The following is a 144,179-nucleotide window of genomic DNA, read 5'->3' on the forward strand; positions in this document are numbered from 1 at the left end:
TCTCTCAAGGCATGTTTCTCGAATCAATCTATTCTATGAAATAAGTTACTTACTGCAAAATGTAACTTTTTGTTTCATTATGCTCCACTATCCCCAAGTAGATGAATCCTTAACAAGGGCACCGGTAACAAATCATAAATAGTTCTGGTATTATAAACTACATATTTAACTTGATTATCTAGTCACTTGAAACTAAACTGTTCAAATCAAAGTTTTGAAACTGTTCTTAAGGGTCTTGAATACCTACACCATTTATCTTTTTCAATCCATTGATTTTATGGGGAAGTATTCTTCTGTTTCCTATGAAATAAGCGAAGATTTTAATGGCTTTATTTTACTGACTGTTTTTAGGTCTATTTAAATGTCACTTAATCCACTGGAAATTAAATTCTTTGCTACATAATGTAATACTCATAAATGAAATCCAATTAAAGTAATATTATATTTGTATATAATAAAAGATCATTTTGATAAAGCAGGGTACGTATAATTATACCTGAACAAGAATCAATGAAAAAAGCTGTTCAAAACCATGCATACTTCAAGGAAATTAGAACAATACTTTCCAATATAAATCAATGGGCTCAAGAAGAAAAATGGTGGAAGTATTCATGACCCTTAATATCAACATTAATAATAAACAGTTTTACTAAATAGTATTATGCAAACAACGTATGAAAGCAAGTTTTCAGTCCAAATAATCATCAACAAATTTATCTCTATTTACACATTTATGAGACTACGTTTAGCAACAAGTGCACTTAACCTATATTTCTTTAAGTTACCTGTGGCTCTACGCGAAAGGGCAGGGGTGCCAACAGGAGGGTTCAGAGTTGCAGGTTTCCACGAATCAGATTTTGTTGAACGGTATATCATTTTTCATGGCACGATAGATCTTCAATTTTGTAACGATAATTTTTAGAACGATAAACCGAATAAAATTTAGTCTATAAATTATTTTTTTTTAACGAAATCCATCTCTTCTAAGACGGTAGTGAAAATTTGGAGACTCTGACAAACACTTGCAGAGATGCAGAAATTTTTCGTAACAGCTCAGAGATGTTCACCCTCGCGAGGGTGGCCCTCTCGAGGGCATCCTCACCCTCAAGTTCCCTCGCCCACAGTTCCGCGAGGGCGAGGGTGCGCGAGGGCGAGGACAAGCTTCGATGGCGAGGGTGAGGGTGCGTGAGGGCGAGGAAAAGCTTCGACGAAGAGGGTGAGGGTGCGCGAGGGCGAGGACAAGTTTCGGCAGCGAGGGCGAGGGTGCGCGAGGGCGAGGACAAGCTTCGATGGCGAGGGTGAGGGTGCGCAAGGGCAAGGACAAGCTTCGACGAAGAGGGCGAGGGTGCGCGAGGGTGAGGACAAGTTTCGGCAGCGAGGGCGAGGGTGCGCGAGGGCGAGGACAAGCTTCGATGGCGAGGGTGAGGGTGCGCGAGGGCGAGGAAAAGCTTCGACGAAGAGGGCGAGGGTGCGCGAGGGCGAGGACAAGTTTCGGCAGCGAGGGTGAGGATGCGCGAGGGCGAGGACAAGCTTCGATGGCGGGGGTGAGGGTGCGCGAGGGCGAGGAAAAGCTTCGACGAAGAGGGCGAGGGTGAACGAGGGTGAGGGCCAAGTGTTACTGCAGGAGCGAGGGACTCGGGATTTTCCCGTTTCCTCCCGTTTTCTCATTCCACCTATTCTTTCATCATCATTCACTTGCAATTCCATCAGTCTCCTTTAGCCATCGATGGCATAACCGCTGGATGTTAAACTAAAGATTTATTTTTTTTTTAAGATTGGTATCTTTGAAAGCATTTTTAATATAGTGTAAGAATATGCACCGCACAGTCTTGAAAAGGGAGACTATTTTGGGCGTCCAGTAGGCTTCTTTGTGTGATCTGTTACCCTTCATTATCGACGTTATTATTATTATTATTATTATTATTATTATTATTATTATTATTATTATTATTATTATTATTATTATTATTATTATTATTCGCTAAATAGGATATTAAAATAGAATGATTTGGTTCTATATCGCAAGTTTTAAAGCTCCCTGACAACTGATATTTAGTCAGCAAAGCATAGGAAAACTTAGAAATATAGAAGCAAAACTACCTGAAGTATTCGGCTATGGTTCATCTAATCATGGGCGTCGTAACGAGGGGCTTGGGTGGTCGCGTTCACACGTATGTAAGCAAACTAAGAAAATAAAAGCATATATTCAGGGGTGTAGTCGAGAGTATACGAAGGTGTATTGCTCAATCTTAGTCATTTGCGCATACTTTCTGCTTCAAGGCGTGTAGTACTATATTCAAAACTAGCATATATAACCTGTGAAATTTTTAAGGCTAGCGTATACTCTGGGAAAATTTTAAGACTATGGCGTACGCCGTGTGAAATTTTAGGACTTGAGCAGGAAGTTTTTGATAGTCTATTATTGCAACACAGCCCCTGCCCGCTGCAGCCCCTAGTTATTCGCCTCTACTTTCTAAACATTTTATATATATTTTACATCCCTGGAGTTGGTGGCCCCGCATCGTGGAGGTTGTGGGGATATTATCTAAGTCTTTGGTCAAGTGACCTTACATTTGGACCTGTCAAGTGACCTTACATTTACATAGATTACTATTGAGATAAGTGGGTAAAACTGCATTCAGGTTTACACCTATAATTTCATGATTCTTAATGTTCATCCTCCAGAATGGGAACTTTCGAAGATGTCCTCAATTCTAACTATAGAAAAACGTTCTCACACAACAGAATAAACATAATTTCAAACCGTTCATGATCTATATTTAGAAAAAAATAGCACTTTACTAACGTAATTTGCTGTTTTGGAAAATATAAGTTTTACTTATGAATATCTGGGAATCAGTCGATCTGTCTGTATTCTGACATATTAGAGTTAATGTCCCTTTATAATTCATCACCGATGCCGATGCTAAATGGTACGTGAATCTATAGTTTATGGTAGGATCCGAACCACCATAATGCGTTCAAACTTCACTCAAGGGAATCGAACCTGAGACTTGCTGCAAAGCAGACATGCTTGCTAGACACTATACTAACTTCCTTTGTATATTTCAATATCATTAACTTTCAGTAATCACCGGTAATCGACCTATAACCAGAGTCGAAGTCTAGGAGGGAGTTATTGAAAATGTTTAATTATCCTAATTTTTATGTAAATATTTCACTTTAGAATATTAGCGTTTAAATACTCCTCTCTCCCATACAACCATTACACACGCTAATACTATGTAACAAGCAGTAACGACTACATATTATCAGGTGCAACATTTAATCAATCAACATATAACATATAAAGCTTATAAAATTTTAATTAGTCAGCTGGATTACATCTTATGAAAAAAGTTGAATAATTTTCACCTTATATGTTAGTTGTTTGACGTAACGTAAGCATGAAGGTAAGGTTAGATCTTTGTTCGAAATTCACATTGAAATGATATTCGCAAAGAATCGTCAGTGGGCTGAATCTCTTTCGTTCCAGGTTGGCTACAAGACTCCTCTTCTGGGGGGGGGAGCGATCACCCCGATCGCCCCCCTGGATCCGCCACTGATGATAAGGAAATAATTCAAATAGGTTGAATAATTGATGCTCTGATCCTCACGAAGGAGGCCCTCTCGAGGCCTCCTCACCCTCAATTACCCTCGCCCTCAATGATATGATGGCGTGGGTGCGCGAGGGCGAGGAAAAGTTTTGAGCACGAAGGCGAGGGCGAGCGAGGATAACGGACAACTCCTATCGCGAGGGCGAGGGTGCGCGAGGGCGAGGACAAGCTTCGATGGCGAGGGTGAGGGTGCGCAAGGGCGAGGACAAGCTTCGACGAAAAGGGCGAGGGTGTGCGAGGGCGAGGAGAAGCTTCGATGGCGAGGGTGAGGGTGCGCGAGGGCGAGGACAAGCTTCGATGGCGAAGGTGAGGGTGCGCGAGGGCGAGGACAAGTTTTGGCCTCGAGGGCGAGGGTGCGCAAGGGCGAGGACAAGCTTCGACGGCGAGGGCGAGGGTGCGCGAGGGCGAGGACAAGTTTCGACAGCGAGGGTGAGGGCGCGCGAGGGCGATGGACAATTCCATTCGCGAGGGCGAGGGTGAGTGAGGTCGAAGTAAAATGAACATCTATGTAACAGTTTGCGTCTCCGTAACGAAAAATTTGTGATTTATGAAATGTAATGACATCTTTGAGTTTTACGTCCCACAGATATGCCAGTTAGGCTAAATGAGACTGTAATAACGAGTAATGAATGAAATGGTGGAATGAAGAAAGTGTGAGGAAACGTGAGAATCCAGAGAAAACCCACACACACACGGTGTTTGTCCACCACAAAAGTCAATTGACGGGGGCTGAATCGAACCCGGAACCCAAGCACTAGAGGTGAAAGCTCTACCACTGAGACACCGCGGCCCCTAAGATTTGTGATTTAGTTGGTGATAATCCGCATTGCAATTATAATGATTTTGTGCTTTTTTGCGAGGCGTGTCTCCACAGAGAATTTTCTGAAGAGTTGTACGGAATGACCCACATGGACATCCCTGCTCTGGCCAATGATGAGTGCAAAGCGTTCTATGTAATTAAGCCTACCTTAAATGTGGAGTAAATGTGAAAGCCTCTGGTGTGAAAAGACCAGGAAGAATATGAAGTAAACTTTAGGTATGAGTATTTAAACAAAAATGTGATTGTTTGTTTCTAATATTTTTGAATGTAATGCCAACCCGTGGGAACATCCAATTCTGTGGGATTTCTTGACACTAATTTTTCGAAAAGAAGCAATTTTCGCGGAATTAGCAGCATATACAGGATGTTTCAAAAAATTGACAAATTTGGGGGCGATTCCGGACATTAAGATAAGACAAAAAGTATAGAGTAATAGCATTCTTCAGCACCAGAAATATAGAAAAATACACTCGTCTTTCTCTCTCTTTAATTTCTGCTTTACATTTGAAGCACTGATATACCAGAAGCATTTTTACGCACTTGGAAAAACCAACATAAAGTATTTGCAAGATTTTTTCTCGCACGACGCCACGCACCTTACTCAAAAGAATTTCTATCAAGGAGTTTCTGTCTCTTTGCTTAGTGTCTGAAGAAAATACAGCCGACACGTTGTCTTTCCGAGCTTAATTGTGAAGTACTTTCATATTTATTGGACGTCTTTGTGAATCTATAATTACTCATTATAGTACAGATAATGATATACATATCAGGGGGAAGACAAGGAAGTAAACAAAGGTATCGCCCCTTAAAATTAATAGCTTTCTCTAGAAGTTACATAACATTATATAGGTGATAGTAGGAGAGGATTTTCCTAATGCCTGCAAAATGAAGACCTCTATCACGCGATTGAATTTCCAGGTTCCTTTGTTATGCAATTTTACTTGGTTTGATTCCATGGGAAGATCGTTGTTTTAAAATGGTGGGTAAATCAAGAAGATTTTTTTAATTAGATCCATCAGAGTGAATGACACCTGAAGAAGAAGAAGAAGTGAATTGTACCTATAGCCCCTGTAGAAAAAAAAATGGTCCCCGAAACTTCCATACGAGAAGAAAAGAATTGTCCCCCAGTCCCTGTAGAAAAATGAATGGTCTCTGTAGCTCCTGTAGAAGAAGAAGTAGAGAATGGTCCCTGTAGCCCCTGTAGTAGTAGAAGAATGTCCCCTGTAGAGTTTAATTAAATAGCTCGTTTCTAAAAGAAGCTCTGATTATTTCTTTCTTTCGTATTACTTTTAGGGATCGTTCCCTTTGGAAGCTCTGCTTATGTATTGGATCGTATACCCAATATACTCCTTAGAATAGCTATATTGTGATTTAAAATTAATTGAGAGGGTATCAACTTTATTCATGCGGGCAGTTCTTTAATCATTCGTGATATATAAAATATTACTGGTTCTTATACGAAGTACGTATATTGCATACATGGATACGGGCGCTGTGGTGATACGCCTGTCCCTAGTGAGCTGAAGGAACTGACTCAGATTTTCGCGCGCTTTTGGAAAACTGTTGCCTGGAAGTGAAATCTGAAGGTGTACGTTAATGATCTTACTGGTATGTGTTGAAACATAACGCGATACTGAAAACCAATAGGAAAGAATTTTGGCATCAAGTGGGGTATTGCTAATGGAATATTACATGTGAACTCGTGATTACCTTGCGGGTATGAAAATAGTTTAAATACAGGTCAGGGCAAAGATTTTTATATATAGACACATCATGCAGTCCTTTGAGAAAGGGCAACCTTGTGATGTTAAGACTGAAGCATCATCTGATGCTGAAAGAGAAATATACGAATCATTTTCAGATGAAAGATTTGATATTGATGCTGTAGAATCACCAGCGCTAACAGTTTCAGAAAAGCCACCAGTATCTCCGCCTCTGTTATCAAGACCAGCGTGATTTTGTTGATTTAGCTTTTGTTGTAGTAGTCAAAAACTGAACCGTGAACTATAAAGAAGGCTATTGAAAAATTGAATTTCAACGACACATTAATATGCGAAGGTTGTAGAGAAGGTTCTTATCATGATTATGCTCATGATTGTAGGAATATACCTCAAAAGTCATTGGGAACCCATGCCTGGAGTATTGTAGCAAGTTATAGTGTTTGAAGATGTGTTTTACTTGTATCCAAAGATACACATTATTGGAATATTATCAAGAGAAAAATGTTATGAAACATATCTGCATTTATTAAATGACGAAAACAACCTCCCGGAAATACTAGACGTTTCAATAAGAAGAGACAGAAGGAAATCGAACCTTCTGCATTGTAAAAATGTATTCGAATAGTGCTAGTGTTTCATGTGTGCAATATAGTAATGAAAACATTAATGTGGATTGTGTATTTAAAAAAATGTATACTTACGTAATAATCCATTTGAATGCGACGAATGCAGGTAAAATATTCTCCATAATTGTAGTCATCTTCATAATACCGGAAAACTTGCAGCGAAGTACTTATCTCCTGATAAAGCTCTTACTGAACACTTTGAAGTGTTTGAACAAGAACATAGTGCAATCTCATTTATATGCCTTACTCGTAAAATTTGTGATCTTTCTAAAATACAGAATTTGTTGGGCAAATTATACTCTGATAACTTGGCACGACCTCGGCAAAAGAAAATGGACATGAGATTTGGAACATGGAATATTAGAAGTCTTTATAGGGCAGGCGCGTTAAAATCTGTTACGAGTGAGTTAGAGAAATACAGGATGGACCTAGTAGGAGTTCAGGAAGTTAGGTGGGAAGGAAATGGATCTGAGAATTCCGGAAATTTTACGTTCTTTTACGGGGAAGGAAATAAAAATCACCAGTTAGGAACAGGGTTTTTCGTTCACAAACGAATATTACCAGCAATTAAACGGGTTGAATTTGTTACTGACAGACTTTCTTTTATTACTCTCAAGGGACGGTGGTGTGATATTATTGTTTTAAATGTACATGCTCCAACTGAAGATAAGGGTGACGATATAAAGGATAGTTTTTACGAAGAAGTGGAACGGATATTTGATCAACTCCCGCGATACCATATGAAGATTCTATTAGGGGATTTCAATGCGAAGGTAGGACGAGAGGATATTTTCAAACCGATTATAGGGAACGAAAGTTTGCATAAGGAAAGTAATGACAACGGTGTTAGACTCGTGAACTTTGCAACATCCAAAAACCTAATCGTGAAGAGTACAAAATTCCCACATCGCGACGTTCATAAATACACTTGGACATCACCAGACGGAAAAACGCATAATCAAATTGATCACGTTTTAGTAGATAGAAGAAGACAATCTAGCATAATTGACGTCCGGTCGTTTAGAGGGGCTGATTGTGACACTGATCACTACCTGGTAGTAGCGATAATACGGGAGAGATTATCGTTCAATAAAGGTAATATTCAATGTCCGAAAACGGAGAGATTTAATTTAAAGAAATTAGAAGAGAGCCATGTAAGAAAGGAATACCAGATTGAAGTTTCGAATAGATTCTCGGTTTTAGAAGACTCGGAATGCACTAGTGTTGAGGATACTTGGATTGAAATTAGAGATAGCATTAAAAGTTCAGCAATAGAAAAATTGGGACACGCGGAAATACGTCGGAACAAACCATGGTTCGACCAAGAATGCATTAAACTAGCAGAGAAGAGAAAACAGGCAAAATTACGGTGGCTACAAAATCCGAATGAAATAACTACACAAAATTTCGCAGATACCAGGCGGGAAACTTCCAAAACTTTTAGAACAAAGAAACGCGATTTTTTGAAAGCTAAAATTAAGGAACTTGAAGATAATAGTAAAAATAAAAATATTCGGGACATGTATAAGGGGATAGGCGAATTTAAGAAAGGATATCAACCTCGTGCTTATATATTAAAGAAAACTGACGGAACAGTTCTCACTGATACGGATAGCATCTTAAATAGATGGAAAGATTTCTTTGACGACTTGCTGAACACGCAGCCAAAAACTAATGCGCGTGGAGAAAAGGAGGTACACACCGCAGAACCGTATATTCCAGAACCCAATCGAATAGAAGTAGAAGCCGCTATAAAGAAATTAAAGAAACACAAATCTCCGGGTGTGGATGAAATTCCGGCTGAGTTAATTTTAGCTGGAGGCGAAAAATTGTGGAACAAGATACACAAACTCATTCTCCTTATCTGGAACAAGGAAGAATTGCCACAAGAGTGGAAAGAGTCAATCATTGTTCCAATTCACAAGAAAGACGACAAAACTGACTGTAATAATTATCGAGGCATTTCTCTTCTGTCAACATCCTATAAAATCCTTTCAAATATTCTATTAGCAAGACTGACCCCGTACGCAGATGAAATTATTGGAGATTATCAGTGCGGATTTAGACGAAATCGATCAACTATCGACCAAATACTCGAAAAAAAGTGGGAATACAATATCCCGGTACATCAACTATTTATTGATTTTAGAAAGGCTTACGACTCGGTTAGGAGAGAAACATTGTACAACGTTCTTACAGAACTTGGAATACCGAGAAAGCTAATTGGATTAATTAAGATATGCTTAAGTGAATCCCAAAGTAAAGTCCGGGTAGGAAAATTTTTGTCCACGAGCTTTCACGTCCAAAATGGCCTGAAACAAGGAGATGCATTGTCGCCATTATTATTTAACTTTGTGCTGGAATACGCTATAAGGAAAATCAAAGATAGCAACCAGGGCCTAGAGTTGAACGGTATTCACCAGGTGATGGCATATGCTGATGATGTAAATTTAATAGGGGATGATAGGAGAACAGTAGAAATAAATGCAGAGATCTTATTAAACGCTTGCAGGGACATGGGTTTAGAAGTAAATGCAGAGAAAACTAAATACATGGAAGTGCGTCGGGACCGTAATACGGCAAATTGTGGGGGCGTTAAAATATTAAATAATACTTTTGATAAAGTGGATACTTTCAAATATTTAGGATCAATATTAACAGATGAAAATCATATTCACGAAGAAATTAAATGTCGACTAAAAGCAGGGAATTCGTGTTACTATTCGGTTCAAAATCTCTTGTCGTCGCGAATTCTGTCGAAAAATTTGAAGCTTAAAATATATAAAACGATAATCATGCCTGTTGTTCTGTATGGTTGCGAAACATGGTCACTTACTCAGAGGGAAGAACATAGACTGAAAGTATTTGAGAACAGGATCCTGAGAAGAATATTCGGACCCAAGAGGAACGAGAATGGGGAATGGCGGAAACTTCATAACGAAGAACTACATAGTTTATACGGTTTACCCAACATTGTTAGGGTCGTCAAGTCTAGGAGGCTTAGGTGGGCAGGTCATGTAGCTAGAATGGAAGAGAGTAGAAATGCTTTCAAAGCCTTGACTGGAAGACCCATAGGAAAACGACCATTAGGAAGACCTAGGCGCAGATGGGAGGATAATATTAAGATGGATCTCGCAGAGATAGGAATACAAAGTAGAAACTGGATGCAATTAGCTAAGGATAGAAGTCAGTGGAGAGCTTTTGTGAACGCGGCACTGAACCTGCGGGTTCCATAGGCCTTAGAGTTAGTTAGTTAGTTAGTTCATTCGGCACATAAATGATATTTCACCACGCGTAAACCAGTATATTGTTGATATTCAAGAATTTCAAATGTCTGATAACGAATATATCATACGCCAGTTTTGTTTAACCGCATCCGACGATACAGTAAATTTCCATTGCTTGGTAAAATCACAAATAGAATGTAATTTATTATCATTAAGTTGCCAAAAACAAATTGATTGTTTAGCATTAAATCTACACGGTTTGGATTGCAACAGCAAAACTGGAAATACTGTATAATACACATGGAAACTTCTATATCCATTACGTGTAAAGAATTCAACTATTTATTGTAAAGGTTTAGATAAATCTTGGATCTCTTTGGATTAAGAGAATATTTGCCTTATATAATGTCATTGATTTAGAAACAAAACATTGTCCTTCATAAAATGAAATATGAGAAAACATATTTAATGAATGTTGTTCTTTTCACACAAACACTGTAAAGAAATCAGGATGTGCATGTCCTAATGCACAACAGTTGAATTATTGGTGGAAATATGAAAGATCAACAGCATTTACTAACGGATTATCATGATTGTAATGGTTTTGTTTTTCTTAGGAATTGTAAATAAAATGCAGGAATATAATTTTAAAAAATATTCACTTAAAAATTGTGTGTATATATAATAAAAATAAGAAATTGTATATCTAATAAAAATTAAAAATAAAAAAGTTTTTGTTTTCTTTTATAAAACAATTGCTTATACGTTTATAAACTATATTGTCATTCTTTTCAAATTTTTCTTGTTAAACATTTCAAATAAATGAGTAGGAATTATCATACAAAAGAATAAAAGAAAATTACCGGACAACAGGAATCATTGCGCTGATATCCTTGACTATTTGTAAAATATATTTGTATTTTTTATAAAAAGTTTCTTTTTATTTCTTTGGGAATGTCCATAGCAAGACTATCAAAGTATACACTTGTTTTGTTTCATCGATGTACAGCGCAACCCAATACGATCCACTTGAATAAGATTTATCGCGATTGATTACAAGTGCAGCAGGAGGTTCTACCGTTACAGGAAGTCTGTCAATAAGGTAAACATTAGTAGCACTTGCACAGTCACTTTGTCAGCTAGTAAGACTTTTCAGAACTCATCACTATACATAGTGATTACTTTTAATAGTAGTAGGTATTTAATTATTACTGTTATTCACATGTAAAACATAGTCATACACTTTCGCATATTCACTATACAGTAATGCTTTATGAACACGGGACCTATATTGTCCAAATCGATCTTTATTATGCGAACACTTGTGAACATGAAAACTTAATGAAGGATACTTTGGGCAGTCTATTTCTTCTAAATTTGTAACATTTCTTTGAAGAAATTCTTGAAGAAAACACATTCTCGTTAAGTGTATGCATTTGTAGCATTTGAACAACATGTTTGAAGTATTTCCTTAAGACGTGAATACTCAACATTGCTCTCGTTCCAGGTAATGCCGTATACATTATCACTTAATATTTGTTTGTAGTTATGATCGGCTCACATAATTTATTTAAACGATACGGACGTTTAAAATTACAATTTTGCTGGAAGGGAATGTCAGGATTTACGATGGTAAGCTCCTTTACAATAAACTCATCATCACTATCATCAAATACAGAGAAGTGTACAACAATCTTCTTCATACTCAATTGAATAAATAAGAAGGTGTTATCAGTATAAATATTCCTATCTTTGTCTACTTGTGCTAAGGAGTCAATTTGTGCATACATAATGCATGCAACAAGTTCAGTTAAAGTTTCTGAAAATGATCCTTTTAAATTTACTGGGGAATCACATGCAACGTCCCAAGTATTATCATCGAAAGTCCCTGTTGGAGACAGAATAAAAGGACAAAAACCATAACTGTTTGGATATTCATCAAGTGTAACGGTAAGTGAATAATTTTGATAATATATACCAGTACCTAAAATCAAAGTATGGAAAATAAAAAGGTAAAAGTCGTTATTAAAATCAAGCGTGAGGGGATTGGAAGGAAATTATTTTGATCCAACTTGTAATTGTAGTTTGTGAACGTTAATGTTTCAAAATTCATAGGGACTAAGATGTGATTTTCCACTGAAGGCTGTGTTGGAGATGAAACCAATAATCAGGCCTTTGGGAGCATCACTCAAGAAGAGATTATCAAGGTTGTAAGACTTTACGTGTGCGGGTATATTATAAGATTTTGTCACTACTCTCGTCAGAGATAACTTGGCCGTTTCCCAAACCATTCGCGTATTTAATTGCATACCTAATGAAGAATAACTTCTCTAATTGCAACTTTATAAATTGCATTTTCAGGAGACATTAAGCAACATCTATCTTTACAACGATGTAATTTTACACGTAAACTTACTCTGTTAGGAAGCATACGACCTAAACTTACAATATCAGTAAGAAGACATTTCAAAATATTTACTATTTTCACCTTATTAGCGCGTTTTTGAAAACCAGCATTTAGATTATCTAACTTATTAAATTGTTTTGCAGTATCTCTATGCCACATGGCATATGCTAAATGCGTTTGAGAGGCAACATAAGAATATTTTAAGAATATTTCAATGTATGTACGATAAAGGTAAGATCCTGATGAAGAAATAATTAATTTGTCATTTAACGAAATATCAATTTGACTAAATAATGAATATATGAAATTATTGTGGCAACACTTGTTTTTCAAGTTAATTATTTTGTATATTTTCAATTTTATTTTAATGTTTACGTTACATAAATCGTATATTAAGGTTAAGGTAATTAAATGTTATGTATAAAAAATAATGCAAGCTGCACAATGTTGTTAATTCCAGTGTCAACAGTCTATTGTAAATAAATGTTAATAAAAATGTCTTCGTTAAAAGTCTGGCAATGTAAAAAAAATGTAAACAATGCGTCTATTCTCGCATTAGCCAAATTCTATGCATTGTACAAAAAAATCTATAAAATTTCACAAATTTCACAAAATCACAAATATGCAAAAATTGCTTAAAATCAAAAAATCAAAGTGTGTCAAAAATTGCAATTTTTAAATCTTAACACATGGAAAAATTTGTTTTTCCATGTGAAAAAAGTCGCACGTGCCGACAAGCAGCCAACAAGCAAACAACAAGCAAACAACAAAGGTTAAACCAAGCTCAACAAAACCAAAGGATAAAAAAAATTCAAAATCAGTCCTTGGTATTTTAAAAATCAGTCTTTAAATACCAATTTAATCAATGATAATCAATCTTTGCAAATCAGTCCTTAGTAATCAAGTTCTTAAAAAACTAAGTTTAAATCGCCAAACAGCCAAATAACAACAAAAAAAATCATCGTAAACTGCATTATTTTAACAACATAAAACATCACATCCAAATAAACTATTAAAAAAATTTCATACCTCAATGCTCGTCCTCGCAGTTCAGCAATCAAAAGTATCATCATAGAGGAGCCAGGTTCAACACCAAGTCGTCGTTAAAACAACACCAAAGTCAACAGGTATGTGTTACACCGACTCAGGGCTCAAAAGCTCAATACTCAACCGTTGCTATACTCGTCTAGCAAATCGTTCCTAATATCCATTATTAAAAGCATCACAAAATCTTACAATAAAATCTTAATTATAAAAATATAGTAATATCAATTTAATAAAATTAACATATTCTTATTTATATTTATCCCCATTAAAAAACCTCTCGCATATAAATATTAATTTTATCCCACTCATTCTAAATAATAAGTAAAAAGCATCCAATTGCACTCAAAATTGCATCCCCAAACTAAGCACTAAGTGGCTAGATTGTCATGGTGGAGATGCTGGTTTTAAAATCTTTTAGATCAGGGTAAAATTCCAGTATTTCATACCTTACTTGTGCGACAGTATATCTTCAGTTAAATTTGTACCATAAGGTTTTGTAATTTTAGAACCTACATAAAGATAGAGATATGCAGAATGAACAAATTCACATGTTTGTACAGGAATAACAATTCAATAGATCCTTCTGAGAATAATGTAGAAATAGTACGATATTCAGGATTTACAGTTGCTTCGATAGCTGTTTGTGCAATTGGTATAGAAGAAAAATCAAATTCGTTGGTATAACATTCCGAACTATTTGAATTATGGAGCACCGTTATGAACAGATATCGTTTATATGTTTACACTTTGCTTATGATCCAAACTTTACAATTGCAGGAGCCTTTCTTTTGCGTCATCGTCTCCTACCGCTACAAGTTAGCACCTCCCCGACTTTATTAATTTCTTTTCTCCTTAAACTATCACCAGCTTCTTTTACACACCCACGAACAGATTCTTTAAATGAACGATTTTGCAATACATCACCCGCAACTTGTATACCCGTTTGTAAAACTTGATGCCCTGCAGTTTTCCACCTTGTTTAAGAAATGGGAATGCAAAAAGAAATAATCCTTTGGAGAAACTACCTATACCATGTTCCTGAAAACATGGTATTCCATGTACATTGTGATAAGAAACATGTCTCTGTCTCATCTTTATTATCATTATTTAACAGATGCAGGAGAGCATTTAAAATGTAGTGCTACAGTCAGTGTCCGGAAACGAAATGGCAAATTCCCCCCTACGTGATATTTAAATAGTATTTCAATTGTGTTAAAACAATATTTTTAAGTGGCATATAATGAACATCCTCAAAGGTAATTGTTTGAACTTTTTCATATTTAATATCAGAAATTGTTGCTATACGTAATAACGGTGCTTTTGTATCACCTAAAAATTGATATTGTATAATATCCGTATAAATATAAATTTGATTTTGATATCCGATATCTACGTATGGTTGTTTGAATCCAAGACGTTCTATAACAAGATCTGATTTTTCACAAGAACCGAATTATAAAGCTTACTTTGGTGACAGTGCAACTGGTTATACACGTTCATTACATTCAACATGTACAATAGTTGAAAAACAAACCTTATAAATCCTGATACTGTATTTAACTCATCTAGTAAATGATGAATGGTTGGATAATATCCAATAATAACTTTACTTTTCATAAGGTCTACATTTTTAAATTGTACTATATAACATTATAACATGTTAGTGGAATATGTACTTCACTTAATCCTACGTACCAATCGGACTCAGATAATCGTATACTATTTTCAATTGATTAATAAAACGTGTCAGACTATTTGTAGGATAAACATCTGCTCTAGCGTTTGAAATTAATGTAATAAAAAAGCTATCATCAATATTTTTAGAAATCGTTTTCGTCGGACTATTTGTAGGACAAACATCTGCACTAGCGTTTGGAATTAATGTAATAGAAAAGCCATCATCTATCATCAATATTTTCAGAAATTATTTTCGTTTTAAAGTAAAGTGTCAAATTCGAATTTCCAAAAAGAAATGTTAATTCCAACCCGAGTTCATCTTTTAAGTTTATTTAAAAGGTACCAAATATTTCTTTTCAACTTTAACATAATGCGGTGTGTGAAACACAAAAGACTTGCCCGTGTTCTACATTATACACACTAAGTTTTCAAACTATCGGGAATATATTTTGTTGCTGTTTTGAAATATCAACCCATACATTAATTGTATTGGGAATATAATAATCTAAATTACATGGAAATTTTCCGCGTGTTAATATTAAATCCACATTTTTGACTTTTGTGTATACGACTTTTTTAATTTAATAAATCATAAAATGTGTTGTAATCCTCGTGAAATACTAATCATACATTTATTCTCTAACTTTAACCTTTTATTGGGCACTGCTGCTGTCAAGCAACATCGCATTCTATTGCGTTATCCGCACGAATTATAACTTGAGTGATCATTTAATTGGCATTATTGCTTTCATACAATATTCATATACATGATTTGCGGCTCGCTTCTTTAGACACTTCTAATCTTCGTCAGTGGGGACAGTCAAATTTAGTTTTGTAGAAGCTTTATCTCCTAAGTTTCGCGAAAGTTCTTTTTTTATTTTTTATTTGTGGTTTCTTGCTTTGTAGGAAAATATTTGAACAAAACTGTTGATAAATACTGAGAGTATTCTTATGATATTTTAAAATAATATGGCAATGATGCTCAGTAGCTGCACATAAGACCTATTTTATGGCAATGTTCCTTTGAAATAAGCAATCTGTATTTGCAAACAAAATACAAAATACTTTGAAAACTACGAAATTATGATCAGGAAGACACAGTTCAACCATAAAAGCAAACTAAATGTTTTAATCGTAAAGCTATCAAATCTTGCCAGTTAAAGGGTAAAAAAATGTTTAATACCAATTTGACCTTGCTTTGTAAATATTATAACATACGAACTTTTTCGGGAATCATATGTAGAATGGATTCAATAAATGAATAATATGCCGGTGATATTTTAACGTGATGACGTTCAAGTTTATCAGCGTTAACAGTAGTTATAATAATTTCTGCATTTTCATCGACATTGTATAAACTCCACGTAATATTAATTTCTCTTAACACAACACCCATTCTACATCACTTAAATCAATAGCTTGTGCTAATTTAAATCGAGATAATATCGTAGTATTATCAAAAAGTTTACTATTTGCATTTGGAGGAACAGTAACGTAAAAGTTGTGTTTAAAGATTGAATTCATTTTGCAGACTGCATAGAATCTGATCTAATCTACAAATTCATACTTCACGAATATCCTTACCATTTTCCATACATCCACCCATTTTTACGTATCAATACTTTTTCGAATAAATAAGTTTTAATTGAATTTATAATTACTTTCTGTAATTCTTGTGCATAAAATTGTTCTTAAAGTTCTACACCATACCAAATTTTTAATTTATTTAATGATGGAATTTGATTTAATACATTTATCAAAAATAAATATTTCTTGTAGGTAAATATTATTTTTCTAATTATGTTTATACTTATAAACACGAACATAATAACCTAGATTAAATTTAATGGCCCAGCGTAACGTAGTCGCTAACGCTCTCGCTTTCGGTGCGAGCGGTCCCGGGTTCGATTCACGTATTACTTCTTCGAGCACATTCACGATATATTAACTATATCCAGGCATAATTTGCCAAGCTAAATATTATATTTGTAATTTATCCCGAGTATTTTTAAATGCTATAATATAATATGCAAATTTTTAAATACTATAATTTAAACTAAAATCAAGTGCGTGTTTTTGTTTTGAGAATAAATTTTGAATAATAAATATTACACAACTTTTTTATGATGTGCATACTTTGTAAATAACCATTGGTTTAATACATTAAATCATCAAATATTAATAATGAATTTTCTTTAATTTCAAAATTATTCATGTCCAGTATTTCCTCTAAAAACATATTTTTTCTCTTACATATAATTTTGGTAGTATTGCACCATAACACCGTACAATATAATCAAATTTTATACTAAACATTTGATCATATTTATTAAGTAAACGATTTACAAAGCAAGCTTTACTAGCCCTTCAAGGACCAGCAATTAAATTAGTAGAAGGATGTTGAAACTTTAATATCCTGTACTCAAATGAATGCATACAAAAGAACACATTTGGTTTATATACATACATTCACACGTTTAATAAGGAGCTTCCTATGGAAACAAACCATCTAAGATTTACTGGGTCATAAGAATATTAATTGAGGCTTGAAATTTTTAAGCTCTCGAGTTTTCAAACAAACAATCCAGTAAACAATTAACACCGATTTTCATTGGGAATTTTAATATTTTAACACCACAGCTGTTCTACAGTACGTGAACGACCTTCCGTAAGTAGCGATTCAATAAATTAACAAATAAATTAAGAATAAATAAATTTAAGTATGTTCACACGAATAGAGTGTTGTTACGAGTTTCTATAGAAAACAAGATGTAAAAGACAAGCATTCACTCGCTCGTGGGTCTATAAGGTACACTTGCACGTTTTCGTCTGGGTTCATTGTCAGTCATTTCATGTTCGTCAACTCGTTTACGTGTTTTATTGACCTCACGACGTGTCTTTGTCTCTCTCAGCTAAAGCGCGATGCTATTTTAATTCTCTATTAACGTGGACTCAATTTGTTTAGACACTACTTTACAGAAACTCTCAAAATTAATTTTCTGAGAAGACCTATCTTTTAGTGTTATACCTCTAATGTTTAGAATATACCGAAAATCCCCGTTTGCATTTTTTACCTCACTACATAATACTGTCAGTGTCACAGTAGATTGCTCTGTCAGGTCCTCCACTCGTCAGTAGTTAGTACAGTCTAAGTCTAGCCCACGAAGTAACAAATGCGGCTAGTATTACACTGGAAAACTCTAACGGCATGCTTTCAGTTTCAATATCTCTATAATTCATAATTAGATGGTTATCATCAATTGAGATCACTCGATGAATTTCGTACCGTGCCGTCGTTAAATACCTAAGAAATGTTGTTTCATCACTAACAATCACACTGTGACATATCTGTACGTTGCCCCACTCACCACATCATGAATTGAGGTATAATTTTGCACATTGCCTCATTCCAGGGGTTCATCATAATATCATAATTTAACTGTATGCCTTCATGGGCATAATATTCCACGATACATCTCTCTCTTTTTCAGTTTTACAATAAGCGAACAAACCGGAAGCCTGCTCTTTCATCTGAAGGAAGAAATCCACATAAGTGAGTGGAGCAGACCAACTGAATTCCACTCTTCAGGATCCAAGAGTTCGAATTCCCATATTTCGCGTATATCGAATAATTTATAACCTTTTTGAAAAGCAAGGTGCAACTCTGGAGTACAAACGAATCCTGTGAGAGCACTCTCAGCATCAATATGACTACAATCGTTAGTATTATCTTCTTCCATAATGTACAACAGAGACCGAATAGTAATTGACCTCCCGCAACATACAGAAGAATCAGGAAATACATACAGGTTGGGGTCAAAATAGTTCATTTTACTACACCATTAATTTTTTCTACATCTGGAAACTCCGACCCCGTATGTATCTTAAGTAAATTAACGGGGATAGGTTTGCGTGGCATAATCCAGGGGTAGAGATTATTTACATCGTCATATGTGATACATTCATCAAAAGTACAGTTGACGTAAGAACGAAAGACCTATGTACGGCCGCCATTGTAGCAGTCTTGGAAATAAGGAAATCGGGAAGATTTGTACAGCATCCTTGAATACTTTTGCACATCTTCATCCGTCTTTACTTTGTTATCCCAAAAACATTCCCATATTTCGAATAAGTTTATACCGAAGCTTTTAAGGAATATACGGCGTGCCATAGCCATGGTTGAAAGGTTATCGGTGTCACGGTTGAAAGGGTAACACGATTTGCAGGCAAGCCAGAAACACCTATAGAACTCGAAGACAGCGTTGAGTCCTTTGTGCCATACATTGACCTTGTACTTACCAATATACTTTCCCCACCTCTTCTTGCATGATGAATTTCTATCCCTAGTTGATCTTCCATATACATAAACCATTGCATAGCTTTAGAACTATATATGGTATTATGATGGAAACCCAACGCAGGGATTACAAGAAGAGTATTCTCAGGTGAGTGCAAGGTCCGATGTGCTCCCATAGCAAGACAAGCAATGGTGAATGAGGTGATAAAACATTGTAAACCCTCCGTTTTCTCTTCAATAATGTTCCTAAATTTGATAACCGCTTCTGTTTGAATTCTAACGTCATTTTTACAATTAGATAGCATTTCCTTCTTCAGGTTAAACTCCTCGCCACTTGCCGCACGTTCTTCGTGTCAGGATTCTAATCGCTATCGATCTTCAGCTGAACGCGCCTCAGGGTCATAAAATTCAATCGCAGGATATGGATCGACATAATTTTGATTTTCGTCTGTATTAAGTAAATATGGAAAATTTCCCTTCTTTAAATTTTGACTAAGGCCTAACGTTTTGGGTAGTTTCAACAGCTTAACTTTCAAAAAGTTAACTGTCGCGGAAGAAGATTCGATCACCAATATTTATATTAAAAATTTTCTGACCATGGATAAGAACACTAGGAATGATATGTTGTCCTTCTATTAGGTTTCTAAGGCAGAAGAGGCTATCGTAGCGGCTACCATTATTAGCCAATGAATTAGTCACAGAAAGACAGGGAACTCTAACACGTGGTTAAGAAACGCCGTCACCATCTTAAAAACGAACAATTTGCAAATTATCACCGCAAAGGTTCCAAGGTTCATCGTTACCTTTCCTTATACAGTCGTGAGAAATACGGTGACAACAAACCATTAAAACTTCACGTTCCCTTTCACTGCGATCATTCGGCGACTTCACCACCGTTTCTACGCCATAAACTATGTACGTAAACCTATTAGTATGTACGGCCCTCTGTCTCTGAACAAAACATGTGTGGTTAATATCAACATGTATACGCCACGTCGAACAGAAATGTTCACCATACACTTGATCAGATTTTCTAAGTCTATTATCAAAAATGACACAACGTGAAGACATTAACATTATCGCACACTGATCTATTCACTTTATTACGCTCCAGATGGTTCTCAAAACATATACCCTCAGAAAACATTCTATTGCACGCAATACATTTATTTTTCCGCGGTATAATTGCGTTCGTGCTTATGTACGCAAAAGTAACACTCAGTTTCACACATGTGTTGATTATATCTCTCATCATAACTATCGAAACAATAATATGAATACTTCCGTGCTCTGAGAAAACTTGTAAAATTGAGTATACGTTCAAAATGGCCAACAGTGTTACCTCTTTGATGGTAAATAAAAATTTTATTTTCCTCCGGCTCTCCCGGATAACGAACTATATATTCTCGGTAACTCTTTTAATGTTCCTCATAAATTAAAATGTCATATTCCCTTTTCAAATATGATTGGACAGCATCAACATCTGCAAAGTCACAGCCCTTTTAGCTTGAACGTTAACACATGCCATCTCACAAGTGACTTCAGCTCTAAAAAGCCACGTAAAGCGATCTTTTTCTTAAATTATATAAATTTTGCTTACTTGACATATGCTTTACCATGCATTAAACAATGGCAAGGGGAAGACAATAGATGTTCTTGTTTTCTATACGATTAAACGCTTTCCCAAATATTTTTGATAATTTGCATTTTTTTCAACCGCACTGGTTTTACTTCTCCCACTGCTAAACTTACAATCCACAATCTGGAATTGAAACTATACTTCATGCCACCAAAGAAACACATCTTGCGAATTTAACACGCGTTTGATTGAAGTGAGGACCGTTCTAGAAGAGAAATTGCATTTTGTTCTCCATGTAATATATACAGGCTTGTTGTTTCTATTATTGCTGCTGTGTAAGTATAGCCCGATGTAGTCCGAGGGGAGTGCACTGGAAATCACATGTTTGAACGCAAAATATGTTGTTTCTTTGATATGAGCTTCTGGGTTATCAATATTTCTTTCACCCACAGGTCTTACAGCAATTCCATGGTCTGCGAGATGCAACTCATGAATAATTTTTCTGCTTTCTGTTACAAATTCGGAGTTACTATTCCTTTGATTTTTGCCATCATCATTATTATTACTACTATTACCACTTGTATTGTTACCACTATTAATGCTGCCATGTCCAACCATTGCTCGCACACATGCATTTGATGACCCAGGATGAGGAGAAAATAAATGGTCCCCACAGTCATGGTTATCGTGTACACAATGTTGAGGGACATTGCATACAGGATTGCGTGGGTGTAACCAGAGCGTCATCCATATCTTGAAACATTCCTATTTATTTAGCTGACATATCAACTGAATTTAGATTGCCAATCCCATCTAGTTCATCAGTTCATCACAAATTCTTCAACAGCTAATTCGTTTTTATTTTCACTCAAGTTATAATTTTTTGAGGGGCCTTGCCTGTGGGAATATATATTGGGAATAAGCATTCTGCCGAAACAAACCGCGTTCCAAAATCAAGAAGTTTCGAAAGTTCTATGTTTTAATTTATATACCTGACCTTCCTCAAAACTTAATAAATACATGAGTTTTTTCCTGAGCCTGATCATAACTCTCGAGTGTACGGAAAAATCAGTACAGAAACAAATCCAACATGTCAGCACTGGATATGCAGTGCTGCAAAATCAGTATGTCATTATGTCAAACGACCGAAGGGTGCGTTGCAGAGTGTCACACCTTACTGACCCCTGATGTCCCAGTCGTTGCAGCTTCATAAGGGCCTTCCATGTGCTGAAGACCCCCGGGTAATCGTTCAGGCCAAGTACCAACTGCTGGAGGTAGAGTTCGTCTACCATATTTAATTCTTCACTAGCGCAGAAAAAATCCACCTAAAACAGATAGAACAGAAACAACTATTTTGAGTTATTAAGTTCAGTTTATATATCAATTATTTTCACACTTAAGTTAAATAACATGTAAAAACGAGAGAGCAATCCATTAAACTAGTTTTTGAAGAGTGAATGAATGAATAAATATTCACTTTATATCAAGTTGTAAACTATTTTTTAAATAAATAAAAAGTACTTTCTCTGTTCAATAATGATGAGAAAACAAACCAAGCAAAATTAGTTAACAAGTTTAGAATATCTATGATCTTTTCGTTGTTTTTTTTAAAAAAATCAGTAAATATAAGAGATATAAAATACACATCTCTTAATCCTTAGGTGATCTTTAGCAAAATCTGTAAAAAGATGACGTGTCTACAACGACCCTAGTGCTCCTCAAAATCAAAATGGCTGCATTACAGTTTTTGGGGCTCATTAATTGTCTTAATGAAAGAAGAAAGTTTGTGTAGTGTCAAATTCGAACTTATAAAACAAACCTCGTAGAAAAGGAAAATTCCAAGAACTGCCTCTCTCGCAAGCATATACATGTATGTTTGCCTATGTGTGTGTGCTTGGCGTCACTCAAACCAACCAGCAACCGTTATACGGTGAATAACAAGAAAATTGCTTCGCAGTAAATTCCAGTACGGGCAGTCTCATCGCTAATTTAAACCATTTCATCAATCAGTAGCGTTGGAAGTCAAAACCTGGATTTTTCCTTTCGAACAGAAGCACAAGAGACTGGAGAAAAAAGTAAGTCAGTCGAGTAGAGGGACTCGAAAAACCAGGAGTGCGTTTTGCACAAAAATAGTTTACACGTAACTGCTTTGGCTCATACTTAGCCCGCCGACCTGACTTTAGTTTAAGGAGCTTCGTGTCTGATGTCCTTAAGACGTTGAAGTAAAAGGTGTTGTATCAGTATTGTACGACCAAGTATTGGTGTTGTATAATTACTAAACGAGAATTGCATCTAAATCCATTTTATGATTTTATGAGTTGTAGTCAAAAATGAGAAATGCCAATGAGCCACTTTGAAACATAATTTGATGCAGTCAGTGGACTTTGTTGTGAGCAGCATATTGTAGCTGTTGGATGCTTTTTTCTATAACGAATGAACTACTGGTGTAGCAGTTGGAAGCAGGTTTTTGAGAAGAGGATCGCCCAGAAAAGAAAACTGCTGCTGATTTAGTCATCACCTTCCTTGTGCAGTCTAGTATGCATAGTGAAATGCGTGTGTTACATAGTTATCCCCTATGGTCGTCTCATGCCGACAGCGGAAACTGTAAGTAAAATCGAGAAACAGTAATTCTTATAAATCGAAAAGGACATATCATGAAAGTAAATGAGTTTAAGAATATAAAAATTAAAGGCAAAGTAATTGTTTTGAGACTTCAGGTTGTTAAATACATAGTTTGCTTGTAGTTTGTTTGTTTAATCATATTACATTATACTCTCATGTATTTTAAATCTCATTTTTAATTATAATCCGTAATCGCTCATAGTTTAACAATCAATGTGTTCCAACGGTTCATACATTATTTGTTCTAATTTGCCTTATTCATTAATTAATACGACAAGCATTCTTCCCTTTCCCGATACTTTTCCAACGGTCGGTGGAAACGGGGACTGCTTCTACGGTTCATGATTACCTTTTATGGGCGCTGGGCGCTACTAAACCAGAGTTTGGAATAAGTGTAATAGGAGAGAGAGAAAACGTCATCTGCTAGTAATACAAAATTAAAATAAATCGTCCCATTCGCCATAAACCCACAAAGGTCAGTCATAGCTGCCTCTCCTTAAAAGGATTTTTTCCTTATTGCTGCTGCTACTTCTTCAGAGTTGCCTACTTACCTGCATATAGTGCTGTAATATAATGGATTTCAATTATTTCCTTTAAAAATCTTACTTTATTTCTCTTTAAATCCTATACATACATATATATATATATATATTATTTTTAAAAACTATTTACCAGGCAATGGGAAGTCCAATACGATCTCTTACGTACGACAGTGTGAAATGGAATGATGCCGACACACGCTAGATACTCAATATATTAGGTCTTATTATGTTTCCCCTCTCCGCCGAACTAGTGACACCTAACGAACGAATTCTGAATTAAGCATTAGTTAACTCTTAGAGGTTGGTTAATTCAGACGCCTGTGAAACAGTTCTCCATGTGCTATGATAAGTAATTTTTTCTAACAAAAGCAAACCTTACGCTAAGTTTTCTCTATTCAAACGGGTGAAACCACCCCTGCACCTGTCTTGCTTTTTCCCTAACACTAAATTGTACTATTATTCCATGCAAATGTAAGTATTAAAAGACTATAAATTACACGAATTTGCCGTGGCTAAATAAAGATTTTAAAAAAACTATTTCATGTTTAACTCGTGTCTCAGGCGGAACCACGGGGCCATGTTCACAAAACATACGCGTTTACGGGCGCAAGCCATTCCGTGTCTGTGTTTTTACAAGAAATCGGGACCCGTTGTTTACCCGAAGGCGCGGAGCCTGAAATTTCGAGCGGGTGTTCTTTACCAAAAGACGCGGGGCTGGAAATCGTGAGTCGTTATGTTTTCTTACCGGAAGCCCGGAACTAGTACATTGGACGAGACATGGTTTCCAAAGCTCGAAAACAAGCATCATTATTTCCAAAGCCCGAAAACAAGCGTCACCATACTCCTACATGTCTACACAAGAGAGACGTTTCCCACCGGAGCATCACTAAAAACAGACACTTCTAAGCTATTTTGTCCTACATTCCTCCAATTCTTCAATCATAATCCATCTACGTGGGTCAGTGATCACCTCTTCTGCAATCCCGGATAAATCCTATCTCTCACACAGTGGGCTCCCTAATCAACAAGATTGCGTCCGTTGGTTTTCTCGTGGTTTTCCTCGTACTACTTTCTCATAATACTTTATCAATTTTAAACGAATTTCATAAAGTAACACTGTACTACCAAATAAAATTTATTCCTAACTAATGGCAGGTCTTGATAACCCAAATTCAAATTGCTAGTAAAAGCCCAACGTTAAGGTGTAGATCCCGTCCCAGAGACCCAGGGTATTAAACAGATCGCTAAATTCAAAATGAAATGAAGTTAAAATCCAGTAAATGTTCTTGTGTGTTTATACGTAAATATCGTAGGGGACCGGTGTTCAATTTCTACTAGAAGCCCCTGTTGCAAATAGCATTTTCAAGGGACCCACAGCGCTACAAATATGGGGCAAAAGTATCTATATATTTATATAACGCTGACAAACGAATTCCAAAATATATGCTATTCAACAAATCTAAATTATGAGCTACATTAATCTGTAGGCCTGTTGTATATATCCTCTGTGTTTCATGGGACCCCATTTTCCTTACGACTATTTTTGAGTTCCAAAACTAATATATTGTCATTTTAATTTTTAATCTTTCAAAATCTTTCTTTTAATATCGATTAATTTTTGAAAAATATACAAGTCAAATAAGATTGTTAAGAGTAACAATGTTACTAGAGGTTAAAATAGCAAGTTCCTCTTAACAACTTCCCATACGATAGAAGAGGGTAAAAATGTGGTCAATTTAAATAAATATATGCTATACATAAAAACTAGGTAATATCAAATACCGGAACGAATCCGGGTATCTAGTCTATGTCTCACTGCTATAGCAGGGTATTTGAAAAATGTATTCGTTCAATTACCAATACAGCTTCATAATAAAAACCATTTACAAGCTAATTTCTTCAGAAATATAATAAATTTAAAATTATCATTCAGCAAGTTAATTAACCACCTATACAAAGTTGTATCTTTCAATCTTAATATCGCAAAATTAAGCTAATAAACATTACATCAGCATCATCAAACAATAATATTCTGTAGTTATCTCGATACAATGTGTTGTGTGTACATATACACTTCATGTTAATGTATGTATGTCTGATTCCTAACTTGAATTAAAACTATCAATACGTCATGTTAATGTGTGTGAATATTTGATTCCCAACTTGAATTAAAACTCAATCAATAAGGGTATATATATTCTAAGTTTACAAAGAATTACATTTTCATATCCTGCACGAGACATGTTGCATAAAAGTTTACGAGACAAATAGCATAAATTTTTCGAGACAAGTAGCATAAAAGTTTTGGAGACACATGGCATAAAATTTTCGAGACACGTAGCATAAAGTTTTCGAGGGAAGTAGCATAAACGTTTCCGAGAAAACTAGCATAAAGGTTTTAGATTCTGTGTTAAAAAACAGCGTACGTATGATTTCCCTAACTGAAGAGATCTTAAGTGTGTGTGGGATCCATCTTTCACTTCACCGTTTACATATCTCAGCGGTACGGTGTACACTTCTAGTACGTGAGTGCCCTGGTTCGATCCGCTAGTTAAGCAAGTTTGTCGGGTTCTGATTCAAAAGACCAGTAGGCATGGTGGTTCAGTGGTAGGGTGTACGTGCCTGGTACGTGTGTGCCCTGGTTTGATTCCTGACAAATCACTGTAGTGTTCTCGCGACAAAACATAATAGTTTTGGATTTTGTACAAATTCTGGTTATTGATGTCCGATTCGCATTCCATCAATTCTTTCAGGAGCTCGGTAAGTATAGTGAATCTGTGGTAAAGCTCTCATATCGTATTTCAGAAATCTATGATTGACTCCCAACCAAATCATTTTAGCATTATCACGACAAAGCAGAAAATTTTTGCATTTTCTATGAATTCTGGTGAAAAAACAAACACCGCGTGCATGATTGCTCCCACATTATAATCCACCAATTCTTTTAAAAGTTTGGGAGCGCGGTGGCTCAGTGGTACGTGGGAGTTCCGCTTCAATCTCCAACCAAGTAATGTTGTGGTGCACAATATCGTGTTCTCATTTCATTCCCTAGCTAAACAGATGATAAGTGTGTGTGTGTGACGTTAAACTCAACTTTCGCAGCACGCTTTCATACAAAACTTCTTCATAAAATTCTAAAAGAATACAAGGGGCCGCGGTGACTCAGTGGTAGAGCGTTCACCTCTGGTGCATGGGGTCTCGGGTTCAAACCCTGCTCCAGCCAAGTGAACTTTGTGGTGGACAAACACCGTGTGCGTGGGTTTTCTCGGGGTTCTCCCGTTTCCTCCCACTTTCTTCATTCCACCATTTCATCATTTCTCATAATCACCGTCTCCTTTAGCCTAACCGGGATAATCGTGGGACGTAAAACTCAGAGCTTTATTTCATTTCATTTCATTTCTAAAAGAATACAAATAGTTCTTATACTGAAAACAATGCTGTGCTACAAAACATTGGGGCTCATTCATAAGTAACCATCCACGGTATACAAAGCTAGTTCTTAAAATTGCGATTGCACATCTGAAATTCCATTATTAAGTGGAAATGTTTTTAGATAGTCTGATCTAGCGACCCCAATTAAGATAAATTGCTCTGATATGGGAACGTTCCAATTAACAACATGTCTCAAACTCCAAAAATGTACACCCAACCGCAAAAATATCTTCCCTCTAAGAGCTTTAATTCCATTACTTGGAGTCCAGGTAATTAGCAGTTGTGAGTAAGCCTGGACAGATGAAACCCAACTTACAGGTAACTTTTCTCGGTACTGACAGCAGTTGGTAACACTGAGTCAGGTCTTTATGAAAGTAAAGTTGTGAGTACATGACGCACGAAACATTTCTCCATTCTGAGATTAATCTCTCTGGTTCAGAGCGTGTTGTCCAATGAACACAATATATTAATCTCAATATTGCTGTGTATGTAATGTATTATTTCATTATATACTGCATATTCAAAGAAATAAGAACACTGATCACGCATGATCAGAAAATGCTTGAAAGTAGCTGAAAATATCAAATCTAGAACAAAGCTGGAAATAAGTTTGTAAATCATTGTCTTCACTGACAGACCTTCTCCAATTCTCCTTATTCCAACATCTTTTTCTTTCTAGGGAAGATAAAATCTTGTTTGCCACACTGAGTATGCATTGAAATTGATTTTGAAATATTTGAAAAAGTTCCAGCTTGGTCGGGATTGAATTTGGGTCTAAAATTCAATGCACTAACAAATCAACTACCGCGCTACTTCATCTTCCACCCAAACTAATACTTAGTTAAAATCGTTTCATGGAAGAATATTCACAAGATACTAATGCTTATGTGAGTGTCGAGCTCCTTCGTGGCTAAGCGGTTAGCGTACGCGCCTTTGGCGTGGCAGACAAGTGATCTCGAGCGTTCGTCTTCTGATAATGAGGCGCAATCTACTGGGGGTTCGAATTCTTCTGAAGAGCAGGGTCGGAATTTTAACTGTCCTCAGTATTTCTGTGTTCTTGTCCCTGTAGTTTTTGGAATACGTCGAAAGGACATTACGTCCCAGTGGCAAACAGTACCAAAGATGGGGCGATTTGTTTAAAAATTGTGAAAGCAGCAACCTGCTATTGCAGCTACCTGTGTTCAAATCCCGTCGTGGCAAAAAATAATTTTTCTGTATGGGAAGTAATGTTTATGTAATTGGTATTGAAATACTGTTATTTCTTTATTATTATTATTATTATTATTATTATTATTATTATTATTATTATTATTATTACCACAGAAGTAAAGAAAAAGTAGCAGACTCGAAGGTATTCATAGGAACAGAAAAGATATAGAGTATGTCAGATGTTTCTTACGTTTACACATGAACACAATGATATTATTACGTTTATGGATTTACAGATGAAACTACTATTTTATGACAACAAGAAATGGAATATGAATATTCTTAGCTGATAACAGTAATGCATTTTGTTTCGTCCTTCTTCTAGTTAGAAAGGTGAGGTGACATCTTAAATAGGATCATTCTCGCGACTAGAGTTGTAAGTTCGATCACTATTTGCAATTTGTGCACAGTTAGAAACGATCCCTAGGAACTCATTTTTGGCCCACACTACAGTAAGGACGTGTTTAGCCTTATGTATTCACAAATTCTTGTCCAAATACGTTACGTTCCCAGACAGTACGAATCAAGGTTGATACGGATGACGTAATTTTGTGTTGTTGACATTTCACCTGTGAAGGAAGAAATCTCAAACCTTAGACCCAATGAAATTGAATATATTTCATGTTAGCATACATCAGAAGTATCAATATTGCAAATTATAAAAAATCCTTAATTGCCTCAATAGAAATACAACCCGCGACGGGAATCCAACCCAACCTTGTGAAACTCACGCTTAAGCCACTACTCTAAGACATCACTGTTCTGGGAGAAGGAAAGAACTGGATGTGCAGTGAATTCAGTAATTACACACTTTTACGATTCTAATGTAATAACGATGAAACTTTCTGATTTCAGTCATGATAAAATAATAAAGTATTACGCATAAAGAATAGTCCAGAAAATTCTACTTTAAATTGACAACTAAAAAGACATACAAACACGTAAGGCCATGAAGAAGAAATTGGCCTCTAGAGTGCTTTGAAAACTTGACAGACACAGTATGGCCCAGGGTGCCCAAGTGAAGGAGCGCAATATTCTGGAGGAATAAAAGAAAAGAAGAGAAGGGAAAAGTATAAACAGTGCTCAAAGTAAACAAAAAGCAGGGTTTATTTTTAAAAATTTTCTTACACCAATCATGGTGGCCCTTCGCGGCTTTTCTAGCGACCTCACTCATATGTGTGGAGGCGCTGCCGTATGATCTCACCTCGGGCTCTGATTTTTCACGGCACAGCACGGGACAGATAATCACATTGACTGGAATCTGGTGTTTCAAGGCACTGGATTATTTCTTTCAAAGTTAACTAATTTAACGAACCTTTCTCAGTATCCTATCCTCCCTACTTTTTGCGTTTTACTCAATTTTACTCATTTTACTCACATTTCCAGTTTTTTCACTAATTCTTTAAGAACAGGGACAAGAACACAGAAACATTGAGGACAGTAAAAATCATAAACTCTATTCGCACGTTCTTCCCTTGCGTGAAGCAAAACAATAAAATATGGTGAACATGCAATTTTTTGTCTTCTATTTTCTATGTGTTGTCAAACCTGTAAAGAAAGACCGATATTAATACACAAATCGCTCAAAATCATGGCTATTCATGACATAACTATTTCGTAATCAGAATAAATAGTATATCCGCAAATAGTATATAATTACCATGTATAAAATGAAATGCAATGCATGCAATAAATATTTTACTAGGGGTGAATGTTTTGACAATCACTTAAAACGTAATCAAATTGGCAAAAATGTGTGTGAATATGTTAAAGTTTGCATCAACTGTAATGCACTCTATGATTCAAGAAGACGAAAATCGGATCATACATGTAGTGAATGCTTTTGCAGTACTTATCGTGAACATGTACAGGAAGGTCACTCATGTAAAGAAACTAAAACCTACTCATATCAAGAGGTTTCTTTATATTGTTTATGACGTGGAAATCATGCTCAAACCGGAAATGAGCGTGGGGAGCGGGAACATGTTGTTTGCTTGGATTGCCTTAGACATATATTCCATGAATGTATGAACAAAGGCATTGATGAAGCCTGCAGTACATGTGGTGATGAAAACGGTAACCGTTCGTTTACTTTTAAAACCATTGATGATTTTATTACATATAATTTATTAGATAGACCCCTATTTACTACTGTATGTGTCACAATGAGAGCAGATTTGAAATCTCTCATTGAGTCCCAGCATATTGTTCCAAAAACCATAATTCGGGGTCAAAAGATTTTCAGTATTTCTATTCATAATAAAATCATTTTTAGAGATAGTTATTTGTTCCTTGGTGTAAAATTATCTATATCACCTAAGACGTTAGGCCTTTCAGCAAATTTAAAGAAGGGAGATTTTCCATATTTGGTTAATACAATAGAAAATCAAAATTATGTAGGACCATATCCGGGAATAGAATACTATGATCCTGAATAGCGATTTGTTGAAGAAAGAAAGCGGTTGGAAGAATAGCACCAAGAACGGGTTCAATTGAAAAAGCAATTTAATTTGCAAAAGGAAATGCTGGAGTACTGTGAAAATAATGTGAGAATTCTCACAGAAGCTGTAATTAAATTTAGTAATATTATAGACGAGAAGACGGGTGGTTTACAATGTTTTCTAACTTCGTCTACGATTGAAAGTTTAGCCATGCAGACGTATCGTACATCATATGTTCCAGAAGAAAGTATTTCTCTTATACCACCCTTGGGGTTCCATTATAAAAGCAAAACAAGTAAAAAAGCTATGAAAAGGCTAAAATATATGGAACACCAACTGGGTATAGAAATCCAGCATGCTGGACGAAACGGAGAACAATCTTTTGGGAGGTATAATGTTGACGGATATAATGCAGAGCTTAATGCAGTGTTTCAATTTATGGGATGTTACTTGCATGCCTGCAAAACATGTTTCCCAAATAACCGTAATGCCATTATAAATAATGCACATGGTCCGTACAATACTTTCAAAAAACGGTACGAACATATTTAAATCCGGCGAAAATATTTCACAGAAATTCTAAAAATAAATTTGTATGAAATATAGGAGTGCTCTTGGGACGATAAAGTACGCACAGATGTAGATTCGCAAAAGTTCCCTAAAGAACATTGCGATATTACCGCCGACTTTCTTATTCCTACAACGGAGTTGCTACAACGGAGGCTGTACAGAAGTTTTTCGTTCGTATGTGAATTGTGCGGACGACGAATGCGTGAAATATTATGATATTACCTCGTTATACCCTTACGTTATGGCAAGGAAAACTCTTCCGCTGGGGACACCTAAGGTGCATAAGAGGCTGGTTTTCCCAGATGTGGGAAAAGTTCATGGGATTGTAAAATGTACTGTATTGGCCCCTAAACAACTCTTTATTTCCCGTTTTGCCGTACGTAGTGCAAAGCCGATTAATATTTGGACTTTGTAAGCTATGTACGGAAGGAGAAACTATTGATAATTGCACACATAGCGATGCTGAACGTACATTAACCGGAACTGTTTGTACACCAGAGCTTCACAGTGCTCTTGAAAACGGTTATAAAATCGTGAAAATTTATGAAATTTGGGAATTCGAACTAATGGGTTCTGAAGATCGGAATTCACCTAGTTTATTCCGCGACTATATGAATACGTTTCTTCCGATGAAGCAGGAAGCATCAGGCTAGCCAGCTTGGTGTAAAACTGAAGAAGACAAAGGTAAATACATTGACTATTATTATGCTCACGAAGGCATAAAATTAAGTAAAGATAATATTAGATCGAACCCTGGACTTAGACAATGTGCGAAGTTGTACCTCAATTCCTTATACGGAAAATGGGGTCAAGGTACAGATATGACGCAGTGTTTAATTATTGATAGTAGGGCAGAATTCCATAGGTACCTTACTACACCGAGATATCAGGTTCATAGTGTAATTCAAGTTGGTGAGGAACATCTTATTCTCACATATAAAGAGTTGGAAACTGAAAATGTACCTTTGCAAGTTTCCAATGTTATACTTGCTGGTTTTATTACTTCATGGGCCAGGCTACAATTACATGACTTACTTGTGACAGTAGATGATGTAATTTATTGTGACACAGTATTATGTTTACGTGTAAAAACGATAGGGAACCTCCGGTGAAGCTTCGAAATTATTTGGGTGAACTAACTGATAAAATTCAAGAAGGGTGGAAGTTTGTAACGTTTATAGGATTAGGGCCAAAAAATTACAGTATGTGGCTTAAAAATGCCTCAGGGAATTTCAGAATATTTTCAAAATTAGGGGAATTACACTAAATGATAGGACCTCTCAAAGAATAAATTTTCAGAATTTCTACGGATTAGTGACAGGAGACATGAATTCTACAACTATACAGAATCCAAATAGTATTGTACGAAAACAAGGCTTCACTATCTTTTCACGTAAAGAGACAAAAACACACCAAGAGGTAAACAAAAAAACGTAAACGTATTGACGATATACATATTGACGAACCAATACCAAACACAAGAAGTTTACCTCATGGTTATGTACAGTAATAATTTTAGCTTGGCTTATAAGTGATTAGTTTATTTATTTATTTATTTTTAAGAGAAAATTCGTAGATTGTGTGATCACTTTATTAAATCGCTTCTTATAGAAGTTTATAAGAGCAGCTACCTGTGAACGTACTGAAGTTGTTAAATCTAGTCTTTTGATATTTAATATTTATTCTTAATTTATTGGATCGTTTGCTGTGCAAACTCGTTGTTAAAATTTATTTTTTTTAATTGTGTGAGTGAGTGAGTGTGTGAATGTTTGTATATAAAGTAAATTATTTATTGTGTGCATTCAGGTTAATACAAGATGTTAAAGTTTCAACATCCCTCAACTATTTTAATTGATGGTTTTTCAAGTGCAGGGAAAACATGTTTTGCAAATCGATTATTAAATGATCGTGATGAAATGTATACTACGAAATTTAATGAAATTGTTTGGTGATACGGTGCAGTCATACCAAATTTAGATGCAAGTTTCAAAAATTCGTTTTATAGAAGGAATTTCAGATATGAATAATTTTGAAATACAAGAAAATTCATTATTTATATTAGATGACTTAGTGTATGAAACCAATGGTGATGTTGCAAACTTATTTATAAAATATACACATCATAAAAAATTAACAGTAATATTTATTGCTAAACATTTATTTCCAAAAGGAAAACATGCTCGTGATATAAGTTTAAATGCACATTATATTATAGTATTTAAAAATCCTCGTAATAAGTTACAAATATAATATTTAGCAAGACAAATTATGCCGATATAATAAAGAAGTTGTAAATGTGTTCGAAGATGTAACACGAGAATCTCACACTTATTTGTTATTTGTCTTAACTAAAAAAACAAATGATGCATTACGATTACGTACAAATATTTCTCCTAATCAAACACTGGATGTATGCGCATATGTAAAAGACAGTAATTCACTCGTTTACGTTTAGTTTAGTTCAAGATGTTGAAGATGAAACAACACATTGATACTCTCCGTGCTTTGTGCAAATGCAAAACCGCACAGCGAAAACAAATTATACGACATGCATCTGGTGATTTAATAGTACTATTTTACAAGTTGGTAAAAACACAATAAAAGGAAACATTCTGTTGAATTCACGTCAGAAGCAACGTTTACGTAGACATAAAAAGATCTTGTGTGCTTCATCTGTACAACGTACAGCACTTAATAAGAAAAATTTTAGTACAGAAAGGTGGTGCAATTTTACCATTAATCTTAGGATCATTACTTGGTGCAGTAGCAAGTAGATTGTTTGGAAGATTAGTATGTCGGAAGTTTGTAAAATGATATTAGTTCCTGAAAATGCAATGCAATAAATGCACGCAAATATGAAATCAATAGATTCACATCAATCGCGTTTAGATGAAGAAATAAATTTAGAATAAGAAATGAAGAAGATAAGCGTAAACTTAGTATTGAGAAAAAATGGAAATTGTATCAGCAAGCATTACAACAATATTTAAATTATACATCATCAGCTTCACAAAATCCAATTACATTACCTATTATTGAAAAAGATGTTCGTGAAACATCATCTGAAGAAGAAAAAATAATTCTATTTTACCCTTTGTATCGGACATTTTACAATCAGTACAAAAAACAACGAAGTAAAACAGATCTATTATTAAAACAGTTAACAAGTTCTGATAACATTCATTGGGATCAATCGGGAACAGTACGTATTCAAGGAAAACTAATACCAGGTTCTAATATTATTGATTTAATAAATGATGTTGTTCGTACACGAAAATATTCAAGAAATCATATAGGTATTCACGAATTTAAAAGTTTATTAGATGATATTAATGTTTCACTGGAATTAATTTGTACTCATATAGTGAAATCACATAGCAAAGTTAAAAAATCACGAAGTCCAACACTAGTATCAAATATATTCAAAAATTGGAAAGAAAATAAAATGTAAAAATGGTAAAATTGTCAAAATTATATTATGACTATACGAATCCTGCTTCTTTATCAAGTATTAAAACATTACATGGAAAAACAAAATTATCAAAAAAGAAAATTAAAGATTGGTTAACATCTGAAGATGCATATACATTACATGCACCAGCACGAAAAGTGTTTAAACGTAAACAATATTATGTTAGTGCACCAAGTGAAACGTTACAAATAGATTAACCGATATGAAAAATATTGCCAAGCATAACAAAAATTATAAATATATATTATGTTGTATTGATATTTTTCACGGTATGCGTATTGTGTTCCCTTAAAAACAAAAACAGATAATGAAATGGCAAAATGAATCAAAAAATAAAATTTTAAACTACCGGTGTTTAAAGTACAAACGGATTTAGGTACAGAATCTTATAATCGATATGTAGAACGTTTATTTAAAGAATATGAAATTAATCATTATAGTGTACATTCAGAAATTAAATGTGCACTAGCTGAACGGTTTATAAGAACATTAAAAGAAAAATTGTATCGTTATTTTACTGCTAAAAATACATATCGTTATATAGATGTGTTAGATTAATTTGTAAAAAATTATAATCATTCGTATCATAGTAGTATTAAAATGGCACCTGCAAAAGTAAATCATTCTAATGTTGATCAAGTTTGGAATACGTTGTACGGTTACAAATGAATAAAAAGAAATTAACATGTAAATTTAATCCTTGTGATTATTTGCGTGTTAGTAAACATAAACATAAATTACAAAAGGGATATTTACCGAAATGTTAAAAGAAATTTTTATCGTTGATAAATGTATCCAACAAATATTATTACATATAAATTAAAAGATTAGAATGATGAAGAAATTAAAGGGATATTTTACACAGAAGAATTACAAAAAGTAAATGTAAATTCAAAGAAAACATTTTTAATTGAGAAAGTATTAAAACTAAAGAAAGATATGATGTATGTAAAGTGGTTGGGATATCCATCAAGTATGAATTCGTGGATTAAAAAAAATTCTGTTCATTCTTCAAAATGAGTTCGATGATTAAAACATGATTTCTATGTCACTCTTCCTTCAAATGCTAGTAGTGAAATTTTTACTAACAATACAACTGCTTCATTTATAGTAAAGTTAGCACAATCTATTCATTTAAGTGAAGGAGAATGATATGTTGCCTTAACACAGCTTAATGTTCCTTTTAGTTTTTATAATGTTCGTGAAAATGAAAAAAGTTGTAATTGAAACCATCTTTAATGATGAAGTTGAAATTACTCACATTGATATTACACCAGGATACCATACTTCTATTCCGTCCATTTTAGATATGATTCCTGAACAATTGCGCATGTTAAAATATTATAAAAATAAAAATCAGGTTGGAATTAAACATTCTTTAAAATTGAAAGATTTTTGTGTCATTGGAATGACACAAGAATTACAAGATTTACTTGGATTTATAAATGAAAATACAACCGAGTTTACAGATATTGTTTTTCTAAACTCTGTTAATGAAGAAGTTCCAGTAATATCACGTGCAAAATTTCAATGCAATTTAGAACATAATATAACAAACATTCTTAATGTTTGTGTTGATATTGTAAAACAACAAGAAAATATTGGACCATTACTTCGTAAAGTCAGTGCATATAATATTGAGCACGGAAAAGTAAAATGCTTTCTATTTCACACTCCACAATATGTTAAAGTTGTAAAATCTTATTTTAAAACGATTGAAGTAAACTTAAAAGATAAGCACGGTTTAAAATTGCCATTTGAATTTGGAACTTCAAACTTAACACTTCACTTTAAACGAAAATGATTTCTGAAAGTATTGATGATTATTTACATTATTTACAAAGTATTTACATTACACTTGTATCAAACGGAAGCACTGATGTATATCCTACAAATAGTTCAACACATTTTATTAATCAACTAAAAATAATATTCAATTATCAGAAACCGATTGGTATGTAGGATTAAGTTAATTACATGTTCCTTTAACATTTTATAATGTTAACGATGGTGAAAATGTCATATGGTATGGATTGTACGCATAATTGTATGGAAAATTTTACATTATTTTTCCTTTACGTTGGTCTACTTACTTTGATTTGGAACTTTGAAATTTCATCCTTTTTTCCACTGATAAGTATTGATAATACAACAAGGAAATAATTATACTATGATAATTTAATTGAAATTCATCGTAATTTGGCACATGGCAAAAAGCAGTGTGGTAATTGAAATTGAAGAAGGAGGGAAATTCCCATCCACCTCTGAATACTTTCCAGAAACCTCGTTCCCTTTCGCTTTCTAGACGAGGGAGGGAACTTGATAATGTTATCAAACCTTCATGTGTAATTACAAAAATTAAATTTATAAACAAATAAGAAATCATCAGTATATCAGGCTTTAATTGATAATTTATTCACAAGATTCCCTATCAAAGGCGTGGTAGATGAAGTTTCTGTTCTACATGGGTCGACATTGCCAACTGACATGGTCGATCTGGAAAAGATGTTGTATGGTGATAGAGACATGATACTTCTTGCTGAGTATTTCAAAACTGACAGAGAAAAATCGTTATCAGACTTAAGTCTAACAAGTAGATTGCCGATGAGAAGTTGCAGAAATCGGGTAGAAGTATTATCAATTTCCACGACAGAGTGCGAACGGGGATTTTCCCTTATGAATTTACAGATGACTGATATTAGAAATAGATTAAGTGCTCAAACATTGTCTAACTTGTTGCTCATCAATGTTAATGGCCCACCGCTAGACAAGCTCAAAGTAGACGAGCTAGTTAATTCTTGGGTGAAGGATGGGCATCATTCCATTGCGGATGATTTACCGCCTAAAAGTTACCAAAAGGAAATAAACCCGATTTCAGATTTGTTTTAAGGTGGAAAATTACGAGTTACGGAAATACTTGTATTACTAATGGCTTATTTGTGTTATTCAACTTTGTACCTACTTTTTAGTAACTCTCTTCTTCGCTTTAGGTAAACTACATTTGAATAAATATTCATAATAATTGCAATTATGCATATTTGTAACTTAAATTTAACGTGGTGTTTTAGTGATTACACAAATTACAATTATGAGCATACTTTATGGAGATTCTCTCACATAGGGTACCCAAGCACCTTTATACCCTATGAACAACTGATTTTTCAAGTCTTTTGTGAGAAAAATACTGTGAACTGAGAAACCATAACCTTTTCCATATTCTACAGGGGTATTTTCCTGCGAATAGAAGTTTTTGTGGAATGCGTTCAGAAATTAACACTTGCAAGAATACTCTCTTAGTACAAGTATATTTTAGGCTCACACAAATCTCCCCCCCCCCCCCACCTCGAACTGTTTCAATTTCCTCACTGACAAACTACCATTTTATATCGTAAAGGTCAGATCCACCGTTATTGTAACAGAGTGGTGCTTGAGTGATTGACTAGAAATTCAAACTCCAATTAGTGACAATATCACAGTCTTGTTTTATTGCAAGTGTAAACTCTTTAGTCAGTACAGAAGAGGCCGTGGATCGTGTTCAGAGTTGATGACGATGGATTTTGGTAAGTCAGAGTAGGTCACAGTGGATGATAGTGGCTCATGGTGGGTGGTGGGTCAGAGTTGGTCACCGTGGGTGGTGGGTCAGAGTGGGTTACCGTGGGTGGTGGGTCATGGAGGGTCATAGTGGGTCATGGTGGGTGGTGGGTCAGAGTGGGTCACGGTTGGTCATGGGTCATGGTGGGTCGTGGGTCATGGCGCGTGGTGAGTCAGCGGGTCGTGGGTCAGTGGGTCGTGGGTCAAGTTTTCATTGACCCACGCCAACTCTGACTGTAAGTAATTTTTCTTAGTCTCTGGTTGATGGGTTAAATGGTTCGAAATCTATTCTCCAAAATGTAGCTCCCCATCTGGATTTTTATTTTTGTTACTTCATATACAGTATGTCACATTCTTATTCGTACACGCCTTAATTTAAAAGAAAATCACTACCTATGAAACATACTGGTGGTAAAATTTACAGCAGATAGCTGGAGGAGTGAGATAGGACCATGATAGACATACCCAGTGTAGAAAGGGGTGAAAACAAGGACACCATAGAAAGGCAGAAAAGAAAACATGTGAGAACTCCCGAATTTATGCCACATTGTTATTCGTACACTTATAGACAGGTGTACATTTCATAGGCTCAGCGGTGTAGCCAAATGGTGGCCCATCGGGGCCGCCCCCCCCTCAAATGGTTTCCTGGCCCCCCAAATGACCAGCTTTTAAAACACCATAGTAAAATTATCTCGCTTCATTCATTTAAAAGTAACAAATTTTATTGACAATTAATAATTTATGGTAAAATAGTAAGGAGAAATATTGTTTTTTCCATACCGATCGAAAAATAGTATAGTATCTCTTCCTTATACCAACCGAAAAATAGGATACTTTTTTTTGTGACAGCAGATTACACAATTTACTGCGATTTATATGCTTTAACAAGTATATTTTTATATGCTTTAACAAGTGTTTTAAAAGACATAGAGGATGGAAAATTTGGTGAGAAACAATGCTTTTATTCAATTTGGATTTCATTCGCTCTCTCTTTTATTTCTACTCAGTGTATTTTTTTTAAGTCACGAGTAATAAATATTTTTGTCAGGAAACCGTAAAGAAATTACGTGAAATTTCAAAGAAAATCAATCTTGTGTAGATAGGTTCTGTATACAAGGTCTTAAATTTAAAGGTAACCAAGAAAGGTTTTGTTGCTTTTTCACCCACTACCTTCGAACATTGATATGTCACCTAACCTGGAAGATCAAAAATAGTCCCCACCAGCATCGACGACCTTCTGAAAACGTCTGGAAAGCCATGGAATCCATCGCGGTAGAACTTGGTGGGCCGTGAAACGAAGAAAGTATCAGGTGCATTTTGGACTTTTACTAGGGATTTGAACTGGCGGTGATTGTTCAAAGAATGGAACAGGTGATAATCGGACGGTGCAATGCCCGGGGAATATAGTGGTTGCAATATTGTTTCCCATCCAAGGCGGAAAATGGTGTCCTGAGTCATCTTAACCACGTGGGACTTAGCGTTGTCCCTTAAACGAGGACCCATTTGCAATTCACAAGCGATGGCTCCAGGGTTTTGAGTTTTTGTTGAGCACAGCTCAACTGCTAACACTACACAGTTGCATTGATACTCTGACCAGCTGGTAGCAGTTCCCGATGCACGATGCACCAAACACACAGAAGGATCTTATTCTGGTACAGTGCTGGTTTCGGCTGTTTTGAAATCGGTTCATGGGATGCTAACCAATGATGACGGCGCGTGGAACTTCGTATAGGACCCACTTTTTATCACATGTCAACGCCCTGTCCAGAAATGGCTCCGAAACAGTAAATAAACACAGGCGACTGCCGCGTTTCCTTCTGGCCCGGAGTCAAAATATGTGAGACCAATTGACCCAACTTGTAGTGCTTCACAAGTTGATGGATGTGCTGCCGACTGGTTTCTCCATACACTGAATTGTAGTCCCAGTTCCTCTTTGTACAAGTGTTGGTCTTCCGGCACGTGATGTTTTCGGGTGTTTCGTCATCGTCCTTAAACTTGTTGAACCATCGCTGCAATGTCCGCGTCGTCACGACACCCTCACCAAAGGCCTGGCATATCTTCTGTCCCGCAACAGCGGCGTTTGACCTCCATTTGAACTCGTTCAGCATACATGCTCTTATGACGCTCTGTGGATTTCCCATGCTCCCTCTGTCTTTACTCAATTTCACGGTGTGTCTGAATTCCCACAACCAGGTAGTATGTTGGACATACCCACACCAACAACTGACGTTCGCCTTATCTCCACTCGCATTCAACTCACGATATGAGGTCCAATTGAACACAGACTTCCACGAAAAGGGACAGAACTTTCTTGGTTACCTTTATAGTTATGCACAAAAGTATAGCGTTTGGTGCCGGGCATAGTTCTTGATTAAGCATAATAAAAACCATCTTGAATATAATTTATGGATAATAATAATAATAATAATAATAATAATAATAATAATAATAATAATAATAATAATAATAATAATAATAATAATAAGCTAAAATAGTGTCTTTAGTTTTCCAGAAGAAAACCAAAATTTTCCTTTCTTTCAGGCCTCAAAAACACTAGCAGCAACACTTTTTTTTTGGCTTTGTACATTGTAGCTGGCCTCCCCTCAAAAACGACGGGCCCCCCTACAGAAACCTGCTGGCTACACCCCTGCAAAGGCTAAAAAGGAAAGAAATCAGAAGTAGAACACGAGCACAGCTATGTGACGTACACGAAAAGGACAGATCAACTGCTGGTGTTAAGCGTAGTGTAGACTCTATATTGGTAGATAAACCTTTCAAGAATAGGGAAGAATAAACAGCTCGGAGAGAAAGTCAAAGAGACAATCATAAAGCAAGCATTAAGAGGATGGTCGTTAGGGAAAATCGGACAATTAATAGAAAAAAGGCACACAATAATTCAATATATAGTAAACAAGTTTAAGTATAGTGGTTCAATGAGACATAAACCAAGAAATCCGAAAAAGAAAAAGTTAAATGAGAAGGAGGATAGAGTGATTGTGCGACAGGTGAGAGCAAATCCCCGACTGAGTGCTCCAAAAGTCCAAAATATAATACAATGTGCTGCAGGTAAGAAAGTAAGCAATGAGACGATTCGTTGAGTGCTACACAAATACGGCTACCATGTTCGAATACCTCGAAAGAGGCTATTCGTTAGTCGTAAGAAACGTATGTTACGACTTCAGTTTGCAAAAGAACATCAAGAGCCAGGAATTTCGGAGCAATGTATTATGGTCAGATGAGACTAAAATTAATCTCTTTGGGTCTGATGGAACCCACAGGGTGTGGCGAAAACCCAATTCGGACAATAATGTTGTAAATACGATACCCACCGTAAAACATGGAGGTGATTCTATTATGCTTTGGGGTGCATGTCGGCAAAAGAGGTTGGTAAAATTCAGTTTATTCATGGTACAATGAACAAGGTAATGTACCTCGATATTCTTCGGAACAATGTTAAACAAAGTAGAGAAAAATTGGGCATGCTAGATGCTACCAACTTCTATGTTCCAACATGATCACGATCCCAAACATACGGGAGGTATAAATAGGGATTGGTTAATTTGAAATGTGCCCAAACAATTGCACACCCCTCCCCAATCCGCTGACCCTAATCCCGGAAGTGACGGAAGAATAGGGCAAGATCAGCCCTGCCACGTGTACTACTCTTGTCAATTCTATGCAGCGGCGATGTATGGCAGTTATTAAAACTAAAGGCTACGCTACAAAGTATTAGTTATTTTATTTTTTAATATAATTCTTTCTTACATGCAATGTTTATATCTAACTGTACGAATAACAATGTGGCGAAATATTGCACATCTTTATTTAAATACGCACTTATTGTATATAACTAGCCTTTGGTTAGCTGGGTTCTCTGCCCCCAGGCCCCTGAGTCTGCTCGACCTACGGCCTCGCATTTCGTATCTATCGGCCTTTGCATTAACAGTGAATTTCGTGAACTTGCTCTTCATATTTCCTGAATCTGCCCATCCGTGGGCTTCGCCCCTACACATTGTCTTTGCTCGGCCCACGGCCTCGCACCCCTTGAACCCACCATTCTATCGTTTCTTTTCATATTTAAACTATCTAAAAGATAAGATTTTGTATCCCAAGAAAACGCCCATTAAAATAACAAGGGCATTTTTTCATTCCCCCTGTAGAACCCTAAAATTAAAAATACTCACGTTTGGCAATTTTTCTGTGGGTTTGTCCCGAAAACCTACAATCATGCCAAATTTAATCATTGTATCCCTCCAGGAAGTGCTCAATAATTTGGGGGTGTAAAAGGTGTTCCATATAAATAACATGGGAAAGATTTTTCACTTCTCCATAAAACCACTCCAAAGTTGGAATTTTCTATTTCTACTGATTTACTTAGGTAGTGCTAACGAAAACGTACAAGCATACGGAATTTCAAGTTTTTATTCCAATTCTAAGTACCTAAAACATGAGATTATAGATCCGAAACAAGTCCCATTTAAATAACATGGGGAAATTTTTCATCCCCTCTTAAGACTCCCTAAAAATTAAAAATATTCATTTTAGGCAATTTTCCTGTCGGTCAGTTCCAGAAAGCTACAATCATGCCAAATTTAATCATTGTTGCCCTACAGGAAGAGCTCAATAATTTATGTCAGCTCAAGAGTTTTATATATAGTTAAGATATCGATTTGTAGATTCTTTCTTTGTATCTGTAACAACAAATGAATATTTCAGAAGTATTTACGTTCAAGCAGAAATACATTTCCTTCATTTCTTTATGCGTACCGCTCTATTTTCTTTACGATCACCATGTGTATAAATACGAATGTGACATACTGTACATATCCTGCTTGTTCGAACCTTAATAGCACAAAGACAAATAAATGTTAGAGGAAACGTTGTGGTGAATTTCAGAGGAAACCACACCTGTGTTGGCAGGAAATACCAAGTTTAAGTGTATGGAGAAAATAGATACAGAATTTCACAAATTAAGTCAGGGTCTCATAGATAATTGTGGATTAAATGGAGCAAGGCTTAATTAAGTCTTGTGAGATTTCCCGAATATCTTGAATGTGGCATTTTTCGAAAATACAAGTATGATTTCCCCTGAAAATCACAATCCTACAGCTTCTTCTAACACTATTTGTCTTTGAGAAATTAATGCTCAAAGTTTAATTTTCTGCACTTTCCTGTGTTCGTAAATCGCTTTTGACTTCGGTGTAATCAACTTTAAAAAAAAAAAAAAAACAAGAAAAAACTTGTTTTCGTGTCTAGTTTCAATGGCCAAGCGCTGTGATAGGAATTATGAAACAACACACAAACACACACACACACATATATATATATATATATATATATATATATATATATATATATATATATATATATATATATATATATATGCGTAGGTGTTTTGTTGTTGTTGTTGTTGTTGTTGTGTGTGTGTGTAACAAAGGATGAAGTGTATACCCACCTAAAATATTAGCATTACATCACTGTCAGTATGTGAATAGTTGAAGTACTTTGTGTTCTTACACCCGACACGGATTTGTACGTAGAAAATCGAAATGTAACCTGTTGCAAACGCATTCTCTTTCATGTACCTATTTAGCACAGTGTGTAAAGTAAGGTGAGTCAGGATGTACGAAGGTGAACAGTTAAGAAACGGACCAATTGAGGTGCTCGTAAAGTTCTTACAAGTTTCTGAAGTTGTTACAAATCGTCAGCGCGAAAGAGTACTAAGATGTGGAGATGTGCAGAAAAGAAGAATTTTTTTTTTCAGGTTTCTAAATGAAAACGTAAATGAAGGAACCAATCAGATATCTTTGTATCGTGAAAGCAGTGTTTTTCCACAATCCTCTTTTACGCGTACACCTAGAATCGCTGAGGTGTACCCCCTCGCCCTATGGATGCACCCCCTCGCCACTGCTCGGCTCCCCTGCTGCACTCCTGCCCTTACTCAGTTATAGAGAATTCGTATTTTTTTTTTTTTTTTTTGTGGAGACCTAACACAGGTTGGTTGGTGTTTTTGCGCAAGACATCTTAAAGTGGATCTTCACCGTGAATCCAAGTGCACACCTCAAAAATGATTACCGAAGGTATAACAAGTGAATGCAAAGAGAAAGAAGTGTGTATTTCATGAACTTGTGTCTGGATCCGTACAATCAATCTGCACGCACTCGTATTTTGAAGAAAATGAGTGTCATGCAATAGTTTCATTTTCATATTTATTAAGCATGTTTATTTAATTTTGAGTTTAAATTTTATAGAAATATTACGTGGAAAATTTAGGACCCAAATGGTAACTTCTCCTTCTCTAGATGGGATTTTATAACGTTTCAGGTTGGCATCTCTGGACCATTGAAGAATACCCATTCTCTTTTCTTCGTGGACGAACCGGCCAGGTGGTGGGCAAAAATACTAACGGTAGTTTCTTTGTATGTGTAATTCTTGAAGAGCTTTTTCTTTCAAAATGTTTGATGTAATACTCTTATTACAATATTGAGGTAAGGAACGATTATTACTGTAATTTTAATTGAAGTATCTTTGAAATTTCTATTATACATATAAAGTTGGTCTTTATCCTCCTAAACACGTGTCAGCATTGCAGTGCCAAAGGAAACATGGACCAAACATAACTTACAGTATACGTAATTGTTTATCGCTAAATATAAGTTGTATGGCATTTAGCGTAAATATCGGATGTCTAGGCTGTATATTATGGTGAGCAAAATATTTTTTTGACTGCTTTTAATCCCTTAAAACATATTCTATGGGCAGCATGACGCGTTTCCCATCATCTGCCATACTCGTTTTTAGAAATTCGGCATATAAAGACTAATTTAGAATAAGATATTGTGAAAACAAAATAGTATTTTTTGACGAAACTAGTATCTTGTGTTAAATGGTTTGTTGTATTAGCAGATTTACGTTTGTCGGGTGTTCTTTCTCGAGGTAACTAGTTTCGTAACTCGCAAGGAACTGTAATGATCAGATTTAACGAAAGCAGGCGAGGGTGGCCCACAAGTAGGTATACAGTATCGTACTGCATTTTATATCATTTATTGTTATCCATCAGGTAGACAGGTTTTTTTTTAAAGCTCGGAAGAGCCGAAGCAAATAAACCCATGAACTAGAATTTTATACTTGACCAATGCAGGGATGTATTGCTACTTTTGGGCCACCCTAGTGATGCAGTGCTATTGTTATTATAGGCAGTGGAGTGGTCGAAGTGAGACTATGTATGTGGTGGTATGCCATACCGCCTCTGGTTTTTCTGTAATCAAGACATGCCATCACTAGAGAGTCGATGCTAAAATGCCTTTAATAAATCCATTTTTATACAGTTTCGCACATGAAAATATTTTATTATGTAGAAATAATTTCTAAGTTGACAACACCTACATTTTTGCCATCTTTTTCCTACCTTTTGTTTTTAAAATGAAGTATCTTCAAGAAAGTTCATCTAGTTTATACTTTGATGTGCCATGTTGAATTGTTTCTTTGTTATGTATATGTGTGTGTTCTTGCCTTAATGCATATAAATGTCCTGGTTTGAGTATGGGCGGATTTAGGGGTTATCTGCTGTGGAGGCGGATCTTCCGGGGGTTTGGAATATTCCTTAGTCGAGTGGGGGTCCGGGAGTTTTCCCGCAGAAGATTAATATGAAAAGTCGTTTTTTGAGAATTTTCGTGTATGATTCTCTATAATACAACATAAGGGGATATTTTTTAAAAATCAAAGTTGTTGGCGGGGGATCAAAATCTCTCCATGTCCTCCACCCTAACTACAGGGAAGCCCTCCAATAGTTTTCAGTCTAAATAGAAATGTAATCTTTTAGACAACATACCCTCACTGTATTTCAACATTTAGATAGCCGGTATGTAGAGTCAAATTTGTAATAAAACATACCGCCTCTGCATTTTCTCCACTTCGAACACTGGCTATAGGTAAAATAATTCTACAGCAATTCGCAGCTTGAATAAATGAATTTTTAAGGATTTTTTTCTAAGCGTATGGGAAATCTTGCAGGTAGTTTTTATCCCTGTTTTTGATTTTCTTTTGCTTGGATATTCTCAATCTGTTTCGATTAAAAAATTAGTGATTATCACGGGCAACATATCGTGAGCACAAATGTACCCTTATACGGAACAACTGTTCTCCACTTCTCCTCGATACAGTTGTGGCATCTTGATCCTTGTACTTTCGACAGATAATAGGGGAGAAGAGTCTAGAAATCGTTTATTTATTTATTTTATTGATTTCAATAGATTTACACATTTCATAACCCCTCCTGTGCTGAAAAAGTATTTTTTTTTTTTGTGCTGGCCGTCTGATGTATATACTTTCTTGTAGAGTACATGTCGTTCAAAGTATCCGTTCCGAAAACTTATATAGTTGTATTTTTTAACCCTCAAAAAATAGGGTAGTTCACTGTAGAATAGAAATAAAAATTTATGAATTATTCAGAACGACATTTTCTATTTTTATAGACTAAGGCAAGTTGCTACTTCAGTCACTTCATTTAATGAATCGATTCCTCGGAACAATTTCTTAAATACCACCAGGAATCAGGTCCTCCTGAATTGAGTGGTGGTTCAAGTTACAAAGTTTCTATAATTATTAAAATATAACATGTTCCAAATGTTGATGAATTTAGATCCATACCAAGTTCCCATGGTAACATTAAAACTTTAAATATTCAGTGTATAAACTACTAAAAATCCACAGCAACAACCACTGCGTTTTCCTGATTTCTATAAAGCTCGTACACTAGACAATCTAAGAAAATAAGCAAGTTATGAAGGCAAGGAAACTAAAGTACAAAAATTCACGAAAAGCAATGATTGAAAATTCAAAATCTCGTTAAAAGATACGCATGATGGAAGGAACAAACTCTCCATGCAACAAGTAAAATGCCCGGTCCAGCTGGTATACTCACTCAAACGAGAAGTTACACACTATTAATTGTATGAAAATGGGTCAAAACTTCCCTAACCTTAAGCTAACTCGTTCCTACCCCTGCCATACTTATTCTTATCTTACTCTACTACTCTGCCCTACCCTGCTCTGTTATACCCTTTTAAAGCGGTCCTACTTATCGATGCGCAGCTGCAGCATGTATTGTAAAGTTTACCCAAAAGAAGTATTTACACATCTTGGATTTGTCTGCATCTATGGCCTTAAGCACATCACATATGAGGGGTGACATTCCTCAGTAAGCACATGCGGGTTAAAAAAGGAAGCAGTCTGGGACCTGTGTTAGACACCATTCTCTCGTTTGATTGAGGAAAATAAAGGTAAAACCTTTCAGAACGGATTGCCTTAAAGAACTGTTACACCTTTTCAACTGAGTATCCCCGCGGGAAATAGAACATGGGACCACTTCCACCAAAGCCAATGCTATAGGTTAATTAACTTGAAGCACGATCAGCTCATAAAATTATGTACTTGAAATGGGACTAGCTCGTCTTAATAATAATAAAAAAAAAATAATTAAAAATTAAATACCTGAAAATTGTAATTTCATTAACCTAGTTCAGCACCATGAAGCACTGACTGAATATTGGTGAAAGTTTTCGTATTTTCTTACGCCAAATACGAACCTAGTAGAACAGATGCGTTCTCAACGCCCGAACCCCCGGTAGGGACACTAGGTCAAAAAAATAAATAAATAAAATAAAATAAAGAGAGAAAGAAAGAAAATAAAGCTTTTTCAATCAAACCATCCTAAGTGAGCTGTTCATACCTTCCTCTTTCAGACTAGCCAAATGTCGGGATGGTACCTAACAGCGTGGATTGATTTAAATCAGTCTGATTTAAATCACGATTTAAATCAAGGTTTAAATCACTTGATTTTTTTAATAAAAATCGTTGATTTAAATCAAATTCCGAAACAAAATAATTTAAAGTGAAAATAAGTAAAATCCCGTTTTTGTTCTGTTATTTCGGTTACGGAAGTTAATAATCATAATACAATGAGACTCAAATGTACAATATGTACAGCATAGTATGAAAACAAGTGTCATACACAGGATGATTAGGGAAAATCCCTTTTTGAACGGGTAACGGAACAATCCTGCTTTCTTCTCTTCGTAACAATAAGTTTGGGTTTTTAAATCGTTGACTATTCCAACGGGAAAATCACCATCGACATTTAAGACGAAAATGCTTTCGTGTGCTCGTCTGCTTGTTTGTTCCCACATAATAGGGCGTATTTAGAGGGGTCCTATCCCCTCTCCGATTTTTTTTAAAGATTTATAACTTAAGCGAAATTTATGTATTTCTGCCTCAAGTTAGTTCCAATCTTTTTAAAAAAAATATGCTCCTACCAAATATCAGTAGCTTTTGTGAAAAAAGTGTCATTTTGATAAACGTTGCTATACTTTTTCCTTAATGCTTAACCTTTTAAATTATATTACCTATTTTTATTCTATTAAAAATCGAATCTTAATTATTCGATTAAAAAAGTATCAATAAACCTTTTTATTTCGTCTTTTTTCAAGGCTGGAGGCATTCTAGAACATGTTACATGTGCTTTCATGCCTTTCTGCGTCGAAACATAGTGTATGATATCATAAATTTAAAAAGATATTTTTTGTTATGCCTATTATTCTTATTTTTTGGCAGGCTTACATTTTGCATTCAAAAGACTGAAATTTTGCACACTCGTTCAGTGCACCCTTTAGTATTTTTAAGATGTTTTCAGATCTCTGCGTGAAAACAGAAAGGGAGGGGGTGTTCACAGGGGAAAATGTAAAAAAAGAAAGGATATTTTTTAACAAAATAGCTTTTTTCGAGATTCGGATGGAGACATATGAATTGTACCGTTCGAAAGGCTGTTCTATTCTGAAGAGAATGACGTACGAACCATGATCCTAGGATAAATAGGGATGTTTCAGGAAGCTGGCACCTGAAATCCTGTTTTATATGGTAATCTGGGGTATTTGGTGGATATTATTTTTCGCGGGCTTACTTTTGTACCTAGAAGATTGAAATTTTGCACATTTATTCAATGCACCCCTTAGTATTTTTCAGTGTTTTAGATCTCTACCTTAAAACAGGAGATTGGTCCAGAGGAGTAAAAAGTATAAAAGGATATTTTTAACAGAAAATCCCTTTTTTCGTGACTTTTCCGCCCCAGATACACGATGGAGACATTTGAATGGTACGATTGAAAATCTTTTATATATGAAGAGAATAATGTACAAATCACGACCCTAGGATAAATATGGATGTCTGATGAAATGTTTACATTACATGCGGGTTATCTGGGGCATTGTGGGGATGTTCTTAGCTCATTGTTAAATATTTTCCCCGCCCTTACTATTCAAGACAGCTTGAAATTTTATACACACATTTAGTACAACCCTTAGTATTTCCCAGTTGATTTTGAGATATGTGCGTTAACACAATGGAGTCCAGAGGGGATCAAAATTTGAAAAAAAAAAATCAGAAAAATCCCATTTTCTCAAAATATCCCGCTCCAGGGACATCATAGGGAAATGTGAATGTTACCGTTTCAAAGGTTGTTCTATTCTAAAGAGAATGAGGTATAAACCATGAACCTAGGATAAATAGGGATGATGTTATAGCTGCTTGACTGAAAGTCTATAATTTACCTTTTAAAAAGAAGCCATAATTTAAAAGGATTAAGAAACATTATTTTGGGATTGATATAGGTTAACAATGGGGATTAATTCAAAATTCAACCCTAAATCTTTCACTGAAATGGCATAATTAGCATTTAATACTAATTCCTAATGCTTTTTCTTCAGTTTGCGACTTGTAATTTACTAGGAGAAAGACTTGATTTAAATCAAAAAAATCGATTTAAATCAAAAAAATCAACAAAAATGATTTTTTTTAAAAAAATCATGATTTTTTTCCACCCTGGTACCTAACATAGGTCCCAGGCCGCTTCCGTCCTTCCCTTTCCTGGGTAGTGTGATCGCCAAGGGACGCCTTCCCGTATGCCTTATGCGTTAATATGGCTATTGATGCCAAAAGCCCAATAACCGAATGGAATTAGGAAAGTAAAAGGTTGTCTAGATGAATATTTTATGGGGTACAATTTGGCAGCATTTACAGAACTATGATTTCGAAAGATCAACATATATTTGAATCCTACTATAGCATGCGTAAAACGCGAGAAGTATTGTTAAACAAGGAAGCGATAATACGTAGTGTTGTAAGTCGTGTTTCTTAAGGATCGAAGTATTCCAAAAGGTATTCAGAAAGTGTCAAGTCTTGTTCCAGTGAGCTGTCTGAAAACAGCAGTTTGAGTTGATTTTGAGTGCGTCCCTTTCAGCAGCAGGGCTATATGAGACGCGGGCCTACTGATTAAGGTGGAATCCGAGCCATATGAGCTCCCTCCGAGAATCGAACCTGGGTCTCCCACGCCAAAGGCGCGTATGCTCACCGCTTATCCATGGAGGAACTCTAAAACAGTAATTTGAATTATCTGACGTGTGAAAGGATAAAACAATAGGATTTCAAGGAATTCCTATTCTTCTATTGCTCATATTCCTACGATATAGCAAAAGAACGTAATAAGATATTTTCAACAATGTGATGTAATGTCAGAAATGCGAGCATACAACATTCGCGAAGAGATATGCTGAAGTTAATAGCTTAACATGGTATGTGGTAAAGTAAAACGTGCAATAAAAGGAAGAAGATAGGATTGGTGAAAATTCCAGTGGAAGATACGTTGGTTGTGTTGTTCTGTGTAGTTCACACACATAACAACCATAGTGCACACGCTTTCTCCTTACGGACGAATTCTATTGGGAGCCCCTGCTATGATCCTGCCCTGACTCTATTCGAAGTTGTGTTTTTAGTGGCCGCCTAGCACAAGTTGGATTGTGATTTTAAGTTAATTCTAGTTTTATACACTGCAGTCGAGTTTTACGCCGTATGTGCCCACACTGTAGTTGTAGTCAACCTTCCTCAACTCATTCTGCACCCAGTAATAAAACTGCTCGGACATTTTACTGAAGTCTGACATGAGCTTTTTTTTTTTTTTTTTTTTTCATCACAAATATTTCATAAGCAACCTTACAACGTCGTTGATAATGAAATAAGACGTATGTCACAGAAAAATAATTTCCTGTTTTTGTAATCAAAATTACCAGCAGCAGCGTTCTTAAGTAATATGTGCCGGACCCATAAGAAGAAAGATATTTCCCCACTGGTAATTGAAGAAACATCAGATTTGGTTATGTTAAATTGGAATTGGCTGTTGTTTGGCATACGATAGATTGCAGTAATAACGACGATAAGTTATTTCTCCTGTGAAGATTCCAGAAGGGTTTTTTAAAAAAAATGAAAAAAAAAAAACTACAAGAACTCAGACAATTCCTTTCAAATTTCACAAGCAGTAATAACTCCATGCTGTCCTAAGAATAATGAATTTCTTTTAAAGGAAGATGCATTCTTACTGCCTTAAAAGGGAAGTGCATAAAACACGAACCAGTTTAAAATGAAAACGAACATATGATAGGTAACCACAAAATCATGAATGCTATCTAACCGAATTAGAGCATAATAGCAGGAGGGTCTGTGCGAGAGTGCGTTCGTAGGGATCAGGCGGGTCAGCGATGTTGGGTATACTTTTAACGAAGATAGTAGAAAACACTTTAAATTGCATAGAAACACACGGCTTGGGTATTGCACAGCTTTGCGACACTTCTATGGTCACTATACACTGCCTTCACATTATCATATCTTACGGAGTACTACTTGGGAAGTGCAGATTTCCATTTCGTATTTTCGCATTATTACGCAGGTAAAGAGGTGATATCCTGATATATTTTGTAGAATTTTGTGAATAACATTTCTTCTGTAAATTATAGAAATTTATGTCCCCATAAATTCTGGTATGACACGATTTAGTTCTAGAAATGGAGGCATGAAAGTATGGTTCGGCAATCAGTGCGTTTTATGGCTACATATTAGCAATATGTCAGCATAGATAAGTGTATTAGTTTATTATGTTTTTAAGCACAATTTCTTTATTTTCTAGAAAGGTGTTTTTCTATTAGACTCTATAATTCTGTGAAGACAAGGTACGTTAGAATGGTTTGGTGGCCGATCGTGTAGCGTGCAGTCGAGGCGAGCAGCTCAAAGGTTGGCGTGTGCCGAAGAAGCAGGGGTTGTTTTTGCGGTTACTTTCGCTTTCTCTAACACTTTTTGTAAGCGGGCAAACTATGTGGTTTTCAAGGGAGCAGGAAAATTTCGGTGTACGGAAAACTCGGTGTGGGGAATGTTCGGTGTAAGGAAATATTCGTTGTAGTAGACCGTAGGATTTATTAAAAACTCAACTTTGAGGATAAATGATCGTATTAGTTTTAAGTTCAAACTTTGTGTAGAACGTACTTTTACTGTCTACTATACCAAATTTTAAAAAATTGTGACCGTGAATTAATTTGAATTCTAGATTTCGACGGATTTTAACATTTAATGGCCCTTACATGACGAGAAATTTGTTTTTCTATGTCCGTTCGTGTAATTTAGCGAAGCGACCATCGCTACCAATCGACATTTAATTTAAAACTTCAGTTTTTATGCTGTTTTGGAGGATGTCTCCTAGAATTTTCTACTTCCAGAAAAAAAAATGTAGGTTACTGGACGGGTAAAGTTGAAAATTGTAGATTTTTCAAAAATGTTCTCACGATTTTATGTCTATTTTATAAATAAATATTTAAATCTAAATTCTTCAAAAACGACATAGTTTATTTATGTTACTAAAAGGTGTAAAAATAAATGCCTCAACTAAAGTATCTACGCCTGATTGGAGAAGTCAATAAGGAGTCAATAGGTTTGCAGTACTTGTTTCCCTTAACTTAAACAAACTAAAGTGTCTGATTGGAGGAGAGGTTAACTATTTGTACAAATATTATCTGATAAAACCATCCTGCTTTATATTGCCCTTTCCACTAAGACTTTTTTGATCAATATATTTTTGCATCTTACATATGTATATGGAGAGTGATTCTTTCAAAACTCACGGATTCATTTGGCTCTAGAATTTCTAACTGAAGTCCGGTTTTCATGCGGTTTGTTGTAAATCATCAAGGGAGGATGGGAGATTTATGGGATTATGTTTACTTGTTTAAATTCATCCTTGGTAATATCGAGCAGGCCACAAGAAAAAAAGCAAATATTCGCCATTGTACGTTACAGTTCGAATGAGATATTGGATATTTGAAGCGAAATTGAAGAATACAAATTAAGTGTTAGTGAGAATACAAATTAGGTGTTAGTCAAATGTAATGAAATCTTTTAAGTTTTACGTCACACGGTTATGCCGGTTAGGCTAAAGGGGACGGTGATGATGAGAATTGAGTGAAATGAAGAAAGTGGGAGAACCCCGAGAAAACCCACGAGCACGGTGTTTGTCCACCACAAAGTCCACACGGCGCGATCTGTACATTATTGTAACTGTGTCCTGATCATAGGGGTACAGTAGCACAGTATAATTCTCAATACAACGGCCCAGTTTCCTGTTTCTTATTGACCGTCGCGAGGTTGCCATCTAACGAAGAAACTCAAATCTCCACACCGCACCTAATTCGGTACAGTGGCGAATATTTGCTGCTTTTCTAGAGGCGTGGCCGATATTACCCCAAATGAATTTAAACCAGTAAGCATAGTTCCATAAATCCCCCAACGTTCCTTGATCATTTGCCAAAAAACCGCATGAAAATCGGACTTCAGTTAGAAATTCTAGAACCAAATGAAAAAAAAATGAAATGAAATCTTTGAGTTTTACGTCCCACGGTTATGCCGGTTAGGCTAAAGGAGACGGTGATGATGAATAATGAATGAAATGGTGGAATGAAGAAAGTGGGAGGAAACGGGAGTACCCCGAGAAAACCCACGCACACGGTGTTTGTCCACCACCAGGGTTGGCAAAAATCATGGTTTTTATTTTAAAAACCAAAAAAAAAACATTTTTTTTTTCTTTTTTTTTTTTTGGTTTAAACCAGGTTTTTATGGTTTAAATAATTTGCTCTATATATTCATATCATATATGGACAGAAATAAGTTTGTTTCGCCTTAATGTTATTATGCAACAACTGGGTTATGCTGGAAGGGGTCACATAAGCTTAAAGCGGAATAAAAACCGCTTCTCGAGTTACATCCGAGAGAAATTATCCTTCATTTGAACTCGGAACCAGGACTAATTGGTCACAAATGCGATACGTCTGCCGACTAACTCACGAAGGAATCCTGATAAAAATAGGTTGTACTGATCTTTACATGCTTTTTAATATAACTGTCAAGAGTCATTTCAGAAGGACAAAAAGATAAACATTTGCACAAGTGAAACTATTACACAGAATTACATATGAACAATTTCAAAGTACTACGGAGTACAGAAGAACTAATTTAGTTTAAGTTAGTTAACAACGACTTTTGTTGGTCCAAATTAAAGAAATACACCGACTTAATCTGCATATCAATAAGAAAAGTGAATAAAGATAGGAATTATTTGAGTCCACTTTGGCTCAGACTCATTTATACATAAATATAGATACCAAAGATACTTATCTCACTAAATGCCTCTCGTGGGGTCTGTATGATCCTCCCCCCCCCCCCCCCCCACACACACACACAAAGTACGGCACTTTCGATGTATTTTATCAATAGTAAACATTGAAACGAAACAATATTTAGAATTTTTCTTCGATTGCAATTACATAACAATAATAACTACAAAAAATCTCAAAATAAACATTTATAAACTTTTTTTTTTTTTTTTTAAAAAAAAGTTGCTTTTGTAGTATAATCTTTTTGAGTAATGAATGGGGAATTTAGGTCTGAATATAATACGAATAATATACGGAAGTGAAACGTAATAACCCACAAATGTGTGTTCATCAAGATTTTACAAACACTTACACTTTTGTGAACATTTTTTGTTTTTTGGTTTAAACCAGTTGGTTGTTTTGAAAAAACCAGCTGGTTTAAACCAGCCAACCCTGTCCACCACAAAGCTCACTTGGCGAGGGCTGGGATCGAACCCGGGACCCCAAGCACCAGAGGTGAACGCTCCACCACTGAGCCACCGCGGCCCCTTAGAACCAAATGAAATCCATGAGTTTTAAAAGAATCATCTTGTATATGTTCTATGATGAACTATGTAGGAAAGGTGTTTTTAATTGTTCCTATAACTATTCTCTGAACTTATAGTTGTAATTGTTTTATTTATGACAAAAAGTCTCAGCTTCATTGTGTGATGAAAAGTAGTTTATAGTAATACCCCGCGAAAAAAACATGCAAGAGGTATTGGACTCAAGGCAGAAAAATAAATTTGCTTTTCTTTTAATAGGTAATAACATTTTATTCGTTACATTGTATGGTTTTCGTTTTTACAATATGAAGTGTCGTAAATTATCGTAAGTGGTAATATTCAATATGTATTACACCGAATCTACCTTACACCAAAATTTCCGTACACTCAATTTTCCTAGACCCGGTTTTCAAACTATTACATTTTGCATCTTAATTTTCCTCGCATTACACAGTGTTTTGTCTTAGTTTTTTTTTCTTTTGATTTTTTTTTTTTTTTCGTGTATTTCTGATTCTTCTCCGCATTTTAGAAATAACTATATGTTAGGTTAGTAGCTGGAGCCTCTCAAAAGTGTGATAAATCACAAATGACAGGTTGTTTTAATAAGACTATTTAATAGGCGATGCGATGTGACGCCTTTCCATAGTTTTCATTGAAATCGAGGGTTAAGTTCCGATCAGCCCCGCTGCACCCAAACCAATGTGCTAAATGAATCAAGTCAAACAAAACCTAACCTACCTAATCTAATGTAATTTAAGCTATACATAAGTCATTCCTATCATGTTGAAACACTGGGGGCAGGGGTTAACGGAGGTTGTCAATGACAATTCTACATGCAATATTGAATAATTCTTGGAGAGTAGTTATCACGTGACCAACGACGACAGCATGATAGTTCAGAGATGTGGCGTAGCCAGAAAATCACTAGGGGGTCTCATGCATACACATAAGTATGTGTATGTATATATATATATATATATATATATATATAATGGCTCGAAAGATAACGACACGAAATACGGGTCTAGCGCCGAATCAAATTTTCGAGCACCGTATACATGATATAAAGAGGTTAAAAATTTTATATAATAGGAAGTACATTAGGCTAATTTTCCGCAGACGGCGGCCCCGGATTAGATCCACCTGAACCTGTTGTCAACGTTGCATTACTATTTCTGTATGTATCTTAACATACCCTACCAAGAATTACTCTTTTATTTCCGTTGTTTACTCTTAACTTTTAATCACACTTCTTATTTTCATTCTTTCTTTGCTCTCCACTACTACTTTAGCCTATGGGGCCGCGGTGGCTCAGTAGTAGAAAGTTCACCTCTGGTGCATGGGGTCCCTGGTTCGATCCCAGCTCGCGCCAAGTGAACTTTGTGGTGGGCAAACACCGTGTGCTTGGGTTTCCTCGAGGTTCTCCCGTTTCCTTCCACTTTCTTCATTTCACCATTTCATTCATTATTTCATCATCACAGTCTTCTTTAGCCTAGCTGGCATAATCGTGGGACGTAAAACTCAGATTCTTGCTCTCCACTAGGTATTTTATTCGTCTGTATACTTTTCGTTCAGCTAGTCTATATATTAAAATGATAGGTTTATATGTTTGTTCGGAATCCTTTCGACAATGAGATCTCGAAAACCACAAGTGCTAAGAAACGTGCCGTTTTGACTTGATCGATTGCAAATTTTGTGTAGATTGTCCAGTTCTAATTCAATATATATTTTTTAAAAGGCTGTTATTTCTTTATTACATTTTTAGGGGTACATTGGAAGTGTTGAAATGTTGAAAAAATAAAGCGTCATATCCTACGAGTTATACATTCCAACACAACATAGTTGTATACAGGGATTGTATATCCTCAGGCATTTGTGTCCTGGCCAAATGATAATGAAAAACGAAGGATAACACTTCTCCAGTCTAAGATAAATCTTTATTGTTTGGAGTGTTTTCCCCAATGAACACCATATATCACTAACATTATAATTGTGTGTTTAATTTATTATCTTATTACATACAGCACGCAAGAAGGAAGAAAACACTGGTCATACATGAATTAGAAAATCCAACTGGAAGTAGGCTCAAAGCTTAAACTGCGAGATATTGAGAAAATAATGTATAAATGTCTCCTTTATGGTACCCTTTTCCTATTTTTATCAAGACGTCTTTCGCTTGTGTGTGTAAAGGGACATGTCCATATGTTGAGGAAAGACAAGAAAATTCATGCTCATATGTAAATGATGCGGTGTGGAAAGAGCGCAGGTTCAGCTAGTTTTTGTTAAAATCATTTCTAACGTTTAAATTTGTTACTTATTCGTTGGTCTGTATCTTGGCGAAAAGAGACAGCGTGTCAAGGAAGTTCCTCTTCCCCCGAATGTGTCCCTGATTTTCACTTTCCCATTTTTCATTTCCCAGTTTTTGTTAATTCTAGACAATAATTACACGGTTTACCTGGAGCCGTTATTTCTTTATCTTTGCAGTTACCCACAGGATATGCAAACAAATTATGCTACATAGTAGGCTGAGATGCCAGAAACAAGTGCATTTTACGCTGAATAATTTGGTGTATTTGTCTTCTTCATTTAATTGTTTAAATTTGTACTTCATTTGGTTATTTTAATTTAAATAAAATTTACATATGTCAACTGAAGAAGCTACCTTATTTTTTTTTTCTGATATCGCGGACGCGATGCTCATCATTTGCTATGTTTTATTCTCTTAATATTAGTTACTAATTTAATAATCATTTTTCACAATTTTTAGGTCATATCCATGTTTTTAAGGACATTTTGTAGGTCATATTATTTTTCATTGTACCATAAGAAAAAAAATTAAAATATTAAATAAATAAAAATCAAAAGAGTGAAATTATACGAAGGGGTTGCAATCTCTTATTGTCACAATTGATAATATTTTATTAATGAAACAACTGACTTGTCAGCTTAACTGCATAACAGATCATTTATAATTTTACTCAATACTTAACAAAACAGAAATTAGCTAAATATTTAAGTATTAAAATATTTCCTGTCACTTTCAGAGAGGACCTAATATCATGTTACATGCAAAATAGACAGTTAAAGTTCTCTGTAGTCATACTGTACCTTATTGCATTTTTCGCTTGGATTTGACCAAACAATGGTCTCTCTTGCGGTATTTGTAATTTCGTATTGATCTTTCCATTTCGATGCTGGATGCAGGATCCAAATGCAGAATGCGGAATGATCTTTTAGTTGCAAACTTGGTCATTTTATATGGACTATTGTCCTTGTTTGCCTTAATTATTTTTACTTTGCCAAAAGCCAGCATAAAAATTTACAAAATCTTAGGAAAGTTCTAATTACATTTTCTGACAAAATATTGTTGTTATCTAATGATATAAAAATAAGTATTTTTGAACTTTAATTTACCTTGAGGTTTGCTTTCGTCTTTTTCGTGATTGTTATCTAAATGTTAATTACTATTGAAAAACATTGCTATTTGACTACAGGTGATTCTTAACTATTTTGCTTCTGCTTCCAAAGATTTCTTAATTACAAATACTGTCCTTGTAATTTTTAAAAATGTTATGCACGTATCCAACAGTTAAGATATTACAAAAAACTTCGTTCCATTTTCACCTACCGAATTGCCAATTTTATGGATAAAAATGATGATTTTTAAATTCATAATTCATGCTTTAATTACATCATGAACTTTCCGTCTTCTACTCATGGCTATAACAAGTGGTGGTGCGAATTTTTCAGAAGTAACAATAGCAATTAAACATTCAGTTGACTTAAAATTTCAGATTTATTTCGCAATTCCGAGCAGTAATGCAGCGACTGAAAATGTTATCGATAATTAACCCTCAGTAGACAGAAGAAAGAAAGTTCAGCTTTTTAATGAGAAGTCTGAAGAAATGTCCGCATTTGGTAATTTAGTTGTAACCCTAATCTTGCGTTACTCAAATTCATTTCAGTATTCTCAAGGCTTCTGCGTTGAGTAGTTACGTGTTTCAAATCGCGACATAGGTTGTTCATGTCAGAACATAGACATGTGTAAGAAAAGATCAAGGGTGAAAATCATTGAAAGGTAGAATACCATAATGTTAATAGGCACCTTTGTAAACGTGTATAGTTATCATTTTGTAAGTGTATATGTATCATTAAGTATTTGGACTAATTTATTGTGTTATTTTATAACGTACTGCTTTAAGAATTGTGTACACATATATGGGCTGTTAGTTACGGAAGTACAGTTATGGAGGCTGCAAGTTATGGAAGTACAACAAACAGGAAATTGGATCATTGACAGATATTTAATCCTGACCCGAATTCCGTTTAAGTATTAGTTGTCCATTTACCAGTAGAAGCTAGCGCTATTATTTCTATATTTATTACCTCTTTGGTTATAACTATATAATGTAGTAATTTGGATCCCCTTCAAGTCAGTAATTCTTGAAACTAGAATATGATAATTCGTGGACGTTAAGTGACGGTTGATGTGAGCAGTATGATTTTAAAGATATCGCATAATCATAAGGCCACAGGAGACACAGTCTGTTCGTATTGCTACGTATACTAAGAATCCATAAAGTATACCTAGGTAGTAATGTTTTGTAGCTAAAGAAACTATTTAGTCTGTATTGCTTAACCTTTAGATGCCTGTCAGGGATTTTAACAAAATCGTACTCTCACGTTGGGGCTCTGTTTATCCTTCTAATTATCACAGAGTCATGATTCATACACCGTTGGAAAGCTTCTAGACCCAGATTCTAACGAGATTCGTGCAATTCCCACCATATTCGTAGAAGGAATAAAAAATCATAAGAGATATGAAAAATTGACTGCGGGGCCCTGGCAACCCTTGCAGTCACCCTACGCTGATAAAATGATGCTATTGTGTAGGCCAGACACTTGTGACCAGAATATATATATATATATATATATATATATATATAAAGGGTAAGGAAAAAACAAGGAATGTCCATGTGTGTACTTTATGGAGTTCTTTGTCCTATCTTTTGGTGAATCTTGGTACTATTTGACTGTATATACCATGCATGTGTAAATGTAGAAATGTCCAGGGAAAATGGCAAAAGATTTGACTAACTCTATTCATTTTATACGCGGTTTTCAATATTAAAACGTTGTTTTCTCAAAAATGCAGTTTTGTGACATTCCTTCTTTTTTCCCCTTACCCTTCATATAAAATGGTAGTCACTGCTGCAATACAAAGCGAGATGGAAATTCCTTGTCAAAAAAATAAAAAATAAAAAAAAAAAAAACTTCACCGTCTCCCCTTTGCCCATGGTACCCCTCACATAAAATGCATACTGGTGGAAAGCTTCATCCGTCAGAAATACATTGATACCAAATCATATTTCTAGCTAACTTAATTAGGGGCTGAGTAATTGATGTTAGTCGTAAAAATAGATGTAATTTACGTCAAAAAACAAACTCCAGGAATTGGCCAGCTTTGCCCTCCCCCATATAAGCAACAAGTACAAATACAGAATATTACCATGTAGTGGTCTACTTCATTGCTTCACATACCAATTTTTATGAGTGCCCCAAGGGGTTGAATGCTCCCCAAAAATCTGTTAAGAAAACAAATTTACTCTCCCCCACACAACATAAAATGCACACTGGCGGAAAGCTGCATCCTTCAGGAATACATTGGTATCAAAATCATCTTCCTACCTTAATTTTGAGCTGAGCTATTGAGGTTTAAAGCCCCGACGCAGCAGTTGCGTGAATGGACGTTTAAAGGTTAGTCAACACACACAAATTTGATATGGGGAAATTGCTTTCTAGTTAATGTTAAATGGCGTGTATATAAACTATTTAGACCAGATAATTTGAGTATATTACCTTAAGATTTAAGGAACAGTTATTATTCGATCTGATGGGTTTATATTATGATTCCCACTAGAAGTAGTTACAATGATGATTTATACCTAGCTCTCTGATGCATCCTGATGAGTGCATTGTCTGAGTAACTTTCTTCTAGTAATATAAAAATTAATTTCCTCTTGTTTTTCTCTTGTTAATGAACTTCCGAACGACTTACATATTAAATATTGTAATATTTTATTTTAGGGATTAGAGCTGTGAAAAGGAGGGAAGTCAGGAAAGCATATTAATTCTTGAAAAGTATTAAGCAGGCCAAATTGTGGAAATAATTGAAAAACGTTGCAAATACATATAAGCAGCGTCATGGCAAAGAATCAAGCAGTAACTTCGTTACGAAAAATTTTCCTGTGGATGGGAAGAAGCGTATCTGCTTTTCTGTATAATAAGGTAAGGAAGTATTTTTATCTTAGATTGTATCATATATTGTATGTCGTTCAGTTTTATATTGTTCTTGCCTTCCCAACGTTTTTCTGTTGCCGCTAAAACGTGAGATGTATAGTTGGCACAACTTGCCATGTTATCTTTAGACTTTTTTTTTTTTTTAGATCCAATAAGTTTCAGGCATTTTGTGTGTGTGTGTGGGGGGGGGGGGCTTATATCTGGAGAATTACATATAATGTACCCAAACTATAACTTAACTCAGTATGATGTGCTTATGCCGTAAAAAATACGAAAACTCGATGTAGGGGTCGTTCAAAAATTTTGTGGCCCCTGATCCAAAAACTAATTATTGGTCAAGATCGCAATCTTTCGATGCATTTTTTTCTATCATTCCTAAAATTCTTCTTTCTCTCTCTCTCTCTCTCTCTCTCCTAATCATATATTTCTTATGTTCATTGTTATTATAGTAAGGCTTTATTATATTAATCGAGATAATTTGTATTTTATCTATAAACTTTTCAGCCAATTCTGTGTAGATTGTTGCTTAATCTTGAAATTACGATCGCGGAACCATAATAAATATTCGTCCATTGTTAATATTTGCCTTTATGTCGAAACTGGAAGTAAATTAATTTCTGGCTAGGATACAAAGGTAATCTGTGGTCTTCTGTCGAAATATTTCTCTTGCTTCTCGTGAGCCTTCAATAGTTTTCCCTTTTCACTTAATTAGGTGGTCTCTCGTGTCAAATGATACCCCGCATGCCCCCTTCCCATTTAAAAATCCACAGTTGGATCCAAGATGGCAACCATGTCGTGCAGTATGGTCCATTACCCATCGAACAACATATATCATGAACCAAGTGTGAGCGCCAAGCCGTTCGTGTGCTACAGGGGTATTAACAGACTTATGTCTCACCTTGTATATGAGCCAATAACAAGGTTCTCAGCGGCGGTGATGCGTTTAACGTGTAAGACATCACCCGTTGATTGAAAATGTATGGACAAGCATTTCGTATAGTTGTTACAAGCCTGCACATTTAACAATAATCTAAATTCTTTAGTGTTTGATTTCCTTAGTATTAGCAATTGGAATGAAAAAATTGCTAATGCTTGTCTCCTTTATAATGTAAGAATCTAACAGGGTATCTGTTTATCAATGTGATCCTATGTTCCTAGTGGAATAAGTGAAGAACGGTGATGAAATGAAGCACTTTCATCTATCCGTATCTTATGTTGAGTAACCAGTATCTTCTGTGCTGTATGAGAATGTATCACTGTACTAGTACAATAAATTGTGTGCAGCGATTTTTTGATGTGGTAAGTGAGGATTTATATCAGAGATCGAGGTTGAACTTTATTAACGATGCTCTGCTGTGTGTATCAAATGACTTGTAATTTGGAGGCAAATTTTTCCTGTATCATAATGACTATAAGCCTGTGTCAACAATCACTGGTAAATTGTATGAATTAACCTTGACGCTCAATTTCTTTCAAAAATTGTTTTTTTCTCGGTCGTTGCAGGTCGCTTGAGTAAAAAAATCCTCCGTGCAGTTGGAAATTTCTATTGTACTATTCCGATTGTAATAGTACATTCTGTTGTACTGACTAAGCGTATACTCTGAGTATGCTGATCGTTGATATTGTGTGATAGTGGTTCTTGCTGTGTGGCCCGCGAGGAATGACTATGCCCTGCGAGCTCGCCTTTCCCGAGTTAGAATTTTGAGGTTATTCCAACAGTAGGAGAAACGATGTCCCCTTTTGTAACATACAGCTCATAAAGATATGTTGCTGTCTCTCTTAGTTTTTAGTTTGCTTATCTGTGTGATTGCCCTTCCCAGTATTTTTTCGCGCCTTTGTTCGTTTTTCCTCTGATGTGCTTTTTTCGTTTGTTCGTTTTTCTTCATTGTGCCTAAAATTATCCTTCATAGTATTTTGTGCGACCATTCAAGTTCAGCTATTTGGTTTATTGTCTTGGTTAGATCGGTTTTGAGGGTGGATTTTGATTTACTCGGGAGAGATTTGCAATTAAAACTGCTAGTGCTTGTGGCTGACCGATAGTTGACTGGTGGGGAAACGTTATATTGTGGCAGTGTAGAGAGTGTGAGTATTGCATCTACGAATAATTAGGTGTATATTGAGGCTTATGAACAGTAGAAATGAGCTGTTGCGTGTCGGTTGATATTGGAGTTGAAGTGTGGGATTGCAGGATTATTAAATTTGCTTAAGAGTTGTGAAGGTGACGATCAATCGGTGAAGATTGATGCTTTCTGCGGTGCCGTGGCGGCTTTTATCCTGCATTGTTCCTTTTAATTCATTGATCTTAGTTACTTGACGATGGTTGACGACGTCTTCGTGGTTGTCTGAAGTTGTTACAGCTAGCACGTGGTTACTTATAGATCATGGCAATATGGTTTTATCTTAAATCGCTTTAAGTTCTAGAAAATTGTTGAAATTACTATTCTCACAGTTTTGTTTGTTCTTTCATTCATACACATTTTCACGTACGTGGGAGCGAATTGCTGATAATGCTTAGCCTCCCGGGACAAGCGCTGTAGTAACTAATAAGCAGACCTGTGCGTTGTAATTTTAGCAAGAATTGATTTTTTTTGTAAGTAATGATACAGTTTAATTTTTGTACGCATTTTAATAAATTTGTACTTTAATATCTTCGTACATTGATTGATTGAAAGTTTGAGGCGTCAATTTACTTACATGTATATTCCCTGTCTTCATAATTCGTTATAGGTTTGAATCGTGCAAGTGATAAACCAATTTGTTGAAATTCAAGTTCGTTGGTTTGAGAGTGTAGTGCATAATAATAGGAAGACGAAAATCGCTGGCATGACAGGTGTGTATTTCCTATAAGAAAAAAATGCTTAGTTTTAGAATTCCAATGCAGTGGAATAAACATGGATTTACGGAAGAAAATTAGTATTGTGACGATGGTAAAGTAGAAGAATCATTAATTCAATTTCTAAAGAAAAGGTATATCGAAAGAAAGTTAAGTGGAATACGATATTTAAAAAGAACACGGAAAGAACAATTGGTAAAAGCGATATCATTCACAGTTGAATATAACAGAATAGCTGCAAGGGGAAGGTGTAAAGAATGGCAATTTTGAACACTACTTTTACTTCCGTGATTCTCCACCACTTTGCGGGAGGAAATTGCTTTATAACGCTTACTTGGAACATAGATGGGGCGAAATACTCAGTATTATTAATTTGAAAATCCATAACTCCTTTAAGGTATTTCGGATTTCTTTCGTAAATCCATTATGCTATGCGTTCTTGGTCACTATTCAAGCGATGTCCCATGTAAATAGGATCCATCATATTGGAAAAAAAAAAATGGAAGTATTGGAGTGTTTGATTAAATCTCTTTTCAAAATGACTGATATGGTTGTAGCACTTCTTTTATTAAATCGAACCACACTTCAACAGCACGTGATAAGATTGTTGACTCACATGAGGATTTCCAGCACAGCAGCAACAACTTTCAGTTGTTTCTCCAAATGCAAAGTCTTGGTGTAATTACCAACATTATCTAACATTTTTCATTTCGATTTACCAATTTCACGTTTATCGAGGTATTTCCCTACACTTGTGGTAGTCGACAATAAACGTCTTGATACAGTTAGGATAAGAACCCCATCGAGTGTTATCAGCATCTGCAGCATCAGTCTTTTTTTTTTTTTTTTTTTTTCATTTTTTTTTCAGCCATCCATGAGCCTGGTGTGTATTTCGAAAATATTTTTCTACTTCAACAATATGTTTGAGAACTGATTGAGGTGAAACGTTCTTTTCAACTAAATTTAAAAGATGAGCTAAGCACCCCTGCTTAATAATGTGCGGGTGTTTTTCTTTAAGAATTTCCTACATTTATTTATTTTTATTTTCTCGTCTGTCACCACTGCGAAAACTTTAATCCCAAACTTCTATTCACATTCTGTGATTGCAGTCAGCTACAGCTGGTATACTTTCTTGCTGTTTTATTTTTTTTTTCGGGGGGGGGGGGGGGCAGGATCACATTCACTGTTCCTGTATGGATACTAATTCCTTGTATTGGATCATTTCGAACACTGGCCCAACCATCTAATGTTATAGCAAGGCTGCTGGACTTAAGTCACTCAGCTGTACGTTGATTTCTTCTGCAGTACGATCTAGCAGTATTTCATCAATTGCTTATGCTGAAGGAGGATTATAACCAGGTCTCAATGTTTGTCGTGGTTTTAAACTAATTTAATTCTGCAACATTGAAAAGAAAAAAAAGTTCCTGCGTAGAAAACAATTGCTATTGCCGCATCTAATGTTCTTCTGTCTTTCAGTGGTTTTTACTACAAATTCACTCATTGAACGTCGCATTTTACTACAGCTGTTCATGGGAACGAAGAGTTTAAGTTCGTCAGAAAAATAAGGGAACAGGTTTTATTCGTGCCTTAGAAGCTTTCTCATTGAGGTTATAGTTTGTTGTAAATTTTGAAGTTGAAAAGTAAAATTAAAATCAAATTAGCCAGGTGGTTCGCCGTGTTCGATTGTCAAGTTTTCCAAATGGGTGTTTGAAAGTTGAGAGCATTTGTAATAATCCGTTCGAATGCTTCATATCTTGAAGCAGGTTAACAATGAATTAACACCGTCTGTAGTTAGGATGTGATTTCAACTGGTTTTCTAGTAGCGAGATGTAAGCCTATTGAAGAATATAGGTAAACCTCCTCGGTTTTTGAAAAGATAGGCTGGAGTTGGCAACTCGTCATTGAATTTCTAAACACAAGATTGAAAAAGCAGTCAGTTTCCTGAGATCTCGTTTGTGCTTGTATTTTATAAATGTGAAACATTTGATGTTGGCATAATGCTAAATCAAATTCTTAAATGCTGGCTTTAGTTCATATAGTGAAATCTGGTGTTTCAAGGCAAAGGTGAGTTGTCCGTGAGAAGTAATTATTAAAAGTTGTATTTGGTAATCCTGTATCTGGGTAATAATTTCAATGTTTGCCAATGAAGATCCAAAAGATAGACCTAGTATTGTTCTATTAATGAGCCTTGGATGTTAGGATTGGTTTGAATCATTTTACTAGAATGTCATTGACAATGAGCAATCATTAGAATGTCATCGACTTTTTTATTAACTTTGAAACATGAGACCAAATACTCAATTATATAAAAATTAAGTACGGTAAGCATTGGTACTTGTCGTGCATAGTAATTGAAAAATTTCATGATGTGCTCATCATTGTAGGTGATAGATTCACTGTGGTTAAATTCTTCCTACAAAGAAAGAAAATACTGACTTTACAATTTAGTTCACAACGAGTGCATTCATTTTAAAACTAATCAGTATCAGCACGAATGTAAAAGTAAGAGTACTGCGAAAGAGCGCTATCTTAGAAATTAATGGAATAAAAGGTGCAATTAAAGTTTTTCGATATCTATCCAAAATGAATCAAGAACATATTTTTATTACTCTTTAATAGTTTTATTATCGTTATTACAGACTAAAATAAATTTGTTTTATAGTCTAGTGCTTTTAGTAAACTTTGTTTTTAAATCGTGGTTCATAGTAAGATAGCATGTGCAAGATACAGTTGACTGGGTTTCAAGTGCTGAGATTGCCCTTTTTTTATTTCTATTGTATGAACTTGGTTTCATTCTTTATTAGTATCTTCGTGAATTTCTTCTGAAGATAGGCCCAGAGCAGCGGAAAGAAAGGTGAGCGTAATGTTCCTTCTTCAGTTTGTCGTCTGCTTGCTGCTGTTGATGACTAACATGTGGTTGGAATATTACAGTATTCAATTTACGATGGGAAATTAAGACAAGTATTTTGAAAACCAAATCACTTATATCTCAGTGCTCCTTCGCATCACTACCTGCCCCATAAGAAAATACTAGTATTGACACTTATTAAAAGAGCATTTAGGATCTCAGTTGATACATACATCAATGCTGAAATTAACCATATCAAACACTATTAAACAACAGATACGGTGCAGTACATTTAAGGAAATTACTGACAAAAAGACGAACGTTCGCGCAAGAAGAAACAATAGAGCAGAATTAGAACGTGATGAAAATGTAACAAAAATAGCAGTTATGCTATACGTTCCAATGATGGAACGATAGGACTAGGAGAATACTAAAAAATATAGGACAAAAGCAGTCTACAAACCCACCAACGAGATAAAGAAATGGCGTATAGTCAAGGATCGAGCAACTCTCAGGGGCCCCGGAGTTTACAAAATCAGCTGCAAATATAGTAGTGTATACCTTGAACAAACAACACGGTATAGAGCAAAACTCCGTATGTGAAGACACGAGATGAAAACATTACTGTGGCCGAACATCTGCTCTGCACTTAAATCGAATACCTTATATAACTCAGAGATACTGCACTTCAGACTTGCTACAATAATTATGAGCGGCTAATCAAACCACCGAAATAAAAGAGCATCCTAATAACTTTATTGAGATATCAAATACGAACTGAACTCGATGTGACATACCCTTGTAAAGACTAAAATGCCGGCAGCGCATCAGAAGACCACCTACCAGCTATAATATGAGGTTGTTATAGTATTTTTGAGTTTTTGATAATTGGATAGATGGGTACTTTCTTAAAGCTTAGACAAACGTGTGTGTTCAAAAGTATTCAGTTTTCAAGTATTTTTTCGAAATCACTTCATCATTTATTTTTTCCTTATTTTTCTCAAATGTAAGTCGCAGTTTTATATTTATTTCAGGAGTTGAAGACATGAAGACAGTTTTTCAAAATTATTATCAGCATCTTCAAAATGGACGTTATTGTAAGTATATTAGTAAAATTTTCTACGTAAAGATATTTAGGTAGAAGTCGACTTACGATCAGAACTTTAGTGGTTCTGTTTAAAGTAACTGACAGAACTACACACTTGCTGTTATATTTATGTTGGAAGTAATGTATTGTGAGTGAATACAGTAATTGGTAGTGAATTACGTACTCACGCCTAGGAAAACATCTAATTAATCCTTCTGTTCCGAAAGGTTAAACAGGAGTAGTGTGCACTTTGCGAATCATTATGCTGTGTTATTCGAAAAATGACCGATAATTGGACTCCACGACGGAGGAAGTTACAGTGATGAGATTCTCAGCTCTTTGACGTATCCTGATGAGTACATATTGTTCCCTATGTTTTCTGAGTGACTTCCTTTGTAGTTTGTTTAATGTAAAAGCTCGAGGAAAGCTGCAAGTATTTTGTAGAAATGTTACACAGATTGCACTGGTATAACTGTAAAATAACAACTGGTTAGCAGTAATTTTGGAGTGAGGTGTTCTATAGGAGCGAATTTTATACTGTTAATTCATACTGCAAAGTTTTATATATATCGTTACCTTAGTGGACGAAAATAAAACTGTTCCTTAAAATCTGAAGTATTCGGAGGATTTTGACGAAACTCAATTGATTTAGGGCCCCATAAATGCGGTAACTCGTGAAGTTAGAGAAGGATTACATTATCGGTATAAATGAGAAATTTACCAACTCTCACAGAAGTTTGTTGTTGGCTACATGCGAGGTATATCTATACAGTGTGTCTAGAAGAAGAGAAAGTTAAAAATCCATAGTAAGACACTTATTTCCTGAAATGAAGGGGAAAGTGTTACGGAATGAGCAAGTACTAGCTCTAGCAGGAACCACAGATGAATCAAGGTTCTAAATTTTTTTGAAGATAGCGCTATCAGTTTTTGCAGCGTCTTTTCGGAGAACGCGTGCAGCCTCAGCGCATATCTTCCACTGTGAAGCATAAAGGGGGTTCGGCGGCAATTGTATGTTTTTTTTTTTCCTTCGGGGAATACAATGAGTGAAAACTGAGAGAAACATAAAAAAGACCGTTATCACAACATCCTTCAACGACACAACTATCTGACTCGCGTCTGATTGGTACAGGGCTCGGTTTGCAACCTGGCAATATTCCAAAGCACATCCGTTCTTTGTAAACGTTGTGTGGAGTCCATAGCAGGATGGATTGATTTAAATCAGTCTGACTTAAACCACTTGATTCTTAAAATCGTTGATTTAAATCAAATTCCGAAATAAATTAATTTGAAGTGCAAATAAGTAAAATCCAGTCTCTGTTGTGTTATTTTAATTATGAAAGATAATCATAATACAATAAGATGCAAATGTATGTACAGCACAGTATGAGAACGAGTGTTTCATGCAGAGGATGATTAGGTTAAATCCCGTTTTGAACGGGTAACGGAGGAATTCTGCTTTATCTTCGTAACATAAGGTTTTTAAATCGTTAACTATTCCAACGAGAAATCATCATGGACATTTAAGACGAAAATTCTTTTGTGTGCGAGTCTGTTTGTTCCCAGATAATAGGGTCGTATTTATAAAGGGGTCCGATTCCCTCTCCGAAACTTAAATCTTTTTTAGATTTTATAACTTGAGGCGAAATTTGCGTATTTTATATGTATTTCGTGCCGCAATCTTTTTTTTAATAGATATCCCTTGGCCAAACATGAGTAACTTTTGTTAAAAGAAAGTATCATGTTGATAAACGTCGCCGTATATTTTCCTTAGTGCTTAAGAAACATTGGAATTAGAGATGCAAAATAGCCGGCTTTTTTGAATTGATGTTTTATATATATGTATACATAAAAAGGAAAAAAACGGATTTTTTTTCTTCATTTTCATGATTTTTCTATCTAAATAGCTTTCTTATAGTATACTCTATAGTTAAACAAGATTTCATGACCTAAATGCCATATTTCTCTCTAGAATTCACCATGATGGATGGAGCACATGTTTTATGAATTAAACATTAAGTAGTAGTATTTGAGAGCAATTTTAGAGGCTATATAACTTTATTTTAACTTCGGAGTTATCGACATTTTTTTTTCTTTAGAGCATTTCATTTTTAGTTATTCGTGTTTCATATTTTAGAGCTTAGTACACTAGTTTCTAGCATATACTTAAACTTATGTTTTTCAATATATCCGTCAGAGCATACTTCCACATTTTTGTTATATTGTAGCTGTGTAATGTAGCAATAATCTTCCGGATGTAACCTTGAATACCATTTTATACAAATAATCAGTCGGATTTAGAAAAGTGTTTTGGGAGTTTTTTTTTTTTTTTTTTTCCTCTTATTAATGGTTAGTTTTTCCTAAAAACGCCTGATATTCATTTGAGGGGAGCTTGAAGTTTGAGTAAAGACACAACTAAAATTTCGTTTGTTTTAGAAATTACGTAATTTCGGAGAACAGGCTTCAGACCGAAAGAAACTCCCACCCTAACCCCTTTCGGAAATCCGTCATTGCTGTAATTAGTAATAACAACAATTTAAAACATAAGAAATGAAACAGCCAGGATTCACACAGTACATCCACTATCTCTACATTCACAGATGGAATTAAGAACTTGTCGGAATGGTGGAATGCGGGACTGAATCCCGAATTTCCCAATAGAAGCAGAAAATCTAACCACTCACTCATGTTTGTTGTGCTTGACTTAAATGTATTTCGTAGTATTTCTTTTTTAAAGGGAAAGTTCCGTAATGACATGTTGAATTCCTGTTAAAAATTCAGAAACCTTCAGTACTGGGTAAACCGTGATGGTGTTTGTATATTCCAGAGCCTTGGAAACCAAACGCTCAGATGAACAGTATTACGCATATGATCCATGAACAGAAAATTCAGTACTTCCCTGACTCGAAACAAGCTTAAGAAACAGTCAGTACATTACAGAATTTGGGACTTTACCGATTTTGCAGGTCCGAAGCACCTGATAGGTGGTAACAGATTATTACGTATGTAATAAATGAATAGAAAATACATTTTCAACATTTCTGTTCCATTTCAAAGAAGTTTCTGTAGGGGTAGCAAATGCGGAAACGAGAGGTGCATTAACAAATTAGATGATTTTTGAGCGTCCCATACAAATATTGCATTTTTTTCAGTCATTTAAAGTAATACAGTAGAGCGTCGATTATCCGAAGTAATTGGGGGACATGCGTGTTCGGAAAACTGGTTTGTTCGGATAATCGAACTGTACATGTTTATTTGCCATGCGCGGAGCGGCACGCCTCAACTCTAAGCTGGCGCAGCTGTTGCTGTGAACAGCTTTGATACTGCCGCTACTTCTACAGCCAGTGCCAAACCGACATAAGTGTGCTGATTGTTGAAACACAGCGACTGGCGGCTTGGCCGACCAGCAGCGCCTTATGAAGGCCCCATTAGAAGCAATGTTCCGCCAGCGGTGGCTCAGTGCGGCGACTACTGTGGGAAACTTGGTTTGGGAGTGAGGGGGATGATGGACGGTAGGGTGGGAGAGAAACAGGTGCGAGCGAGTACACAGTTCGGTTAAGCGGTCGTTCGGTTGACCGACGTTCGGATAATCGACGCTCTACTGTACGTTAAATTGTAATAAAATAATAATTTTTCATTGTTACTCTAGTACGAATGTTTATGAAATTCTCAGAAGTCAGACATAATAAACTTATAGGCTACAACAGATTGACGACGGAATGATTTTTATTTAACAATCACCAGATGCAGCTCAGAGGCTATTTTATACTGGATATCTAACATGGAAAGGATTTGGGAAGGTATCGGCCAGGGCCTGTTTTAGTAGGTACCATCCCGGCATTTGCCTGGCAGGACTGAGGGAACCACTGGAAACCCCAGTCAGGATTGTCGGCAGCGGGAATCGAATCCATGACCTTCCGAATGCGAAGCCAACGTTGTACAATACGAAGCAAAAAACCTGCAACATGAAAGTTTAAGTTCATTGTGAAACTACGCCAACAACATAGGCAACCAACCTAACGTCTTTGTGGCACTAATCACTCCAGGATAACCTTCGGCTTCGTCCCCCTGCACACTTCGTTTGGAGCAAGAAATGCCTTGACCACGTGACTACAAATCACAAATTTCTCACAAGATGGAGTAATAGATTGAGGTTCTTCTCATTTTACATCATCAGTTTTAAAGAGTGAGAAAGAGAAAAAGGTCAACGTGATAAAAACTAAATAAAGAGGAATATGCGAAATATAAAGGAAAAAAAACGTGCGCATATATTGACAAATGACACATGCACTTCAAAGGAGACCACCTCAAATTTTGTTATGAACCATATATAATAACTGTGAGAATCAGCAAACCACAAAGACATAATTACACACAGTAAGTGTTATATAACACATATTTATTTAAACAAATAAAAATGCTCGCAGAAGTCTGAAAATGTCTTTAAAATCTCAACCATAACTGAAACAAGAGGTTACTTCTCTATTGTTTTTCTTCGTAGCATCCATCTACATGAAGAAATGAGAAAGAGAGAACATCTTAAGAGATTCGCACGTATACAATATCGGAAACTGCTAAATGGAAAAAATTACAGTTTTTGGATGGGATTCGAACCCAGAACCATAGTATTAGAAATCCCACACTCTACCGATGTAGCTAGTCTGACAGTAATGCCCTGTTCCTCCATCATTACCTATGAAAGGTGGAATGGAGTCTGCAGAAAACTATGTCTAACATGTCCACGACAGACCGCCTATAACCTATGTCTAATTGGTACTTTAAAAAGCTAGTTCTACACGTGCATAGAAAAGTAAAATCAAATGAGTAGTTAGTACACATCACTTTGTCTGTCTCACTCTATCTCTGACTATAGAAATCGAGGAAGAAGAGAAAAGTATAGAGGTGAGAACACAGGAAGAACAAGCAAAAATATAAGTTGCAGGAAACTGAATATCAAGGGGAGAGAGAGAGAGACATAGAGACAGAGAGAAAAATAGAGGAACGGAGCAAACGATTTAATATACATCGGAAAAGAAGGTTCACAACTGTGCTATACATTTAATGTATTGAATACTCTGCAGGCCCGTCTCCACTATATTTTTGGGCTGGCTACGGGCCTGATACTCTATTTCTTCTAAATTGCTTGCTAGATGACAAATATTAATTTGTAAAAAAGTAGCAAATGCCCGCGTTGTCTTGTTTTCTTACTGTTTCAGTAATAGTGGAAAACGTGGTTTATGCAACATAATAAATTACTAATTTTCCCACAACAATCATGTAGATGTTGTTGATGATTTTGAGTTTAACGTCCGTTCAGCAGCGAGACTATAGGAGACGTGGACCTACTTATTAACGTGGAATTCGAACCATATGAGCTGCTGCCGGGAATCGAAGCAACCATGTACTGTTGGTAAGAAATTTCTAAGCAAAAGAAAAAACTGATCAGCAAAATACATAAAACGATAGTCCTGCAAACTATTACTTAAAGAGAATTTATTGTAAAATCAATACATCCATGTGGCGGTATATAGTCGTAAAGTGATTAGAAAACTTAATATTAAACTGTCGATCACATTGTTTTACTTATTTGAATTCAATGTCGTATAGATTCGGTTTTAGCTCTAGATTTCAGCGTTCTCACTTCGATTCTTAACTTGTTGGAAATATGCATTAATCGAAATTATAAAAGTATACGAAATTTAACTAGCTAAAAGAAGAGAATAACATAAAAATCCGGATTAGAGTACGTCGTCGCCAACATGTGCTTTTATTTCAGGAAGCATAAAGTCGAGAAGATCAACATTTTTTTTACCATTAAGTAGGCCTATAATTCGATGGATACCACCTCAACCTGCAGTCTCGCATATCCATCCCCAACGGTGAATCGTCACATGACCCATTCGCGCTGAACGGGCCATATATTGTGGATCAAACCGTCTTCCAGATGGGCGATACACACGTGTTGGCCCAAAGTTTCCAGTGGAAAATATTTTCTCATCTGTAAAGACAACAGTGTCCCAGTGACAAGTAATATTTAGCTCTGCAAACGCCAGTCTATCGACTTTGTGATCTTCTGTCAATCTCTCCTTAACAGCAGCCCGGAAGGACCTTAAGCCTGCGACCCGAAGTCGCCGTCGGACTGTAGTTACATCACCTGGAAAGGCGGTAGACTGCTGCAGTTGTCGGGCACACATGAAAGGCTGTCGACAGCATTGATCAACTAATCGTTGGTCTTGTGTCGGTGAGGACACTCGTGGCTGACCACTTCCAGATTTTCGAGTTAGACTTCCAGTTTCCTCATATTTTTTTTCCACCATCTGAACGCTGTTGCACGATGCACGCCTAATCGAGCGCCTGCTTCAGGAACACTCAATCCCGCATGTTCAATAAGAGCGATAACACTCTCACGTACAGAATGATCATATTGCGCCATTCTTACACAAAAGTAAAAGTGCTAAAAACGTCTTTGAATATAGGATAATGCACAATATTGCTATACATGACGTCGTATTATGAAAGACATGCGCAGAAGAAGTAGATGTGCCTGTAATCAACTGTTGTTGCACGCAAAAATACTCACTCACTGTTAGTAACAAAATATTTTCCATTTTTTTTTTAAATCCAATACATTAGAATATAGTAGCAGTTACTATCTTTCAAGAACATAACTTCCATCGAGTGGTGGGCATAAACAAAAGCTCGTAACTATGCAACAGTTAACTTCCATCAAAACCCCCGAAGCACTTTACAGATTTAATCTGATTTATTTGTGCAATTTAGATACATATAAGATTACAACTTGTCTGGGAAATTTGTTCATACTCGTCTAAAACAGTTCTATTCTATTATTCGCCACTCGTATACATTATATGACAAACAACAAAACAGAAACAAGTAAAGTGCAAATACTCTAGACAATATTTTTCAAAACGTACTAGAGAATTAAGATATAGCCGAGCGGTTTAGTAGAGTAGTCTACTACCTCAGCCTTCTCGTGTTCAAACCCACCTGAGGTTTGTGTCTATTCTCTGCTTTTTTTTCTTGTGCTTTCACAACGAACGTTTTTTTTTTATAATTCCTATAAGCTATGACTTGCAAACCCTAAACAAAATACACATGTTCATTGTAATACTCTAATCCGGATTTTTGTTATTCTCTTCTTTTAGCTAGTTAACTTTCGTATACTTTTATAATTTCGATTAATGCATATTTCCAACAAGTTAAGAATCGAAGTGAGAACGCTGAAATCTAGAGCTAAAACCGAATCTATACGACATTGAATTCAAATAAGTAAAACAATGTGATCGACAGTTTAATATTAAGTTTTCTAATCACTTTACGACTACACGATACCGCCACATGGATGTATTGATTTTACAATAAATTCTCTTTAAGTAATAGTTTGCAGGACTATCGTTTTTTGTATTTTGCTGATCAGTTTTTTCTTTTGCTTAGAAATTTCTTACCAACAGTACATGGTTGCTTCGATTCCCGGCAGCAGCTCATATGGTTCGGATTCCACGTTAATAAGTAGGTCCACGTCTCATATAGTCTCGCTGCTGAACGGACGTTAAACTCAAAATCATCAACAACATCTACATGATTGTTGTGGGAAAATTAGTAATTTATTATGTTGCATAAACCACGTTTTCCACGATTACTGAAACAGTAAGAAAACAAGACAACGCGGGCATTTGCTACTTTTTTACAAATTAATATTTGTCATCTAGCAAGCAATTTAGAAGAAATAGAGTATCAGGCCCGTAGCCAGCCCAAAAATATACGGGGGGGGCGGCCGAAGTTAGGGGGAGCCCGACCCAATCATATTATACTTCATCACCATATTATAGTTCATTTGCAAGCCTATCGTGAAACCTTTATTGGGGCCAGCCAAAGTTTAGGGGGGCCCGGCCCCCCTAGCCCCCCGTGGAGACGGGCCTGCAGAGTATTCAATACATTAAATGTATAGCACAGTTGTGAACCTTCTTTTCCGATGTATATTAAATCGTTTGCTCCGTTCCTCTATTTTTCTCTCTGTCTCTATGTCTCACTCTCTCTCCCCTTGATATTCAGTTTCCTGCAACTTATATTTTTGCTTGTTCTTCCTGTGTTCTCACCTCTATACTTTTTTCTTCTTCCTCGATTTCTATAGTCAGAGATAGAGTGAGACAGACAAAGTGATGTGTACTAACTACTCATTTGATTTTACTTTTCTATGCACGTGTAGAACTAGCTTTTTAAAGTACCAATTAGACATAGGTTACAGGCGGTCTGTCGTGGACATGTTAGATATAGTTTTCTGCAGACTCCATTCCATCTTTCATAGGTAATGATGGAGGAACAGGGTACTACTGTCAGACTAGCTACATCGGTAGAGTGTGGGATTTCTAAAACTATGGTTCTGGGTTCGAATCCCATCCAAAAACTGTAATTTTTTCCATTTAGCAGTTTCCGATATTGTATACGTGCGAATCTCTTACGATGTTCTCTCTTTCTCATTTCTCCATGTAGATGGATGCTACGAAGAATAACATTAGAGAAGTAATCTCTTGTTTCAGTTATGGTTGAGATTTTAAAGACATTTTCAGCTTTCTGCGAGCATTTTTATATGTTTAAATAAATATGTGTTATATAACACTTACTGTGTGTAATTATGTCTTTGTGGTTTGCTGATTCTCACAGTTATTATATATGGTTCATAACAAAATTTGAGGTGGTCTCCTTTGAAGTGCATGTGTCATTTGTCAATATATGCGCACGTTTTCTTTTCCTTTATATTTCGCATATTCCTCTTTATTTAGTTTTTATCACGTTGACCTTTTTCTCTTTCTCACTCTTTAAAACTGAGGATGTAAAATGAGAAGAGAAATGAGAAGAACCTCAATCTATTACTCCATCTTGTCAGAAATTTGTGGTTTGTAGTCACGTGGTCTATGCATTTCTTGCTCCAAACGAAGTGTGCAGGGGGACGAAGCCGAAGGTTATCCTGGCGTGATCAGTGCCACAAAGACGTTAGGTTGGTTGCCTATGTTGTTGGCGTAGTTTCACAATGAACTTAAACTTTCATGTTGCAGGTTTTTTGCTTCGTATTGTACCACTTGATATACGTAATAAACAAAGAGAAGAACATGTTATTTTTTAGAAGGCTACGGCGTCGAAACTTAAATTTGTTTTGTGCGTTTGTTCAGTAAATATATTATCTTCTCGATGTGTTATTTGTTTGAACTCACACACAAAGTACAATAAATTCTGTATGTCATGTAACAGTTTTTCCTTGTTTTTGTATTTTTAATTCACAATAAAAAATATTTCTTATAATGCATATGATAAACTTAACTGCAACTTATTATATACATGGATTAATTTTTTTGGGATTCATAATAAAAATGTGTTAAGAATTAAAATTGTTTGAAATATGTTTTCGAAATTCATGTTTATTTTCGAGGTTTTGTAGTATTATCTGTATCCACTACTACTTAAATGAGTTTTTGCATTGTAGAGAAACGAAACGAAACCTGCTTTATCAATTTAAAGCAGAATTTGGAAAAAGCCCAAAATTTTCCCAAGCAAAAAAGCGAAGCAGAAAAAAACAGTCCCCTCCCCCCAAAAAAAACTTTTTTCGAACCTTTACTTCTCTATTTGGGATTGAAATAAGTTAACGACTGGCAATCAGTTCAAAATTCAAGCCCAATACTTTCACTTAAATGGTATAATTAACACTTCATATTAATTCCTAATGTTTTATCTTCAGTTCGTGACTTGTATTACGCGAGAAGAAAGATTTGATTTAAATTTAAAAAATCGATTTAAATAAAAATCAACAAAAATGATTTTTAAGAAAATCATTTTTTTTCACCTGGTCCCTAGTGGAGAAAAAAATGCTCCAAACCATAGAATGGCCCACCTAATCCACCTACTGCAATCCAATCGAATTACTATGGAACAGGATTGGCAACAACAACTGGTTTAACGAAAAAAAAAGAAAAATGCTTTAAATCGTGTGAACTTCATGGTGACGTTTCCACATATCAAACCATCCGCATTACGTTTATCTGCTTTTTACGTTTTAGTCAAGGGTTCCCGTGTTCAATTCTCGATCGAACCACAACCCATCTTTCAAGTGTAAACCAAGTAGCGATTCGAGGTGTCCCTTTAAGCGAAAGTCTTCTCCGTGGTAACCTTGGTATTTCATAAGGATGTTAAGCCTAGAAATGAAACCAAATTATACATTTCTATTGAATCAATGCCTGTTGTTTTATAAAGAAGCAAGGTTGTTTAAATATATTGATAGAAATTGGCAAAATTTATGAATTGCCTACGTAGCTTCCAACATCAACTTGGATTTGACCAATTTTATTGAATGATATCTACATGCCAAATTTGTAATTTAATACCTCAGTTTTAGCGTTGTGATTATGATACGTCGACCTTAAAATTTTACATACAAGTACATTTAAAGTAATAACAGGATTTTCCCAATGGCTAAGGCAAGAGTTTCCCGATTGATGTATAATTCTGGTATAATGTTTTTACTTGTGTAATTGTTTATCTTTTTGTCCTTCTGAAATGACTCTTAATTATATTAACAAGTAGGCCTATGTAAAGATCAGTACAACGTATTTTTATCAGGAGTCCTTCGTGAGTGAGCCGGCAATTGCATTTGTGACCAATTAGTCCCGGTTTCGTGTTCAAATGGACAATTTCTTTTGGATGTAAGTCGAGAAGCGATTTGTATTCCGCTTTAAGCTTATTTGACTCCTTTCAGCATAACCTTGTTGTTGCATAATAACACCAAGGCAAAACAAACTAATTTCTGTTAATATCTAATATAAATACATAGAGTAAATTATTTAAACCAAAAAAATCTGGTTTTTTGCTTTTTTCAATAAAAATTATGGTTTTTGCCAACCCTGCTATGGAACGAATTGGACAGGAATGTCTGCAAACAACGTATGACGAATCCTATGCACGTTTAGAAGGTCCGCGAGTGAGAATGGCATGTGAGCTCCCTCGTGGCTGTGGATAGCATACGCGCCTTTAGCACGGGAGATCCGGGTTGGATTCCCGGCAGGGGCTCTTGGAGTTCGGATCGCACGTTAAGCTTTAGGTCCAAGTCTCATATAGTTTTCCTGCTGAAAGGAATGTTAAACTGAATCCAATCCAAATCCAAGAATGGAAACTATCCCCACATCAGTCCTATGAAAGTTGGTCAGCATCTAGGTCAATCGTATGCAAGGCAACCATTAAGACAAATATCAACCTAAAAAGAAATCTAAAATTTAATGGACACTTCATGCTGTACGAATCTGTTGCACACTATAGGTTTGTTTCCCATTCGCGCAATATACTCTTCCAAACACAAATAGTTTATATTATGTATTTTCTTTGTATTGTACACTTTTTTAGGGGATGTATAATTATATATATATATATATATATATATATATATATATAGTGAAACCTCTACCAACGGACACCTCCCGTAATGGATATATTTTGTAATCCCCAAACACCGTAATAGGAAAAAACATTGATAAACCTCTCTAAAGCGGACACTTTCTCTAGAAACAAGTTGGAAAGTGCAGTAAAAATACATTTTTTAGTAATTCATACATGTGCTATCAAGGAAGCATTGTGATATTTTGCCTCCTCAACTGGCTGCTCAGCAACCCAGACAAAATTTCTGTTTAACAACACTCACATGTCCTTTGCTTGCATCCACTCCCACCCAAACTGTTTTAGACAGAAAAGTGTTTGACAGTTACCCACAATTTGGGATGAGACGTTATGGTACTGTTCCGCTAGAATCTGTAAGCAAACAGAAGACAAGTCTGGTATTTTTGGCAAGCGGGTACATATATTTGAAAAAAGACACTACTGGACTGCAATTAACTCACAAATTAAAACAACATACCGAAAATGTAGTAAGTAGTAGCAAGTGTAAAGAGCAGAGAACTATATCATCTTACTTCCATGTTGTGCCTCGAACATAGAGTATTGGGTGGCGGAGGATAATTCAGGCATTTTTGTAATATTCGTAAATGCATGATTCATACAAAAATATTTTTCAAATTGCGTATTACCTTGTTTACTAATTTACGTCATAAAATATTGAAACCTCTCTAAGGCGGACACCTCTCTATAGCGGACAATTTTTGATTCCCCATGGCTGTCCGCTTTAGAGAGGTTTCACTGTAGATATATATATATATATATATATATATATATATATATATATATATATATATATATATATATATATATATATATATATATATATATATATATATATATATATATATATATAATTCCATCTCCAAAGTGGCTGACGTGTTACTCATTCCTCCCTACCAGTTTTTAAACTACTGCTATCTTTGTCTAATACTTGAACCTTGCTAATCTCCTTAAATGATCACTTTGTACTGTAGTACAGTATAACGAAATGCTTTTGTGCTTTTGGTTGCTGCACATGATCTGTGACTTTTTAAATTGCAATATGGTACACAGCATAGTATTTTATTTATTTTCCAGAAGTAGGTAAGATTTGTGTATATATATATTCGTAATAAACGATCCTAGCACTATCAGATCATGCTCTAATGTTAATTTGTAGCTCCCAGTCTGTGTGTGGTTGACGTGCACCCTGCATTAAGGGAGACGTGGTTTCGATTTCATGTGGTTCGGATCTCAAGTTAAATTATAAGTCAGTCTTACAATCTGCTGAAGGAAACGATAATTCAAAGAACTTTTAAGTTTAATAGAAGGTGCGTGTGGTGATACACACTGTTCTGATACCTACTGTTGGAAATATCGAAAAATTGGTCATATTTTATATCTTCAGTACCTTAACACTTTTCTTTGGTATTTACAACCGTGCTGTGAAATTCAAAAGTTCCGTAAATGTCCTGGAAATAACTATTTTCCGTTCGAACCTTTTTTGTGTGTGTGTGTGTCTTTAATACTGACATGGTAATGTTTCAATCGTTAAACGGCTGCTAATTACGTATCTCCTGTTTTCCTATTCAAAATATCTAGTTGGTTTCACTTTCAAAGGATTGTGAAATGGAATATAGGAAAGTGTGTGTTCTAATACCTTTGATGTAGCAATGGAACGCTTTAGTGGTCACTTTAAGAAGGTATTTTCTTATACAGATATTAATCTTGCCAGATACATTGCAGAGTTAGTTCACAACACGAAATATTTGAACGTGTAAGTTTTTTCCTTTGTTCTGGGAAAGACTAATAAAATACATGACGAGATGTGTGTATGGGTTCTCTCTGGTTCTCCCGTTTCTTCCCACTTCATTCCACCGTTTCATTCATTTTTCATAATGACAGTCTCCTTTAGCCTTGCCGGCATAATCGTGGGACATAAAACTGAAAGATTTTATTTCATTTCAACATGACGAGATGAATATATATTTGACTTTCCAAGTGGTCATGTATTTTGCTTTATATTTTTTCTTTATTTTGAGTTTTTGAGAATGGGATGACTATTTAAAGTTTTCTTTTATTAGCTTAGTCGAATAATTTGTGTTTTTGTTCAAAAAAGGAAAAAAATAAAACTTTCGAGTATTCTAGCCTGGTCATGTATTTTGCTTTACATTTTTATGTATCATATAATTTTTTATTATTGTCTCAGTTTATATGTATTTATTTCAGGGAATAGAAATTCGAGGAACGACTTACCAGAATCCTTTCTCACTGTGAAAACTATCAAAATCTTCAAAATGGACGATACTGTGAGTATATCGGTCGCATTTTTCTGATTGAAGAGTTTTTTTTTTCTTTCGTTTTAAATACAAATATGACGTTCCTTTTTAGCAATCACTAATAAAAGTGTGTACGTGTCCGCTAGTGGTTCTTTTATAAATAACGTTGGAACTAATGTACTAAAAGTCGTGAGCAACATTTTTTCACAACCGTAATCTTTATTTGTAAGAGAAACCAAATATATTATCTTAATCTACAGACCTTTCTTCCACTTTTCCACGTCTGTTTTTTCCCATCGTTCTGTAAGTTTGAAAATACCCTTGCAATAGAATTCTGTTCTAGCTGCCCGTTGATACTGACGCATTCCGTACCGAATATCCTCCAGTATCTCGTAGCTCTCTCGTATCTCCTCGCATCTCTTCCTTCACAAAACTGAAAAGATGGTGGTCGGAGGGTGCAATGTCGGGGCTGTAGGGAGAATGTGGAAGGGTTTCCCACCCAAATCTCCTGATCTGCTCTATAGTGGCACGTGAAGTATGCGAATGCGCATTATCCTGTAAAAGGATTATCTTTCCAGGACGTTTATCGCGCAAAGCACGACGGAGCGTCAAAAGTGTCGGGGTGTAGCGGGCAGAATTTATGGTTTGTCCAGGCTCAAGGGACCAGAATGAACTCTCCCAGAAGATGCTTCCCATAATTTTCCCTACTGATTGCACTGTCTTCGCTTTCTTCTTCGGTGGCGAATTCACGTGATGCCATTCCATGCTCTGTAGTTTTGTTTCAGGTTCATAATGATGGAACGAGCTTTCATCTCCAGTCACAATACTCGTCAGTCATCATCATGTCGAAATCTCTAAAGAAGGGTTTGGGCAATGGTTAATCTCTGACGTTTGTGGTCCTCGGTTAATAAACGTAGGACCCAACGGGCACAAACCTTCCGATAACCTGAGCATTGAATCATTTCTTCCACCGCGCTATGCCCAACACCAAGTTTTCCAGCGATTTCATTCACAGTGATACGCCTATCTCCATTAATCAGCTCATCAACCCTTACCTTGTTGCGTTCCGTGGAGGCAGTTCAAAGGCGCCCGCTGTGAGGCTCATCTTCGATATTCGTGTTTCCATCCTTAAAATGTCTCACCCATCTTCTAACACTGCTGGCACCCATTCACACATCTCCATAGGCACGCTGCAGTCTGCGGTGAATTTCAGAAGCAGAATGGTCCTCTTTAACAATGAATTCAAACACATCGGTGTCGAAACGAAGCATCGCTGCAGGCCATTTTGGAAATCCTGCCTGTGGTTACGTTCTAGCAACAATCGGCGTCAACGTCTGGAAAGAAATGTCTGTAGATTGAGACGATATACTTGGTTTTACTTACAACTAAAGATTACGGTTGTAAAAACATGTTGCTCACGACTTTCAGTATGCTCCTCGTACTTTGAGTGAATTTATAGGGTTTTACGTGTCCTCTGATGTCAAAGAAATCTTAAAATGAATTCTTCTGTTCGAGTAGAATAGACCATGATCCGCTAGTCATAAGGAGTAGCCAGCTGTGGTCTCGACTTGCACTTTCTTAGTGTATTAGCAATCCTGTTAAAAGGAAGCAGCACAAAGCACATTGCTCACTTCTTGCAGCTTTAAGTAAAAATAATTAAGCTATAAATAAAAACTATATTCGGAAATCATTTTATTGCTCTTTTGTGTAACAAAATGTTTTAAATCTAAAGGTGTTTTACTCAGACACAATTGCTGTAAGATGTAACAGTCTCCCTTATTTATACAGGAAATAGAAGTTAGTATTTAGAAAGTGCATTTTATTGTTTACAGCGTTATGATGAAACTCACATCAAAATAAAACTGTTTCATATAGACCTTTGAGGAAAGGTGCAGTTTTAGAGCGTGGAAAAAAGTTTGAGTACGAGTAACTGTGGAGTAGTGATCCATATCGACGTAAAGGAAGTATGCCAGGGGCCGATATAATTCTGTGTGGAAATTTGAAATGGCAATATGGGTCGACTGATACCTCATTCGATAGATCTTGCAAAATGAAAAAATCGGAGAAAACATTTCCGATATAGGGCACAATTTTCAAACTGCTGCCAAAAATGTATGTTATTTCTAGCCAATTGAAACTACAGGTACAATCAGAGATAACAGACGTGGTTTATCTTTCCAAGACTTCATTTTACTTCCAAGTATTCTGAAATTACTGAGGGTTTTATTAAAGAGTGGCAGCAGACACTGTTCTGACATTATGCGAGTGTGTAATACTTTGCTCAGAGCAAGGATTTGTGGCAAGTAGCCACATTGTTTTTAAATATGTTATGTAAAACTTAAATAGCAAGATTGGGTACAGTGAATTCAATTCTTTTGTTTTAAGGTGAAGGTCTGAACGTGTATCGTGGGATATTGGTTGAGCAACATAGTGCAATTCATCCGCCTGACATGGAGGAATTTAATGTCAGAAATGAATCTTGAAAAGATGGTTAAAAACGTGTTTTATTCAACTAAACTAATTTTCATTTGTGTTTAATAACTAACAAACTATTGGAGATCGAATAAAGTAAATTGAGCACGTAATACGTATTTTTGGCGTTCCTGTTTACGTTTTGTTAAGATGAATGTTTGGTATTAGTCCACCAGCGAACGAGTGCGGGCGGCCGATTTTGGAACTAAAATGCAAACAACAGTGTTTCTAACCGGATCACTTGTAATTAATCTATCACAGTCGTTTTTGTCCTGTTCATAATAAACCACTTCACGCATATCTTCAAGTTAAGACAATTATTCATTATCACCGTCCCCTTTAGCCTCACCGGCATAACCGTGGGACGTAAAACTCAAAATTTCATTTTTCAAGTTAAGACAAACACAATTTCAAAAGTTATGGAAGTTATTTTCAGAACATTTTAAGGGACTGAAAAAAAAAAAACGTACATACACCCTCCATATTAATATGACAATAACTTGCGAATAAACTAACCTCAGTGTTGTACAAAGGAACACTGAGAACTTCGTAGCATTAGAGTGTAAGGAATTCCTAATTCATCTGTTAACGAAACCTCGAAGGTCATCTTTGTGAATCAAAGTTATACTTTGGCAACTGCGCTTTCATTGTTTAAAGCAAGTTCTATTGTGTAGTTTTGAGATAAGGCGTCTTCGAAATTGCTACCAATTTGGACCATGTGATCGATCGATTGACAGTACCTTCAGTAACAAATTTGCATTGAGATCATTTTCGGATGTGCTGCAAAAGACTGCTGAGAGAGAAACTGATAATCTAACCGCCTCCGAAGGAGATTTGGATCCGCCCCTAATTAAGAAGGTAGATAAAGATAACTTTCTCTGATATCTAACCTTTCATTATTTAGCATGGTTTGGTAATTTAAAAATCCAGTATTTCTACCATATTTTGAAAAAAAAAATATTTAAAAGAAATAAACCCAATGTTACATTGAGACGGTAGGGGAGCGATTAAAATTTAAAGTGGGGAGCCTGACAATTGATTTCTTATAGCTCGTGAAATTCAGAAAAAATGAATTTCATATTAAAAAAGAAATTCAAAATACATTTTCAGGGTAACTCTCACATTCATTATTCATTATGTTATTGTAAAGTTAATGGTACTTTTGAAATTGATTAGAGTGAATAGATATGTATTTAAGTAACAAAACCACTTGCGTAAGTTTTTCAAAATATCAAGTTAGAAGAACGAAGTTTGTCTTCCACTGCTATCTCATTGCTCAAAGATACCGGCGATGAAACAATTGGCCGGAAATCTAAGTAGCACATTTTAGTACTTACACTTGAAATAAAAATACAGCTGTTTAAAAACGATTGATTACCTTTGTCTTTGAATTTCATATGTGCACACAGGATTTGTTAAACAAGACCGTACATCTGATATGTTTGAACTATATGCAACTTATGCTCACGGACTAAACTCAGTCTTCTGAAGTCAATCGACAAATGATTACGTATTACAGACACAAAGACAACACTAGGCTCCCAAGTTTCAAAATTATATTGTGTATGAAAACAGATAATAGAATTAATTCTTTGTCACAAGAGACCTAGGGTCTGAAAGAAATTCAGAGGGAGTTCAAAGGGAATTTCTATTCTCATAAATAAAAGTTGTGAATTTATTGTGTATTGAACCAATGATATTTATGCTTACATTACCCATACGCTGATGTTTTATCGATACTTTTATTTTACATTTACCAAAAGGCTGGATTACGATTATAATCCTAAAAGAAAGATACATTGTAATCAGGTTTTACAGAGCAATCCCGAAAGACAAGCTATCCAATCCCGTAGCCCTTTAAAAAATTAAGGAAAATTTCTTCTTCACTTCCTTTTCCCCCAAAGGATTCACATTAATCGAAAGAATGAAATGAAATTTCTTTAGTTTAACGTCCCATGATTATGCTCTTTATGCTAGAGGAGACAGATGATTAATGAAAGTGAAACATTGTAAAATTAATTGTTGGGCTCTCACAGAACCACGTACAACAAAGACACATGCGCTAGCCAATAGACCAACGGAGAGAACTTCCACAGTTCTCGAGTGGAAACGTATCGGAATTCTTTCTTGGCTACAACTCAAGAAAATAATTTAGTTGTCAATCGATAGACCTACATTAAAACAAATACAAGCATCGCGAGCCTTAACTTGATTTAAACTTACAGTTACAAGATATTGCGCAAGTATCTAAGCTACCAACCCATAATTAATATTTTAGTCATTACATCTTTTTATTAATTTTTACAGATTTCTACTGTTTTATAATGAAATCAAATAAAACGTAATCAATTTATATATATATATATATATATATAATCTGCTTAATACACGGTAGAAACTCACTTGTATGCTATCTTGTTCTTAAATTGTTAATTTCCATGCATATGCCATTATCCACAATACATCTGCTTTACTGCAGGAATAACCATTATTGCATTCAATAACAACTATATAATTTATGGAGTTCTTTATTAAGCGAAACAGATTAGGCTACTTATAACATGTAAACTGCAACTTTTGAAAATCGTTGGATACACTGCAGAGTGACGCTCTCCGTTCCCCTGTCCCACCGCGCTTACCTAGAAACTGATGTAAACACTACACTAGCGCCCTCCACGAAAAACCGCACTAATATCCTGGTCAGGTAATAACAACTTCTCCAGCTGGTTAAGAGAAATGGTAGGGGGATCGTAAACTGTGAACACTATCCTTCCAGGGTGCTAATAAGCATTCTTGCGATGCATGCGGAACCACGGATAATCCTGCACTGGTTTCCATCTTGTACCATAAACATTAGTCCCCAAGTGCGTTGCGTGGCGGCTTTGTAGCCATGCACGTTAAGGCGTGCTGTTGCTGTCAGTAATACACAATTTGGTGATTTGAATCAGCTACTCTTTTAATGTATTTAAACTTTTGTTTCCTTCTAGGTCCGTATTTATCAGGGAACATTAAACTGACAGTGATATGCATCCTTTCTGGAAGACACTCTACCGTTTCTGCTAGAGGACCTGGATTTGGAAATATTTCTGTAAATGTGGACCAGAATGATAGATACCCTGCCCACTTCGCACATGCCTCCAGACCAATTCTGGATGCAAGTTTCCAAACAGGTGGATAGGACGAGGTGGTCCTGTACCATAGCCAGCTGATTTCCCCGACTTAAGTGTGTATCAGGAACCCCCAACGACCGAGAGAATATGCAAGAACGTATTACTGCAGCATGTGCGCAATATGTGGAAACACGAAAATCTGTACAACGCTTGTTTGTTCGTCGTCTTCGGAAGTTGATTGATGCAAACGATGAGCACTTCGAACATCTGCTGAAGTGAAACAGTTGCATCAGGTAATACATTATTAATTCTTTGAGTATTTTTTTCGTGCTTGCTTAACTTAGAAACATGAAGTTTCTGTGGGCTACTGTAGTGGCCACTAGTAATTGAGTTCAGAAAAATATACCACGTCCGTTATCACTAGAGCGCAGATTTTTGCATATTTGCATGTCCTTTTTCTGAAATATCAATATGCTTACATGGTTAATGTTTGTTTTAGGTGTCATGGGGTTAAACGCAAAGTTTTATTGTGCATATATATGCATATTTAATAAAAATGACTAGTGTATGGTTAATTGACTGAAGATTTTCAGCTGGTAGTGATTAGAAAAAACAAAAAATGAAAATAACTTTTATCAGTCAGAAATTTCTAAGGACGTGCAAACAAAGCCAAAAGGAAATTCCTTTCTCCTAGATTTCTCTCCGTCGTCCAGCTTCGAAACTTAGGATGAACTTAATAAAATTTAGGGGGTAAACACATATACCACCCCCTAGCTACGGCTAAAGGCTCGTACTAAAAGAGGATTGCCATAAATTTGGGAACTGTAACCGTCACCCTCGTTAAAATACGAAGGAACTGAAAGAGGGACCTCTCACGCTAGAGGTTACCACTCTTATCACTGTGCCCCCAGTATTGATTGAATGATTAGTTGTGGTTTAAAGTCTTTCTAGCACCGAGGCAAGTTCCCACACAAGGAATTGAATCAGTCTACACTTACAAAAATCTCATGCATTAGCTATTTGGCCACAAAGTGACTACTAATTATAACAAGAATGTAAAGTGAACTCACGTTAACCCCCCTCTCCCAACCCTAAATTATCTCGGCCTCCCTTGTATTAGTGTTCTGGCTACGGGCCTGACACACGCACTATAAATTTATTTCTGAGACTCACATGTCACATCAGATTTTATATATATATATATATATATAAAATATATATATATATAATATAAGAATCAGTGGCCTTTAATCTTACTTTCACAATTCAGATAGTTGACTCCTCCCGTAACTGTTAGGAGTGTTTATAAATACCGTATTTATTTACTTAACTGTAAGTCGACTTTAAAAACATTTTTCTTGGTTCAAAAATGTCACTCGGTTTAGTAGATTTTAGTTTGAATCACGAAACAAATTTTATATTGTCTTGTCTGGCTTTACCAGATATTTTAGGCATTCACAGCAAGAGAAATTAATTTTAGGTAAAAAGCACATCATGTCAGTAGAATTTATTAGTATTTAGCTTTTAATTTTTTTAAAGAGATTTTAGCTTATTAAAAATTTCGACGTTCCTATTTAATGTGTTTGTACAGTCGCTGGTAGAAGTGCATACCTGCCTTTTATTTGTTCTTTTATGAGAAACGTTGAAACAGTTTTGAGTGTCACTGTTCAGGGAAGAACAGATGACAATGGTATGAACTTTTCTAACGATTGTAGTCTTGTTCGAAAAGCTCACTTTTAATTTTGACTTGATGAGAAAGTTACAGTGATGAGATACTCAGCTCGCTTTGATGTACCCTGATGAGTACATAATGTTCCCTATGTTCTCTGAGTAACTTTCTTCATGTACTTTAATGTAAGACCTCGACGAAAGCGAATAAATTCTGTAGGTACATTGTTCTCATTAAAAAAAAAAAATGTATGTAGAAAAAATCTATACAAATTTGTAGCTCTGAGAGCTAGGTACACTCATGTCCAAAATTATTGTCGCATGTCTATAAATATATTTTGTTGTACGAATATAATTTGATAACGAATTCGCTCGGTATTTCTTATAGTGTCAGTATGTGTATAATTGGCAAAGACATGTATGTGGCAAATTTCATGTCAAAAGAGCAGCAAATGAGAACAATAAAACGAAAATAAAACTTTCTTGTCCATATAGCAACATTTTGTTTTACTCATTCTAATTTTCGTATTTATAATTCTTTTCGTATGAAATTTACCACAAATATACATTTCCTGATTATACACACAGTATCAGTATTAAAAGTACCCTGCAAAGTCATTATCAAATTATATTCTCACAAGAAGACAGTTACAGATATGCGACAATCATTTTGGACACGAGCGTACGTTGTAGGACCTACATTCATCGACGTCGCCTTCGATATACATTAAAAAAAAAAAAAAAAAAATCAATATCTGAGGCTGAACTTCCGATCCGCAGCTCTGGTTATTATCATCATGATATAACGGTGAACAGAAAGTCAGGGTTCCTACTGGTCGGGGAAAAAGACTGGAAATCAGGGAAATTTTATGAAATATATTTTTTTGTAATATTAATTGTACACAAATTTCAGCTTAGTCAATCATTAATGGTCACAGTATGGAACGTTGCTCAGATTTTTATGGGAGCTAAATGCCGACACCTGTCATTAAAGTCAGGGAATTTTGTGCCAAAGGTTAGGCAGAAGTCGGGGAAATAATTTCTCCAGATCAATAGGAACCCTGGGTATTGTACACCACTACTATAACGTTGCATTTGATTTAGAGCAACCGGCACTCAGGAGCACATAACTTTCGTTCTCCTAAGCAAACTCTACTTGTTCATTTCGAGTGACCTTTTCCACAGTAACACTAAGAGTTACACAAAATCTGTTGAAAACCATTATGAAGAACCTTGGCCCTAGGAAATTTCGACGACCTTGACGAAATTTCACCTTGAATTTTAAAATAAGGAAACGAAGAACCGACGACGAGAAGGGAAAAATTGAAAGAAATGTGAAAAATAAGTTCAAAAAGAATAAACAGATCAATTGAATGGGTGAGTTGAAAAAGGGACATATTCCAAAAACCTCAACTTTCAAACATGGGTGGAAATATGATCACATTCCAGAAATATCTTCGATTTTTCACACATACGTTCCCGTAGACTTCAGTAAAGAGGACGTAAAATTAATGAATGTTTTCCTTTTTCTTCTCAAGCGGTGTAGGTACATATAAAATGAATATAACAATCCCGGTTTAGCTTGCCTATTTTCTGGAATGTGTACCTTTTTCAACTCACTCGTTCAATTGATAGTCGTTGTAGTTTCTTACACTGCAATTTCCAGTACTCAATATCTGGTTTGCAATATAAATCTCTAACAATTTAGTGAGAATATACGGAAATCGGGAAAATAATTTACTTGCTCAGACCCAGAGTGATTGATGTGTCATTTATTATTTTCTAGTTTTAAAACTAGTGCCGTCTGGTAGAGACCTATCAAATAAGTGACGCTTTTCTGTGCTTATACTTTTTGCTGTACCTAGTTTATTATACAGTGTGATCAAAAAGTACGGTGAATGTAGTTGCACAATGCCATCTATAGATGTCGTATCCATTTGAACTAGTAAGCCCGGTAGCCTAAACCTTTGGTACAGTCATGTCGAGTTTGAACGAATTGGGAGATGATAGTTGGCTTCTAGAGCGTGTTAAGTGTGTCTGTCGCGCGCCAAGATAAAGTTTTGTTCTAAGCTGCAAAAAAGTGCCAAAGCTCCTCACGAAATGTCAAAATTAGTGTATGGCGATTAAGCAGTGGTGTTGGACTGTTTACAAGTGGTATGAGCGATTCAAAAGCGGTAAGGAGTCTGTTGAAAACGAGCAATCTTAGAGACGTCCTTCGACGTCAGAAACAGATGAGAACTTGCAAAAAATTGGCACAAATGATTTGTTCAAACAGGCGAATGACTATTTGAAAGCTTTCGGAAGAATTAAACATTTCGTATGGATCCGTGAAAAACATTTTAACCGCCGATTAAATGAGCAAATGGCTTCCTTCTTCACCACGAAAACTTGCCGTGCCATATCTTACTTTGATTCGCGAGTTTTTAGCCGAAAAAATATTCATCTCTCTCCACATTTGCTGTGCTCTCCAGATATATCACCATGTGACTTCTGGCCCTTCCCAAAAATTAAAACCGTACTTAAAGGAAAACGTTTTGACACCCTCCTGACATTGAGAGGGCTTCGGCAAAGTAGCTGAAGGCCCTTCCAAAGGAAACCTTCCAGTCGTGGATTCAATGTTGAGGTAAGTGCATTGCTAGACAAGGACAGTACTTTGAAGGAGATTAAATCAAATTCCATGTGAACTTATTATTTTGTTTCTAATAAAATTATTCACCGTACTTTTTGAGCACTATCTTTTTAATTCTAGCAGTATTTAACACAGCATTCTTGTCTTTATCACTCAGAAATAAGTAAGGTTTATACATTTTAATAATAATAGATCCTGGCACTATCATATAGTACTTGAATGTTATTTTACAACTTCCCCGTGTACATAGGGTGGACCATTTATCTTCATACACTCTTATAGCTTTTAAACTAAAACATAAAGATTAAAAAAATCGTACCGTACAAATATCAACAGAGAAACATTGTGACATACACACTGCGTTCTAGAGTTACGAAAAAATTCGTAAAAATTTGCTATATTGTTTAGAATGGCGTATTCGTGGGTACTTTTAAAAACTATTGTTTTTCTTTGGTTCTATGACATTAAAAACAATAGTTTTTGGCAGCTCTAATTACATGTTCTCGGAATTATGTAATTTTCAACATGTTTTAAACTTCACCATACCCAGAACTGTTTGATATATCAAATCCATGTTAAGGCATTGTGAGCTTCACATCTAATAAAACCATCTGTGCAATTGGATTAGGTATACGTATCTAAGCAGTTTTTCGAAATAAACTTTTAAAAAAGAAAGAAAAAAATAATAAAATATTGATTCTCTTGTAACTTACTTTGTATTCATTCGAAATCCGTCATATATTATTAGACATAAATACTGTTGATACGCATTGCCCTGTCTGTCTCACTTAAATTATTAATTTTGTAGAGGTCACCAAAATTTGGATGTTTGTGATACTGTAGCATCCATAGTTTGTAACACCGAATAGCAAATATGATTTGCACTGGTAAAACAACTTTGTTGGATTGGCAACATTTTTAACCTAGTGGTATTGCACAGTATGGCAAACAATGTGCCTCCTGCTGATATTTGTATTTTGCAAAATTTCAGCGTCCTTTGCCTATCCGTTTAAAAGTTACAAGAACGTATCAAGGTAAATGGTCCATTCTGTGTATGGTTAGCGTACGCTCTTACGGTACAGGAGACTGGGTTTGATTCCTGGTGGGAGTTCGTGTGACTAGATTCTTCGTTAAAGTATAAATAGCAGTCTCACTTAGCCTCGGTACTGTAAGAAACATTACTTCAAAAGACTTAAACCTTTAATCTTATTTTAATAAAAGGTGCTTATAGTAATAGATATAAAATTCTGATTCTGCTGTTAAAAGTATTAAGAGAAAAATGGTCGCATTTTGTACATGCAGTACACTAAGACATGTTCGGCGGTACTTGCTATTATTCTATGTTGTGGAGAAATTGTAGGATTTTCTAGAAATGTCATGGAAATATAGTTTTGCGTTTCAATCTTGTTTTAAGGATCTTAAGTACCAAAATGGTAATGGTGAAAGTATTAAATGAATGCTAGTTACGTATCTTCAGTTTATATATATATATACATATATATACACTAGCATATATTACCCGCTTCGCTGGGTTGAAATAAATAATTTAAATGCACATTGATATTGCTAATTTTCCACCATTTTAATGTATGTCACCCCTCCTCATCCGCAAGAACTATAGATTCAACATTAATATCGGTCAGTTTTGACTATAGTTCCCCCTCCCCCATGTTGCGGGTCATGGCATCAGAAGTGTCACCGTTCATCTCAGCGACGTCAAAAATGTGGATTCAACACTAATAACGGTCATTTTCTATCATTTTTAAATATCACTTCCTCCCCTCCCCCAAATTGCGGGTTTGAATTTGAATTTAAACGGGGTCGAAAGTATCACTGTTCATCTAAGGGACCCAGAAAACTATAAATTCGACACTGATAGTGGCCATTTTCGATCATTTTTATGTATCTTTCACTCCTCCCCCAAGTGGCGGAGCTGATTTTGTATTTAAATTGGATCGGAAATGTCACTGTTCATCTGAATGATCCCGAAAACTATGGATTAGACACTAACATCGGTCATTTTTGATCATTTTGAAATTTCTCTCCCCCTCCCCCTTCCCTACGTTGCATCGTCAAACTGAATAGTTTAAAGTAATAACTGCCCCTAAACTTATGTATGTAGAGAATTTGATTGAGATCGGTCGGATGGTTCAAGAGTGATGAAGTCACAAAGACAGTAATTTTTATTTTTATTTTATTTTTTTTTTTTTTTACATATCTCACCCCTCCCTTTCCTCTACGTTGGCTTGTCAAAGTGAAACGATAAAAAACACCCAAGGCCCGACCCTCATCTATGTTGAAAATTTGATTGAGATCGATTGGGTGGTTCAAGAGTTATTAGGTTTTATATATTCTATATATGTCCCCTCTCCTTCCCCTCCCGTAAGGTCTACCGTCAAAGTGATATAGTAAAAACCACCCCAGGTCCAAACTTCATCCAAATTGAAATTTTTTTTTTTTGAAGATGAGTCGGGTGATTTAAGCGTGAAGAAGTCACTTTTGTTTTTATTCTGTTTACATATATATATATATATATATATATATATATATATATATATATATATATATATATATCCCTCCTCTAGGTTGCACCGTTAAAGGGAAATTACGAATACATCCCAGGCCCGAACCTTATCTATGTTGAAAGTTTGATCAAGGTAGGTCTGGTGGTTCAAGAGTTGTTTCATTTTTTATAGATTTATCCCCTCCCCTCCCCCTCTCCTAAGTTCTACCGTTAAAGTGATGTGATATAAAAACCACTTCACGTCCGAACCTCATCTATGTTGATTTTTTTTTTTTTTTTTTTTTTTTTTTTTTTTTTTTTTTTTTTTTTTTATTTATTTAAAGATCGGTCGGGTGGTTTAAGCGTGATGAAGTCACAAAGATGGTCACATTTATTTTTACTTTTTTGACATATCTCCCCCCTCCCCTTCACTGCACTGTAAAAGTGAAATGAAGAAAACATCCCAGGCCCGAACCTTATCTATGTTGAAAGTTTGATCGAGACCGGTCGGGTGGTTCAAGAGATTGTCACAAACATAGTCACTTTCAATTTCATATATATAATTCCATATTTAGAAGGCTTTTGAAATAGATTTTAAAGCTTGTTTCCTAGCTTGTGTTCGGCATACCCGTGATGTAGCATTGAAACACCATATGAAAGCTTAAAAATCTTATTTCATATGAACACGGAAGTTAATCCAGCGAGATATTTTGTAAGCTTGATCACAACAGAAATATTTGAACTCTAAAATTCTTCCATTTTTATTTCCGGGAAAGAAGGGTAGTATGAGAGATGAAATTATATGTATGTACGTATGTTTATTATTATTGTTTTTAAGTCTTTGCAAATAGGATCAATGTTTACATTTTCTTTTTCTGAAAGCTTAGGGAAATGTGCAATTTTTGTGTGTGCTCAAGAGTATAGAACTTACCCTTTCTACGTGACTTGCTCGTGTATTTTGCTTTATATCTTGTATTATTTCTTCTCAGATGTAAGTCAAATTTATGTATTTATTTCAGGATGTCGATCGCAGGAAGACAATCCTTTATATTTCTTGATATCTACTCAGAACTGTCAGTTTCTTCAAAATGGACGATACTTCAGGTATGTTTGACATTTTTGTAACTAAAGATACTTGAACTAAAAATCTCCCGTGTATTAAAAATTATGATGTTCCTATTTAAAATGACTGTACAGTCAGTGACAAAAGTGTGTACTTGCCTGTTATTTCTTTTATTAAAAATAGTCAGTGGTAATATATTTAGTGTAGTATAGTGATCTAGAGAATTACACTGTACTTCAAAGAACTTCAAATTAATCCTTTTGTTCTGAAAGGATAGAAGTCTTAATGCATTTTACCTGACAACTATTTTCAAGGAAGTTTATTCAAGGAATTCAATTTACAACATAAGGCATTGTAACAGTGGGGAAGTTAACAGTGATGACTTATACCTAGCTCGCTGATGAGTACATGATGTTCCTATATTTTCTGAGTAACTTCCTTTTGTAGTATCATGTAAGATCTCGATGAAAATTGCAAGTATTTTATAGTAACGTCACACAAACTGCACTGATAACTATAGAATAACGACTGCTGATCAGAACTCAGTTTGGGACTATAAACTGAAAAATCTTACGTGAGATTTTTAATAGATGCGAATTGAAGAAAAATTTAAACTGTGAAGATGTACGCAATAGCCGAGAATCAAATCCGCACTAACCACTTCTCTACCCATGCGGGTACCATTTCACTGATTTGTTTTTTAATTCAAGTTTCTTTATTCTAGATAATTTGAGTATTCCAATATTTTTGATAGCTTTATATATTGCCTGTTTATTTCAAGACTGACAACTGAAAACTTTTAACTTTCCAAGGGAAGCGTTTGAAAGTTTTGAAACGCAATGAAAACAAATGGGCGCAAGAACGACAAAGTGCTGTCTAGCGCCCAATTTTGGAAGTACATCTGCGAAATTTTTACCAGAGATAGACATCAAGATTAGCAAGATTTTCTGGCCATAAGTCAATAAGACCGACACTTGAAATAAACAAGCAATATATGTATATACGAGAAAATCATAAGTTTTCCACAATACTACTATTTGAGAGTTAAAAAAAATGGCAGCGGTGGCTGTGGCAGTGTTCACCACTAGTGCATGTTGTGCTGGGCTCAATCCCAGCACGCGCCAAGTGAACTTTGTGGTGGGCAAACACCGTGTGAGTGGGTTTTCTCGGGCTTCTCTCACTTTCTTCATTCCACCATTTCCTTCATTTCTCAGAATCGCCATCTCTTTTAGCCTATCCGGAATAATCGTCGGACGTAAAATTTAAAAGTTTCATTTTTTTTTTTTTAAGAGAAACCTAAATTTTAAAAAATCTTGAATCCAAAATAATTCGGTGTAAATAAGTTTCGTTAACCGAATTTAAAGATAAGAAAATAAAGAATGCATAAACACAAGAAGGAAAAATAAAGAAATTTAGAAAGTGAAAAAGAAAAAAAGAAATAAGTTGATGATAAATACTTTTGCATTGTAATTTCTTATACTGCAGTTTCCTGTACATGCAATACAATAGAGTGCAATAGAAATATTGTAAAAATTGAGAATCTATGGAAATCGGAAGAAATTAATTTTTATCTCAACTCCAAAATGGCTGATTTGTCATTTACTCCGACTCGTTACTTTTAAACAAATGCCGTTTGTAAGACAGTTTTGCCAAGTACTTGATCCTTGCGAATCTGTGTAAATAGCCATGTATGTATGTGGAATAATGAAATTGTTTTGTATTTCTCGAAAAAGTTATGATTGTTGTTTTCCTTAGCTTTCAAACATTACAGCAATAGCTTTTGGTAGTTGTAATTACAAAACAACCGCAGTGTTACACGATTGTCGCGGTTACATAATTTTAAATAACGTTACAAACTTGACCATTGCTCATTATCTCCATAATGGATTGATGTATCAAATTGCTGTAAACGGCACAATGATTTGTTAGTGTATTAAAAACTGTATAAATACTGAGATGATGTTTACCCAAGCGTGTTTTTTTAATAAACCCTTGAAGTCCAATTTTGAACCTTTTGTAAATTCGTTCCGGTTTGAAATACGTTATATCATGATCATGGTATTCAACACTAAGGTACTTTCGAAATTGATTACCCGCCCGTCTGTTATACTGTTGCTATGGTAGAGGTTTCGAAAATTTCGATGTTTGTAATACTGTAGTTTCCTTAGTTTGCAACATTGAACAATAAAAGTAGTATTGTATGTTCCAGTTTGGCATGTAGATTTGAAATGTATAATAATCGGACGTAGTGCCACTTGGAAAAAATATCGCTTCGTTAGGTTGGCAACACTGTTCCACTATTGGTACAGCAAAGTACGTCGAACTGTTTCTCCCTATTGTTTGCTTCGTACAAAATTTTAGCTTTTTTAACCTATTGGTGTACAAGTTACACGATTGTCTCGAGTTAAAGAACTCAAATATGTTTAGCATACGCGACTATGGAATGAGACGTGGGTTCGATTCCAGATGGGACTTCACGTGTTCTGAGTATCATATAGCATTGATGCTAAAAGGGACGAGGAACTCCAAAAGACCAAAACCTTTAATTGTTAGTAAAAGGTGCATGTGTTAATAAACGTACGGTTCTGATACCTACTGTTGAAAATATTAGGAAAAATTGGTCTCATCTCTCGGCTGCAGTACATATACTGTCTTCGGTGTGTACTACTATGCTGTAATAATTTGTTGTAGAGAAATTGTAGTAAATTATGGAAGCATCGTTGAAATAATGTAATTTTGCGTTCGAATCTGTTACCAATGTTGAAAGCGGTAAATGGTAGCTAGCTATGTATGTTCGACATACCTGTGATGCAACAATGGAACACATTTAAAATATAATTTAGAATTTAATTTGTGACTACAATAGTTAACCCACAGGTCATAACAGAAATGTTTGAAATTGTTCTCTTTCCATTTCCAGGATAGGGTAAGAGTAAAAGGCATAAGTGATTTGTATGTGTGCTCAAAAAGTATAAAAGTCTACTATTTTAAGTCATTTTGCGTTACAATTTTATTTATTCACTATTATTTTAATTTCTCATGTAATCTTCTTACCAGAGAGTTTTACGTACGAGGAGGATCTATGAGAATTATTGTTCGCTGTTGTTGAGAACTGTCAGGATCTTCAAAATGGACGATACTGTGAGTATATCAGGCACATATTCCTAAGTAATCTGCTTACTTATCAAAACTTTGACTTTTTTATTTGAAGTAACTATACAGCCCCTGACAAAAGTGCGTGCCTAGCCGCTAGTTTTTATGTGGTCAAGAGCATAGTTACTAACGTATTTTGAGTGTAGTGTTTAGTGATTTATATTTAATAACGTCCTCTGCCACTTAGAAAAAAAATGGAAAAGAACAAGAGTGATAATTTACTTTGTCAGAAGTCATTATAACCATGAGGAAGTTACAATGATGAGCAACTCAGCTCGCTTTGATGTACACTGATGAGTACATAATGTTCCCTATGTTGTCTGAGTAACTTCCTTTTGTAATTTCATGTAAGACCTCGGAACTGTTTCTTCACGTATAGTAGATTTTGTTCATTATAAATCTTTCATTTTGATTATATACAACGACTAACCTAAATCCCTCTGGGCTAGCCTAGTGCCTAGCAGGCGTCTTCAGTGCACGTGGTCCTGAGTTCAGGTTCCATAGGGAAAGCTATGCGTTATGATAGTTCAGATTAAGTTTCAAACTGTAGGTCGAGGTCTTCATATAGCCGCACAAAACAATCTAGTTCCATCCTATTATGCTTAGTAATATATATAATTGAAAAAATCTTCTCGTAAGTAGGTAGGTTTGTATAATGAAAAGTCTTGTTTGAGATTTTCCATGGTGTATACGTTTGCTTAAAGAATTTGATTAAAAGCATAAGCTGCTTTCAGTTTTAAGATTTGATTTATCAAGTTCCAATGATATAGTTAAAGGTGACATATTCAAGTAGATGTGTGGGAGCCTCAGTGAGCGGAGTCACTAGTAGAGGTTATATGCAAACTGGAGATGATTTTGAAGAATAAGATAGTAGAAATAGTTTATTGGTCTGATTAAAGAGGTTTTTAAGTTTTTGAATAAATTCATGACTTTTAGTCATGATTGTTCGTGTTTTTGTAATTGTCAGGATTTCATGACCAGGGCTTAAGCTGCACTATTTTAGTGAAAGAAGAAAAACTTTCATAACTTGCTAAAATGTTGTAATATTTGGTACAAAAATATTCTACCTCTTGCTCTGGACCCTTGGAGAAAATATTCGTGGTAGCATCAGGCGAAAACTTCTGAAAGGTTCCAAAGAATGAACCAGGAGCGCATGTTTACCCAGCGTCTGGAGATTGTGAAGAGTACCATCAAATAAAATAAAAATAAATAAATTAAAGTGAATGTTAGATACCAGAAGTGGATTCTTAAAAACGGGTAGCGTGATGTTACTTATAACATTTATGAGTGGTAAGAACCCTATTTTTTGCTAGTTCCTGTTTCTTTCCCTTTGTGTACCGCATGTGAAGTTGTACTATAGTTTTCAGCGTTTGCTTTATTAAAAGAATGGTTTAATCCGGTCGGCGGAGTTGCCTTTGACTTTTGTTTTAAATGTTTCTGGTAATTGGCCCCGGTATAAATTAGCATTCAGTTTGCAGATAATCTTCGCTGGTCGATGGAAGGACTTAAAACACTTTTGAGTGGCCATTCTTTTCTAAATAAGAAGTAAATAAACATCTTGACCTGGAGAAAATGTCGTTTGTTTATGACGCCTGTCGTAATTTTTCTTTTGCTCTTTGAAAACCTTTTTAAGATGCTTCTTTACAAAGTTCCTAATTTCTTCGAGAGATTCTCTGTTTGAATTTGAGACGATGCTCCTAATAGGTGACCTGCGTATGTCCTAGTTTTGTACTCGAAAAGTTTTTTAACCACCTCAGTACGTAGTTCCCGTTTGCATATGTGTATTTATTGCGAATGTTATGTGGTAGGCATCGTTACCATCGCATTTGATTTTCTTGGACAAAGAATTTCAAGAATTTTGGAGGGTTTCGTTTATCATCTCCACGGGTTTGAAACCTCCGAAACTTAAAATAATTTCTTCTAAGAATTTTTCAATATTTTCGGCCGTGGTTAAATTTACCGTTTTTGTGAGGACATACTTTGTCTCTAATACTCTGCGCACTAAAATGTGCTTAGTTTTGCCTTCCTCCACTGAAAACTGACCAGTAGTGTCAAACTGCTAAGACTGGGAAATAAATTCTACTGGATGATGCAATAACTCGGCCTGGGTTTTCCCCCGGGAGCTTTTCCAACTTCCAACATTCCAGGAATTGCCAAAAAAGATCTCATATCGGGCATGTAATACTTTAATTTGTGAATCAAATTAAGTATTCCCAGTTCGGGGTGTTTCTGTGTACGTGTGGGGGTGAGGATAAGTAACAGTTTCATAGTGCAGCTCACAGAGAATCTTCGCCGTCCTTCGCGCAATAGCCTTTTCGTGCATCATATTCATCAAGTTGTTGACCTTGTTGCTGGATGCATGTGGACAAGTGTGCGATGCATTTCAGCACTGTAACGGTATTTGGTAGTTTAACCTCACCTGAGGAAGACATGAATCATTCCCAGCATAGATGATAATACCAGCAACAACACCTTTTGTGGGTGAAAAGGTAGTTCAGAAAACTGTCCGGATGTTGACCACTAGCAAACTATCTTTTGACAATTGTCACAGCAGACATTTTTAATGCCTGAAGTGACAAGCCGATGCAGGAAGTTCTTCCCGGTTGTCCTGTGGTTTTGCAATGTGTTATTTATGTTTAGAACAGGACATATGCGAGAGGTATCATAGTTATAGCAATAACCAGCGATTTTTCAGGAACTTAGACATTGATAATTTGTATACCAATATATTTATGAACATTTTGTTTATGGCGAAATTAAAGAATAGAGGTTTGGGTAATGATTAATGGGTGTAATTTAATTTTATTTCTGATTTTTGAAACTCTCAAAAGTATTGACTCATGATTAGGCATTGGCAAATACGAAACTAGCACATACTTTATAGATTTATAAAACATAAGATAAACTTTTGTTTCTCTAATGTTGAAATTGGCTGTAGTTGATATGTTTTTAAGATTTTTGTTGCAAGTACTTCAGACTTAAGAACTAGTAGTTGTTTTATTTTTCTGACTTGTGCTGAGGTTATGTACACTCATGTCCAAAATGATCGTCGCATATCTATAACTGTCTTCTTGTAAGAAAATAATACGATAATGATTTTGGAGGATACTTTTAATATTGCTACTATGTGTATAATCGGCAAATGAATATTTGTGGTAAATTTCATAGGAAAAGAGTTATAAATACGAAAATTAGAATGAGTAAAACAAAATTTTGCTATATGGACAAGAAAGTTTTACTTTCGTTTTATTGTTCTTATTTACTGCTCTTTTGACATGAAATTTTCCACATACATGTCTTTGCCGATTATACACATACTAACATTATAGGAAATACCGGGCGAATTCGTTATCCAATTATATTCCTACAACAATATATTTATAGACATGCGACAATAATTTTGGACATGAGTGTACTTCCTCGACTCGTGGTGAAATAGTAAGTACGTGTACCTATCAATATACTTCTTTCATCATATTTATCAATACATGACCTTACATGCCGAGTTGTGTAAGGTAAATGAGTTAAGTACTTCGAAACCAATTTAAAGGCAGAATTACATAGCAGTTTTTTCACAGATAAAGAATTCATTAAGGTTGGTTTAAAGGGACAAGTTTTGCCGATAGATGGCACTACAGTCTTCGTATCTCTCCCATGTATTTTTTACCTTGCAGGAAAATTCACTATTTCTCTTACATATTTCAACCTACAGACTTCAAATTTATAGAAAAGGAACTTCATAACCAATCGAAGGCAATAATCCGTGCCGATTTTTTATTTAGAATTTTCTTCATTGTTGAAATGACTTGATTGTTGAAAATATCCAAACTTTTGACAATGCAACAGTTTCAACAATGAAAAAAATTCTAAATAAAAAATCGACACGGATTGTTCCCTTTAATAGGTTATGAAGTTCCTTCTCTTAAAAAATGAAGTCTCTAGGTTGAAATTTGTAAGAGAAATTGTAAATTTTCGTGAACGGTAAAAAATACATGGGAGAGATAGGAAGACTGTAGTGACATCTATCGGCAAAACTTGTCCCTTTACACTAACCTTAATGAATCACTATTAGTTTTGAAATATTTAACATTGTTTTCTTTACTGATTTTTGAAAATTATTTGGGGAGTAATAATCTAAACATAATAATTACAGACAAAAGTTTAATAATAAAGTTGAATAGCGTCTGTAACAGTCTCCAGTGACACGAATATTTTTCTGAGTGTCTGCTTCTACCGAGTTCTTCGGGACCTCATTCGAACATAATGTTAGTTGTTGCCCACGGGACTCATTTTGCAATATTATCACCGGAACGAAATTCGACGTACCAACGGTGAATGGTACGTGCATTCGTCATTCCTGGCTCAACTGCACTCTTAATGTTTGCAGCTTACTATGCAGAAGTTTCAATGTGTACAGAAAAGTCATTTTCAAATATATGTTCATGTTCCAGTTTCATATAAACCTGTTGAACAGCTCACTAATTCCTGACTGTCGGCTATCCCAGACTGTTCGCTGAATTGTACTACCTTTGCGACGTTAGACAAGTAGTACATCATTGTGTTGTTGCTGAGGTGTTTCCCACCGGACGTCGGGGGAGCGGTGGCTCAGTGGTAGAGCATTCACCTCTGGTGCGTGGGGTGCTTGGTTCCGTCTCAGTTCACGCCAAGTGAGCGTTGTTGTGAAGATACACCGTGTGCCTGGGCTTTCCCGTGGTTCTCCGATTTCCTCCCACTTTCTTCATTCCACAATTTAATTAATTTCTCATCATAACAGTCTCCTTTAGCCTAGGCGGCATAACCGTGGGATATATATATATACTATATTGTAGGCCACAAGACTGATGTTTGGAGACTCATTTTCTCACTATCACAGAATTACCGTAACCCTCAAGTCAATTGCTGATCGACGACCTTAAATAGTTCGTTACTGAACACACACTCATTCTCTCTCTCTCTCTTTATTTGCTTTTTTCAGTTTTGAGTACTTCATTCGATAGAGTATCGAAAACTATCTAGAAGAAATGATAGAATTTTTTGCGTCACTCTTAACGTTCCTGAGATAGCCAAAAAGACGGCCGACTTCGGGAGATTTCAGGAGCCATATCTCGAGAACTGCAAGTCATAGAGAGATGATATTTTGCGAATTTTTCAATTTTGAGCATGTCGTCGTAAAACAACATGTAGAACATTTTAACAGAACTCTTAAACAAAACATGTTGAAAAAATTTAGTACTCAAGGAAATTATAAATGGATAGATACATTACAAGAATTGTTTAATGAGTATAGTAATAAAGTACATAGAACAATTGATATAAAGCCTGTAGAAGTTAATAAGAAAAATTCTTTTTAAGATTCGTACTGGCAGTGTTCTTTGAGCATTCTCAACTTTTTTGTGTGTTTAGTTAGTTATAAATATTTCTGGGCATTACCGACATGTATGGCCTTAAACATATTACGTACGAGGGATGACATTCCACGGTGAACACACTATCCGAAGAAGGGAGAAAGGAATGGGGAAGGGAAGCAGGAAACTGACAGGGACCATTTATGCATTTGCTTGGTGTGACACCTCACTCAGGATGAGTGCATTGGAAACATCTGTTACACCTTTTTGACTGGGGGAATCGAATCCGTGACTGCCTGCTGAATGGCTGTTTTCCAATTCCATCATGAAAAAATTTAGCTGCATCTGTGTAAACAATTACTGCGTGATTTGATTTGCAGCTTCACATGAGCTGAGATAAACCTCTGCCTTCATGCAAGAGCAGTAAATTACCTTGGTATATAAAAATAATAGAAATTCGAGTGGACTTTGTTAGAAAGAATGATTCTTACGATTTAAAATTGCTTTGTGATAATCAACACCGAATTACGTTCCCTGGAAGTGATCGATTTAGTGGTGAGCTAGCTCGTTAGCATGAAAAATGAGAATGGTTTCAATACGAATGTAAAAGGAAACGGAAGAACTGAGAAAACCTACAGAAAAGTTATTGACCACAAATTCACTTTGTGTATAATCGAACAAAGTACCCCTTATAGCAGAAGTGGACACTAATTCACTTTAAAAACTGAAAGAATTGCCGTAATGAATTTCGATTCTTTACAAATATAAATAAGTTGATAAGAGTCAGGATCAAATCAGGTACATGATACGTCAGATGTGAGCGCTGAACGATGTACTTTACATAAGGTTGGTATTATGTTGACATTTAGATTGTATTTTAGTTTATTTTTACCTGCAACTTAACTTTTTGTTTCTTTTGTATTTCAGAAGCATGGCAGAGGAAGTAGTAATTATTGATCAATGTAATGAAGTAGTAACAGTTACAGTAATTAATGATGGAAATATCAGAAGATTTATCATCAGAAAATAATCAAAATATGTGTGAAGAGAACGTGGGGGAACTACTAATGATGCAGGAAGAACGATAACTGTAATTGGGAATTCTACATTTTGTGTGAATTAGCTTTTTATGTAGGAATTTTCAAGTTGAACGTTCCTAACTAGAATCCGTTTTATATATATATATATTAAGAACATTCATTGAAAGTGGATAAATATGTATCAAATATATTCACCAAACAATGAAGAAATCATTCTATAATACAATTCCTGTTTGTCAACTATTATCCTATATTTAAAAAACGTATGGTCAAGTGGCTATGAAAAAAGAAAGACTGAAAGTAGAATTGTAAATAGTAGAAAATAATTAGATGTAACTAGTAGCGAATAAAGAAAAAGTTTATGTAACTGTTTAAAATTAAGGGTTTTATTTACAATATATTTCTTAGCCACGATTCTCTGCTTTGTAAAACTAAGTTAGCTGAAAGAATTGACATATGTGTTTGTAGGACTTACTTTGTATAGCCCAGGTGATGGAAGAGGGATATACACTGGGCGAACAGTTATGTGAAATCCATTGTAATTTAAGGTATTGCGTTTCAAGTACATAATGGTTTGATGGTAGTAAAAATTACGAAGTTTGGGAATTTTGTGATAACTATTTTACAACTTATAACAAGAGGTGGGAAATTTGGTGAGAAAATTTCATTCTTGTTTATACAGGATGTTTCAAAACAGCGACAACGCTTAGGAGCTGATTCCTGACACCAAGATAAGGCAAAAAGTATAGACTAACCTGGGTGCCGAAATCCGTCATTTCGGAATTCGAAAACATGAAGAAATGAACTTTAAAGGTCCATAGCTCTAATACTATGGGACCTACTGTAGTCGGGTCAAGACTTCACTCAGAAACTAATATGCGCTATCCAAAAATACATGTTTCAGAATCCTAAGGTACTCACGCAATAATTGTTATAGAGGGAGTTTGGCTGCGGGCATATAATTTGAAGTACTCACCAACTACTTCATCAAACCTAAAGCTTAGTGTGTCTTTTCAGCAACAAGGCTAAATGAGATGTGTCTACAGTTCAATTTGGAAATCAAACCACCACCGTAATGTGTTCAAGATTCGCCGTCGGGAATGAAATTCCTTATTAACAGTAAATATAAAAGTGCTAGATCATTGGATATGGTTGGTTCATTGTAACATGATCGTTTTGAAAAACGACCGGGTTACTGTTAACAAAGTATACAGGGAAACGAAGTATTACTGAGACAGTGTATTGATTTTTCTCATTTCGTCTTCGACGTAATAAATTATTCACGAATCAAAACGGTGCAATATATATATATTTTTTTAATCTTAGTATACATTATTGTGTGCGCAACAATAAAATTTTCAGAAAAAAAAAACTTGCAATAAAATACTGAACGCAAATAATACCAATGACAACATTCCTGTCAAAGGCGGGAACTTTTGTAATATTGTATTATTCTGTGAAAAAAGAACGTTTTTCCACCTGCATCCTACTCTTTTCTTTTATAACTGTATTCTGCTGAAGTCAAAGGGGCCGCGCTGGCTCAGTGGTAGAGCGTCCACCTCTGGTGCTTGGGGTCCCGGGTTCGATCCCAGCCCCTGCCAAGTGAACTTGGTGATGGACAAACACCATGTGCATGGGTTGACTCGGGGTTCTTCTGTTTCCTCCCACTTTCTCCATTCCACCATTTCATTCATTACTCATCAGTCTCCTTTAGCCTAACCGGCATAACTGTAGGACGTAAAATTCAGATTTCATTTCTGCTGAAGTCATATAACAATGCGGACATTTCTGTGAAGATGGTAGAACAAATTAAACCTATTCGTTACATACCTATTCGACACTGCATTCTCACTTTCCCTTCTATAATCACATCACAAAAATAAGTCGTAAAATTACGTAGGTGAGTCAGAAAGTTAATTACACTCTTTCGTAAATATTTTCGGTCAGTCTATTTTAATGAAACTGTGTGGCAACATTGCAGACATGTAGCTGTATCGTGTGACGTAGCGGATTTCACGAGGCAAGTGGAAGTATTCTGATAATCGGTCGTAATCATTTCTCGATAGCTGCAAGTGGCGTCCAATTGGAAATGCGTACAATTTTTTTTTCTCGAAAATGTGTAACTGCACTGAAATTTATCGACAGTTGCATGAAGTGTGTGGTGAAAATGCAATGGCACGTCAAGCTATCGCGAATTGGTGCAACATGTTTGACAACGGATGTACATATATTGTCGATGTTGAGCTCGAGGGAAAACAATCACCCTCCGTATAACCCAGACCTTTCACCGTGTGACTTCCATGTGTTTGGTCCCATGAAAGACGAACTTTCAAAGCGACGATACCACTCGGATGACGAGGTAGAATCTGCAGCCCAAGAATGGTTATCGGGCATTGGACGGGATTTCTTTGCAGAAGGGATAGAAAAATTTGTACCACGTGTCTACAAATTGTTGTTGTAAATTTTTATCCTGTTTCATTTTCTTAAGCAGTGCAACTAACTTTTTGACTGACCCTCGTATTATTCCCAACTTTCCATAAGGATAACGTTCAGCTACATAAAATGCACGTATCTGCTTATGGTTTTGTGACCACTGCAGTGGGTTGGAACTGAAGAAAGCGATCGCAAACGGAATACAGATAGTTAATCTGCCAAAAGCATGGACAAGGACATTACTAAATATGCTATTATATTGAAACTTCAACTTTATCTTTCCAACTTCTCGTGAAATAATATTGTGAGCACACGAACATATTTTTTTATTCTCATACACTCCAAGCCTGGGAACTATTTGTAATGCTTTTATATATGGTGGTATGCTTTAGATAGATTACGCAATGAAAATATTGCAGTTCAGGGTACAAAATCATAACAGTCGAAGTAGGGGGAACAGAAGTTTTTCAAAATAAATAATAATAAACACTCTATATTTAGTGTTGCAAATTAAGAACGCTAGAGTTTCACATCCGAATTTTAGAGTTCTTCATATCTCTAGAACCACTGTTTTATACTGCGTTGATTATTTTGTCCATTGAAAACCCTGTAACTACTTAGATATACTTCTTATCAAGGCGTTCTTTAAAATAATCTTTGTAAACAATTTTTCAATTTCTTGTAACTTTCTTCCTAGTTATTCAAAATGCGTCGTACCATGGCCATAGCAACCGACAGTGTGTTACTTTAAATATACACCCTGTTCATTTTAGTTTCTTTTCTTTTCTTTTTTTTTTTTTTTAATGAAGTCCTCGAAAATTTGGATATTTGTGATACTGTGGCATCCTTAATTTGCAACATAATAAAAAGTATGGTATTTTAATATTTCGTTTCCCATGTGAATATGTAATAAGCTGAAGTAGTGCCATTTGAAAAACCAAACCTTGTTGAGATGGCAATACTGTTAATCTAGTGATATTGTCGAGTATGTTCTACCATTACTCCTTCCTGGTTACAAAATGTCAACTCTGTCAATTAATTCAGTAGTTACAAGGAGGGGTCACTGCGATTGATTCATCCTGTATATGCCTCCATTTCTTCCAGCCGTAAAGACTCCTTCGTTTTTAGGTTATTGAAATCAGATTCCTGGTGATCATAATTTAGATCTGTTCGTGTGTAAGTCATCACCAGAGACTGGACGTTGGCAAAATTATTCTGTTATTGCTTTTGCTTCCTGTAGATTAATACAGAAACCAGATTTCTAGCACTTCTGGCTTATTAGAAGTCAAGGTGAAATATATTCTCAGAACTTGATTGCAGAAAATCGGTTCCCACTATTTATTACCATTTTTACTCTGTAGCCGTCAACATTAAAACCTGGTTTTGATGTCTGCCACTTTCAGTTGGAATACAGGGTTAACAGAAAAACGCTAAATTCATTCCCAGAAAACAATTCTCGCTGTCTCTTATGGATTTCGTTCTATGTAGATCAATATTGAAACCGGAAGTTGTAAAGGGTTTTTATCACGTTTGGTTTTAGTTGAGAGTTAAGGATTGAGATCAGATATAAGGCGGATTTTCATGCAAGCGTTCTTTGCTTGCGATGTGGCTGAATAGCCAATTTACAAAGTTGTGTAAACTTTTTGAAACATCTTAAAAACCTTGGGGGGAGGTATGGAAAATTGAACTATTAACCTTCTCCTACTACTACCTGGTAGTGAGACAGATATTTTCTCCGAAATCCGGTGTTGCCAAGAAATTCTAGGTGGCTGACAATTCTCGACCAGAGGAGTGCGTATTCCTCTGTCATTTGAGAAAGGTTTTGGCGAAAAAAAAAAAAGTAGCGTAGAAACTCCGAATGGTTTGTGTTTTGTTATTTGACACTTTGAGTGGAAACTTCTTCCTTTGGAGAGGAACAAAATTCGAACTGGACGGCAGCTCTCTGCGAAAATAAAGGGTAAGCAAAAGCTGATCTCCGCCACATGAATAAGGAATGGAATGTCTCAAATGTTTTGGCGAAGAAAAAAGTAGTCTGGAAACTCCGAGTGCTTGATGTTGCTTTGTTATTTGACACTTTCAACCTGCTTTCAACAGAATATTTCTTTTTACATTGAGAAGGAATGATCTATATATGCAGGCAAGTTGGTCAGAGTTTTATTTCTTCCTCCTCTATATAGAAAGAAAGAACCCACATGTGTAAGCCATTAATCAGTGTAATGAGGACCAAAGCTATGGCAACGTAAGTTAAAATGTCACTAGTAAGAGGATATGATTGTTCGGACAGTTCCGATTACCACCCACTAAGGTTTTTAAGATTCTGCCGGTTCTACGTATAACAGAAGTTCCTGTTGGCTACACATAGGAATCACAAGGAACGGACGCTTGAATAAGAATCCGCCCATATTATTGGGACGCTTAATCGAGTGCAGGAAACAGCTTCTCGCTACGTATTAACGTTCCTGTTCTATAGTGATCAACGTGAAAACAGAAAATGGTTTATTTCTACCACTTCCGATGGATTTTTTTTTTCTTTCTTTAAATGAACTGTATTCTTAACTCGTCCCTCTACATTTTGCGCGAAATTGATGATGATCTATCAACTAATTCTTGACCTTTTTTTTTTTTTATCTCCTCGACAGGTAAACCAAGCTGCTTCAAAATTAGTGACTAACCTATATGAGGTTAAGCTTCATTCTAATACGTGGAATTAATTCCGCTGCGAAAAATGTGGCAGAGTTACTGCTGCTGCTAAGGATTGCGCACATTAAAAATAGACATTTCAACTGATTTTTTTTTATTGCGTTACATAATATTTCTGTATTAGCTGATTACGGAAAACAACCCTTTCGTTATTTCTGAATGAATTGTGATCTGTTACTCGTGCGCTGAAAACAACGACCGCCATTTTTGTTACATCATCTTGTTCAGGGGAAACTGCGCCGCTCAGAAGGGGAGAGGCTTATAGAAAGATACGGTGTAGGTTTTTCAAGTGCTTACGGCGTAGCTAACAAAACAAAAATATAGTGTACTAATTTGCAAGATTATACAAGTATTGCTCACTTATAATCTCAGTGCATTCAATTTACTAAACCACTTAAATATGTAACTAGTGTTACTTAGCAGTACGGTGCAACACAATCAGTTCCTATAAACATACGTACTCATTCGAGTGTTGCAGTTCTTTTACGCATAAAAGCTTTAATGTTAGCTACACCTGTAAGCACAGTGGCATTCACTGTGACAGTCTCACTAGCTACATATAAATTTCTTACCAAACATGATTAAAATGCGAAAGTTTTCCCAAATTCGCGAATGGTGCGTATATGGTCACTTTGACTTCAGACCAGATAATGCATTTTGATATGATAGTTAAATAACATTGGGAAAAATATATTCTATCATATTGACCCGAATATAGTAGGATTTTTTTTAGTATAGTTTTTTTTTTTTTTTAAATTTTGTATTATAATTGTAGTATGGATCTTTTAAACTTGAAAAAAAGTTTTATTACTAAACTGTATAGCCCTTACAATTGCTTGTTCCAGCTTTAGCTTTGTGTTAACGGTATGCAAAATCTAGCGAGGACTGGTACAGAATGAAACCCTTATTGTGAGGTAATTTCTTCTGCTTTACAATGGTGATCGCCTGTTTCCTTTTTATATACAACTTCATGAAACGACAATATGGCTGCAAAATTGTTTCAAAATATAGAATATTTTGAAAACTAAGTAAAACTGGTATGCAGTTTAAAAAATTTACGAGTAAACTTCAGTAATTCAAAAAGAAAGAACAAAATTTAAGGAACCTATTTATTCTGCCGTCTTCCTGTATTAAGGTAAAAATAGCATAGTTAATGTGTGACTTTTTATGTAATCCACCGTTAAAAAAATAAATACAATATAAACACTTTATCGTGGAGATTAACAAAATGCCAGCACAGTCTTTTTTTTTTTTTTTTTATTACCTTTTTTGTAAATGTCATGATCTACCATCAAAATGTTTATTATATGAGAGTATTTACACTTCTCACACGTTTAAAATATGGTGGACAATGTAATGATATAAGTTATTTTATCTTAAAAGAAGCGTATACAACCACCATCAATGTAGATGTGGAAATGACGGAGTTTTGGGCGCAAAATTAATGGCTATACATAAAGTGCTAATATCTTTTTCTTAATTCCATAAGCGTTGTTTTACTGTAACAGGTGTGTTTGCACGAGGGAGTTTCTTAAGTGAGGAAGTTTCAACGAGCGAAAGCAGGGGAGTAGCACATAGGGCTTTAATGGGTCTCAAGAGAATATGGATATGTAATATATATATATATATATATATATATATATATACAGGGTGGGTCATTTTAATTAATCCACGGAAATATCTGAAAAATGATAAAACATAGAAGAAATGTTTCAAGTACATGTTATATATTGCTAAGGGGGAAAACCAATTCCGCCAAAAGTACCCCTCCCCGCTCCCCGTAAATGGGGGTAACTTTGAAATGTCAAATGGGAACATGGGTCAAGTAATACCTCGTTCGAAAGGTCTTGGAAAACTAAGTAACGCTGTACCAAAAGATGTTTCATATTGTGCACCAGTTTCAAAATGGCCGCCATGATATGGTTCGGAAACTCCAGTACCCGTAGTATGAAAACCATGGAAGGTAAATGAATGGAATAAAATTGATATACGTAAATATCATAGGGCATATCGAATGATGTAATCCCAGTGCCCTCCCTGAAGGGGTCTTGTGGGCTAACTTCAAAATTTCAATGTCCGACCGGACAACGGTTCGGGCGTACGCTTGACCTACCCAATGCTGTTTGGAAGGCAGACTTCATGAATAGAGAATTGGTGCACTAAGTTAACGCGGATGGCCACAGTTACATTTTGATTAACTATTAGCATTCATGGCATATTGTGAGCTTGAGGGACGAAACGGTGTGTACGTATATCCCCGAAATGCTTTCTGAATAACCAGCACGCATTGCATAAAAGTTTCTCTTTTTTTAGTCACTACAGCGTCATCCTTACAAACAAATGTTTCAACCACACCGTACCTATTTGTATGGTTAGCCTTAATTTACGAATTAAATTAGAGTTCTCGTTTGAACTTTCACTTTACTTTCCACCCCACTCACATACAGAGCGCAGGAAGAGATTATTTTGCAGGACTTGGATTTCTCTCTATACATTATGGCAATTTTACTCTAATATTTTTATCTCTGTTGTATTATTCTCGAGCCTTGGAATAATACGCCTCCGTGGTTTTCCTATTTAATTTTCGTTATTTTCATTTATGTCTAACCGTATTCATACAATGGGCACTAGACGTTTTCTTAGACACAGTCACCATGTCTTTGCGATCATTTTGAAAACGGTGTCTCATGTCGAAAATTTTCTTACAGAAGCTGTTTGATATTAATTTGTCTATGTAACGTGATGTTACTCGCTTCAAGCTGCTATTTGAAATTTTCAAGTTGGCCTCGGATACCTTTCAGTTGGCCCTTGGAGTCACCCCGACAACACCTCTCGATGTGCCTTACGTCAGTTAGCTACTCCAGTTTTTCTTTTGTTGATTTATCTCCAATCGCTTTCATACTACGGGTACTAAACCTTTTCTCTGACACGGATACTATGTTTCGGCGGCCTTTTGAGAACACTGCCATTTCACATCAATCGTTTTCTCCTGCAATATGTTAGATTTTGCAAGATTTATCGAACGAGGTACCACTCGACTCATGTTACTATTTGAAATTTTGAAGTTAGCCCCCAAGACCCCTTTAGGGAGGCCACTGGGATCACAGGGACCACACCGTTCGATATGCCCTATGATATTTACGTATTTCAATTTTGTTCCATTCATTTACCTTCCTCATTTACCTTGTTTTCACACTACGGGTACTGGAGTTTCCGAACCATATTACGGCGTCCTTTTTGAAACCGGTGCACAATATGGAATATCTTTTGGTACAGCGTTACTTAGTTTTTCAAGACCTTTCGAACGAGGTATTACTCGACCCATGTTCCCATTTGACATTTCAAAGTTACCCCCATTTACGGGGGGCGGGGAGGGGTACTTTTGGCGGAATTGGTTATCCCCTTTAGCAATATATAACGTGTACTTGTAACATTTCTTCTATGTTTTATCATTTTTCAGATATTTCCGTGGATTAATTAAAATGGCCCACCCTGTATATATACAAGGGTTGGACAAAAAATCTAAAACGTTGCAAAACAGCTTGGGTGGAACGTGAAATGGACCTATACAGTTCCTGAATCGTGGTGTGTGGAATTTTGTACCATTGTTCCTCCAAAACATGCTCCAGTTCCTTAAGGGATGCTGGTGGAGGGTAATGAGACTGAACACGCCTTTCTAACTCAGACCACAATGGCTCAATGATGTTCAGATCTGGTGGTTGTGGAACCCAGGGGAGGTGTGATAGCTCCTGGTTATGCTCCTCAAACCATGATTTCTCCGTTTGTGCAGCGTGACAGTGTGCCAAATCATCTTGGTAGATGCCATCACCATCAGGGAACAATATTTGGGACATGGGTAGAACCTGGTCCCCCAAAATGGCTTCACACGCCTTAGCATTCATCATTCCATTCAGGGCTATCATGGGACCTGCGGAAAACCACGATATCACTGCCCATACTGTAACAGAAACGCCCCCATGCTTTACAGTTGGGAATAGGCCTGCGACGGGGTTCTCCATACGTAAACACAACCGGTTGTTGGAAACAAGGTGAAGGTCGATTCATCGGACATTACGTGTTTCCAATGCTTACGAGTCCACGCCTTGTGGTCCTTGCTCCACTGGATACGCCTCTTCGCATTTACTGCTGTGACCAGGGGTATGGCGATAGCGGCCCTGTCATGAATTTTCATTTTGGGCCGGAATTGAGTTGACGTAATTTTCATTGCAGTCATCTTTTTAGCTGCTACAATCTGTTTTAATGTCCTCCGGTCCCTATCTGACAGGATTGTCTTTCGACCACTGTTGTGCTTTGCAGACGTCGTTTGCCCATGAATTGTGTATGCCCTCGTGACATTAGACATAGTGCCTTTCGATACCCCCACAATGTTCGCCACTGTTGCCACTGAAGCTCCAATCAGACGGGCACCAACGATCATGCCTCTTTGGAAGTGTATCAGGTCGCCCATTTTTCTGCACCACTTTCACACCACGACACTCAAGTGAACTGGTTACTGCTGACGGAAGAGGAAGGTCCACATGACACATTGAAAACAAAAAACGATCGGCAACCACAACACGCGTTGTACAGTGGAGGGCCAAACTTACGTGTCCTGTATGAAGTGTTTTTGGATTTTTTTGTCTAACCCCTATATATATATATATATATTATTTATTTATATATATATATTGTTTCAACGTGTGTGCAAGAAACAAACTCGCGTTCCTGACACGCACGTACAAAAAAAAATTGTACAGCAAAAATTATGGTAAGTACTCTTACATTGCTTCAGCAGTAAGACTTCCTATGACATTAATAATAATTTCACACAGGCGTCACTCTTTAAGCATTTATATTGCAGAAAGGTACAACGCCTCTTCAGATTAACATCTTACATTTTTCTTCTTACCTTTGCAGTGGTTGAATCTTGACATGTTTTCTGAACAGCAACTTAATCTGCATTCTTTCTTAGACGTTATTCCAAAGGTATTTTAAAGTCATATTGACTAGTATATAACATTTTTATCGCCTTAACTCTCTGTACTACTATCCTTATTTCGCTCGCTACACAATTCCTAAGATTTTTTAAAGTTACACTGACTGTAAATAATGTTAATCCCCTAACCTCCTATGCTATCCCTGACTCATGAAATAATTCACTTTTTGCGGGATACCTATTTAAAAAATAAATAAATAAGGTTTCCAAGTCATTGAAAGTCTATTTTATGCATAACACGATGTATAGTCAATATGTTCGTAAGCACCAGAGAGATGTATTACCTAAATTATAATTTTCGTAAAAGTTAGTAGTGTTTTCCATAAACGCAGTCTACAATAACAAAGTGTCTGAAATGTTGAGTCCGTCACTGGATATAATAACTAAAGCACTGATCTATGAAGATGACATATCTGTAATTAAAATAGCATAATGTAAGCGCCATCCCATATAATCCTATACAGGCGTAGTGCACAATTTATACATAAGCCAACACATTACATATTTTGAAAAATACTGGTGAGTTTAAAAAGTGCTCATCCATTCACTAGTATCTAGTAAAACTGGAAAAAGAGCTACTAGAATATAACTTCGTAAGACATTACAAGACAAGTTTTGCCAAAAGCAGACACTAACTTTGCCATACTACATATGGTGTGAATTTTCAATCTGGACCAATTTCAGATCAGTGGGCATCTATCAAATCTTTCCTTATATGCCTATTAATTTAAGAATATACACTGACCGTACAAGAAACTATCGAATTAGGAGTTGTTCGGCATAGATTTTAAACTGTAGGCGCAATATCGATACTAATGCACATTTTTTTCAGTATTATTTAAATCCACAGTTCGCAACCAGTCTCAAAATTTTAGGATTTAAAGATTACTTGAAATCAATCTTGGGACAGACTATCAGTCAACGCCTACAGTAGCGGCATCAGTGCTCAGTATTACATAGCATAACAAATTAACCACTGGCTTGATAGCCCTTATGGTCGGTCATAAGTCGCTCCAATGAATCTGTTAGCGACCGGCCTCGCGATGAACAGGTGATTACTTCATAGAAACTTCAGTCTTCGACTATAATTTATATTAATTAAAAATCAAAAAAGTGTGTCGTGAATGTTCAGTGAAATGTGTCCGCAGTCAAAAAGGTTCGGAACCACTGATATATCCGGAACATCAGAGGGAACATTTCACAGGACATGCTTTCCATGCTTGTCATTTACGTAATCTTACGTAACATACAGTATCGCTTAGTTAATTGTTTTTATCAATCTTGTTTCAGTTTCATCCGTTGGAAAACTAAAAATAACCTGTTATCCTTGTAATTTGAAACATTACACATCATAATTTTCCTTTGTATTCAGGTTCCTTAGTCTTCTGTGGTTTTACGAAGAAAGAAAAAAAAATAATGTTCATGCCAACGAGAAGGAAGTGACGTCACACTATTTCAGTCTGTAATGCGTTACGTTATGGTTCAATTTGATTGTCACCTAAAATTTATTATTAATGTATTTTCACTACGTTTCCACGAAGCATTCAGATCAATCTTGAGTATACTACCAAAACTGAATACAGAGTGATAACCACCAAAGTTGCAGTAAAGACTGACATTTAAATCTAGAGTTTTAAATTGGTACGTCTTCCTTTACATATTTTCAAAGTGTGTATACAGAGGAAGAGGTATTATATGCAGGTCAAGAAAGTATATTTATTTACTTGGGTCTACCACATATTGTTTTTCTGTGAAATGTATTTTAAAGAATATATACATTTCGAGATTTTAGGTCTTGGAAATGAAATACAGTTCAGCATCTCTGCTTGACGAAATCCTGCGTACGCCACTGGTTGCAATGAAACGAAGTGTCATGTTTTCGTGTGTAAAAGAGAGAAGGAAAAGCACGTGAGTTTGATTCACATTATGAAACTATTACAAGATTGCAAAACTACGGGATCCAAGAGTGATCGAAGAATAAGAGAGGTAACCTTTTGTAGCGAAGTTGAATTCATCTTAATACATGGTGTACCAAAAAGGACTTGACACCTTTGAAAACTCACATTGATTTTTTAATTAGCTTACAGACATGGTTCTGGTGTCATTTCGTAGCAAAATACACCGCTTTTTATCTTATACCCAAAGAGGTTCAATGTGGCTTCCATCGATAATGTGGCACACATCCCATTTGAAGTTGATTTCTTGCCAAACACAAAGTTCCTTACGAGCAATTCTACCAGCGTCTCATTTCTTGCACAATTTGCAATTTGTGTGGTTTGACATGCAACAGTTTTCTCAACATACGCCAAACTGTCACGCGTGGGACGGCCAGCTGTCGAGAAGCATACCAGGTTGATTTTGTAGGACTGTTCACAAAGCTTTGTCTCACTTGCTCTACAACGTCTTCAGACGTACGGGGACGAATTGAAGATTTGTTGTATCTTACCGAACATCCAGTTTAAATGAAACACATATGCCACTGATAAATAGTAGGCCTACTGGGAGGATCTTTACATTACTTTGTACGAAAATTACGTTGCACAGTTATCGCAGAATTGGATTTTTCAAACCAGCACACACAGCTAGCACGCTCGGGACCGTTAAAGGCAGCCATCTTTGGTCCAACTACCGCTAGCGCTTGAGGTGGCTTGGTTCTGAACTAGTGTACTATGCAAGTCAAAACGTGCTGTATTTTGCTTTAAAAAATGTCTGTAAGATAAGTGAATAAATTAATATGAATTTTCAAAGTTATACAGTCCTTTTGATGCTTTCTGTGTTTATTATTTATAATTAGTTTCATTTCACTATGAATGTACGACAGACTTCCACACTATGCTAATTCAATACTCAAACTTGAACTAGTATTCTACAACTACAGATCGCAATAGAGGAATTAGATCAAAGATAGAACCTGTTCCTTGGACGCTGAATCCATATCAAAAAGCAGTTACTTATTATTTTTGCTCTATGAAGGTTAATATTAAAACCGAGAGTACTAATTGATGACCATTTCCTGTTGAAATAAAGGAATAAAATCGCAAGTGAAACACATTCTTACAGTACTGAATCCACTTAAAACAGCTGGTTTCTATTTTCGTTTCATCCATTATGCGATCAATGTTGTAACTGATTTTACCACCACTTTCGGTTTCAACAGATAGCTACAAATCGAGATTAAACTCGCTCTTGCGACGCTGAATCTGTGAAGGAGGGAACTTCTTCCAAATCTCTCATCTCCGTTCTATAGAAATAAAGTACTAATAAATTTCAACACTCAGATTTTGGGACTGTGTTGTGGGTGGTGATGGTATGTCCTCTTCAGACGCTGAATCGATTGCTAAAAACCGCGTTTCGCTATCTATTATCGTTCTTGTTTTATGGCGATCGACGTTGAAACCGGAATTGGTTGATTTCTATCACTTTAGATTTTAACAGTGATTTAACGTTGGGACGATATCTCTTACCATTTTCGTTCTGGTACCTATCAAGACAGACACGCGGATGGACCTAACAACTGTATAAAGCTTCCGATAGTTATGCATAGCATAGTTTGGAAGTCTAATAATAATAAACCTCAACAATAATCGCTCTGGTGCTTTTGAGAGAGAGAGATGGAAGGACAGTGGCATCTTATAAGACTTACTATTTTTATGCTTAGCATAGTTTGGAACTCTTAGAAAACTTACAATGCATTCAACAGTCACGTCAAAGCATGCAAATAAAAGTAATATCACATATTCGATAGTTTGAAGATGAAATAGTAATGTAATTTGTATTATATTATTTTCCGGTGGATTACAAAGTAGTAACGAAGTATCTGTATATAGACTGGTTACGTGTCCAATTGTGAGAAGTTATTTGATTATTGGAACTGCTGAACATGTCCATGTATTAGAATATATACGAGGATAGTCCCAGAATTACCCGACTTAACGAATAGTTGGCGGTTCTTGTTTGAAAAACATGGTCGAAAATACCAACTTTATAAAGCTTAAGTTCGAAGACGCTTCGCTGTTCAGTATTTGACAACCATAAACAGTGAACACTTTCAGTAAATTTGTACACATGAAAATGAGTCATTGTTATATGATACAATACTTTCATTTGAAAGGTCTCAGTCCAACTAATATCAACGCCGAACTAGATGCTTCTCTGGGGGAGTCTGCTCCTTCGTTTACAACAGTAAAAACGAGCTGGAAAGACGAACATCGCAGTGGTCGACCAAATGAGGTGATCACGCCAAATATGAAGAAAATCTTCAAAATGACATTGGGTGACCGTCGACTGAAAGTGCACGAGGTAGAAGACATGACAGGTATTTCACAATGTGAGCACACACGGAACCCATCTCGCGTATAGCTTTTATGTCAATATGGATGTACAGCACAAAGGAACAAAAACAGCGTCATGAGGATGTTTCACAGCAATAAAGCCAAGTTGTTGCGTCGATGAAATATGGGCCCACAACTTTCACACCTGAGACGGAGCAGTGAAAACAATGGACTGAAAGAGGAGAATTGGCTTCAAAAAAGGTAAACACAGTTCCATCTGCTGGCAAGCTCATATCGTGTTTAATGCTCGTGGGATAACTTTCACTGATTATCTTCAAAAAGCAAAAACAATCAACAGCAAGTGTTATGTGAACTTATTGGAGCGTTTCAGTGATGAAATATAAAAACGGCCGCATTTGGCAAAAATGAAAGTTGTTGTTTCATAAAGACAATGCACCAGTTCACACATACGTTATCGCGAAGGTCAAAATCAATGAGTGCACGTTCGAATTGGTTTCTTACGCATCTTATTTGCCCGGGTTAGCCTCCTCGGATTAATTTCTCTTTCCAAACAAGAAAAAAATGGCTGGGTGGCAAAGATTTTCCAACAATGAAGAGGCAGGATCTGAGGTTAATGGCTTTTTGAGGAACTCCACGATTCACATTATAAACGTGATATCGAAGCTATTGAACATCGCTGGGAAAAGTGTATCGAGCTAAAAGAAGACTATGTTGAGAAATCATGATAGTTTTTCCATTTTTTTTCCTGTTAAGAGTCTGGTACTTCTGGGACTACCCCTGTATTTGGTAAGACAGTCCATTGATAACAATATATTAAATAGTAACGAGAAGTTAACCCCTCCCCTTTTTTTTTTTTTTTTTTTTTTAACGGTGCTAGCAATAAGTAAAATCATTTTATTTAACTAAAAAATAAGCACACTGCTTTCAGTCTAAAATTCAATAATTAAATAAATAAATAATAATAAAAAAACATCATAGAACATTCATTCATAAAATACTGGACATGCGGAGACAAAACAACATTTTAATATTTGAACAGTCGTTTATTCACTGTACAATTTACAGTTTGTTTTTCTTCTTGGAAATAACATGTACAAACAGAAGATGACTGAAATTTCCTGGCACTGAACACATGGTTTTCAAGTTAGGCCTGCATAGCCTCATACTTGCACTTGCAATTATTTTTTTTCTTCTATTTTTAAACTACAGTCAAAAGAGGATACTGCAAAATATAGTTACCTGTAATATTCATATACTGTGAAAATAAAAAGTGAACTTTTAGAACCTAAAAATAAGCACTTTAATATAAGGTACAGAAAAATATCTTTTATAAACTTCTCATAATTGAAGGATTAAGTTGAAAAATATATTTGACTTCTACACAAGCTGCAGGATTAATAAAATTAATATATATGATTCCTTATTAACAATGCAAGCAGAACTTTCTTATAGTTTGCACAAACATCTCTGGACATTTACCCTATGACTAGCAGTCAAGACTAAAGATATAAAGAGATCGAGACCCTGAATTTTATCTGTTAAGTGCTGTTACTTTTTAACATATACAATTTTCATGATTCATGGTCTACTCTCATGTACCGAAAGCATAATCACATCTGACAGCCTTGCTGGTTTGTATTACCAGAGTAAAATTAAACAATTATCACAATTAATCTGAGCAAATACTTCAGGGGAAAAAAGAGTTTTTCAATATTTTTTTTTTCTCTCTCAATGATATAAAAGTCTATATAACAATTATTCTTCTTCTATCATTATTGATTACCCATTAAAATTTAACTTCAAAAAGTAATACCATGCCAATAATTCCCCTGCCAGTTGATGGTTTCACCCACCAAACAAATTTAGTTTGTCAACCAAGCGAACCAATCGAATTGAAGTCAGGCTTCTCAAGCAGGCAACAAGTCAAAGTCATCGCTCACATGAACCATGGGAACGTGAAGCTCATCGATGACCGGCTTAGCTTTAAATTCACATAAACCCAACTCCTTCATCTTCCACTCCCAATCCATTTTTTGGACAGCGTGCAAAGACTGTGCTTCGTTATGGTGACGCAGTAGCATTGTCTCCTAAAAAGAGAATAGATTTTGTAATATTATCTTTCAGAGTATATACACAACCTAGAACGGTGAACCCAAGGCTTCCTTACAGCATACACTTTAATACAAAAAGGAATGTATACCTATATAGTGTAAGATATCAATGTATTACAGCAAGAAACCTGACTTTGAACTTAATGAGCAAACTTAATCAGCAGCAGTGCGAGATATACAGGATTTATTAAAAAAAAAAAAAAGTCAGAACTTTGAAATCGTGTTTCGGCAACACTGACTGGATTAGCAAGATTAAACTGACAGCTGTGTGCAGTGTTCTGTGACCAATTAGCATGCAGATAAATTCAAACACACCGAGAAATTATTCGAATTACCGTATTACACGAAAAGTTCCACGGACGTGTTCTATAAAGAAATGGTGATGTGAATTGGCCACCATCATCATATAATCTCATGGGCTATCTCAAATCTCCCGTTATGAGAATACGCCACGAACTGCTCTAAAGTGCTTTCCAAACTAGAAACAAATAGACAGCTCAAAAACACGTGCAGATTTGTTTTGAAGAAGGGAATCTACATCACATAGTTATTGCGGTCACTCAGCAAGAGTCGAATTATAATCATTTTAGCAACAGTGGATGGAGGGATTCCTTGGCAACAGACTTTAACATTCCAATATTGCCGCTGGGAAACACGTGTTTTAAGAAGAAAAGTAGCTTAGTTCATTTGTGAGTGGAAGTGATTTAAAGAACACACACACAATCTTCCCACCACGCCAAACTGGGACGACAAAGATATCCTTTCATCCATCCAAACAAACATAATATTTAGAGATTTTCGTTAAGACTTACAAGACAGTTCCAGCTGAGGACTCACCGGGGTGTCCAAGACGTGGCAACAGCGTACCACGTGCTTCTTCAAACGTCAGTTTGTTTCTAGTTTTGAAAACACTATAGTACTGGTTGTACTAGAAGTAGTTTAACTACACTAGACCACAGGTCGGTTATGGTGAAACATTAGGTGTTCTTTTCGTTTTCAACTTCAATTTGATCTTAAGTATTCCCTAAACGAAATAAATTAGATATTTGTCATCAAACAAAGGAAAATATAAGTAAATTTATTCCATTCTTAAAAACTGAAATTATATTAACGGACCTGCCCAAATGGTGACCGCAAATTGACGCTACATTTCAATGACCCGTTGTTATCTTCTTCGTGCGTGTATTTAAAATAATATAAAAATAAATAAAGAAAGGAAGAAAACGCTCCTTGTAGAATTGCTTACGTCATTAAGTATACACTAAGAATTTCATTCCGTCCTTTTGATTTTAATAATACATATAAGACTATTTCGATAATACTGATCATCTATAGTTTTTAGTTAATATTTTTTCTATAGATTTAATTTGTGTTACTAAAATAGTTACACAGACAAAAGTTCTGACAGAGGTGTCTGTTAGTAGTTCTCAAAAGCAACAATTAGAAAAAAAAATGCCGTACTTTAGCACACTAGAAGCAAGTACTTGTTTATTTAGAATGTTCACCTTGTGCAATCACAGGTCTACAGGCTATTTGGCCACTCGATAATAGTGTTAAGCGGAAACTCGGCCAGTGCTCGCTCCTTGGGTCGCAGGTTTGAAATAAGCTATGTTAAGTCTCTTTGGCCTTTCATTTGGACTATAGAGTTTTGTTGAGTTGAGTTGATTTTGAGTTTAATGTCCCGTTTCTCGAGCGAGGCTATATATGACATGGGCCTACTGATTAACGCGGAAACCGAATCACATGAGCACCCGCCGAGAAATGAACCCGAGACTCCCACGCCAAAGGCACAAAGTTGAGGTCGTAACTATCAGCTTCGATGTGATGAACTCTGGAACGTGTTCTCTGAGTCTTGTTTTTTGATGTTTACACATGAGATTAACACATCATCATGTATAGTGCAATTTCACTTTCTATAGATATCCTTTAATAACCAGTGACCTTGTATCCCAAAATGATTACATTTTCTGAAATTATTTCGGCAATCACTGAAGCCTTCGTAACCAACTTTCCTCCTGATGCTGCTTTTGTCCCACTCCGAGTTGAACTCTGTTTTCCGCACGTTATTCATTAACGGTGATAATGCAACAGCATTTTTAACAGATTTTGTTTTGTAAGAAATGTTATGACATTATATTAAAAAGTGCTGGATGTTGCTACCGTTCGGATCTAAACAAAACTAAACTCGACACTCCATATTGCGAGAAATTGCAGTCAGAAAGTCTATTCTTGCTAGTAGATCTACTTGGTTACGTCTACCTTCAAGCTTGGCAAGAAACATGTGCTAACATGGCGCAATGGGAGTCTGTCTTCCAGTATCTGAAAGTTTCTATTTGAACGAATGAATGAGCTGAATGTACACACTGGACTGTTCAAGCACAACAGGAGTTGTGGTACAAATCATGTCGTCTGAGTGAATGAACGAACACTGACTTCAAGGGTGTGTGAGAATGTCAAGACTACTGTTCAAGATTAGGACTAGGAATTAGGTATCTAGGCTTTTCGCATCTATGGCCATATTAACTCGTCACCTATCAGGGATAACGTCCCTCGGCGACCATACTACCTGGGTCGATTACGTTAGGTACCATCCCGGCATTTGCCTGGTGCGAATGAGTAAAACTTCATTCAAGATGGTGGCCTGAAAAAGCCTTTAGTTTTCTGATCAAGTACCCCCACCAGGAATCGAATTCGGTAAAACTCGTATCAAAGGCTATGGTTGTTCAAAGAGCGGGACAGGGTAGCGTAGTGGTTGATGCATCGGCACGGTACATCGAAGATCCCGGGTTTAACCCCGGTCCGTCTTGCTTTTTTTCAATCTTTGTGTATATCTGAATTCGCATTGAGACCGATGTGTTAAAAATCAGTCGTTTCCTCCATTTATCAATATACACACATCAGTTTACTAAGTGTTTTCTGATTTACTGACTATAGTTACAGCATACTCTGTTCTACGTTTTACAGAACTCAAATAGTGGTTCGGATCCTATTTTCAGCGATAGTCCTGTCCTCTGTGTTGTCAAGGACCTTAGATTCCAATCAATTAAGTTACAGTATATACATAAAGTCGCATACATTTTATCGACAATAAAAAGAAACACACATGCTGAGGTATCTGATATAGAACAAAGTACCGGATGATTGAAATCTACACCCTTTCCTTAATCTGGTATGACTGATGGACACTGGCATGAATACCCTGAGCACTGGAAGTGCAGTTTCCACAGGTCCTATTGCTTATGGTTATTTACAAAGGTAGTCACGTAAGAGTTTTTCTTTTTTTATAAACGGGATTTTGTGGACGGCATTTAGAATTTCCCCGAATCCATCGACGGCTCCGGAGCCGGTACTGTAACATATAGTGAGCCACTGTAAACGACTTCGTTCATGAGTATACCCACTATCGCTGACGCGCCTCCTCCCTACGTACGCACCCCCTCGCTAACGCTGCGCTCCTACCCTGAGTCAGATAGCATTCGTGCTTTCTAGTGACCACATAGCACAAGTTGGTTCGTGTTTTATGCAGTGTAGTTGTTATGCCATACGTCCACACTATACTCATCACAGTTACAAATGACGAACCGTAATAACTACCAACTGAGCCAGAGTTACTACCTAGCGATTTGGAGGATAAAACTAAATAATACCTTTATTATTTTTAAAAATGGAATATTGCTATTAAAAAAAAAATAGTAATACTCCACTCCATTGTTCAATTGTACTTCACCTTACTAAAAGAAGAAGCAGTTTCCTTCTGTAGATGCCAAAAGATTAGCCTATCTTCTTTTAAAAAGGAATGTTATGCCTTACGGACCCTATGGTAACTCAATCTAATCATGATTCTTACTAGTTATTCCCAAACATCCATTTTATATTAAATTCGTACTTTCTTTTTAACTTGCCCGAAGAATAAATTCTACTCCTACACAATTTGATTCCACTAATAAACACTGTTTGACAATTGCTAGGGAACGAACAAATACTGACCCATACTTTTGGTAATATCAAGTGATCAATATATGGATAAAAATATTCGTCCAGTTTTATTGTCAACACATGAATGGGATTCCCCATCATGTAAACAAACAAGACGCGATAAACCAAAGCAAATCCAAAACAATATAGAGAGAGGATATAAAATACAAATTGTTATGAGCGTAGGGAGTTGTGATCACGTCAGTAAGATGTATAGCCACCCCGGACAGCACAGTATCTTACATATCTGCTTAGCATACTGTCGAGAGAATTAGGAGAAAATGAACGGACGTTGTTCCATACTTTCTTAAGGGCAATTTTGAGACCCTGTTGACTCAGGGGTGAAGGATTCCTCTGTGAAATTACTATGATCTTTCGAGAGCATCCCACGCTTGTGCGATGGGATAAAAGCTGGAGATATGCTGGCCGATCCATACGTTATTATTCTCTACCTCCAGCGCCTCTGCAACCTTGTCAGTTCTGTGTGAGAACGCGTTGCCACCCATGTAAATGAAGTCAGGACGCATGCCCCACGGAAAAGACTAATATATTTCAGGATCGAGGGAGAATTCTCCAGTAATTGATCCTGCGTCGAGCATATGCAATAGTAATCTTCCCTTTTCCATTATGACCGCCCACACCATAATTTCAGGAGTCCCATTTACACATCTTCTATAGATGCTGTCGTGCTCCTCGCTCTTTCCAGCATGTGATATCCGGAATCACTTGTCACACAGAATCGTGATTCATTTGAGAACATGAGTGTTCCCTACACCACTGTAATCTGGTACGATGGTGGGCGGGGAATAGTAGAACACACTTCACTGGCTTCGGCCCAACATTACTCAATCGTCGTCAGTTCTGGGTAACATATGGACACCAGAAGCACTGCAAACGCGTAAGCAACTTCGTGTGAAGTTAGAGATCAATTCCTCTTTGCAAGTTCGTGTATTTACTGTTGTCTGCCTTCCACAATCTCCACCATGGATAGGCACGTTCCCTCTTTCGTAGCAGCAACCTTTTGTAGTCGGGAAATGATACGCCCATTACACGTGCAACATCAGACACACACTGGCCTGCATCAAGCCGACTAATAGCTTTGCTTACGTAAACTCTTCTTGCAATCTTGCAACAGACTATTCACTTTGCCCAACAATAATGGACTGACAACGGCCTCTACTGTATCTCGTAGTACCACCTTCTCACACTCAAGTGTCGTAGATTTTACCTAACAATGACACCCACAGAGGATGCTTGTCTCTAGTGATGGGCGTAAAGGCCCACTACTAATAATGATATGGAGCCATGTTTAACAAGTTATGGGCTACTACGGGTTTGTTTCGTAGCAACTGTCGAACAGTTTCGATACGTCCCGGTAATATTCAACTTCCCAAATATAATTATATACGGTAGATTATATATTCCGTATCTTAAAACTGGCGTGCATTGGAACTATGTTGCTTTCTAGGTACTTTATGTTTTCATTTTATTCAACTAGAGTCTGTCAGCGTATGACTATCAGTAGTAAAAGCATTCTAACAACTCATTTCCAGTAAGAGGGGATGGGTGAATGATTAGCCGACTATAAATTTGTTCACGGCTATGAATTTGTGATTAGCTGACTATAAATTTGTGGATCCCGTTATTAAACGTTCTATAATCAATTAACCTCGAGCGTCACGTAGCGCTGTTAGGTGTATTCGCAATAATGCAATTTCCTGCTTGTTCAAACCCTTGAACATTGCTATATGCATTTTGTCTGCGTCATGATTTTTGCTTCCCGGTGACAGAGGTCAAAATCCAATTTTCATCGAAAGATTATGTTAATATTTAATTCTCCCTTCCCACTTCAGAACAAAGTCTAACAAATATGCTTTAAATTATGAATCAATTTCATTCTGAATATATAAGTTTTGGTTTTCCGTATCATGAACTGTTTGTACCTGATCTATAACAACGAAAAATGTCTAACTATGCATAAACCTGGCCTGCTTCTCAAGAGGTATGCATTGGTTCAAGATTGATAACAGTGTTTTCTTTTAAAATGAAGTAGTGCTTATTTTGTTCCAAAACGCTGCTTAGTAATTAAACAATTTTAATCCGATATCAAGTATATTTAACTTGCTCACACACAACGTTATGCTTTTATATGGTATCAATGGAACATAAAAGGAATCGTATTCGAGATCTTAGTTAAATCCAAGAAACTTAACAAACAATTTTAGCAGGGGGATTTGTTCTGCACTTATCAACAGAATAAAACGAACTGTTTTTTACCTTGATTTTTTCCCACTTGTCATCAACATCCTGTAGCCAACTAAGGAACAATCTACCATTGTACCGTGATCGAGCATTCCGGTCCTTTTCTTCCTGCTCAGGGGTGATTACATTGTACACTTCCTCATCTTTCAGAATTGTGCACACGGAAAATGGAAGCGCCTGGTTTGCAAGAGCTCGTGCCGCTCGACCGTGAACTCGAAGAATCTCCTGTTCTACTGACAAAACTAGTTTCTCCTTCTCAATGACGTGCTATAAAAAACAAATGAAACATACTTTTAATTAATTATATTTACTAAACAGCTTCTTACGTTATCTATTAGAGATCTGTTAAATAAATATCTAAGAGCGATATATGACTTCTTCAATGAAAGAATAATTTGTTGTACTTAAAATTAGAAGAAAATCTTGCTGTTGCAACTTCCCAAAGGAGTATAGTAGTCCAGACGGTTCTTAGTTCGGTGATATGTTGTCTGCATATTGGTTCCTATCACGATATTTTCCCCTTCTAGACCGAATCCACTGCCTGTTAGGAAGTTTTCAAATCACTTTATGATGCCAGCACCAAAAAATCTCCCCATCAGGAACCTGAGACCACGCGCATCAAGGCACGCGTCAGCACAATGAAAAAGATTCTGAAGTTATATTGAGGAAAAGAAGCCTCTACTGTTGAAGTGGAAAACGAAGCTCGTCATCTTACATTTACGCTCAGATAAAATGACAAGGTTCGCAAATATAGTAGTTACGTTCTTATGGTGCTTAATTTACAAGAAAGACATTACGTTAGAGAACTACAAGGAAATATTATAAACGGTTTCAACTAATATTTATACAAATTAACCATATTTAGAAGTCTCAATTTTGCTCTCATGTACAACTGTGGACTACATTCAATAATGGACAGTGCTCTATCGACAAATCAATTGGATTTCTGTAAAATCACAATTTAACGGTTAGGATGATGCTAAAAGCACTATTTGGAGAAATTAGTGCTATTCACCCAAAGAAAATATAGATGAAGGTACATTTCAGCCACATCAATTTCTACATCACTGAAAACAAGTTAAAAGAGTGGGATATATCTCATGCAAAAATAGCTGACGCAATACACGGAATAAAATTTTCTTTCGTATTTTTAAAAGAAAGACATTAAATTTAGTTAACAGGTACATCTTCTTGTAGATTTTTTATAGTTTAACGTCCTACGATTATACTAAGAGCTTAAGGGAGACAGCGATGATAGCAATGAACGAAATAAAGAAAGAAAGTGGGAGAAGCCTGTGAAAAGTCATGCAAACGGTCTTCATCCACCACAAAGCCCACTTGGTTCGAGCTGGGACTGAACTAGAGACCCCATGCACCAGAGGTAAGCGCTCTAGCACTGAGCCCCTTTTATCTTCTTGTGTCATATCAACTATTTTCTTGCTCTTGAGTTCTCTGTACAACTGTAAATTATTTTCGTACAAAAGCTGTAAAACAAGTATTAATTTTGAATGAACATTTTAAAAAATACTGTAAATTTGTAAACATGTCTCCAGAAAAAACGTCCTTTTGGAAAAAAATAAACCTTCTTAGAAAAAAAAAAAAACTACGGTAAGATGAAAAAAAAAAGATGTTCCACAAGAAATTGTAGTAGGTTTAAAAATAAAAACTAACTATACGAATATTTTGCAATTTTATTGTTAATGTGTAAATTACAGTAAATACAAAAATCTCCCATGGATTTATTATATTTGCTACTTTAAAACTCATGTACCTTCACATCTAATTCAAAAAATACCACTTTTTGGATTAAAATTATCGGAACACTTTTCCTTAAAACGTCAATAGATCACTGTTCTTCTAGAGAATCGAAACACGCTCTTTCGCCTAGCGATAGATGATCTAATATTGAGCTACTAGCAATCGATCATATTGCTAGTATGATACAATGCATACATTCTTCCTACTTCAAGGGGCCGCGGTGGCTCAGTGGTAGAGCGTTCACCTCTAGTGCTTGGGGTCCCGGGTTCAATCCCAGCTCCCGCCAAGTGAACTTTGTGGTGGACAAACACCGTGTGCGTGGGTTTCCTCGGGGTTCTCCCTTTCCTCCCACTTTCTTCATTCCACCATTTCATTCATTATTTCATCACCGTCTCCTTTAGCCTAACCGGCATAACCGTGAGACGTAAAACTCAAAGATTTCATTTCATTTTCAAGGTGTTTATCATATACTATTTGGATTTCCTCTGAGTAGAGTTAAATTCAGTCTTAGCCAGTATCAGGTCGCCAGTATGTAAGGCTATATGGCGCAATATGGCCGCTCATTTGTACAAAAATATATCGCATTAACTCATTAGTTCAACATGACCTGAAACGCCGGAGCCAGGGGACGTTAGGTGAACAACTTGTACAGACTGAGAGCTTCCCTGTGTATGCCTCCTAAATGAATTAAAATACAGAATAGTGTTTGATGTGAACAATCGAGCAGCAAGTTAACATATGATATGGTGAATTCAAATATTTCAACCCGTTAGCGAAAAGGATTTGTTACTTTGAAGTGTACCCAAAGAGAAATTTCGTTTAAGAGGACTCTTCAGTTTTCAGAAATGACATGTTAATTAAAATAATACGTAAAACATGAAAAAAAAATAAATAAATAAAAAATAAATAAATAAATAAATAAATAAAAAGTACCTGTACAGCCGTAGCAGAATATGCCCATCCCATTAATATATTATCAGTACGTTGTAAATACATAAACTTATTTGAGAAAGCTTCCTCAAACTTAAATTACTGCGTGAAGTTCATTCAGAGAAGAACTATACTCTAATGTGTAATTCATTTTATATATATTAAACAAGAACTTTGAAAAGAAATATTTATTTCAAGCCAGCTGTGCTTGATATTGAAACTATCAATACACCTGATTATCATTTTTCTCAACACTAAAAAAAAACATTTATCTTTGGTAATCTTAGTCAATTGAAGCACGAACAGGATACACAACGAATAGCAACTTCTTATGAATGAAATTCAAGAACGAAAATGTACGGCTGGATCGTGGATCGAACCTCACTTTTCACATCATGGTGTTTAACAATTAAGAGGCATAGACTTTTCCACAACTTATATTTGTGCTTGAATAATACAATGTCCATATAATTATATTCCTGAACACTACGACAGTTGAGAACTCCCTCTTGGCTATAGGGTTAGTATACGCGTCTTCGGTGCGGTAGACCCGGGTCGATTCCCGGTGGAAGCTTATGTGGTATGAATCCAACGTTAAGCAGTAGGTCCATATAGCCTAGATGCTGAAAGGGATTCTAAACGTCAAAGCAACTAACCAATTATGACGGTTGAATCCTCCCTGTTGGTCTAGTTGCCAGTGCGCGCGCCTTTCGTGCACGAGATATCGGGTTCAATTTAGGGTCAGGGAAGCCTAGCATCTTGAAGGCACTACGGTGGTTCAAACTCAAGCTTAAATTAAGTCTATGTCTCATATAGCCCCAGTGCTGAACAACAACCACCACAATGATGTTTGAAACAGATACATACAGAAGAGCAATGATAAGTAGCATGTTGGTTGATACACTAGCATGGTAAACTGGAAACCCGGTATAATTCTCAGACCAGTAGCATGTTTTCATTGTTTGAACATTACTAATTCTGCATCTATACAGGATTCGAGTAAGAACAAAAATAAAACAAAAATCCTCATACTACATATCAAGTTTACGAAGACGGTTTACTTATATTCGACATTTAGAGCTTGGAACACCTTCCAGCGTTAAAACTAAAATGGATCGATTTTAACTGAGTTCAACTATTGGATTTGAATGATATACAAATAGAAAAACTGCACGACTGGGCTGAGAATTGAATTTGGGATTCCGGCTTACCGTGTCTATGCATTTAACCACTACACCATCCAGTCCGCTCTGATCAGCCTTATATTCTGTTACTGTTTTGAAGTGAAGATTCAGCCACTCAGAACTAAAGAGGAACTGGTGGGATATAAAAATTGTATTTTTTCTTCTTTCTTTCTTTTTTTTTTTCTTTTTTCCTCTTATCTATATATAAGAGCAAACCCACTGATTCACTCATTACTGATTTCCGAAACTGTTAGGGGTAGAACCTTGAACTCTGTATATTGCTCTTGCTCCCTACGCTGTAGGTAAGAGTGAATTGTGTGAAATAGAGACCTCTAAAAGGGGTTTGCATTTTTATTCACCACATCTCGAACTACTAGGTGTAGCACCAAATTTTCTGCAAAAATTTCCCTGTACTTTAGGCTGTATACGAGACAGCATTCTACGATATGACCACGAAAGAGAGATTTTTTCGTTCCCTAATCTCCAAAACTACGTATTAGGCGTAGAACCTTCAAAGTTTGCATAATTATTCCCCGTGTACCCTAGGCAGACGATAAGATAGATTTGTACGAAATGTGACCTGGAGGAAACAGAGCTGAACGCCTATGTAACACCAATGAAATCGAACTTAAGTATTTTGAAACCGGAAGAAAACTATATAACTTCAAAATATTTTTCCATGAACACTACTATTCTCGTAAGGAAAACGGGCATTCTGCTAGTTGTTATATAATACCGTATCGTATTTGTAACAGCTCAACATAGAACATCTTGTACAAAATATAGCATTATTTAATACATCTATCAAGAAAGCAATCAACTACTTTAAATGCTTTGTTTAAATTCTGGGAAAATTCTACTAATATCTCGAGAAAAAATAGTTGAAAGATTTGTAAATACGCAGTGAACCAAATCTTTGGTCTATAAACAAAGTATGTGATATTCTAATATGGTTGAATATTCATACCTCGATTGTATAATTTTGCTCCTAGTCTTATTGTTATTTACAAAATGTTCAGCTCCATGTTAAAAATTACGACCCTTGTTTCACTAATTCTTTCTTGCTACGAGTACTCAGAAAATTAATTTCTAAGTACCCCCAATACCCCCGATTCACTTGTACGATTAGCTGTATAAAACTAGCAGAAAATAAAGCCAGGGTAAAAACAATATTCACAATCATTAAGCTGGCTAGTTATCCTTATAGCGCGCCATAGACGCACGCACTTGCATTACCAACATGTATGAAAGGTTTCTTTCATCATGCATCTTGAAAGAATTTTTTGACCACACACGTACCAACGTGCTGTCCAACATACTGAAAGTAGTTTGAGAAATGTGGAGGACGAGGAAACGCGTGCTTTTTCTTTCTGCAACTGCACGACCTTGGCATGCGACGGAGGAGAGACTCACGTGATTTCTTCCGCTGTCGTGATTGGCGGACCTAAATATAAAACAGCCACCTTGCATGAACGAGCCCATACACGGTAAACATGCACGCAGAACGGCAAAAACATCAAACATGTTTTCAGAAGATTTTGAAAACTTTTAACATGAATGAACGAAACCATACACGATCAACTTGCCTGTGGTTTTATCATTTTTCATACAAGTCGGGCTGTTTCTTCAGGCATGTGTTTATGTGTATGGGCTGCTTATCGCACACACTCACGGTCTTGTAATGAATAATTTTAAAAAGACGCCATAATAAATATTTTTTAAAGAGTCACTGTCAAAGAAACTAAGAAAATCTGCATTCTAATGAAACTTCCCCTAGTTTCAGTTATGCTGATTCTACAATAATACTTTTCTACTCATTTATTTATTATTATATTAGTTTATGAGCCGACCGCCCGGATAATAATGAGATATACAAAGCACAAGGAATATATTTTCTATTACTTAATTGTTTAATCAATCGTCTTTTTTACATTTTTAAAATTCAGTCTCATTTTTATATATATAAATTTATTTCTCCTGGTATGAATATTTGAAATATCTGCTAAATCCAAACATGAGAAATATATCTGCATCTCTTTCTTGATACAAATATAACTAAAATTAACCAAAATTAGAAGAAAAATTTACCGACTTGGCAACATCGAGTCTACCCGATGTGGCGATCTCTGGCGATGTTTCTTGGAACTTTTTCCTATTGCGTCGCTAAATGGTGACGTTTACTTTACCGGCCGTGTTAACAATATCGACTCTAAGCCGAGGAGCATCTTTTGAACGAAGAAAGAAAAAATAACTAAAAAAAAACTTATAATAGTGTAAACATGGTTGGTTGGTTCAAAGTTTAACGCTCCTCATAGAAAATCAAGTGCCTATTTACTAGACTACTCCGATCACTTTTCCATTTAGCAATATGCTGATTGTAATCATTGCTAGTTGAGGACAAAGTAAGTAAACTTGGCATTAATTCCTATTTGTAGAGCCCTATTGTCAAGTGGACTCCTTGAGTGAAATTCCTCTTGTCAATAATTGCTTAAGATAAATTAACCAATCTTAATATTTTACTCTGTATAAAACAGCATTGCATTGCCTTTCTACTTAGCAGAAAATTATACTGAAATCAGCTCATTTATTCTTGTTATGGAAAAGATTTTAAGTCAAATTCACTTTTGAAAGACACTAAAACCTACTACTAAATTATTTACTGTACATTTATTAAAAAAACAATGAATATGAGCTCACTATTTAAAGAATCTAATTTAAAATCTACGTGGTCCAGTAATTCCGACGTATTACACTAGAATTTTCGCTGGACACTATAATACATATAGCAACATTCTATATTAATAAATATATGGACATATACACTAAAAGTTCTATTTTACCTGCATTCTTAATCGGTATCTCTCCTTTTCCTGTTCAGTGAAAAGATCTTTCATTTGGCCTTGAAGAGACTGAGGTGGGGAGATCATAGGAACAGATAATCGTGACGTTGCATTCCCTGCGAGGACATACGTGCATCGATTCATCAGGTAATCTTTGAAGCCCTGGGGTGGTTTAGGCTGCACAGGGAACAACCCTTTCCTCCTCCTCTCGATCTAAACAAAAGTAATATGAATATTAAAAATGAATATTGATCAAGGCATACATAACCATCAGTACTTTAACCAGAATATTTTATTAAGCTAATATTCAAATAACAAAGAGGCCTTTACTTACAGATATCATCAGAAGAAGTCAAGAAAAATAATACAGGTTTGAAAAAGAGCACTTAGTGGTAAAAATAATTTCAAATGCGAGAGGATGCCAACATCGCGTTACGACCTTGATAGTAGTACCAGAAATCTCAGTAATTTTGCTTTCTAAATGAGAAAAAGGACATTTCTGTTCAGTATGAATTTTCTACTAAATGTATTTACAAATTGAAAAGAAACCTTAAAATGATTGACACACAGTATTCTTCATGTTAAATTTCACCGCGATGTGGTCCGGCGTAGAGTAGTCCCTAATGAGCTCGACTTTCGTGCGACTGGTCCCGAATTCGATTCCCAGTAGGGACACTCGGTCGAAAAAGTTATTCAGCTTTTTCAGGTCAGTCATCCTGAGTGAGGTTCTTCTCATTCACACTAGACTAATGTTGGGATGGTACCTAACATAATGGTCCCAGGTCGCTTCCTTCCTTCTTCCACAATTCCCTGGGCAGTGTAATCCCCGAGAGACGTTAGCCCTCATACGTGACGGGCCAACATGCTCATAGATGCCGAAAACCCAGAAATCTAATTCCTAATCCTTTCTTTCGGAATTAGTCGCTTGCCTGTTGCTTTCTTGTCCATTGATTAAGTATTATATATGTACAATATGTATATGTATATGGTATAACAAAACATGTTTCGCAAACGAAGGAATTTACTAAAACATAAGCTACGAACTCTGTCCGAATAAAACATTGCCACTTCTCCCGAAGAAATCACAGTACATGCAAAATAAATACAAAGTTAAAACTATGGAAATTTGCACTTGATTTCAAGTAATTATAAGCCTTTTAAATAAAAAGAAAAAAATGTTAGCTTCAATTAAGTTTCTTTCTTTACTTTTTCAGAAACAGAAAATGTTCTTGCGAAAGACATATAGTAACTGTTACTTTACTTATCAAACTGTAATGATCGAATGAATAGGCATGTCAGATTGCTAGGTTAAACACGGTAGATTTTCTGAAGGAAAAACAAGATCTATGAACAAAAAGTATAAAGTGTCTGGATCAGAATCACTCTTCCTAAAACAAAATCTAGCGCTGCTGCTCAATGTTCTATATGGCCGGGTTTTGCGGCACAAAACGAATAATAAAGAACTGTACCATTCATGTTTGAAGAAGCCCCAATGTTCCTCAAAAGAAGTTTTACTACATGGGCCATGAGATGGAGGTATTCATGTTAGCATTTCCCATTAATTTCTTATCCTAAAAACAGCTGCGTCAGACATTCAGTTAAAATACCCACGAAGATTATTTTGTGACTTCTGTTTCGCTCTATGTGTTACATGATTTGAAAAATATCAACGGCACACACTCTTGAGCGACTGATGTAAACAAACAATATGTATACATCATGAACTTTCATTTAAAAAAAAAAATCAAGAACAATAAATAAGAAAACATTTACAGAACTACCTTAGCACAAATTAACATTCAACCGTCAATAATCATGATCGGTACTACTTGTCACAAAGCACTTTAATCCATTTTTCATTACTCTCCATAGCTTTCATAAAATTTTGGTAATATATGAATTTTCTAGATAAAACAATATACATACACATGTAAAATATGTACCAGTAGATTAGCGTCATTCATATAAACCTTTCTGATAAATGTACACCACATTCGTGCAATTTACTGCAAAGCAAAATTAAAGACAATGTCTACTGCCTGTAATAAACTTATGATTTCTATTACGAGTATACATATAGGGTCCTCAACGTTGAAGCAAATTTTGCTAGTTAGACTAGAAGTTTTAGGTGTTTTTCAACACGAAAATTATATGAGACGTGGATGTGGAGTTTAACAGAATCTGAACCACTTGAACTACCGTCGGGAATCGAACTTGTGTTTTCCGCGCCGAAAAAGCGTATGTTAACTCTACAGTCACAAGCAAAATGCTAACTCTACAGTCATAAGCAAGCTCAAACTGAAGCAAGATTTGCAGTTACTTCGAATGTGAATATAAATGGAAATAATAATGTGGAATTCAGAAATGGAATAACGGTATTTCGTAGGTCAACAACAAAAAACGCATATCCACTCCATGTATGTGTTTCTATTAAAAAACGACAGATTCCTCACGAATACAGTACTTGGCAGATACTTCACGGCCGACCATCTACTCAACACAGTTACTTGGGTACCAATTTTTCTTAACCGAAAGGAAACGCGATTTAAGCTAACATTGTACTCAAATTATCCCCTCTATTTTGACGACCAAGAAATCGACAAAAAGGAATTGATTTGCAAATCTGCTAGCAAGTATACCAAGAATCATCATACCAGAATTATTTTGAAGTTTTAAGCATGCCTAACACGTTTGCTAATTTAGCTTATTTGTTGCATTAAAATCAAACTTACGTCTTTTAAAATTGTATTTCATCTTCAATGAATGACTCAATATTAATTACTTTTAGCTTTGCTTTAACCATTAGTTTTGAAATGCATATATAATGTTTCCATAATTTTAGGCCAAAATTGGGTTATACATGGAATAATTGCGACCGTTGTACAAAACTATGCCGTTGTACATAGATATGCAATTACTTGTAGCATTTTGTATGGCAATTATCCCGAGCTATTCCGGTTTGATGCACATAGAAACAGTTTTACGAATAAAGGCTAAGATGATAATTAATTGACCATAAATCGTATTACTGCGCTATGCACGAGACAACAGTTGGCCAATTTTCCTATTAAGAGTAGAGTGCGCGCTTTACTTTTGTAAATAATGTGGGTACTTGCACTGATATACCATATTCTAATCGATAGTACCAAACAGAAATACTTAGCTTTCAAGCAAAAACGGTTCGTCGCCAGAGCATAAAAGACAAGGAACAGAACTAAAAGATGTCAGGTAGTGTAGTGACTGCCTGCCATTTTAAATGTTTTTATATAAAATGTGTGTGCGCGCGCACTTTGAATGTGGGTATGGATCTCGCAACAATCATTTAGATATTTCTAACTTTTTAATGTATCCACGGGACGATTTGTATGTTCTAACCACTACATACATAAAAACTGCCCTGTTTTTGCCTATTTCACATCCTCAAATATAATCGTGCAGCAACTTAACCTACTACCCTTTTTCGAATATTGTGTCTTATTTCTTATTATTTTAAAAATTAGACAATATTTGTAAATACATTTAAGAAAAAAAAAAAAAAAAACTGTTACATGCAATTGGAACGTAGTGGCTATAGAAAGCCACCTTGTTAGGTCTGCATGATTTTACTTTTCCTGGATTTCTAAAGTCCAAGCGTTACATCCACACAAGCACTGCGGTATCCAGGAACAATTATTATTCAACTACCTTCTATTGCAACTAATTTTAATTGCGTTACTTTACGGATTTCTTCTTCACGACTTCTGAAATGTGCCTTGCTTCCTTGAAATGAATTCTCTATTGTATGTTACTTAAAAAAAATAAAATAAAATAATTATCACCAAGCAAGGGACTTTTTAAATAAATTTGAAATCAGTAATATTAAATTCCAGTTCATTTCAAGGAAAATAGAACAGTGATCCCTCATATAAATTAATGAGCTAAAATCTAAAGATTACGCACGTATTTAACACCGTTTACATACAACTATCATTTCAACTGAATTACGTTCTCTCTACGTCAAACAGTTCGTTCATTTATCCCTATTAACAATAAGTAAGAAGAGGGTCTTTCAGTAGCAACTGTAGAATCATGTAGTCAGTGACAGAAAATTTATTTTTCAAATAACGTGCTATGGCTGGAACGTACAGAAAATTACATTTTTTTTTTTTTAAATTTACTGAAAACTGCCCTCAAATTGTCCTTCCACTCTGAAGTTATTTACGAAATTAATTTCATCAAACGGAAAGAACTTTCGTCACTGACTGTACAATAACACTGTAATGCATACAGGGCTAGGATAAATGATTTCCCTGATTTCGTTCCCATGTTGTGTTAAAAGTGTAAGGCGTAGAGTTTTGAAATATTTAACATGAAAAGAAAAACTCATCAAGCTTTAGCTACCTACAAGTACTTGATATGCCCTCCTTTAGCCACGCGATACATATCAATACGGTAGTCCAAGTCAATCCATGCACATCGGAGCACATTCTCGTCAACTCTATGTACAGTCGCTCGAATCAGATTCATCAGGTCATCGAGCTTAGCTGCCAAACTTAATACATAATCTTCATGGCGAAACTACAATGAAAAGTCACAATGGATAATTCAGGCGACTGGTAAGGCCACCTATTCAAACACCGATCGTCAGAAACAGATGGTCATCCCGTAAATTTCTTCTTATAGAGACAGGCAAGTGCTGTAAATTTGCAACACCAATCACATATTGTCTTTTCCCCTTGGCGTTTCATTACGAAACTGTGTAAAGGAATGTCTTTCGACAATGATTAGTGATTCTGTTGCATGAAACTCAAGGAAGCAATCACGCTCCTCTCTTGTCACCACCATTTCTCACAAGTATCCGCTGGCGGTCAAACTGGGACACTAAGATCTCTCAAGATATCTGAAATGAAACTCGCTGAATTTTTCTTTTTATGTTGTGTGTTTCAGTTATTTGCGCCTTACATTTCTAACACGACATACGAAAGAAATTGAGATCATTTATACTAGCTCTCTATTCCAAGAATCCTTTATCATAACACAAATTCAGTACTTCTCTTCGAACGGATCAACCGTTTTCTCATCATGATGAGGCAGACAACAATGATTTGAATGCGGAGAAAAATAGCCTCCTTCCTTCCTTCCTTCCTTTAAAAGAGAAATTCGAGATGATCACGGGTGATGTCGTCAGGGTCACCTATGGCCATCCTTACTCCCGCGTCTCTCCATTTCAGAGAGGCTTGGTCAACCCCTGAGTCAAAGATAGAATGGGAAATAAAGACCGTGGTCGAAAACGGGCTGTCCGACTAGTAGGCCGCCTTACCCGACTACGCTACAGTGGCACTTTATGAACAGTCAAGTAATTTATACAGGTTAAAAGTAAAGGTATTAAAGCTTTAAGACTAATAAAGCTATAGAACTTTCATTCAATTCTGGTTTTCTATACTACGGTATACGTAAAGGGCTGTTTAATGGGATAAAATAAGCACTGTATATCACACACTTAGTTGCATATCAAGAAAAATTGGAGTCATCGACGGAAGGAAAGAACATGTTTTATTTATAGAATTCAGATATTATCATTTCCTTCTGCTGCATAGTTTGGGTTACCAATGAACATTTTGTTTCTTAGACTGCCACTTGTAAGTAGTTTACAAAGAAAGGGTTTTGACACCTTTGCAGCAGCTGCTGGAAGGACAGACATGTAAAACTTTAGACCAACTCACGTCGCGATATAACACTATTTTTTTCTTTCATTTTAATTAGTGCAGCATCTATTATGAGTACTGTTTTTACACTATTATTCATCCCCTTATTTACAGAAACATGCAATAAATGAAGAAGCATTAATTATAAGTTTAATGAGCAGGTTTCAATATAACAATTGCATCATGTGCGTTGTTTCGTAATTTTGAAACTGTGTATTAAAAGTCAATTTACCGTACTGTAAATTAAACGAAAATGGAATATTCTTCTGGACAAAGTTAAAGGCCTTCTTTCCCAACCACTACTCATATGCATCCCACAATCCTATGCTAATCCTCGGAAGAATACGAATTGTGACCCTGAGCTTCCTCGTGGCTAAGCGGTTGGCATGGAAGACTCGGGTTCGATTCCCGGCAGGAGCTACATGTGGTTCGGATTCCACGTTAATCAGTAGGTCCCGTCTCATATAGCCTCCCTGCTGAAAGGGATATTAAACTCAAAATCAACTCAACCAATTGTCACCCTTCTCAGTGGTGCTGGTGGTGTTTTCTGTTCACACAGACACTGTCACATAGTGTTTTTTTTACGAAAACTGATTTAACTCTAGTATTTTTGGAAAACAAAAATAGAAAAAAATAAGGCTAAAGGAATCCGAACTAAGGCAACATTGGTTTTCAGTAAGCAGGTGTCGTATAGTCAAGCACAGGAGACAGTTTAGAGGACTTACAGAATTCCCTTAAAAAAATAACGCTCTCTATCCATATCTTGTACTATAATTCAGTTTTACGTCCCACGATTGTACTCTAAATACAATTAATGAAAGTGAATGATTACAAAAGGAGTTGATGACAATGCGCGAGATAACGGACAAAATCCCGAAAATCCCAACAATTACGATGCTGTCCACCAGAAACTCACATGGTTTGGAATCCAACTCGGAACTCTTTGCATCGAAGATCAGTACCGAATCACTAAGCCACCGTGCTGTGATTGAACTGTGATCTGCCTTTAGCTGTAAATTATTTTCCAAAATTTCATTAATTTTCAAGGCCATGCGCGAACGGAGATGTTGATGGATTTAAATAATACTTAAACATTATTTTCTGTGGTGCTAATACATTACAATTTGAGCTATTACATTCGGAAAGAGGCTAATTAAAAAATATTAGAAATTATCGTAAAAATCTGAATTTTTCCAAATTTTGACAAACTTTGGAACATATGCGCGACCGGAATATATAAACCGATTTTATTTATTTATTACCCCCTTTTAGTCTCTCCAATTTGCAACTCTTCTGTTGTATTACGATTTGAGAAAAACTTTTGATTTTTCTTCGGCCCATACTTTGCACTTCTCTGCACTGTTACGGACAATTCTCGGTGGTTTAAATGACAGCATTGTCCCAAGACATATATTAAGAAAGTTTACTGGGAACATGATAAATGAGAGTTCATTATACATGTAGGAACTATGTACTTTAACATGTTACAGCTTGTTTAACACAAGCATCTTAAAGTTACACTTCTCCCCCCCCCCACCCACCCACACACACACACAGTGTAAATATTTGTACATAACTGTTTGTTACCTGTATAAGTAATTCCCGTTCATACTATTTCCCCAAAGTACCTTTTTCTCTTACCTCTGTCTCTGACATACTACCAATGAAGATAACGAAAATCTAAAAGTTGACTGAATCTTTGAGTAAATCCGCAACAGTACAAATAACAGCATGGTGCCTTAGGGGATATGCTAACACGATCAGGAATATTAACCATGTTCTCACTTTAAATAAAATAAACTTTCACTAGTTTAACGTGCCACGTTATGCCCTTTAAGCTAAAGAAGACGGATGACTAATGAAATAAATAATGATGAAATAATTGGTGGAATGGCAATGCCGAAGATTCTTGAGCAAAACTCATGGCTACTTTCTTCAATTCTAACATCTAATTAGATCTTGCACTTTGAAGCTTCCATCATCCTCTTGGAGCCTTTTTCACGGAAGATAAAATTACAATACAGAAAGGAAATAAAGAAATGAACCCACAGGGCAATACACATGTAGTCCATTTTTTTCCCAGTGTTTTTGTTTATCTTACTCCTATTTTGATTCTCCGTAAACAACACTCAAGAGAGAGAGGCCCAAGTCAAAGTGCAAGGTTTATTCAGAAATCAGGATCTGAAGTGAGGTCAAGAATCTTTATTTGATTAAAAAAAACCTCCTCAAGTAGCCTACACTAGCTTGCACGTGGAGAAAAAACGTATAATCCTAATGACTGAGATCATTAACATTCGCTTTAATGGCAATTTACGAAATTCTCTAATACTTTCTCAAAAGGAAAGTGTTCATAGCCTAGCAGGCGGACACACGCTTTCTCAAAAGGAAAGAGTTTTCAGTAAAGATCGGTAACTCAATATTATTGCTCTTTTCAAAACATTTTTTTAGAAATTTGTTGCTTCAATTTAATAAAACACTTAAAGAGGTAGTTAATTACCTTTACGATCGAGAAAGAAACTGATTTTATATTACAGTAGTGCATTTTTCATTCTTCATATGGATTACTTTCATTTGATTATGGTCCAAATCAGTGTTGGCTGGTTTAAACCAAGGTGGTTTAAACCAGCTGGTTTTTTCAAAAAACCAACTGGTTTAAACCAAAAAACAAAAAATGTTCGTAAAAGTGTAAGTGTTTGTAAAATCTTGATGAACACACATTTGTGCGTTATCACGTTTCACTCCCGTATATTATTCGTATTATATTCAGACCTAAATTCCCCATTCATTACTCAAAAAGATTATACTACAAAAGCAACTTTTTTTTAAATAAGTTTATAAACGTTTATTTTGTGATTTTTTTGTAGTTATTGTTAGGTAATTGCAATCGAAGAAAAATTCTAAATATTGTTTCGTTTCAATGTTTACTATTGATAAAATACATCGAAAATGCCGTACTTTGTGTGTGTGTGTGTGGGAGGGGGGGGGGGGGTCATACAGACCTCACGAGAGGCATTTAGTGAAATAAGTATCTTTGGTTTCTATTTATGTATAAATGAGTCTGAGCCAAAGTGGTCTCAAATAATTCGTATCTTTATTCACTTTTCTTATTGATATGCAGATTAAGTCGGTGTATTTCTTTAATTTGGACCAATAAAAGTCGTTATTAACTAACTTGAACTAAATTAGTTCTTCTGTACTTCGTAGTACTTTGAAATTGTTCATGTGTAATTCTGTGTAATGGTTTCAGTTGTGTAACTGTTTATCTTTTTGTCCTTCTGAAATGACTCTTGACAGA

The 144,179-nt window shown here is 35.8% G+C and overlaps 1 protein-coding gene and 1 long non-coding RNA gene across 17 annotated transcripts in view; one reads left to right on the plus strand and one right to left on the minus strand.

The window, feature by feature from the left end:
- The first annotated feature begins 44,318 nt into the window (after positions 1–44,318).
- On the plus strand, positions 44,319–106,096 carry LOC145673922 (uncharacterized). 14 transcript variants are annotated; one of them, XR_014128856.1, is made up of 9 exons: positions 44,992–45,385; positions 62,047–62,247; positions 64,987–65,089; positions 68,975–69,037; positions 82,687–82,766; positions 88,196–88,611; positions 96,138–96,222; positions 99,239–99,322; positions 105,607–106,096. It is a non-coding gene; the product is annotated as an uncharacterized LOC145673922 (long non-coding RNA). The 14 variants fall into 14 exon arrangements; XR_014128854.1 differs by lacking the exon at positions 88,196–88,611 and having other exon boundaries at positions 44,989–45,385; XR_014128849.1 differs by lacking the exon at positions 82,687–82,766 and having other exon boundaries at positions 44,991–45,385.
- A 15,066-nt stretch (positions 106,097–121,162) lies between these two features.
- LOC145673925 (uncharacterized) overlaps positions 121,163–144,179 on the minus strand; it is a 1,349,238-nt gene continuing 1,326,221 nt past the window's right edge. For all 3 annotated transcript variants that reach the window (XM_081743738.1, XM_081743740.1, XM_081743739.1), the window contains 3 exons: positions 135,201–135,413; positions 128,504–128,755; positions 121,163–122,227 (listed from right to left, as the gene is read on the minus strand). In XM_081743738.1, coding sequence (XP_081599864.1) covers positions 122,048–122,227; positions 128,504–128,755; positions 135,201–135,413 — 645 coding nt within the window. In that variant the 3' untranslated portion in view covers positions 121,163–122,047. The remainder of the gene's footprint in view (positions 122,228–128,503; positions 128,756–135,200; positions 135,414–144,179) is intronic.

Source organism: Thermobia domestica, chromosome 17 (genome assembly GCF_964235325.1).
Source record: "Thermobia domestica chromosome 17, izTheDome1.hap1.1, whole genome shotgun sequence".
Taxonomy (NCBI): domain Eukaryota; kingdom Metazoa; phylum Arthropoda; class Insecta; order Zygentoma; family Lepismatidae; genus Thermobia; species Thermobia domestica.